The 123,241-nt window shown below is 44.1% G+C and overlaps 2 protein-coding genes, 2 non-coding genes and 1 pseudogene across 4 annotated transcripts; 1 reads left to right on the forward strand and 4 right to left on the reverse strand.

Moving 5' to 3' along the window:
* Positions 1–16,343: 16,343 nt before the first annotated feature.
* On the reverse strand, positions 16,344–72,658 carry NDFIP1 (Nedd4 family interacting protein 1). Its single transcript, XM_049786959.1, has 8 exons — positions 72,520–72,658; positions 50,832–50,919; positions 48,000–48,130; positions 34,174–34,261; positions 31,480–31,604; positions 27,884–27,950; positions 23,976–24,081; positions 16,344–17,369 (listed from the first exon to the last, which is right to left on the reverse strand). The coding sequence occupies exons 1-7, from the start codon at positions 72,580–72,582 to the stop codon at positions 23,978–23,980; spliced, it is 666 nt and encodes a 221-aa protein (XP_049642916.1). The 5' UTR covers positions 72,583–72,658; the 3' UTR covers positions 16,344–17,369; positions 23,976–23,977.
* LOC126029165 (U6 spliceosomal RNA) lies at positions 57,461–57,567 on the reverse strand. The gene has a single exon (XR_007502817.1). It is a non-coding gene; the product is annotated as a U6 spliceosomal RNA (small nuclear RNA).
* On the reverse strand, positions 60,431–60,594 carry LOC126029372 (U1 spliceosomal RNA). Its single transcript, XR_007502983.1, has one exon. It is a non-coding gene; the product is annotated as a U1 spliceosomal RNA (small nuclear RNA).
* On the forward strand, positions 72,581–73,499 carry LOC126028318 (uncharacterized). The gene is made up of 2 exons (XM_049787337.1): positions 72,581–72,702; positions 72,770–73,499. Exons 1-2 carry the CDS (start codon positions 72,581–72,583, stop codon positions 73,497–73,499), a joined length of 852 nt encoding a protein of 283 aa, XP_049643294.1.
* Positions 73,500–96,381: 22,882 nt separating this feature from the next.
* Positions 96,382–96,878, reverse strand: LOC126028319 (transcription factor BTF3-like; annotated as a pseudogene).
* Between the last annotated feature and the right edge of the window lie 26,363 nt (positions 96,879–123,241).

Consider the following 123,241-nt stretch of genomic DNA (forward strand, 5'->3'; position numbering starts at 1 on the left):
CCGCAAGTCTTCACAGTCTTGCAAACCTCAGCAGGACACATGATTTCCAGGTGTTAATCACGCTCTACTCTCCATCCTCTAAGTTGAGACAGGCCGGGGAGTTCAGAGGAGAGAACTGAGGTCACAAGCGCTTCCTCCATCTGTTTCTAGCCTGCGCAGGAAGCTTGCCTTACAGCATCTGGGGTTTGTGCCCCTCCATAGAACAGAGCTCTTGAAAGATGCAGGCCACTGCAGCCTTACTCTCTGTCTCTCCAGGGAAAGAGTGCAAAGATGTGCTGGAGAACGCACCCCACGTCCCCCAACATACACACGCTCAGTTACTGGATGGTTCCTCCTGCCCTATATGGCTGCAGTTCATTCATGGTGCTGGGTAAACTCATGGGGGGAACCGTGCGCCCGATAAGCTGCTGATACTGTGTGCCGGCGCTTCCGCCAGTTCTATTTAAACACTGATAGACCTCGGTGCAAACAAGAACCCTTTTGTGCTCCGAGCAAGCCCCGCTGCCATCCGGAGTGCATTCTGGACCCAGCCAGGGCTCCAGTGGGCGGAGAGGGGGTGGGAGAGAGTCAAACTTTTCCTGCGCTTTATCAGATAAACACAGGCTGGACGGAGCTGATCTGTAATCCAGGGGCCCTGAATCTTTCGCCCTGTCATTGCCGCGCCTCTCAGGGATCACCCCACAATGGAGATGGGGCAACTTTTATAGAAAATGCTGCAGAGCTGGGCGGGGGTCGGATCATACTTTCACTGAGGGAGGCCTGAGTTCCCCATCCACTTGCCACACTGGAACTGCCAGGTTTGAGCTCTGCAGAGAATATGCCTCATTTTATTTGATTTTTTTTGGGCCACATCCAGCAGCGCTCAGGGGTTACTCCTGGCTCTGTGCTCAAAAATCTTTTTTTTTTTTAATTTTTTTGGTTTTTGGGTCATATCCAGTGGCGCTCAGGAGTTAATCCTGGTTCTGCACTCAGAAATCGCTCCTGGGGGGCCGGAGAGATAGCATGGAGGTAGGGCGTTTGTCTTGCATGCAGAAGGATGATGGTTTGAATCCCGGGATCCCATATGGTCCCCTGAGCCTGCCAGGAGCGATTTCTGAGCATCGTGCCAGGAGTAACGCCTGAGTGCTGCCGGTGTGACCCAAAAACCAGAAGAAAAAAAAAAACCGCTCCTGGCAGGCTCGGGGGACTATGTGGGATGCAGGGATTTGAACCTACGTTCGGCTGCATGCAAGGCAAATGCCCTACCGCTGTGCTATCTCTCGGGCCCCTGTGCTCAGAAATCTTAAGCCAGACCCATATGGTTGGGGGGACCATATGGGACGCTGGGGATCTAACCTGGGTCCATCCCAGGTTGGCCACATGCAAAGCAAATGCCCTACTGTTGTGCAATCACTCTGGCCCCCATATTTTATTTTATTTTTTGATTTTTGGGCCACACCCAGTGACACTCAGGGGTTACTCCTGGCTATGCACTCAGAAATCTCTCCTGGCTTGGGGAACCATATGGGACGCTGGGGGATCTAACTGTGGTCCGTCCTAGGTCAGCTGTGTGCAAAGCAAACACCCTACCGCTGTGCTACCGCTCTGGCCCCAATATTTTATTTTATTTTATTTTTTGGTTTTTGGGTCACACCAGCAGCACTCAAGGGTTACTCCTGGCTCTATGCTCAGAAATTGCTCCTGGCAGGCTCGGGGGACTATATGGGATGCCAGGATTCGAACCACCATCCTTCTGCATGAAAGGCAAACGCCCTATCTCCATGCCATCTTTCCGGCCCCTTATTTTATTGCCACACCTGATGGCAGTGCTCAGGAGTTACTCCTGGCTCTGTGCACAGGAATTGCTTTGGGCATGCTCAAGGAGTCATACGTGGTTTCCTTGAGCCAGGATTGACTGCATGCAAAGCGCCTTGTTCTTTGTATTGTTTCTAGGGCCCCTATTTTCTGTCTCTGAAAAATAGTTCATGAATTCCACTTTTATAAAACTTCGTCGATCAACACACAGCTGCTGCCACATGGAAAGATCCTCAGCTCATTTAGCCTAAACTCGGACAAATGGTCTCTCTATTTGACTCCAGAAATTGTCGATGCTTTTCCATTAAACTGGTTCATAAAAGGTCAACATATCCCCTATCCTAGCAGTTTTCTGCTGTCTTGAGTTTTTGTTTGTTCAGAACCAGGGTGTTTCTGAAATTACCAGAGTCTAACAAGTTCTGGCAAAGTGAAAGTGGACAATGAGATCCAAATCTTTTTCAGTCACTTTTTTTTTTTAAATAAATAAAGTCTGATTGAAACCCCAATCTATGTGGTTTATTTTTATTCTTGCTCCACTTGGGTCTGTGAAAGCACAAATTACTACCCAGGCTGAATATATATTTAAATAAAGATGTTATATTTTTCATGGTTAAAGGTATGTCCAGAAAATAAAAATTCAATTAAAAATAAATTGCCGGGGCTAAAGAGATAGCATGGAGGTAGTGCGTTTGTATGCAGAAAGATGGTGGTTCGAATCCTGGCATCTCATATGGTCTCCAGAGCCTGCCAGGAGCGATTTCTGAGTGCAGAACCAGGATTAACTCCTGAGCGCCACCGGGTGTGACCCAAAAACCAAAAACCAAAACAAAACAAAAAAAAAAAAGATTTCTGCAAACAAATCCAGGCACTGCCGGGTCTGACCCAAAAACCAAAAATAAAAATAAATAAATAAATAAATTGCCATCGAGGTCCGGAGATAGCACAGTGGTAGAGCATTTGCCTAGCACATGGCTGACCTGGGATGGACCCAGGTTCGATTCCAAGCATCCCATATTTTCCCCCCAAGCCTGCCAGGAACGATTTCTGAACACAGAGCCAGGAGTAACTCCTGAACGCCGCTGGGTGTGGCCCCAAAACAATAAAACATAAGCAAATTAATTGCCAGAGTATAGTGTGTAGAATACTTGCCTTGCATGTGACCAACCCAGGTTCAATACCTGGCACTCCATAAATGTAAAGTTCCATATGCCACAATCCAACTCCAGGAAAATGGGTTTGAAGCAGTTGTCACCTCAGGAAATAATCCAGGGCAAGCTTGAGAGAGTGAAATATATGTGGGCATGGAACTTTCTACCTTGTGGAGCAAGAGAGAGCATGCTGCCCGCCAGAATCACAGGTTTTATTAAGCACCAAGACCACCCCTAGGCAAGAGGAACAAGGACAAACAAGCTATTTTTTAGGGGGTGAAAGTAAATTGTAAAATAACAAATTCGAAGAAGTCAGGAAAAATCTTGGTTTTGAGTGAAAGCAAGTTGTAAACAAACACATATGGCTCACCAAACCCTGCCAGAACTGTTCCCTGAGCACAGAGCCAGGAGTAAGCCATGGACAATGTCTGATGTGCCCTCCATAAAAAGATAATTGCCCTCTTGTGAGGCCTGAAAAAGTGTAGTGTTTCTTAGAAGATAATTCAGAAACACAGAACAGATTTGGAAGTTGGCCAGCACTTTTCTGTGTAGTGTGAAGGCTTGCCCTACTTTCACGTGGAAGTCATTTCACAAGAAGGAAGGAAGAATGATGAGCAGAGGGCACCCCAATATGTTACTTAACGGCAAAAGTAAACTAGCGAAGAAGGTCCTGGAGAAAAGGTCAGCAGGGGACTCTGTGACAAAGCCAGAGGAGAGACACACATGCATATGCTCACACGCTCACACATGTATACTCACATGAGTATCCACATACATGTATACAAATGTACATGCTCACACGCTTATATGTATGCACACCACACATATATACACATGCAATTATTATGTGTACTATGCATACATACACCTCAGTACATATACACTCATGTATGTGTGTGCACATATACACAAATGCACTCCTATGCTTACTAACATATTCACACATACATGGATATACTTACACATATTCACATACACAATGAGCACATCTACATACATGCCACAAGGCTTCCAGGAGAGCTGCTAAGAGAGCTGGAGACAGAAAGACTGAGCTCCTGACTCTCACTTGGGCCAGGCTATCGAAGGGGGGTTAAGGGGAGAGTGAATGCAGCAGATGCCTCACAATATGGAACAGCCCTGGTTATGCCTGAATATGGCTCGTATGAGGCACTGGGTTTGATTCCTGGAATGGGCTAACAGTGGGGCAAGGGGTGAGAAATGAAGAGGTTGAGGATAAGGGAAAATAGCCCAGACAAAGATATGTAGAAAAAGAGCACAGGGGCCAGAGCAATAGCACAGTGGATAGGGTTTTTTGATTTGCATTGTAGCTGGGTTCGATGCTGAGCAACCTATATGGTCCCCCTAGCCCGCCAGGAGTGATTCTTTTGTTTCCCCCCACGTCAGGAGTGATTCTTGAGTGCAGAGCCAGGAGTAACCTCTGAGCACCATCTGGTGTGATCCAAACCCTCACCCCCCCCACCCCCAAAAAGAAAAGAGCATAGAAAAATGATGCTCCACAAGAAGCCATGGAGACTGTGCAGAGGCAGGGAAAGAGTTGTGGTTTTTTTTTGTTGTTGTTGTTTGTTTGTTCTTTGTTTTTGGGCCACACTTGGTGACACTCAGGGGTTACTCCTGGCTATGCACTCAGAAATTGCTCCTGGCTTGGGGGACCATATGGGACACTGGGGATCAAACGCAGGTCCGTTCTAGGTCAGCTATGTGCAAAGCAAACTCCATACCACTGTGCTATCGTTCCAGCCTCTCAAAGAGGATTTTTGTGCTGGAACAGCAGCAAGTGCAGAGAGAAAAGGGGTAGAAATGGGTGTGGTTCTGCATGGAAAACACCCTCTGCGCCATCCATGAAGAAAATGCACAGCATCTCCTAATGTCATCCAATGGCCAGCGGCAAACAGGACGTCTGGCTTTCAGCTTGTAGGAAGGGAAATGAGAATCCTAGTTGACTGGATTTATGGAGTGTTTTGATGTGACTGAGTGTTGAAAAATTATTTGCCAGGAGGCGGCGGCTTTGGTGGCTTGATGGTAAAAGAACACAAAATAATCCCTTTTATAGTAATCTGTGAGGATCAAATGAACATGTATATAAATATACGTAAATTATATAAATACCAGGTCCCACATAAACACATGAGGGAAAGCCAGGCAAAATCAGACTCTCCTCTGGCTGCTGGATGCAGAGGAAGTGCCCTGAGGAAAGTGGCGCTGAGCTGCAGTAATGAAAGCTGTAGTGGGGCCAGCCAGGCGATGAAAGCCCCGGGTTGAAGGGGCTTCAAGGGTTTTCCATGTCCTGCTTTAGGATCTGGGGTTGAAGTGCTACAAAGAAGTATCTCCTGTGTGCCCACATTATTTTGCGTAGATGTAAAATGGTGCTGTAAGATTTTCTTTGCACAGCAGAAGCAAAAGTCCCAAGATTTTGCAGCTGGTGAGTGGGGGAGAGATCTGTTCCTATAATGCAGGACTCACATGGCATCTTCCAGATTCACAGAAGCTAAGTGGATGCACCTGCAGGTTTTGCCTTCCTCAGGGTGGTATTCACTTCTTCCTGGTGGGCAGATCTGGTTTGGAAAGACCTTTATCTACTGGCTTGGGGCCACACCCAGCAGTTCTCAGAGGCTACTACTCTTTGATGAGGCTCCTAGTGGTGTTTGGGGGACCATGCTGGGTGAGGTTGAATCCAAGGCTCCATGTGTAAAGCATGTAGGTGTCCAGCCTTAGAGCCCATTGAAGGTCTTTAGTGCCCTTCTGATGAAAACAAAAATGAAAAAAAAAAAATAGAAAGTTTCTATACTAGTAAATGGCAATAAATTAAGGTTTCTTAGAGAGTAATACACTCCATCCTGTGCCCTGCTCAACCCCTGGGCCAGAATCTCCTATAGTATTGGTAAAGGGAGAAACACATCCTAATTGGCTCAGAAAATGTTTAAACTAGAGCAATGGTGCAGCGGGTAGGGCGTTTGCCTTGCATGCAGCTGACCCGGGTTCAATCATTAAATTGAATCATTAAATTCATTAAATTGAATATGGTCCTGACTCCCCACACCCCTGGAATGATTCCTGAATGTAGAGCCAGGAGTAATACTGAATACTGCCAAGTGTGACCCAAAAAACAAACAAAAAAATCTAAAAAAAATAAGAAGCCACAAATGCAGTCGCCATGTTTGAATCAGGCCAGCTCCATTGACTCACTCTTTTTTCAAATGAGATATAAAGCAAACTGTGAAAGACTATGGCTACACCAGCCCATGCAACACAAAACTGGTCATTTCAGGATAAGAGTCCAGGCCAAGGCACCACCTGCCAAAGCCACACTTGCTTCTATCATTGAGAATCATTGTTTTCCCAGTGGCCTACCTCATCACTGACCCTCTACAATTCCCTGTGGAGACACTGATCTGATCATACTTCAGGTGTACCAGGTGTTGGGCTGATATCACCAGGGCTTTTTTTGGGAATGAGTATAGGCACCCTCCTTTGTATCTTCCTTCTTCCCAGAAAGCCTGGCAGCTGTAACCACACCCATAAACACAGTCACCATGTTCTAACCAGGCTTTTTACCAGGATGCCCTGCAGCTGAGTATATGTCACTAAAATTCATAGTATTGTAGCTTTGAATTTCTGAATAACTTCATTTGTTTGATGCTGTCATTCCCTAAAGGAATACCCCAGACTGGACATATAAAAACAGACTGGACATATAAAAACAGACTGGACATATAAAAAGACCTTACTAAATCTGCCACTGTATTAATGACTTAATAGGTGATATGACAACTTTCACAAATGAACTTGCTACTATACTTATTCTTTTTTTCTTTTTCTCTTCCATTTTTTTTCTTTCCATTTTTCTCAATAATTACTTTCACTTACTGGTATCTGGAAACAAATATATTGTGATTAACTATATCAACTATGTGATGAATTTTCTTTAAATTAAAAGAAGCTAGATTGGGCTAGACCATTAAACACAGTATATAGAGTCTGCCTTGCATGTGGCTGACCTGGGTTTGAATCCTGGTCCCTTGCCCACCAGGAGTGCTTCCTGAGTACAGATTTGGGAATAACCCCTGAGCAACACTGGGAATAGCCCCCAAACAAAAGCAAACAACAAAAAGAAGTCAGAGTTCAAGTATTTCTCCATATTGACACTATTTTACAAAAGTAGAACATTACTCCTTGGGACACAAGAGACTCTAGTCCTACCTCTAACTCCTTCTGAGGGGCATAAAATACTATGACTGGGGTGAAGTCAAGGCCAATTGGAGTCTGAGTTGAAGAGAAGGTAGCTTTGGTTTCTGTCTCCTGACTGATGTCACCAAAGCTCAGCTTGAGGGGATTAACTTGGGAGAAATGACGACCTCGGCCTGGCCTGTGTCCCTAAGAACTTTCTGGGAAGGTTGCTTATAAAACTAAAGTGTGTAAATGCTCCATCATCTAGTTAAAAAAATAATAACCTAGCTGCTACTGGAGCTGACTTCTACGACATATTTTCAGCAAAACACATTTATTTACCTTTCCTTCTAATAAAACACACCAGTAATAAATAAAAGGCAGTAAAATACCCACAGCTTGCTATTAAAACTTGATCTGTTTTTAATGGCCACTTTTAGCATACTGTTTTGGATGGATCAGGTATTATTTGAAAATAAGCACCCACTGAGGATCGGATGGAAATGGGCACCAAGGTGCAAATATTGTAATTTGTCCTAAACACAGTGCTTATACAGAGAATTTAAGCATCTCCCCCGAAAGAGTAGGCTGTGCTTTAAAAAAGTTAATGATCTACTTCTCCCAGTGACTCACTTGTACAAAAATGCCAACATAAAAAACATTATTCTTTTTTATTTTTAAGTTTAAATTACAGTAGAGGGAACTTACTTCAGTCACAGTGCTGTTACATAAATGCTACATTGGCGGGGAAAGAAGTCATTGGAGTTTGGGAGCTATTTCCCCTTTTTTGCTTGTGAGGGGCACACCTAGCTGTGCTCACAGCTTACTCCTGGCTCTGTGCTCAGGGATCACACTTGGTGGGCTTGCAAGGCAAGCACTCCACCTGCTGTACCACCTCTTAGAGCCCAAAAGAAAGTTTTGGGGTTTGAGGGGTATTTTTGGTGTCACTCCAGAGGTGCTCAGGAATTACTCCAGGTTCTGTGCTCAGAGGACCATATATATATATATATATATATATGGTACTGGTGATTGAACTCAGGTTGGCCACATGCAAAGCAAAAGCTCAACCTACTATACTGTCACGCTGGCTCTTCCCTTTATTTTTTTTTGTAATGAATACTTCTTAAAAATCTCTAGTGCAGGTATCCCACCACTGCTTGGAGATATAATCATATGTAAAGAGAAGTGACCTGAATAAAGTCGGTTAAACAAAACACTGAGTCACTCTTCACATTCTCCCCTTCGCTTTGTGCCATCCTACCTCCGGATGACCAACAGCGAGCTGGCAACCACCTGAGTAGAAAGGATCCAAGCAGAAGCAAAGAATGGAAGGAATTTATGTGTCACACTCAGCCATCCAGGTCTCTTTTAACAAGGCGGTTCCTCCAGGGCTCCCCTTTCTCACCAATCACCCCAACCTCATTTTCTGAGGGGGAAGGAAGGAAGACCTCCTCCTGCTATCAGTAGATGCTACCTAGACAAAATTCCTTCAGTTTAGGACAGATGGGCTGAAATTTGAGAGTGGGGTGCTTGCTTCTCCCTTCATTTTGAAATTCGGAGCACAGGACAACTTTGTGGCTGGATTACCAGATTTTTAAGAAGAAATGTGACCATAGGGACTGGAGCAAGTGGGGCACTTTCCTTGCTCAAGGCCAACCTAGGTTTAATCTCTGGCGTCTCATATAATCCCCCAAGCACTACCAGAAGTAATTCCTGTGTGCTGAACCAGGAGTAATCCCTGAACAATGCTGGGTGTCACAGAGCAAAACAAAATAAAACAAAAAGTGGCTACAGTTGAAAAGCTGTAAGCCACGACTCAAATCTCCAGGACTCATACTTGCCCCTCTGCCTCATGTTAGTACTTAGGACGATGATCCCAGAAGGTCACAAGACAAAGTGGAAGCCTGGGAACAGCATGCATGACAACTGCGGAACTTAATACTCCATTTGTTACTGACAAACCTGGAGACCGCGTGGGGACTCTCAGGGGCCTGCAAGTGCCATTCTTTGTCCTGTACTTTTTTTTTTTGGGGGGGGGGTCTGCACCTGGCAGCACTCGGGGGTTACTCTTGGCTCTATGCTCAGAAATCGCTCCTAGCAGACTCAGGGGACCATATGATGCCGGGATTCGAACCACCGTCCTTCTGCATGCAAGGCAAACACACTACCTTCATGCTATCTCTCCAGCCCCTGTCCTGTACTTTTAAACATCCAGACAAAGGCAGGCAGAGGACCCACAGACCTCCAGGATGAGCCCAAGATCATACTTAGCCAATTCTTAGACATCAAATCCCTGACCGTCTCTCCTCATTGATCTGCGTACCGATTGCCACCATCAGAAAGAATGATGCTGAAGAGACCACACAGAAATTAACTGCATGCGGTTGACTACAGTTTGATCCCTTATACCCCATATGGCCCCTTGAGTCCTTCCAGGAGTGATCCTTGAGTACAGAATCAGGTGTAAGCCCTGAGCACTGCGGGGTGTGATCTTCCTAATCTCTCCCACCCCACCCCTCAAAAACAAGAAAGTCTTGGAGCCAGAGTGATAATACAGCGGGTAGGGCATTTGCCTTGCTTGCATGGGCCGGGTTTGACCACTAGCATCCTGTATGGTCCCCAGAGCTTGCCAGGAGTAATTTCTAAGTGCAGAGCCAAGTTCCGCTGGTTGTGGCCCCCAAACAACCCTCCCCCACCCCATTGAAAACCTTGCACTCAGGAGCATTGAGAAGTCTAGGTGAAAACATTTTCTCCAATAATCAATGCCATGAAAATATTCTAGCACCTAATTTTCAGTGGAGATGTAGCTGCTCTGCAATCCTGCCTTCTTTCATGGAGGAAGAGAACAAAAGCTGTGTATTTAACATCACCTGGACAGTGGAGATGCAGGAACTGATGTTGGCCATTTTTCTAATTCAGCCGGGTGGGTGTTGGTTAGTACAAACATGGTGACTTCAGCCTGTAAATCTAAGCTGGAGAAATAGATTGATGGGCTGAGCATAAGCTGTGCAGGCAGAAAACCCAGTGTCAAAACAGATGGAAACCTAGGTCAAATCAATCTCATTTCATGCATCTGGATACAGGGGTAACATATAACAATAAAGAGATAAATGCACATCGCTACAGTTCTAGAGTTGAAGAGTCACTGTAGGGAAATACATGGTTAAATATACTTTGTTTTCATTTTGTTTACTTTGGGGACATTCCCAGTTCTGTGCAGGAACCATATGGTGCCAGGGATCCAGCCTGAGCCCCTAACCTGCATAGCATGTGCTTCAGACCTTTGAATTCTGTCTTAGGCTCAAGATAAGCTTCTTTAGACCACAAGTTGCTACTTAAAAAAAAATCATATAGTACCAATGATGCTAGTGAAAAAAGGGTGTGGTGAGAATATTGGACATTAGTGACTGGCTTTACTAATCTTTGTGGTCCTGGTTAAAAATAGAAACTGGAAATAAAGCCTGGATGTAGAAATCCTTGAACTTGCTCATGGGAGAAACAATCTACAAAATAATCACATCTGAAGCCAGTGACTGCCAAATGCAGTCTTGTGAAATGTTCTGTCAAAATAAAGATGTGGCACTGGGAAGCAGATGGCAGAATTCTTTCCCAAGTTTCACTTAAAGGAAGATTGTAGGCATTTCTGTGTTCTGGAAAGGATGTTGCAGCAAGTATAATGCTAGATGAGTTCTGATAATAGGTTGCTCCAATCCTCTCTGCTCAGCTCAGGAAATCGCTGGCTTTAAATGGGGGTGGGGTGTGTGAGGGGGGGAGGGGGGAAGTAGTGCTGGAGAAAAAGGAACAGGAACCCCAGCTCTGCAGGCAAGAGAGCACTGCAGTAGAGCTGGTGGAGGTAGTCTGGGGATGGAACCTGAGTAGGCCAGGTGCAAGACAAATGCCCTACCCACTGTACTACTGCCCACGGCCTCAAATCTCAATATTTTGGGGGCCACAACCAGCGACGCTCAGGGGTTACTCATGGCTCTACACTCAGAAATCACTCGTCAGGCTCAAGGGGCCATATGGGATGCTGGGGATCAAATCCAGGATCGTGTTGGGTCAGCCAAGTGCAAGGCAAACGACCTACCACTGTGCTACCAAATTCTACATGTGTCTTCATTCTTGGATATGCCACACAAACCCTCAGAGCACTAATGATGGCCCAACAATATGAAATTGCAGATGTTTAGCCTGAAGATTGCATATAAGAGGTTTCACCAAAGCCTCAAAGCCAGAAGTCAGGGTAGTAGCTCCTTCCAGCCTAAAGCATCATCCTCACCCATCTTATTTGTAAAGATATTCATTGCCCTTTAGAAAAATTTCCACACCTGGCAGTGTTCAGGAATTCCTTCTAGTGTTGTTCTCAGGAACCACTCATGGCAGGGTTTGGGGGACCATATGGAATGCAGGGAATTGAGTTTGGATCGGCCATATGCAAGGCAAGCACCCTACTGGTTGTGTTATGGCTCTGGGCCCAGATTGCCTTTTTGTTTGTTTTTGGTTTTTGGGCTATGCCCAATGGCTCTCGGGGCTCTCAGGGGGCTACCCCGGCTCTTCGTTTAGGATTACTCCTGGCAGCCTCAGGGACCATATGGGATGCCAGGGATGGAGCCCAAGTTGATAGCAATGCAAGGCAAACACTGTACCTGCTGTGCTGTGGCTCTGGCCCCCACACTGCCATTTCTCTCTCGCCTTTTTTTTTTTTTTTTTTTTTTGGGTTTTTGGTGATCAGGAGTTACTCCTGGCTTTCCCCTCAGAAATCACTCCTGGCTGGCACAGGGGACAATATGAAATGCTGGGATTCTAACCACCATTCATGCTAAATCAGCTGCGTGCAAGGAAAATGCCCTAACTGTGCTGTCTCTCAGGCCCCCCCAACACATTGCCTTTTTTTTTTTCTTTTTTGGTTTTTGGGTCACGCTCGGCAGCACTCAGGGGCACTCCTGGCTCTGCACTCAGAAATTCTCCTGGCAGGCTTGGGGGACCATATGGGATGCAGGGATTTGAACAACTGTCCATCCAGAGTTGGATGCATGCAAGGTCCTATGCTGTGCTATCTCTCTGCCTCCCCCCAACACATTGCCATTTTTTTGGGGGGGTCACACTCGGCAGTGCTCAGGGGTTACTCCTGGCTCTATGTTCAGAAATTGTTTCTGGCAGGCTCGGGGGACCATATGGGAAGCCGGGATTCTAACCACCGTCTTTCAGCATGTAAGGCAAACGCCTTACCTCCATGCTATCTCTCCGGCCCCACATTTCCTTTTTTTTTGGTTTTTGGGCTACACCCAGTGACGCTCAGGGGTTACTCCTGGCTAAGTGCTCAGAAATTGCCCCTGGCTTGGGGGGACCATATGGGACGCCGGGGGATCGAACCGAGGTCCGTCCTAGGCTAGCACTGACAAGGCAGGCACCTTGCCTCTAGTGCCACCACACCGGCCCCACATTGCCATTTCTTAACAAGAAAATTTTACTAACACCTTTCATTCACAAAGCATTCTACTATTCTGGGAGGAATAAACCTAAAAGGACAGCTGAGATGAACACATTAAACATGCGCAACTCTAAAATTTCAAATAGTTAAGGGCCAGAGCCTTAGCAGAACAGGGAGGGTGTTTGCTTTGCACATGGTCGGCCTGGGTTCCATCCCTGGCATCCCATATGGTTCCCAAGGCTGCCAGGAGTAATCCTGAGTGCTGCAGGGTGTGGCCCCAAAACAAATTTAAAAAATTCCAAATGGCAACAAGAAAAAGGATCCATAGTTAAGAACAAGTCCCAAATGTCAGCCCAGAGTCAAAGCCATGAGCTCTAATGGTACCAGTGGTTCCCCTCTAGATACATGCTTTAAAGAGTCTGTGCGGAAGGGAGTAGGGGTGGGAGTGAGTTTGGGGTGAAGACAAATAGGAGGGGAAACTGGGGAAATAGGTGGCAGAAAATGAACACTGAAGGGATAGATCAGTGTTGGAATGTTCCAACATTGGATGACTGAAACTCAACTATCAACTTTTTTTTTTTTTTTAAGCACCATGATTACAAACATGATTATAGTTGGGTTACAGTCACAAACTTATTTTGAGGGCTGGACACAACTGTCAGTGCTCCTGATTCTGCACTCAGTAATCACTCCTGGCAGTGCTTGGGGACCATTATTAATTCTGGGGATCGAACTGGGTCTGCTGCATGCAAGGCTAGCGCCCTGTCACTGTACTATTACTCTGGCCCTATCAGCAACTTTTTAACTGTATATCTCAATGATTTAATTAAAAAGAAAAAGTATTGGGCTGGAGCAATTGCATAGCAAGTAGGGTGCTTGCCTTGCAGGCGGCTGACCTGGGTTCAATCTCAGGTACCCCATATGGTCCCCTGAAGCCTGTCAGGAGCAATTTCTGAATGCAAAGCAAACTATAATTACTGAATACTGCTGGGTGTGGCCCAGAAACAAAAAGATGGAAGGAAGGAAGGAAGGAAGGAAGGAAGGAAGGAAGGAAGGAAGGAAGGAAGGAAGGAAGGAAGGAAGGAAGGAAGAAAGGAAGGAAGGAAGGAAGGAAGGAAGGAAGGAAGGGAGGGAGGGAGGGAGGGAGGGAGGGAGGGAGGGAGGGAGGGAGGGAGAAATGTACTTTATTCAAAAGGGTTATTCATATGGTGCTGGGATGGTGGATGACATACCACTAGGCTACATCTCCAGTAATGACTTATTCCTTTTGTTTTGGAACAGCACCCATTGATGCTCAGGGGTTACTCTTGGCTTTGCACTCAGGAATCACTCCTGGTGGCAATTGGGAACCATATAGCATGGCAAGAATCAAACCTGGGTCAATCACATGCAAGGTAAGCAAGTGACTTTCCCTCTGTACATAGCTCTGGCCCTGAGAGGTTTATTCCTAATAATGAGCCTCTCAAAGGGAGACATTATTTTATTTTTGGTTTTGGGGTCACACTCAGTGATGCTCAGGGGTTATTCCTGGCTATGTGCTCAGAAATCGCTCTTGGCTTGGGGGACCATTTAGGACGCTGGGGAATTGAACCGCACAGTCCGTCCTAGGCTAGGCAAAGCAGACACCTTACTGCTCCTGTCCCATAGACATTAAAATCTTTAAAAAAAAAAAAAAAGAGCTGAAAACAGTGCCATTAAGTCTTAGAACTTTAAAATAAAAAAGAGGGCTTCCTCTTAAAGACTCAACACAGATCAAACTCAGAGTTTATATATGATAAAGCCTCAAGAACAATCAAATACGCAGCAGTAAGAATTTCAAGTATTGGGGTCGGAGTGATAGTATGGAGGTAAGGCGTTTGCCTTTCATGCAGGAGGTCATCGGTTCGAATCCCGGTGCCCCATATGGTCCCCCGTGCCTGCCAGGAGCAATTTCTGAGCCTGGAGCCAGGAATAACACCTGAGCACTGCCGGGTGTGACTCAAAAACCACACACACACACACACACACACACACACACACACACACACACACACACACACAAAAGAATTTCAAGTATTTCAATTCTCTGAATATACAAAACCAAATAAGGCACGTGAACCTAAAGAATAAACACAAAGAGAGTCTACAAAGTTTGAGTCTGTGTGATTTAGAGTTTTTTGGTTTTTGGGTCACACCTGGCGGTGCTCAGGGGTTACTCCTGGCTGTCTGCTCAGAAATTGCTCCTGGCACGCACGGGGGACCATATGGGACTAACCACCTTTGGTCCTGGATCGGCTGCTTGCAAGGGAAACACCGCTGTGCTATCTCTCCAGGCCCTGATTTAGAGTTCTTGTATTTTGTCCTATATAATTTAAATAACATTCTATTACATGGCCACAGGGGATTCAGATCTTAGAAATATATTTCTGGGGTTGGAAAGGTAGCATGGAGATAGGGCATTTGCCTTGCATGCAGGACAGTGGTTTGAATCCCAACATCCCATATGGTCTCCTGAGCCTGTCAGGAGCAATTTCTGAGCGTAGAGCCAGGAGTAACCCCTAAGCGCTGCTGGGTGTGACCCAAAAACTAAAAAGAAAAAAAAATATTCCTTCCAAAACTCAGAACATTCAAAATTATAAAAACACCTTAACTGTTGTTGGTATCATCTAGTCCCTGTAGTCTTCTGAGGCTCTGTAAAACCCCATTTGGCTGTTGCAAACTATGACTTTTGATTAAAAATATATGATAGCTTACTTAGAAGAATCAATAGGCTAGTTAGAATGACCATTAACTGTGCTTGAGCAGAATTTCAGATGAAAAACTGACACTTCAGTTCCTAAGCGGATCCTGCTGTCCACAGGTAGAAGATTAATGAACAGCTACAGTAATGCCGATTTATGGAATTATTTTACCATCCTGCTGCAATTTTGTTCCTGGTATTTTATTTGAATAAGGGAAAGAAGGAAAAAAGTGCTTACAAGAACCAGTGGTCTCTTAACACAGCTGAAAGAACAGAAACTGAGTGAGGATTATCTTTCGCCTCCACTGGGTGTTTCCTTCTGTTGAAGCTGAAAAGAATGAGCAAATGCAGGGAACCCGCACAAAGTATTCCAAGTAAATCAATTAAGATCACGTTAAAATTTGTGGGGCCGGAGAGATAGCATGGAGGTAAGGCATTTACCTTTCATGCACAAGGTCATCGGTTCGAATCCCGGCATCCCATATGGTCCCCCGTGCATGCCAGGAGCAATTTCTGAGCCTGGAGCCAGGAAAAACCCTTGAGCACTGCTGGGTGTGACCCAAAAACCACAAAAAAAAAAAAAAAAAAAAAAAGATTACGTTAAAATTTGTGGCATGACTGATGATTTACAGGTCCGATTTACGTCACAATGATTTAAATGTTTCTACAACTTCTCCCAGTTTAGCCCATTATCCTTTGGAGCACCAATTTTTTTTTTGTTTGTTTTGGGGTCACTCCTGGCTCTATGGACAGAAATCACACTTGGCAGGCTCAGGGGACCATATGGGATGCCGGGATTCGAACCACCAACCTTCTGCATGCAAGGCAAATGGTTTACCTCCATGCTATCTCTCCAGCCCTGAAGCACCAATGTTTTGGGAGTTTTTTTGGGGGGGAGGTATGTTTTTGGGGAATATGATAGGAAAGGAACTTCACGTCCAAGTTTTAAAATATTTACTGAATGAGAATGTATGATTCCATATGTATGAAACTAGACTAGAGAAGAAAAAAAATAAACTAACAACAATGCAAATCAAAAAAATACACACTGAATCTATAGCAAAAGTTGCTACACAAGAGACGTTTATTAATGTTCTGTTGTATTTACAGTTTTAACATAGCAAACCAAGGTGAGTTACCACTTGGCAGAAAGCACATCAGTCTACATTGATAACACATGGGTTTCTGCTAACACACTGTAAAAAGCAAGTCATACAGGATGTTAGGGATAGTCTCAAAGATTCCAAACTAATTCTTCCTTTGCTCCCAGTACCTAATGCCCTCCCATCAGGAGACAAAAGAGAAAAAAAGGGAGTTGGAACTCTGATCCGACAGAAAGGTTTGAAGGTTATCTTTTAGCATTTAAGCTGCATTTGTCACTGTCCTTTCTATTTTAGTGATAACACCTTTAAAACCCCTTAGGTACACAACACAGAACTGGTACTGCAAAACAAACAGAGGCTATAAAATTAAAAAAATAATCAATGCTTATTACTTACCAATTAAGAACATACTCTTGACCACACTTTAAATGTATTTTGCACTATGTTTTTTGTCTCCAGGTGTTCACAGTATAACTAAATTAACTTCTAGGTTAATTTTAACAGCAAGTATGAAGGATGTGCAGAAATTGCAGTCAGAAAAAAAGTTTTAACTTTGGAGAAGACCCCTTTCAAACAGCCAGCACTCTACATATCTTACACTAAAATACTGAACTCCAATTTCTTGCTGAGATGGAAGATGAGTAAAGCAAGACTGCCCCCTACTGACTACAGGGACAAGGCTCATGCTAGTTAAAATGACTACAAACGATAAGGCATTATTATTAATACATCACAGACTTGATTGCGAGAGCTTTTTCAAACATTAACCACTATGATTCAATGATTACAGAATTCTGCGTTAACTATTAAAATTTTACACCTAGGAACAAATAGAGAGAAATGATAGTTTTCAACAGTACTTTATTATTATTTTTTAAAGCAGGTTACTCCTCTGTGTTCTGCATCTTGATTCGTTTGCTTCCTGCAGGTGTTCCCGTGCTTCTTGAGAGAGAATTCATACACACAGGAAGGTCCAGGCCAGACAACATCTGCCAGAAAAGGACATTGAATATTGAAACTCGAGTTAACTTTTTATTTTGGCAAAGAGGATGTCGCCACAAAAGGCGGCAGGATGTTTGAAGACATGAGTCCCTTGTAACCCAGCATTGAGATTAACTTTCCACTGACATCACACCTTTCAGTAAACATGACACTTTGGCTCTTAATTTTCAGGCATTCTAGGTCTACGAGAAACCGGAATACTTGAAAATTCTTACTGTCAGGAGATTTTCTCTAAACCTCCTCAATGAAGAATGAAATACAAGTAATTTGCCCTTCACTCCACACTTCAACCTTTAACAGCAATGAGGATCCAAGGAAACATGATTTTTCCACATCTATGTGAAGTGATGTGTCTACCCTGTCGATTCTGTCAGCTCGCATAGAAGGGAGTGTCTTGATAGGGTGTCAAATGATCCACACTATATTCGGAGCACAGCCAGGTTTAAAAATGACTGTCAACTCAGACAGCACAAATTTTTTTTTTTTTTGGGTCACACCCGGCAGTGCTCAGGGGTTTTTCCTGGCTCTGTGCTCAGAAATTGCTCCTGACCGGCACAGGGGACCATATGGGACGCCAGGATTCGAACTGATGACCTTCTGCATGAAAGGTAAACGCCTTACCTCCATGCTATCTCTCCGGCCCCTCACAAATGATTTTTTAAAACCAAGCATTTGTGGCATATGTAGCTAAAAAACAGAAGATAATCCTGGAACTACTTTTATGGAAGAAATATGCATAACAAATAAAAAAATTCAAGATAACAATATATTTTGCAAAAAATGCCATTTCAGCAACACCAAAGTAAACTATTTTAGTAATCATGAAAATAACTTGAGTAAAAGAACTAAGTTACATGCTATTAGCACAGCAAAAGAGGAACAGCCACTGAGAAGGGAATTGCTGAGAAACTACTACGTGGTGGTACTGGCCCTTCCTTTTTCAAACAGGAGCTGCAACTGACAGTATTCAGGGCCCAGGGTCATTCTTCATTGAGCCTGGCCTGCTGGTGCTTGGAGGCCACTAGGCACACCCAGAGGTGCAGTAGCATGTGGGGTTGGGGACCAAATGCAGGGCCTTATACACCTCATGGTGCTCAGGGGATATCCTAGCTTTGTGTTATTCCCAGGCAAGGCCAGACTGATTTTGGGTGTCCTTTATGCAAAGAAAGTACTATAGCCTATTATCTCTGCAGCCCTACATTTCTTTTTGGTCTTCAAACCACACCTAGCTCTGCACTCAGGAATCACTCCTGGTAGTGCTCAGGGGGTCATAGGGGATGTTAGGTATTGAACCTGGATAGGCTGAGTGCAAGGCAAGTACCCTATTCACTATACTATCTCTCTGGTCCCTCTGTTTTTGTTCTTACTTTTTTTTTTTTTTAAGGCAAAAGCTTCACTCAGTTCTTCAAAAGAGAACTTGAGGGGCTGAGAGATAGCACAGCGGTGTTTGCCTTGCAAGCAGCCGACCCAGGACCTAAGGTGGTTGGTTCGAATCCTGGAGTCCCATAACCCTGAGCACCGCTGGGTGTGGCCCAAAATCAAGAACAAGAACAAAAACAAAAAAAAGAGAGAGAACTTGAGCTCCTCCATGGTAAGAATTTTCAGCATCTGCTTTGGCTGTTTAGAAAGGGGTCTTTAGAAAAGATATCAAAGTTTGGTGGGTTTATGTTTGTAATATACTTGAGGTAATCTGAATTATGAGTCATTATTCTGATACACTTTTCCAGTTGAAATGCCAAGTCTTAGTGTAACATGGGAATTAATTCATTTTTCCAGTATGGTCAAGATCTTTATAAAATTGTCTACCTATGTCATGTGGCAAAAGCCTAAACTTATAGCTATCTTTGATAACATCTCCCTGCAAGAGGGCAAAAGGGTCTGACAGAAGAGAAAAAAAAAAACTCATCCTTTCCATGAAGGCTTCTCACATGGATCTTCAAATAATGCTAAGGGAGATTTCCTCTGCTGGGGAGCTGATGCCCCTTTCAACAGACACAGGAACTGCTGCCCCATGGATTTTAGGTTTCCTCTGGGGATATTCTTCTGGGAAGACTACAAGCCATCAAGGAAGCCATCAGCAATCTAAATGGCGTTCTTTGTCCCTAAACCCTTAATTTAGAACCCTATCTCCTCTGGGCAAGTCAGGAATGGGTTCGAATTCAGAAGATGAAGCCAGACAATGGCAAGGGAAGCAAGACATGCTGGCTTTCTCTCCATGGCACCTATATTGGTTCTATTGGAGAAGTGACCAGAGGAAGGTGTGTGAGCCCTGACCAGCTAAATTCCTCCTGCACAAAGGATAAAGAGACTAGTCAGAGCTGTGATCTCAGTTCCATTCGAGAGCCTGAGACCCATTTTCCACAGGGAACAGAGGATCCCTGTTGCTATTCCTCAATTTAATCTCAGTGCTATTCTTCAATAAAAAGTAAGACCTCGGGGCTGGAGAGATAGCATGGAGGTAAGGCATTTGTTTGCCTTTCATACAGAAGGTCATTGGTTTGAATCCCAGCATCCCATATGGTCCCCCGAGCCTGCCAGGAACGATTTCTGAACATACAGCCAGGAGAAACCCCTGAGCACTGCCAGGTGTGACCCAAAACCAAAACAAACAAACAAACAAACAAACAAAAAGTAAGACCTAACCACAAGTACTCCAGAGTTACCCCTGGCAGCAGTCAGGCAAGCACCCAAACCCCTGTACTATCTCTGGTCCAGATCAAAATCCTTTAAATTATTTTTATATTTTTTGTGTCAGTTTTTGGGCTATATCTGGCATCGCTCAGGGCTTACTACTGGCTCTGCACTCAGAAATTACTCCTGGCAAGCTTGGGGGGCCATATAGGATACCAGAGGCTGAATCCAGGTTGGCTGTGTACAAGGTAAATGTCCCATCTGCTCCAGCATCCACCCCTGATTTTAAAACTTTTTTAATTCATAAAATGTTTTTTTTTTTTTCCTCCAGGGAGACCAGGTGGTAGGATGGTCCAATCACTGAAACACATGTTCATTATTGAGCTTGGAACCTCAGATTTGCCTTAGGTGCATCTAAAACTTCCCAGCCTAGGGCTGGAGAGAGAATACAGTGAGCTGGGCTTCAGTCTTGTTCAAACCCATATGGTCCAACAAGCACTGCCAGGAGAAATTCCTGAGTACAGAGCTAGGAATAAACACCATGTAAGGCCAAAATCAGGAGACAGGGAAAAAGGAAAGCCCCCACTACATGAATTTCTCAGGTATCCGCCACAGGGCCATCAGGAGCAGTTCAGCGCCCTGATAGGACTGGATGTGAAATCACAGCCTTGAAACTGTAACAGACTAAGCAGGGGCTTAAATCCATGGACCAGTTTACAGGCCCATGATGAGTCCTTCAAATATACTCTCCCCTGATAAAACAAACTTTCATACATGCTCTTCTTCTGCATTCTATAATTTTTAGAAGAAATGCCTTTTTCTAAATTCAATCTCTAAGGGAGCTGGTTATGAAAAAATTGTTGTGGCTGGAGCAATAGCACAACAGTAGGGTGTTTTCTTGCATGCAGCTGACCCAGGACAGATGATGGTTCGATTCCCGGCATCCCATATGGTCTCCTGAGCCTGCCAGGAGTGATTTTTGATTGCAGAGCCAGGAGTAACCAATCCCTGAGTGCCGCCGGGTAGGACCCAAAAACAACAACAAATTGTTTTGGTGTGCTAGGAGATGGGTCAAAGGACTCATACTCTGATTGTGGGAGCCCCAAGTTCATCCCCACCACTGCATGGTACCCCTTGAATGAGTAGCCCCAGCACTGTTGGCCATGACTCCCACTCCTCAGAAAGTAAGTACTTTATGGATATCCCACATTATGAATATATCTAAACCCACTTATTACCCTATAGACTGTTACTTGTGGAAGTAGATTTATTTTTTATCTTTTTTTTTTTTAAACTTTGTTCATTGATTCACTGATTGGTTTTGAGGCACACCCAGCAGTGCTCAGGGGTCACTCCTGGCTCTGCACTCAGAAATCGCCCCTGGCAGGCTGGGGGACCGTATGGGAAGCTGGGAATCGAACTGGGTTCCTTCTGAGTCAGTCACATACAAGGCAAATGTTCTACCACTGTGTCATCTCTCCAGTCCCTGAAAGTAGATTTAATTACACTATCTGATTTATGTTAAGTACCCTCCCAGTAAACCATACCTCTGGTCCACTTTTTGGGGGGAGGGGGTGTTTCCAGACCAGTGATGTTCAGGAATTACTCCTAGTGGTGCTCAGGGGACCATGTAGGATGCCAGTGATGCAATCAGGTTGGTCGTGTGCAAGGCAAATATACTAGCCTGTGCTATTTGTTCTGGCCACTCCAGTTCTCATATTATTTCTTTTTTTTTTTTTTGGTTTTTCGGGCCACACACATTTAATGCTCAGGGGTTACTCCTGGCTAAGGCTCAGAAATTGCCCCTGGCTTGGAGGGACCATATGGGACGCCGGGGGATCGAACCACGGTCCTGATCCTTGGCTAGCGCTTGCAAGGCAGACACCTTACCTCTAGCGCCACCTCGCCGGCCCCAGTTCTCATATTATTTCATTTCTTAAAACTTTCTTTTTTTTGATTTTTTTTTTGTTGTTTTGTTTTGTTTTTATTTTTGGTCACACCTGGCAGCGCTCAGGGGTTTCTCCTGGCTCCATGCTCAGAAATCGCCCCTGGCAGGCTCGGGGGACCATGTGGGATGCCGGGATCTGAACCACCGTCCTTATGCATGAAAGGCAAACGCCTTACCTCCATGCTATCTCTCCAGCCCCTTCTTAAAACTTTCAATGCTAGGACAGAGTGATAGTGCACATGGTCAACCTGAGCTGAATCCCTGGCTTCAATTTCCCTAGACCACCAAGAATAAATCCTGAGCACGCCCAGGTATGGCAGAGATGTGTGGCAGAGATGGAGATAGGAAAGAAGAGTTCCCCAGGGTGAGAATTCTCAGGTAATAAGATCTCACAAACTGCTTGGACTTCATCTTTGTTCATTAAAATTCTTGAGAACAGGGTGCCAAAGAGATACACAGTGGGTAGGGTGTTTGCCTTACATGTATGTGGCCAACCCAGGTTTGATTCCTGACGCCCTATATAGTCCCTGCATCACTTCCAAGAGTAGTGAGGAGTACACAGTCAGGAGGAAACGCCAAGCACTGCCAGGTGTAGTTCCCCAAAAAACTCTCAAATAAAAAATGTTTCTTGAGGACAGTGTATCATGGCTGAGAGTCTCAAAGCAATACCCAGGGGATAGACCAGTTGGAGACTAATCTTAGATAAGAGATAGGATTTCAATGAGTTGATTTTGGGTAGGCTAGGGAAAAATTTCTGAAACATTCAAGGCAGAATGTAGGGCAAAACCGAGACAGGAAACTATGGACCTTATATAGCAGAGTGATCAAGATTAGGGGACCGTAAGTGGCGCAGGTTTTCAAACCTGGGTCCCACCTGTCCTGCTATACTCTGTCTTCAGTGCCACAATTTTTTTTATAGGTGTCACTTTCAGGAGGCTGGGAAATCTGGGGCCACAGCTGCTAATGTTGGGGAAGGGCTGAGGGGTGCTATATGAGGAATCAAACTAGGAGCTTGCACAGGTGAGGCAGATGTTTTAAACCATCTTAAACTTAAACATCTCCCTCCACTACATCTTTTCCTTTTCTGTAGATACTGACGGAAAGTGGAGCCAGGCTCTGAGGACATGTGAATGGACGCACCTCAGCAGGACATAGTCCTTTTCTAGATTAGGAAAGGTTCCTTCTCATCTTCCTTTCCTTGATCTGACCCTCTTCACAGTCAGGGGTGTGAGTGGATGTGACCAGTAACATCAGGATGTGACTCCAAAGGAAGATGGTAGAAAAGTCACCCTGACTTGTCAGAAGCAACGGAAGTTCCTGCCTGGATCCTTCTTAAAAGTGCAAAAACAAACAGGGTCTTCAAGTATGCAGAACTCAAGAGTCCTGAGAGTTAGATCAGTTCCCTGCCCCTTCCTGGCCTCTTCTGCAGTCTCCAATCACAAAACCAAGTTTCAGAGGCTGGAGTGGTATCAAAGTGCTAAAGTGTTTGCCTTGCATGCAGCTGATCCAGAATGGACACGAGTGAAAACCTCGACATCCTATATGGTCCCCCAAGCCCGGCGCAATTTCTGAGCGCAGAGCCAGGAGTAACTCCCTGAGTACCACTGGGTGTGGCCCCAAAACAAAAACAAAACAAAAACAAGTTTATTCCAGGGCAGCTTTTTAACAGCTCTTAGTAGAAACCCCTCTTACTTAACTAGAGATGGGTCAAAAGACAAAGGCTGTGATCCTCAGTTTCTCTATAGGATCTGCCAGGAAAGATATGCTACTTTAAATCTGAATTGAGGGCCAAAGCGATAGTATAGCAGGTGTGCCTTGCATACTGTGGATTCAGGTTTGATTCTTGGCATCTTCGAGTCCACCAGGACTGACCCCTACATAGAGACCCAGGAGTAAATCCTAAGAACTTCTAGGTGAGATCCCAAAACAGACACCAATTCAAAAATCTGAAGAGAAGCTTACAACATATCACATGACATCAGTGGACCTAAATAGTTTGCTTTCCCCTTCATACCTTTAATAAATAAAAAGAACTCTGGTCCTGGGAAGATTTGAGAAAGTTTCTGGCATCTTCCGAACTTTTGCATAATTGATAAATCCTCTGAAGAACAGGAGAAAGCCTAATTGAAAAAAGAAAAGTCAACAATGAATTTAGTTTCCATGTCAAGTCCCCTTCCCAGAAATTCCCCTTCTTGACTTGATTTTCTGCTAAGATATAAAAACATGGGTTTTCCATGCCACATTTCTAATTTCTCAGTGATAAAACAGTCTTGAAAGCCAATGAAAGTTTCTTTTGCACACTTAGAAACTAATCGTTATAAAAAGAAAATGAAAGCAACATGGGGCCCCCCACAACAACAATTACATTTGGAAACCCTTATTGAGAAGCATCATCTTCTAAACCAACCTTCAGAACCAAAAAAAAATTTAATTTCAAGGGCCAGAGCAATGGTACAACAGGGAGGGCACTTGCCTTGCACATATCCGATCGGGGTTCTTTTCCTTGTCACTCCATAAGCCCCTGAGCCCTTTGCAGAGCTCTGTGTACAAATGTATATAGTTCCCAACTCAAAAAATATTAAAACTCAAAATTAAAAAAAGATTCTAAGAGAAAGAACTCTTAAAAATAAAAGTTTCTCAAGCCAAAAAAATAAACCAAAAATAAATGTCCTTGAAACACTCCCCTCCAATCCATAGAGTACACATCACTGGGTACAGATATCAGGGTTCCCTCTCAGGAGTTCCATCTCCATTTCTCTCTTTGGTTTGTTTTTGGGGCCACATCGGTTGTGCTCAGGGCTTTCTGCTGGAGGTGCTTCAGGATGGTATGTGAAATCAGCCATGGAACTAGGAGCTGCTAGGTATAAGGCAAGCACCATACAATGATGGCTTGGACATCCTTGGCTTTAGGGGTCCCCTCCTTCATTAGTTCTTAAGTAATGAGTGCTATAATAAAGACTTCTATTGACATAGGATATTGACATATAACTTATATACCAGAAGGTCTGCCTATATAATGTGACTCAGAATTTCAATTTAGTCAAAGAACTATATGACTATAACTATAGTATTTTGGAACATTTTTAACAACCCTAAAATGATCTGTGCCTATTAGTATTCTCCATTCACTTGCTCCCTACTCTTTTCTACACAACTCCTTTTCTGTTGGACATTTTTAGGGTCTGTTTTGTTTGAGGGTCATATTGGTCATGCTCCAAGCTTACTCCTGTATCTATGCTCAGGGCCTGACAATATGGGATGCTGGGAACTGAATCCAGTTGGTTCAATTCAGTGCAAGGCAAATGCACTACACCAGCTGTATTTGCTCCAGCACATTTTTATGCTCTGCAGCAGAAAACTCTTTGTACTGAGATCAAAGTAACTTTTGGCAATAACCAAGAGTCATTAGCATTGAGCTCAGTGAATACCATCCTGTTTGGCACCAAAATAACAAATGACTCTAAAGCAGAGGTCATCCCCTCAATCTCTGGGTCGAGGAGGATGTCTTAGATCTGTCTCTGTCTCTTAGACAGAGAGCGAATAACCTATATGCGAAGCTAAGCCACAATTAAGTGATGGTATCCTTGTGGGGAGATAAACTGGTTTTGCTGGACATTGCAGTTTTTAAACAAAGCAAAAACCAATTCCATGTAAAATCCTCGGTTAAAAAAAGGAGGGGGAGGGGCTGAAGTGGGTGTGTGAGTGGTAGGGCATTTACCTTGCACTCGATAATCTAGGACGGACCTTGGTTCTATCTCTCAGCATACCATATGGTTCCCCCAGGCCAGGAGCAATTTCTGAGCGCATAGCCAGGAGTAACCCCTGAGCGTCAATGGGTGTGGCCCACCCCACCCCCGCAAAAAAAGGGGGAGGGACTTTTTTAAATAACTGTAGAATCAACCAACCACAACTACAGGCTAGATGGTTTATGAACTGTCAGTTTGAGAAGGCTGCACAGACATACTCTCTCAAGGAAAGTCTCCAAAAATATTCAATTACCTATGCAAGAGAAGATGAAAAACGAGCCAAACATCAGACCCAAAGGCACTAAGTAAATCAACATCTCACCATATTTTGCTTACTAGTAAGTAGTAAGAGTAAGACTGATCAATTATCAAGTATTATAAATTCATCTCCCATGAAATTTTAATATAGAAAGAAAACCAGCCTATTCCATGTCTTTAAATTATCTATGCTGTCAACAAGAAACCTGAAAATATTTAATGGCTAATCCTTGGGCCATTTAGGATGTGCCTGGGTTTTTCTTTAAAGATCCAATTTAGAATAAACTAAATGAGGCACTAGTTTTGAGTTAAACCTCCAAAGCAACTCCTAAGGGCCACTTTAAAAGTTATCGTTATTATTTTACTATTAGAGGAGGTGGGAAATGGTATAATGGGTGACTTTAATGTGGGAGGTTTTTCCTAACCCATTCATAAACACTTGGGTTCCCTTCTGAGTTATTGCCATGGAGGGTTCACAGACTCAACCTCAATGCATAGCTTTGTGAGCCTCAGAAAAGCAGGCAAGGCCAGAATGTATTAAGCAACTACCAGGCACAGGATCTACACTGTGTTAGCCAGACCCATTAACAGTACTGGGGCTAAACAATGGACAGGACAAGTGACAAGAGAGGCAGTTAGAAATCTTTAATAGCAACACAAGACCCCTGCTACTGTTCTTTAGATACTACTGGTTTAGGTGGTGACCTCATATTCTATCATAAATGTTTGGAATAAAAAAAATGTAATCTTAAATCCAAATAATCTATAATGCTTGGTACATTAAAAATAATTTTTGAATTCCTTCATCAGGGCAAAAGCATTATTTGAACAAAAATGATCTAAAGAATTCTATAGGGCTGGAGCAATAGTACAGCGGGTAGGGCAATTGCCTTGCATGGAGCTGGCTCAGATTCAACCCCCGGCAAGGAGTTATCTCTGAGCACAGAGCTAGCACAGAACTAGGAGTAAGCCCTGAGAGCTGCTGGGTGTGAACCCAAGAAAATATTTTGGGCCAGAGTGGTATAGCACAGTGGTAGGGCGTTTGCCTCTGACCCAGGATGAATTCGGTTTCAATCCCCAGCATCCCATAAAGTCCCCCAACCAGGAGTGATTTCTCAGTGTAGTGCCAGAAGTAATGCCTCAGTGTCGCTGGGTGTGGCCAAAACAAACAAACAAACAAACAAACAAAAAAAGAATTCTAAACTTACTAGTAATTTTTGCCAAGGTTAAGTCTAGAGAGGCTATAAATGTTCGGTTTTCTATTTTTTATGGGTGGATAGACCACACATTCACTGTAGTTCACTGGTCACGTGGCCTTACAGGAAGGCAACTGGAGGTCTGTGGCAGTAACTCAGAAGGGAACCCAGGTGTTTATGAATGGGTGAGAGAAAACCTAACCCATCAAAAGACACTTTATTTATTTATTTATATGTATATAAATAAATTTATTTATTCGTTTTGGGGCCATACCCAGTGAAGTCCAGAAGCCTGGACTTCCTCCATTCAAAGCATGCACTTGGCCTGAGAGTTAAGTTTTCTCTCCGGCCCAAAGACACATTTTATTAAATTGATTTTTACTCTGAAAACGACAACTTTACCATCAAAGTGAAAGTTATTCGAGTGTACTTATTATTAATTACAATTTAGTAAACAAGTCATTAAAAGCAGTTCTATTTGGGGCTGAATAGTGTACCAGGTATGAAGGGCACCTGCCTTGTACACAACACAACTAACCCAGGTTCAATCCCTGGCAACCCATATGATTTCCCAAGCACCACCAAGGAGTAATTCCTGTGCACAGAGCCATAGTAATTCCTGAGCATTGGCAGGCGTGGTCCAAAAACAAACAAGCAGTTTTACTTCTAAAATTCACTATGACCCCCCCCCTTTTTTCTTTGTCTATGATCAAAGTACTTACCTAAAACCAGAAACACCCACCAGAGCCAGTACTGACCATCAAAATATCCAGGGAAATAGGTGGAAAACTGAAAAATAAAATAGACACAACTTAGCGATGAAACCTTTTTTTTTTAACATAAGGGCATATAAAACAAAAAATTTTATTTTTCTATATTCATGTTGTCATTCAGTCCTTACCAAAAAAAGTAATTATTTCTGATTCAAAAAGATCATGCCCTATGCATACGTAGTTCCTTTCATTGAAAAGCAACCTTGAAATATGACGGCTTTCACCTTTAGGGACTCCTTTTTTTTTTTTTTTTATTTCAAGAGGGGGAGGAGGAGAAGGAGAAGGGAAGGAGAGAAGAGGAAGAAAGGAGGGAGAGGAGAGAGAGGGTGAGAGGAAGGGGAGGTAAGGGAGGAGGGAGAAGGGAAATAGGGGACTAGGGACTCCTTTTATTTCTTAAGTTGCCCTAAGTCTGATATTAGGGATTTGTTGATTTTACACAGTGGGGAAGAAATCTATCAGCCTTGTACTTGTGAGGCCTGAGCTTTCACACTGAGCCAAATCTTCAGTGTTGTTCTTCCTAATTATCTTTTCCTCTTGCCCTTTTGGGCCACCCCAGCAACTAAGAGGCTACCCATGGTTCTGTGCAGGGAATGGCTGTGGGACACACACAGCAGAGCTCAGGGGACCATGTGTGTGATGCTGAGGATTGAGCCTAGACTTCTTGCATGCAAAGCAGACACTCATTGAGCCATCTTGCCGACCTTGTTTTCTGTTTTGTTTTTAGACTGATTTTCTTGCCCATACAATATAGAAGCCCTTTAAAAGTATGTTCTGGGACCAGAAAGATATAGTAAAGGGCAGGCAGCAAACCCGGGTTCTATCTCCAGTACTACATATGGTCTCCCAAGTCCCATCAGGAATGGGAGCATAGACCCAAGAGTGATCCTGAGCACTTCCAGAGCAAAAAAATGACATACATTTTGTAATATTTTACTTTGCTTACCCAGTATACTAAGGCCAATTGTTGGCCTTTCTGATAAACTTGAATTTTGATCTCCAATTAGGCTGTCCTTAGACACTTTATCTTTATATTATGATCATGATAATCTTTTTCCTTTCTCAAGGACTAGTACATGTTATTTTGACCAAAAGGAATCAAGGGTTCCTTATGTCTCCCTTTTCTTAGAGAAGATATCATTCTCTCTCTTCTGCTGAGCCCTGAACAAGAGGCTGCACAGTGAGGCAGACAGAGAACACCAGGGGTCACCACTGATACATAAAGCAAAGGCACGACAAGCCTCCCAAGAGGACTTTCTCTTCAGGGGAAACCAATCTGCCTTAATGCTTGTTCCCTAAGTCAGACATATATATATATATATATATAAGATTAATAATTAAGATCTGGGAAAAGGAAGAAAAACCTCTTTAGGAATTGGGACATTAATAATTAAAATCTGGGAAACGAAATGAAAAACCTCTATAGGAATTGGGATATTTTTGTTTTGGTTCGGTTTTTGGGTCACATCCAGAAATGTTCAGGGGTCACTCCTGGCAGTGCGCAGGAGACCATATAGAAATGCTGGGGACAGAATTGGAGTCTGTTACATACAACACAAGTGCCCTACCCGCTGTACTCCAGACTCAGTAACTGAGTTCTTAACTAACTATTCATGTTTTAGATGAATATGCTATTAGCTAGAGAGAAAAATCCGAAACTTATTTTTTTCTTTTGGTTTCTGGGTCACATTTAGCAGTGCTCAGGGCTTACTTCTGCCTCTACACTCAGGAATCAGTCTTGGCAGTGCCTAGGGACCATATGGGATACTAGGGATAAAAACTAGGTGTGCAAAGCAAATGTCCTATAGCTCCAAACCCTTTTATCAAGTTCTCAAAGGAACCTAAAACCCTAAAAAATATCAACTGTTTTGGAGCAAGTATAAAAATAAAAATAAAACAAAACAAATCTTACAAGTCAGTCTATACTGTCAATTAGTTTACAGTGCAAGTTTCTGATAAAGATTGGTTTTTATCTATAAATAAGACAACAGCAATAAATATATGAAATCAGAGATGCTTGAAAAATAATTAATCTATGATTTTAAATCCCTCCATTTTATTATATTTAGCAACTCCCAAATCATGAGAATTTCTCTTAACTTACTATAGAAATAAGGCCTCCTAAATGGAGTAGCACATGAAATAGTTTTGCTTCCAGAATTGTTTTTATTTTTGTTGGGGAGGAGGAGAGAGAGGGGAAACGGGCAATGCTCAGGATATACTCTTGATTCTGTGCATGGGAGCACTCTGGGAACTGGAGACCAAAACAAGGCTAGAATCTGATTTGGCTATGTACAAGACCAATGCTTTACCACTATAACATAACATTTCTATAACATTCTGGAATAGTCAATGAAGCTAATTAATAAAAACCAATTCTGGAAGGGAGTAAAGGAGAAGAAATAGAAAAAAGAAAAGAGGGGCTGAAGTGATAGCACAGTGTTAGGGCGTTTGCCTTGCACATGCCTGACCCGGGATGGACCCAGGTTCGATTCCCAGCATCCCACATCTGCCCAAACCTACCAGGAGTGATTTCTGAGCATAGAGCTAGCAGTAACCCCTGAGCACTGCCAGGTGTGGCCCAGAGCATAATAAATAAATGTTTAGAAAAAAGAAAACAGAGAGGAGGATGGAAAAGAAAGCTGAAATAAAATCAGTAGAATGAGAAATGTCTGCTTTTGATGAGACATTCAAGATACCCTTTTATTCTAAAAGTAATTTCCTTTAGAACAAACACATATATTCTAAACTTTAAAAACTGAGAAAGCTGCTGGTGAACAACTATATAAAAATGTCCTAGGGGGGCCCGGAGAGATAGCACAGTGGCGTTTGCCTTGCAAGCAGCCGATCCAGGACCAAAGGTGGTTGGTTTGAATCCCGGTGTCCCATATGGTCCCCCGTGCCTGCCAGGAGCTATTTCTGAGCAGACAGCCAGGAGTCACCCCTGAGCAAAGGCAGGTGTGGCCCAAAAACAAACACAAAAACAAACAAACAAACAAAAAATGTCCTAGGGGCCAGAGAGACAGTACAGGGTTTAAGACACTTATAGTGCACATAGCCAACCCTGATTCAATCCCCAGGCACCATGTTTGGTCCCCTGAACACTGCTGACTGTGACCAGCCCCCAGTCCACCCTTTCTCCAAAGTTTTAAAATGTCCCTCATCAGTCACTGTATTTGACTACAAAACTTGTATGATTAATTTTTTTTTTTTTTTTTGGTTTTTGGGCCACACCCAGCGGTGCTCAGGAGTTATTCCTGGCTGTCTGCTCAGAAATAGCTCCTGGCAGGCACGGGGGACCATAAGGGACACCGGGATTCGAACCAGCCACCTTTGGTCCTGGATTGGCTGCTTGCAAGGCAAATGCTGCTGTGCTATCTCTCTGGGCCCGAATAAATTAATTTTAAGTGATCTTAGTTCAAATTTATGAATCCAGAATAAAGATAGACCAAACATCATGGTAAGTGTTCCAAAAACTGAAAATTCAAATACGCAAAGTCACCCAACTTGTCTCCCTATGAATCTCCATCCACTGGTGTGCAACTTACCCTGACAATGAGGATCCACTTGACTAGAGAGAGCCCGAATCCTGAGATGGCCCCATACCTTCCTGCAGCCGAGGTGGTCAGGCAAAACGACAGGAAAAAGCCAATCCAGTTGAAGAGGAATGCCACTGTAAGAGAGGGAACACCTGTCAGTGCAAGCTGAAATCTCTACAAAACCCTCCATACAACATTTTGTAGCCCTGCCCTAGAGGAATCTTCTTTTGTTTTAGTTGTTTGGGTCACATCCCCCAATGTTCAAGGCTTACTACTAACTTTGCACTCAAGGATCACCCCGACTTTGCCTCCTGCGGCCCCCAGGTAAATTGAGTTTGAGACCCCTGATTGGGCTTGGCTTGGCACAGCTCTCAACCCACGCCACAAACAACCCCATCTTCTTCCCTCACGCAAATACAATGACAGCCTCTCCAACACCAGGTGCTGGGGACACAGTGATGCCTGCAGCTAGTCCTTTTGTAAACGCCTTAATATGCACTCTACTACACACTTATTCCACTTGTGTCCTTTACTATTTAAGTTATACATCAGTGAATAAACACTAAGTTAGAGCTCTCAAATAATGACTCGTCATTCTGCCTCCTGCTTTTATTAATTTTTGCTTGTTTTTGTTTTGATGCCTGGATGCAGCAGTGCTCAGGAGCAAATGCTGATTCTGTGCTCTGGGTTCATCCTTCTGGTAGTATCTGAGGACCATGTGGTACCAGAAATTAAGCTTAGCCCTCCTGAGTACAAATGTAGCATCTATGAATTTTTAATACTTACAACATGTCCTATTCTATCTAAAAACACTAGATTTACTTTATAATATTCCAAATAGAAGAAATCATTCACTTCTAACACTAGAAAGTAACAAGATAAATAAAAATTAACATGAGGAAGAATAAATCAAGATGATTTTGATGTGTTAAGAAATAGATTGGGGGGGCCGGGCGGTGGCGCTGGAGGTAAGGTGCCTGCCTTACCTGCGCTAGCCTAGGAGACGGACCGCGGTTCGATCCCCCGGCGTCCCATATGGTCCCCCAAGCCAGGAGCGACTTCTGAGCGCATAGCCAGGAGTAACCCCTGAGCGTTACCGGGTGTGGCCCAAAAACCAAAAAAAAAAAAAAAAAGAAATAGATTGGGGCTGAAGAGATAGCACAGCAGCGTTTGCCTTGCAAGCAGCCAACCCAAGACCTAAGGTTGTTGGTTCGAATCCTGAAGTCCCATATGGTCCCCCGTGCCTGCCAGGAGCTATTTCTGAGCAGATAGCCAGGAGTAACCCCTGAGCACCACCGGGTGTGGCCCCAAAACAAAAACAAAAAAAACAAACAAACAAAAAAAGAAATAGAATATTGGGGCTGGAGAGATAGCATGGAGGTAAGACATTTGCCTCTCATGCAGAAGGTCGGTGGTTCGAATCCCAGCCTCCCATATGGTCCTCCGAGCCTGCCAGGGGCGATTTCTTTTTTTTTTTTTTTGGTTTTTGGGCCACACCCGGTAACGCTCAGGGGTTACTCCTGGCTATGTGCTCAGAAGTTGCTCCTGGCTTGGGGGACCATATGGGACACCGGGGGATCGAACCGCGGTCCGTCCAAGGCTAGCGCAGGCAAGGCAGGCACCTTACCTTTAGCGCCACCGCCTGGCCCAGCCAGGGGCGATTTCTAAGCATAGAGCCAGGAGTAGCTTCTGAGCGCTGCTGGGTGTGACCCAAAAACCAAAAAAAAAAAATAAAAAAGGAAACAGAATCTTGGGGGCTGGAGAGAGAGCACAGCGGTAGGGCATTTGCCTTGCAAGCAGCTGATCCAGGATGAATGGTGGTTCGAATCCTAGTCCTAGTCCCTCGTGCTTGCCAGGAGCGATTTCTGAGCACAGAGCCAGGAGTAACCCCTGAGTGCCACCGGGTGTGACGCCCCCAAAAAAAACCCAAAAACCAAAACAATAAAAAAAAAAAAAACAGAATCTTGGCTGGGGCTGTACAGTAGGTAGGGCACTTGCCTTGCACTTAACTGACCAGGGTTCAATCCCCAATAACACATATGGTCCCCTGAGCCTTCTAGGAGTGATCTCTGAGCACAGAGTCAGGAGTAAGCCCTGAGAACCACCAGGTGTGGCCCAAAAACCAAACCAAACCAAACCAAACCAACAAACAAAACAAAACTTGGAAAATTCAAAGGTGGACCAGAGTGATAGCACAGTGATAGGGTGTTTTGCCTTGCATGTGGACGACCCGGGACGGGCCCAGGTTCAATCCCCAGCACCCCATATGGTCCCCCGAATCTGCCAGGAGCAATTTCTGAGCACAGAGCCAGGAATGCCACTTGATGTGGCCCAAAAACCAAAAAGAAAATAAAAGAAAATTCAAAGAAATTTAATTTCTATACTAGCAGTCAATTAAGAATTGGGCATTAAAAAAAAAAGAACTGGGCATTAAGAGGCCCTGTAGACCTGAAAGATGAGTCTTAGCTCACGTGAAAATGCACTATGCCATATCAACCATATATATATATATGTACATTATTATAAACAGAAACAAAAAAAAAGGATGCCAAGATAAAAGTGGTATCAAGTTCAGAACATCTCAGTAAAAAGCATTTTTGTATTAGCGTAGCTCAAGAAGTTATTTTATTTCAATCAGAATCATTTAACCCAAAGCACTCCCATTTGTGGAGAATGGTTCTGTTATTAGGTATATATACTTACTGAAAAATGTTAACATGAAAATCCCGTCATTTCCTATCCTCAGCTGGTCTGCATCATCAAAATCATCCCGACCCACAAAATCATCATCCTAAATGAGAGGGGAATAAAAACAAAAAACAAAAAAGTACATTTAGAAAGAATTCACTCCAGGTAAAGGAAAGACGTCTAGACAGAAACAGGGATAAAAGCTGAATATCTATAGGAAAAAATACATTGCTCTGATTGGAAATCGAACATTAACAAAATTACTTTTTAGGGAAACGCAAATCATATCACAATGAAGGCCTGGGAAATGGTGCAAAGCACAGATTTTGCAAAATCCAGGAGCCCTAATTTCAGTCTCAGCACTGCATGGTTTCCTGAGCACTGCTGGGTTGAGGCTTCAAACAAAACCACGCCAAAATATCCAAATATTATCACCACATAGCTTTGAGAATGCCTAGATCAAAATGAAAAGCAAAAAATGCTGAGGAGGGGGGGCAGGGGAGGCAAGGTTGTTGGTGAAAGTGTAAATTGTGGGCCCGGAAAGGGGCGTTTGCCTTGCAAGCAGCCGATCCAGAACCAAAGGTGGTTGGTTCAAATCCCGGTGTCCCATATGGTCCCCCGTGCCTGCCAGGAGCTATTTCTGAGCAGACAGCCAGGAGTGACCCCTGAGCACTGCCGGGTGTGGCCCAAAAACCAAAAAAAAAAAAAAAAAAAAGAAAGTGTAAATTGTGCAGGTGCTGTGAAAAATGGGATAGAGATCCCTACAAACAAAACCTCCTAAAAAGAAATACCTAAGACTTAACAATACCAATCCTGGATATTTACCAGAAGAATATATCAAACACTTAATTTTAAAGCATACATGGTATAGCAGTACTCTTCACAGTAAAAGTAGATAAACATATGACTAAAATCAAACATATACTCGGGGCCGGAGCAATAGCACAGCAGCAGGGTGTTTGCCTTGCACACGCCAACCTGGGACGAGACCCAGGTTCGATCTGGCATGCTACATGGTCCTCTGAGCCTGCCAGGAGCAATTTCTGAGCTGGCCCCAAACCAAAAATAAATAAATAAATAAAATAGAACATATACTTTCTGGAATAGAACTCAGCAAATTAAAAAAGATAAAATCTTTTGTTCTGGGGCCGGGCGGTGGCGCTAGAGGTAAGGTGCCTGCCTTGCCTGCGCTAGCCTAGACGGACCGTGGTTCGATCCCCCAGCGTCCCATATGGTCCCCAAGCCAGGAGCGACTTCTGAGCGCATAGCCAGGAGTAACCCCTGAGCGTCACCGGGTGTGGCCCAAAAACCAAAAAAAAAATAGAATTAGTGCTTTAGAAGACGAGATGCATAACAACTTTACACAGCAGAAGAGATTAGAAAAAAGCCTCAAATCAAATGATCAGACAATGGAAAATTTACTCAAAGAATATGAGAAGATGAAAATAGAAGTCTTTGATAAGCTCAACAGAAACAACTTCAGAATCATTGGAGTTCCAGAGACCCAAGAAGAAAATCTTCAGGAAGAATCAATGGTTAAGAACATCATCACAGAGAAACTACCAGAGCTAAAGAAAACATGTGACCAAATCCTGCATGCCCGAAGAGTACCAGCTAAAAAAGACCCCAGTAGAAACACCCCAAGACACATCCTAGTCACCATGATGAAACCCACCGATAGAGATAGAATACTGCAAGCAGCAAGATCGAAAAGGGAAATTACATTCCACGGAGCATCCTTGAAATTTACAGCAGACCTGTCACCAGAAACACTCAAGGCCAGAAGGCAGTGGTGGGACGTAGTGGCAAAACTCAATGAAATAAATGCTTCGCCAAGAATATTGCACCCAGCAAAACTAAGTTTCAGGTTTGACGGATGTATACACGGCTTCACAGATAAACAACAGCTCAAAATCTTTGCAGACTCAAAACCAGCCTTAAAAGAAAAACTGAAAGATCTACTCTAAAAACAAGACAGAACAAAAAACACACCAAACTTCTACACAAAGATGGCAATAAATCCCATGACAATTATTTCTCTCAATGTCAATGGACTAAATGCACCAGTTAAGAGGCACAGAGTGGCGAAATGGATCAAAAAACTGAAGCCAACCTTCTGCTGTCTACAAGAAACTCACCTGAATAGTCAGAATAAACATAGACTCAAAATCAAAGGCTGGAGGAAAATCATTCAAGCAAACAACACCCTTAAAAAAGCGGGGGTGGCCATACTAATATCAGACGACACAAACTTTATACTCAGAAAAGTTGTAAGGGACAAAGATGGATATTATGTACTAATCAAGGGATTTGTACAGCAAGAAGAAATCACTCTCCTAAACATATACGCACCGAATGAGGGTCCAGCAAAGTATTTAATACAATTGTTGACAAATCTGAAGAAGGATATCAATAATAACACAATAATTGTGGGAGACCTCAACACAGGCTTGTCAACACTTGATAGGTCAACCAAATGGAAACCCAACAAAAATATACTAGACCTGCAAAGAGAAATGGATGAAAGAGGCCTAGTAGATATATATAGGGCACTCTATCCTCAGAAACCTGGATACACATTCTTTTCCAATGTACATGGATCATTCTCCAGGATAGATCATGTGCTGGCACATAAAACATACCTCCATAAAATAAAAAAGATAGACATTTTGCAGGCTGCCTTTGCTGACCACAAGGCTCTGAAGTTAGATGTGAACTGCAAAGGGACACAGAAGAAAAAATTTAACACCTGGAAGTTAAACAGCCTCATACTCAATAACCAGTGGGTCCGAGATGAAATCAAGGAGGAAATCAAAAGGTTCCTGGAAACAAATGACAATAAAGACACAAACTATCAGAACTTATGGGACACAGCAAAAGCAGTACTGAGAGGAAAATTTATAGCTTTGCAAGCACACATCAGGAAGGAAGAAGGAGCTTACCTGAGTAGCTTAATGACACAGCTAATAGAACTAGAAAGTGCTCAACAAAAGGACCCAAAAATAGGGAGACAGAAGGAAATAACAAAGCTGAGAGCAGAAATCAACGAAGTGGAAACCCAAAAAACAATCCGAAAGATCAACGAAAGCAGAAGTTGGTTCTTTGAAAAAATAAACAAGATTGATAGACCATTGGCAAAACTCACAAAGCAAAAGAAAGAGAGAAACTTGATAACGCGTATTAGAAATGAAAAGGGGGAGATCACTACAGATACTGCAGAGATTCAAAGGGTATTCAGAGAATACTTTGAGAAACTCTATGCCACTAAATATGAGAACCTGGAAGAAATGGATAAATTTCTGAACTCATATAACCTTCCACGGTTGAATAAAGAAGAGGTAGCATATCTAAACACCCCCATCACTATTGAGGAAATTAAAACTGTAATCAAAAATTTACCCAAAAACAAAAGCCCAGGCCCTGATGGATTCACGAATGAATTCTTTCAAACCTTTCAAGAGGAACTACTACCAATTCTGGCCAGGCTCTTTTATGAAATCGAAAAAACAGGAATACTTCCAAATAGCTTTTATGAAGCCAACATCACCTTAATACCAAAACCTGATAGAGATGCTGCCAAAAAAGAAAATTACAGACCAATATCCCTGATGAACACAGATGCAAAGATCCTCAACAAAATCCTGGCGAGCAGGATCCAGTGCCTCATCAAGAAGATCATTCACTTTGATCAAGTAGGTTTCATCCCAGGAATGCAAGGATGGTTTAACATCCGTAAATCTATCAATATAATACACAACATAAACAACAACAAAAATAAAAATCACACAATAAACACCCTCGAATAGCTAAAGCAATCATTGGGAAAAAGAATATGGGAGGAATTACTTTTCCCAACTTTAAATTGTACTACAAAGCAACAGTTATCAAAACAGCATGGTATTGGAATAAAGATAGGTCCTCAGATCAGTGGAATAGGCTTGAATACTCAGAAAATGTTCCCCAGAGATACAACCATCTAATTTTTGATAAAGGAGCAGGAAATCCTAAATGGAGCAGGGAAAGCCTCTTCAACAAGTGGTGTTGGCACAATTGGATAGCCACTTGCAAAAAATTAAACTTAGACCCCCAGCTAACATCATGTACAAAGGTAAAATCCAAATGGATTAAAGACCTCGATATCAGCCCCAAAACCATAAGATATATAGAACAGCACATAGGCAAACCACTACAGGACATTACAGGCATCTTCAAGGAGGAAACTGCACTCTCCAAGCAAGTGAAAGCAGAGATTAACAGATGGGAATATATTAAGCTGAGAAGCTTCTGCACCTCAAAGGAAATAGTGCCCAGGATACAAGAGCCACCCACTGAGTGGGAGAAACTATTCACCCAATACCCATCAGATAAGGGGCTAATCTCCAAAATATACAAGGCACTGACAGAACTTTACAAGAAAAAAGCATCTAACCCCATCAAAAAATGGGGAGAAGAAATGAACAGACACTTTGACAAAGAAGAAATACGCATGGCCAAAAGACACATGAAAAAATGTTCCACATCACTAATCATCAGGGAGATGCAAATCAAAACAACGATGAGATACCACCTCACACCCCAGAGAATGGCACACATCACAAAGAATGAGAATAAACAGTGTTGGCGGGGATGTGGAGAGAAAGGAACTCTTATCCACTGCTGGTGGGAATGCTGTCTAGTTCAACCTTTATGGAAAGCGATATGGAGATTCCTCCAAAAACTGGAAATCGAGCTCCCATACGATCCAGCTATACCACTCCTAGGAATATACCCTAGGAACACAAAAATGCAATACAAAAACCCCTTCCTTACACCTATATTCATTGCAGCTCTATTTACCATAGCAAGACTCTGGAAACAACCAAGATGCCCTTCAACAGACGAATGGCTAAAGAAACTGTGGTACATATACACAATGGAATATTATGCAGCTGTCAGGAGAGATGAAGTCATGAAATTTTCCTATACATGGATGTACATGGAATCTATTATGCTGAGTGAAATAAGTCAGAGAGAGAGAGAAAAACGCAGAATGGTCTCACTCATCTATGGGTTTTAAGAAAAATGAAAGACACCCTGGTAATAATAATTTTCAGACACAAAAGAGAAAAGAGCTGGAAGTTCCAGCTCACCTCAGGAAGCTCACCACAAAGAGTGATGAGTTTAGTTAGAGAAATAACTACATTTTGAACTGTCCTAATATTGAGAATGTATGAGGGAAATGTAGAGCCTGTTTAGGGTACAGGCGGGGGTTGGGTGGGGAGGAGGGAGATTTGGGACTTGGGTGATGGGAATGTTGCACTGGTGATGGGTGGTGTTCCTTTTATGACTGAAACCCAAACACAATCATGTATGTAATCAAGGTGTTTAAATAAAAAAAATTATGCATTAAAAAAAAAATTAAAAATAAATAAATAAAAAAAATGTGATAATTTCCGTATAAAAAAAAAAATCACATGGTCATATCAATAGATGCAGAAAAAGCATTTGATAAGGTTCAACACCCATTCTTGATGAAAACTCTCAGCAAGATAGGAATAAAAGGAACCTTTCTCAATATAGTCAAAGCCATCTACCAGAAGCCAGTGGCAAATATTATCCTCAATGGAGAAAAACTAAAATCCTTTCCTCTAAATTCTGGTACAAGACAAGGCTGTCCTCTCTCACCACTCCTATTCAACATAGCACTGGAAGCACTTGCTATAGCGATTAGGCAAGAAAAAGATATCAAGGGAATCCAGATAGGAAAGGAAGAAGTCAAGCTCTCACTGTTTGCAGATGACATGATACTCTACTTAGAAAACCCTAAAGACTCTACCAAAAAGCTTCTAGAAATAATAGATTTGTATAGCAAAGTGGCAGGATACAAAATTAACACACAAAAATCAATGGCCTTTTTATACACTAATAATGATAGGGAAGAAATGGACATTAAGAGAACAATCCCATTCACATTAGTTCCACACAAACTCAAATATCTTGGAGTCAACCTGACTAAAGATGTGAAGGATCTATACAAAGAAAACTACAAAACACTGCTCCAAGAAATAAGAGAGGACACGCGGAAATGGAAACACATACCATGCTCATGGATTGGCAGGATCAACATCATTAAAATGGCAATACTTCCAAAAGCATTGTACAGATTTAACGCGATTCCTCTAAAGATACCCATGACATTTTTCAAAGAAGTGGATCAAATACTTCTGAAATTCATCTGGAACAACAAACAACCTCGAATAGCTAAAGCACTCCTTGGGAAAAGGAATATGGGAGGCATTACTTTCCCCAATTTTAAGTTGTATTACAAAGCAATAGTTATAAAAACAGCATGGTATTGGAATAAAAACAGACCCTCAGATCAGTGGAATAGGCTTGAGTACTCAGAGAAGGTTCCTCAGACATATAACCACCTTGTTTTTGATAAAGGAGCAAAAAATCCTAAATGGAGCAGGGAAAGCCTATTCAACAAGTGGTGTTGGCACAACTGGTTAACCACTTGCAAAAAAGTGAACTCAGACCCCCAGCTAACACCATATACAAAGGTAAAATCCAAATGGATTAAAGACCTTGATATCAGAACTGAAACTATAAGGTATATAGAACAACATGTAGGTGAAACACTCCAGGACATTGAGACTAAAGGCATCTTTAAGGAGGAGACAGCACTTTCTAAGCAAGTGGAAGCAGAGATAAACAGATGGGACTATATTAAGCTGAAAAGCTTCTGCATCTCAAAGGAAATAGTGCCCAGAATACAAAGGCCACCCACTGAGTGGGAGAAATTATTCACCCAATACACATCAGATAAAGGGCTAATATCCAAAATTTACAAGGTACTGACAGAACTATACAAGAAAAAAACAACTAACCCCATCAAAAAATGGGGAGAAGAAATGAACAGACACTTTGAAAAAGAAGAAAGGCAAATGGCCAAAAGGCACATGAAAAGATGTTCAACATCACTAATCGTCAGGGAGATGCAAATCAAAACTACTATGAGGTACCACCTCACGCCACTGAGATTGGCACACATCACAAGAAAGGAAAACAAGCAGTGCTGGCGGGGATGTGGAGAGAAAGGAACTCTTTTTCACTGCTGGTGGGAATGCCGTCTAGTACAACCTTTATGGAAAGCGATATGGAGATTCCTTCACAAACTGGAAATTGAGCTTCCATACGATCCAGCTATACCACTCCTAGGAATATACCCAAGAAACACAAATATACAATACAAAAAACCCTTCCTTACTCCTATATTCATTGCAGCGCTATTTACAATAGCCAGACTCTGGAAACAACCAAGATGCCCTTCAACAGATGAGTGGCTGAAGAAACTGTGGTACATATACACAATGGAATACTATGCAGCCATCAGGAGAGATGAAGTCATGAAATTTTCCAATACATGGATGTACATGGAATCTATTATGCTGAGTGAAGTAAGTCAGAGGGAGAGAGAAAGACGCAGAATGGTTTCACTCATCTATGGGCTTTAAGAAAAATGAAGGACATTTTTAACAATATCTCAGAGACAAGAGAGATGAGGGCTGGTAGGTGCAGCTCAGGACATGCAGCTCATCACATAGAGTGATGAGTGCAGTTGCAGAGATGACTACACTGAAAACTATCATAAAATGTGAATGAATGAGGGAAGTGGAAAGCCTGTCTCGAGTACAGGTGTAGGGGGGGTGGGGAGGAGGGAGATCTGGGAGATTGGTGGTGGGAATGTTGCACCGGTGAGGGGGGGTGCTCTTTAAAAAAAAAAAAAAAAAAAAAACTTTTGTTCTGGGGCTAGAGCAGTGCTTCTCAGATAGTGGGGCGCTGCCCCCTAGGGGGGCATGAGACTCCGTTAGGGGGTTGTGTTTGACCTTGGCAAACACTGTCCAAACAAGCTAAGCCCCGTGTTTATGTCTCTATATGTCTCTGGAGCTGAGAGCTGCTGTGTCCTGTTTCAAACCCCGCTTCGAAAAGCTATGCATTGCAAAACGAGCTCATTGTATCCATTAATCCAGACATCACCTCTGATTAAAAAATCAGCTCAAATTATTTTATATATTTTTGTTTTGGAGGTTAAATTTTTTTTTAAATAACGATACTATTTACAATCATGTGGAGGGCACAAAAAATGTTTTCTTCTTCCTAGGGGGCATGACAGAAAATAATTAAGAAGCACTGGGCTAGAGTGATAGTACAGTGGGTAGGGCATTTGTCTTGTATATGACTGACCCAGGGTTCGATCCCCAGTACCCTAAAAGGTCCCCAGAGCTTGCCAGGAGTGATTCCTAAGCATAGAGCAAGGAATAACCTCTGGGTGCCACTTAATGTGGCAAAAAACAACAAAAGCAAAAACCCCAGTAACAGGGGCCAGAGAGATAGCATGGAGGTAGGTCGTTTGCCTTGCATGCAGAACAGTGGTTCAAATTCCCCAGCATCCCATATGGTCCCCCGAGCCTGCCGGATTGATTTTTGAGCGTAGAGCCAGGAGTAACTCCTGAGCGCTGCTGGGTGTGACCCACAAACCACAAACAAAAAAATAAAAAACAAAACAAAAAACCCAGCAACAACAATAACAAAAATAACAAGAAAACCTGGATAGACCTTAAAACAACTATGCTAAGTGAGAAGGTTGAAAAAAAAACTGGTAGGTTTCACTTTTACATGAAATACATATTCAAGCACACAAACTAAACTGCCAGCAATAACACAAATACTTGATGCCTCTTTGGCAAATGTGTTGGTTACCAGAAAGGCAGGAAAGAGAGATGGAATTGAGCAAAGGTAATGAGTCTGTACTGTGCTGGCACCAGAAATATGATGGTAGGTAAGCGAAGCACACAGACATGCCAGTATAAAGCTGTGTCCCTAAAATCATCACGTGCTAGAAACCTACAATAAATAAAAACATTTTTATTTTAAAAACACTATGAGGGTCAGAGCCATAGCACAGCAGGTAGGGCACTTGATTTGCAGGATGTCAATCTGCATTTGATCCCTGGCATTCCATGTGGTCCTTCAAGCTCTCCAGGAGTGATGCCTGAGCACAGGGCCAGGAATAAGCTCTGAGCATTGCTGGGTGTGGCCCCAAACCAAACTAACAAAATCCCACTAGGACCATTAAAGCTCAGTCCACTTTCTGTGGTGGTACTGCTGTGTACATCTCGGCTAGCTGGGAAAATCAGTTTTTGATCCTCCCCTGAAGACTCCAATAAACTGCTTTCTTCCTGAGGGGTGGGGGGGATTCAGTACGTGTTAAAATTGCATCATCTCTTAAGTTAATATTGCCATTTTATTTTTGTTTTTGAGCCACACCCGGTGGTGTTCAGGGGTTACTCCTGGCTTTGCGATCAGAAATCGCTCCTGGCAGGCTCGGGATGCTAGGGATTGAACCCAGGTCTGTCCCAGCTTTTCCTATTGCTCCAGCCCAATTATTGTCATTTTAAAAATGCTTTTTTTTCTTCTATATTCAGGGTTTTCTAAATACCAAGAAATTTTCATTTTATAACCCCTTCAAAAATTCATGAACTATTCATGTTTCCTTTCTTAAATATAGTTATAAAAATAGAAAATTCGCTTATACGTTTGACTAAAATCATAGAGTATCAGAAACCCAAGACCTTTTAGGTTCAATAATAATAGTAATCAAAAATATTTTGAGGGTGGAGGTAAGTACTAGGAGCAGAATTCAGGGTTGAGTTTGTTCAAGAGACAAAATTGATGGGGCCATTGATTTATAAAATAAAGCTATCACAGAGGGAGAGGATAGTGTTTTGTTTTTGCTTTTAGGTCACACCTGGAGGTGCTGGAGAGCCATGAGAGAAACGGGGGGCTGAGGTCAGCTGCACGCAAGGTGAGCGCCTTCCTCCAGCCCCAGGAGAGCATAATATGACGGCACATGAAGAATCTGAACAGCTGCCCAGAGCTCAACTTTAGCACCATTGCTATAGGGTGCCAGGTCTTGGACACCCCACCTTCACCTCACCTGGCACCGTGAGGACCCCTCTGGCCAAACCTGAAGGTGATGTAAGTCTAGAAGGAACATGATCTTCCCAATATGGCAGGCACTAATGGCTCACCTTCTCAACTAATGTAGGTCTACACTAGGAAAGAATGAATATTTTCACTGTCCTTGAATGTTAACCATTCAAATTAGGGACCCACTTCAAACATTATATTCCCCAGGATATGTGACAAAAAAGCTCAGTGTTCAGTGCTTACTATGCTCGGCGCTGATTAGACATGTATATGTGGGTTCTGCCCACTGGAGTTCAGGCATAAATACCATACAAAGCTCTGTGTTAATAACAACAGCAAGCCGGAGCAATAACACAGTGACAGGGCATATGCCTTGCATGTGGCTGACTCAGGATGGACCCGGTTTGATTGCCAGCTTTCCATATGGTCCCTGGAGCCTGTCAGGAGTGAGTTCTGAGCACAGAGCCAGGAATGACCCCTGAGGGGAGAGGAGAGGGAGAGGGAGAGGGAGAGGGAGAGGGAGAGAGAAAGGAGAGGGAGAGGGAGAGAGAGAGAAGAGAGAGGGAGAGAGGGAGAGGGAGAGAGAGAGAGAGAGAGAGAGAGAGAGAGAGAGAGAGAGAGAGAGAGAGAGAGAGAGAGAGAGAGAGAGAGAGAGAGAAAAAAGAGAATTTGGGGGAGCAATAGCACAGTGACAGGGCATATGCCTTGCATGTGGCTGACTCAGGATGGACCCGTTTTGATTGCAGCTTTCCATATGGTCCCTGGAGCCTGTCAGAAGTGAGTTCTGAGCACAGAGCCAGGAATGACCTCTGAGTGGAGAGAAAGGAGGAGAGAGGGAGAGGGAGAGGGAGAGAGAGAAAGGAGAGGGAGAGAGAGGAAGAGAGAGGGAAAGAGGGAGAGAGAGGGAAAGAGGGAGAAGAAAAGAGGGAGAGGGGGAGGGAGAGAAAGAGAGAGAGAATTTGGGGGAGCAATAGCACAGTGGTAAGGCATTTGCCTTGCACACGGCTGACCCAGGATGGGTTTGATCCTTGGCATCCCATATAGTCCCCAGAGCCAGAAGTGATTTCTGAACACAGAGCCAGGAGTAACCCCTGAGTGTCACCTGGGTGTAGCCCAAATAAACAAAACAAAAATAATAACCGCATATTATTATGATGTGTAATATAAGATACACAGTATCTTTTATTAAAGTGGTTCTATACAGATCTAAGTAATAGGGCCCAACGGTATATACTTAATATGTACTTCTTAAATATGAATCTTTGTCCAACAAAAAATTCTAAAGAGAGTTTTCTAACCAAGTCTATTTTTGGTTGGTTTTGTTTTGGGACCACACCTGGCAGTGCTCAGGGGTTACTCTTGGCTCTGTGCTCAGGAATTACTCCTGGTAGTGCTTGGGGATCATATAAGGTCTGAGGACCGAACCTGGGTAAGTCATGTGCAAGGTAAGTACCTTAACTGCTGTACTATCTCTAATCTGGTATATTTTCATGGGAAAAATACGATACACCCCAACACATGTAGAGAGCACTAAGAAACACATATGAACTTGGGAGTCTAGAATAAGAGATTATACTGTGGGTAGGGCACTTGCTTTACACAGAGACAACCTACCTTGGATGCCTGATAGATACCCCATAGGGTCTCCTCAAGACCCATCAGGACTGATCCCTGAGCACAGAGTCAGGACTAAGTCCTGAGCACTGCCGGATATGGCCAAAGAGAATGAGAGAATGAGAACTTTGGAGTCTAGAATATCACAATCTCTTAACTATGCCACTTATTTGCAGGAAAAACTATAGGAAAATTATTTAACCTCAGGGTTCAATTTCAGTATCTATAAAAATGGGGATAATATAACCGCTGCCTTTTATGATAACTGTAAATATGGGAGATAAAATATATAAAAGCAAAGTATTATATCCAACACATGGACATTGCATGATGATTATTATAGCCTTAGACAAGATATTCTCCTTGGGACCTGCAAAAATGAAAGACTTGTCACCACGTACAATCAGCCAAGACAGTTTATAAACTGCTAGTTCTGCTATGTAACAGTTTTGAGAGTTCAACTCCTCAAATAACAGATGGTCTCACTTATCTGTGGTAGAAAGAGACAAAACACTGAATGAACAGGGAATAAAAAGGCCACTAGAAGTGACAACAGAGACAAGTGGAGGAGGGCACTAGGCACTTTGGTGGAGATAGGGTGCTGTAACTGTACTTTAATACATTAAATACTAACATCACTCTACGCATGTTAACCTGTATCTCAAAAATCCATTCTTTAAAAAATGTATTGACATTCCTATTGCCTGTGAGGAGTTCACTGTTTACAGACACGCCCCACAACTACCTAAAAGGTTGAACTCTTTTTTTTTTTTGGGGGGGGGGGAGTTTGCCAGGGAGTTTTAAGTTCAACCCCTCAAACAGATGCAGCCTGCAAAGAATTCACTATTCTATGGCTCAAACCTCTAGGGCATGTGCCCCACACTGGCTACCTGGACTCCTGTTTCTACTCTAGTTTCTAGGGAAAAAAAGCAGGAGTTAGAGCCCTGATCACCCCACATTTTTGAGAACTGGGTCTAGCTCTCCATTGTTCTAGAACCCAGCTCAGTGCCCTACCAAGCATCAACTTGAGTATTTAGAAGCATTTACAGGAAATGGGAATTTGGCTGTGATTTCAGACATCTTACGACTGTGCTCAAGTCAGGCCCAAGGGGGATCTGAACTCACAGTGCATCCAGAAGATGGCACAGAAGTCACTTAGCTAAGAGTTTCTCCTCCCACAACCTGGGGCCCTCAAACAACCCAAAGAAGAGGCAGTAACCTTGGATATATCTGGGAGGTACTTTCTGTTTGTTTGCTAAAGCAGCTTAATTCCCAGGGCTGTGCAGTGATTCCCCTACACCCTACCGCCCAAACATGAAATCTGGGAGCCTCTGATGGAGACTCAAACGGTTCTTTTTAAATTTAATATATGTGAAATATTGCCATGTGTACAATCAAGGTGTTTCCTACGTTGAGTCCTAGAGTTCATCCCAAGAACCTCCCATACCCAGGGAAATGAGCCCATTCCACTAGCAATGTCCTGCGCTCTTCTGTAACTCTCCCTTTGCTTCTCAGGAAGAGATGAGGGTTTGTCTTCCAAAAGAAAATGAGGTGGCGAGGTGGCGCTAGAGGTAAGGTGTCTGCCTTGCAAGCGCTAGCCAAGGAAGGACCGAGGTTCGATTCCCCAGCGTCCCATATGATCCCCCAAAGCCAGGGGCAATTTCAGAGCACGCCAGGACTAACCCCTGAGCAACAAATGAGTGTGGGCCGAAAAACCAAAAAAAAAAAAGAGAGAGAAAATGAACTTATGAGACCGGAGAGATAGCACAGTGGTAAGGCAAGCAGCCCATCTAGGACAGATGGTGGTTCGAATCCCGGTGTCCCATATGGTCCCACATGCCTGCCAGGAGCAATTTCTGAGCACAGAGCCAGGAGTAACCCCTGAGCACCACTGGGTGTGACTCAAAAAACCAAAAACCAAACAAACAAAAAAAAAGAACTTATTTTTAGAATTAGCTATATGTTTTTTTTTAACCAATCAGTGCATCAAAACTGGAAAGTAGGGCCTAAGAAATACCACAGCAGTAGGGTGTTTGCCTTAGATGCAGAAAGACGGTGATTCAAATCCTGGCATCCCATATGGTCCCCCGAGCCTGCCAGGAGTAATTTCTGAGTTTAAAGCCAGGAGTGACCCCTGAGTGCTGCCGGGTGTGACCCCCCCCAGAAAAAACACCCCCCCCCCAAACTGGAAGGTACAAAGAACTTAATTCCCACTAAGCAGTCACCAAATCCTATTATAGGTATGTTTAACTTACTCTGCCAGGAACCAAGGGGACAGTTGCTTCAGCCTTGGTCCTCTCAGCCTCATCATAGGTAGGCAGGGTCGTTGCCACATTGTAAGATGGAGGCTTTGGAAACCCAGACTCATCTTTGTAGTCGAAATAAACTGCAGGACAGAAAGAAGCACACAATTAACTGATGAAAATTGAGGCAAAGGAAGGACAGCACTAGCTCCTGCAAACCCAGTATTTCCTCAACAGTGTATGTAAAATAAATGTACCTGGAGGTGCTCAGGGGCTGCACTCTCCTTGGTACTTGGGATTGCCCCGATGGTACTCAAGGGACCATTTGGTGGTCGAAACTGAACTCAGACCTCCTGCATGCAAATCATGTGTTCCAGCCTGCTGAGCCTCGCCAAAACTTTTTCTTTTAATAAACTCTTACATGGTCCACAGAGTATAGGGGTTATAGCACTTGCTTTTCAGAGCTTTGACCCCATTTCAATCCCCAGAACCTTATAATGGTCCCCAAGAAACACCAGGAATAGTCCCTGAGTGTGACCATTGGTATAGCCCAAATCCCTCTGTCCCCAACTGAAACATTTTGAATTAGCCCATTATCACAATAACTCTGAACATATGTGTTGCCTCATCAGCCCTTTGTACCATGAACTGAGGGAAATTAAGAATCATAAAAGGGGGGGCCAGAGTGATAGCACAGAGGGGAGGGCATTTGCCTTAAACACAGACAACCCAGGTTCGATCCCCAGCATCCCATATGGTCCCCTGAGCCTACCAGGAGTAATTTCTGAGCAGAGTAACCTCTGTTTTGGGTGTGGCCCCCAAACAAATAAAAAGAATCATAAAGAAAGATTTTGTTGTTGTTGTTTTTCGTTTTTTTTTTTTTTGGGGGGGGACCACACATGGTGACGCTCAGGAGTTACTACTGACTATGCACTAGGAAATCACTCCTGACTTGGGGGATCACATGGGATGCCGGGGGATCGAACTGAGGTCCGTTCTGGGTCAGCCATGTGCAAGGCAAAACCTTACCGCTGTGACATAGCTCCAGCCCCCATAAAGGAAATTTTAAAGACTATGAGATTTAAGTGAATAACGAGGAGTGTTTGACAAGAATTTCTATATAGAGCCGAGTGATAGCACAGCTGTAGGGCATTTGCTTTGCATGCAGAGTCTACCCAGGATAGACCTGGGTTTGATCTTCCGCATTCCATATGGTCCCCCAATACTGCCAGAAGCAATTTCTCAGTGTAGAGCCAGGGATTCGAACCAACCACCTTTGGTCCTGGATCGGCTGCTTGCAAGGCAAACACCGCTGTGCTATCTCTCCGGGCCCCATTTCTGAATTTCTTTTTCTTTTTTTTTAATTTTTGGTAACACACCTAGCAATATACAGGATTATTCTTGCTCTGTACTCAGGAATCATTCCTGGTGGAGCTCAGGTCATAGGGGATAAACAAGGATAGAAATCAGGTTGGCATGACAATGTTAATGAGTGAGAGAAATAGAATGCCTGCCTCAAATACAGGCAGGGGATGTGGGTGGAGGGAGATGTGGAGCACTGGTGGTGGGAATGTTGCACTGGTGAAGGGGTGTGTGTGTTCTTTTTGTGACTAAAACCCAACTACAGTCATGTTTGTAATCACGGTGTTTAAATAAAGGTATTAAAAAAAAGAAAGAAATCAGGTTGGCCACATACAAGAAAAGTACCTTACCTACTATACTATCTATTGCTCTATCCCCAGATCTCTGAATTTCTATTTTGTATTAGGAGTCTGTTAGAATGAAATTAAGTCCCGGGGCCGGCGAGGTGGCGCTGCTAGAGGTAAGGTGTCTGCCTTGCAAGCGCTAGCCAAGGAAGGACTGCGGTTCGATCCCCCGGCATCCCATATGGTCCCCCCAAGTCAGGGGCGATTTCTGAGCGCTTAGCCAGGAGTAACCCCTGAGTACCAAACGGGTGTGACCTGAAAAACCAAACAAAAAAAAAAAAAAAAAAAGAAATTAAGTCCTTCCCCCCCCCCCCCAAAAAAAGGTATGTTGATGTCTCCAAATAAAAAAAAACAAAACATTAGGCCAGGGAATTGGCTCAAAGGGAAAATGCACATACTTTGTGTACAGAAGCCCAGTTTTGATCTATGGCCTCCGTCCCTCTGCCTACTGCGACTACCAAGCAATCCCCCAAAACTCCAACAATCACATATAAAAAAATATATGCTACATCTGCTTTTCAGAACACTAACAAGTTTTCTTTTCTTTTTTTTTTTTTTTTTTGGTTCTTGGGCCACACCCGGTAACACTCAGGGGTTACTCCTGGCTATGTGCTCAGAAGTTGCTCCTGGCTTGGGGGACCATATGGGACACCGGGGGATCGAACCGCAGTCCATCCAAGGCTAGCACAGGCAAGGCAGGCACCTTACCTTTAGCGCCACCGCCCGGCCCCAACTAACAAGTTTTCTTAACTTGAGCTACAAACTAAGAATTCTTTCTCTTTCTCTCTCTGCTCATATCCCTCTTTTTCTCCCCCTTAAGTCTACGTAAATTTCATCAGTAAAACTATCTTGTTTACCGAAAATAAAAATAATTTATTATCAATAAATTTAATAATTCATAAAACATATAATTTATAAATAAATTTATTATTATTATATTCAAAATTGTTTTGTTTGAGAAGGCTCTGTGTTTGGTGGGTCATGCTAACTCACTGCACTGTGACTTGTGAAAGGCAGGTTTGGGGGGCAGGTAGGGGGCCACACCATGGCCATCTGTGAAGGATCATTAAAGACAGCTGAAGCAGAAGCCCCCCCAGTCCAGGAGTAAGTGCTGGACACTCCCATGGGCGTTGCCTACCTGCGCTCTCGGCAGAGATGCTGCTGTACGGCGGGGGGGCATCGCCTACCACCTGCTCAGGTTCTCCAACTTCTTCCTCGTTCTGTAACTGAATAAAAATGTCACATTTAAATGCAAGTACGAAGAAAGTCAGACAGACTACCTGAAAAACATTTCTGAAAAGTTACTACTAGACTTTATACATTTTTAAACAGACCAAAAAAATTCTTTATAAAATAATCTGCTCTCGGGGCCGAAGAGATAGCATGGAGGTAAGGTGTTTGCCTTTCATGCAGGAGGTCATCAGTTCAAATCCCGGTGTCCCATATGGTCCCCCGTGCCTGCCAGGAGCAATTTCTGAGCGTGAAGCCAGGAATAAACCCTGAGCACTGCCGGGTGTGACCCAAAAACCACAAAAAAAAAAAAAAAAAAAAAAAAAAAATCTGCTCTCAGGAATTTATACTGAGAACACAGAGGCTTTTGAAAAGGTATATTGTAAATGTTACTGCAACCTAAGTCAGAAACACCCTGAACTCCAAGTATACAAGATTTATTAAAGAATAGCTTACCTCAGAAAGACTAAACAGCCTCAAAGAATGAAAATAAAATATGGTGAGTTGAGGGGCCGAAGTAGGCAAGTAGGACGCTTGCCTTGCATGCGACCAACCTGGGTATGATTGCTGGCATTCCATATTATCTACCAAGACTCACAAGGCCCAAAACCACCCCTGAACACAAAGCCAAAAGTAAGCCCTAAACACAGTTGCATGTGGCCCCCAAACTGAAACCAACAAAAAGATATAACTTAATCAGTTATTCACAGTACATGGTTAAATGAGAGAAAATATTCAACAGAATATACATCGTACAATTTGCTCTGAAAGATATATGACAGAAGGTCCACAATAACAGTTTATAAACTGCTGACATGATAACAAAAGATTTTTTTGATGTTTATATGTATGTTTTAATGTGCATTTTGTCATTTCCATAATTAAATTAGAAAAATAATGTAATAAGTTATGGTGTTTTTTTTTTTTGTTTTGTTTTGCTCTTTGGGTCATGCCCTGTGACGCTCAGGAGTTACTCCTGACTATGCGCTCAGAAATCGCTCCTGTCTGGGGCCGGCGAGGTGGCGCTAGAGGTAAGGTGTCTGCCTTGCAAGCGCTAGCCAAGGAAGGACCTCGGTTTGATCCCCTGGCATCCCATATGGTCCCCCCAAGCTAGGGGCAATTTCAGAGCGCTTAGCCAGGGTAACCCCTAAGCATCAAACAGGTGTGACCCGAAAAAAACAAAAACAAACAAACAAACAAAAAAATCACTCCTGTCTCAGGGGACCATATGGGACAATGGGGGGATAGAACCTAGAACCGTCCTAGATAGGCTGTGTGCAAGGCAAATGCCCTACCACTGGGCTATCGCTCCGGCCCCTATAACAGTTAAGACAGAGATAAACCACAAATAACCAAGACTTTTTATATATTCAGTGTAAGCACAGAAATTAAATCTTAAATAACTGAGCCATTTACAAAAACATACAGTGCTACCTTAGTAGCACCCTCTTCCTAATCTCAGCTATTTTTCCACTGGTCAAACCAACAACTCCAATTACCTTTTTTTTTTTTTTTTTGGTTTTTGGGTCACACCCGGCGGTGCTCAGGGGTTACTCCTGGCTGTCTGCTCAGAAATAGCTCCTGGCAGGCATGGGGGACCATACGGGACACCGGGATTCGAACCAACCACCTTACGTTCTGGATCGGCTGCTTGCAAGGCAAGCACCGCTGTGCTATCTTTCTGGGCCCGCCAATTACTTTTATAAAAAAAAAAATTCTTGAGACTGGAGAGAATGAAGCAGGTTAAGGCACTTGCCTTTTGTATGGTCAACCTGGCTCCAACTCCCAGTATGGCAATACGGTACCCTGAGCTCTGCTGAAATGATGATCCCAGAGCATCACTTCGTATGGCCCCAAAACAAAACCCAAAGCCTCACACTGGAAGAATGCCTTTCTGTCACTGCTAGTCTCGGTAGTCTATGAGCTCCTTGTCAAAAAAAAAAAAAGCAGGTATTGATTTAATTTTTCCAAAGTGATACAGTTCATCAGTGGGGGATCTGCACAGCATAAACAATATCCTTCTGGCATCTAGTGTCTGGCTATAGGCCCATCCTGATCAAAAAGGCCAACTCAGGGGTGTGGGAAAAAAAATAAAGGCTAACTCACTCCTGGGTGCCAAACATGCGACCCACTAAACCACCCACTACAAAGAACATCACTCTGAACCAAAACAAGAAAACAACTATGCTGAGCTGTCATAACTAGACCTTCCCAATCATTCAGATCTAATCAGTCATCCCAATCTCCAACACCTATACTAGACTAGTCATTCAGAAGCCAAATATTGCAAAGCATTTTAATTCAAATGGGTTCTAATACTCAATTTTCAACAAGACCTACCATCTGGGGTCATTTTAAAATGTTGAACAAAATAAATACATTATAGCCCTAAATTAACCCCCCCTCTTTTGGGGGGGTCTACACCTGCTATGCTCAACTATCACTCCTGGTGAAGCTGGTGGTGCTGGGGACTGAGTCTGGATTGGCTAAATACAAGGCATACTTCTCCAGCCCCTGAATTTTCCTTTTAATCAGAAGGTCTGACAGGCAAAATAGCTGTAAGAACAGAACGATCCTAAGACAACAAATAAATAATTTAAATAGAGTTCTTGGGGCTATGATTCACATTGAATACTTTCAACATTATCTGAAGCTCTCTAGGTTATTCCCATCTAAACTGTGCCCTAGCACAGTTACAGAAAGAAGCAAAGAAATTAAAGGGAACAACAAAGATAAATGGGGGGATTTTTTTAGAATGTTGTCTTAGTTAAGGTATAGCCAATGATGCTCTTTATTTCAACCTAGCTTAGTATTTGACACCTTTTGTATTTCCTGAGTTTGGTCAAGAAACCAAACTTAGATGCCCATATCTTTAAGATAGGCTGTCTCCTAGCAACCTGGAAATGTGAGACTTGATCATCCCACACCAGCATAACAGATAATAGAAGAAAGAAATCCCATCCCTCTTGTAAACCCCCATTTTTCTCTTTAGTGAAAGGGGAAACAAAAAGAAACATTTTCTGGCACAACTGTTTTATTCCATTGAATCACAACTTGAAAAAATAATATATAAGGGGCCGGAGCAGTGGTACAAGCGGTAGGGTGTTTGCCTTGCATGTGCTAACCTAGGACGGACCTTGGTTCAGTCCCCTGGTGTCCCATATGGTCCCCCAAGCCAGGAGCGATTTCTGAGCACATAGACAGGAGACAGGAGTAACCCCTGAGTGTCACTGGGTACAGGAACTCATGGGATTCTCTACTGGGTATGGCCCCAAAACCAGTGTGTGTGTGTGGGGGGGGGGGGTATGGTCAATTTACTGGATGATGCAGGAACTCATGGGATTCTGTAGTCTAGCCAAGTTCGTGTGTGTGTGTGGGGGGGGTATGGTCAATTTACTGGATGATGCAGGAACTCATGGGATTCTGTAGTCTAGCCAAGTTCCAAAATTTTCCCTTTACATGCCCAGAATAGACCCAAGAGCTCAAGTATCCAAAATGTATTTTTGTTTTTGTTTTGAGGTCTCACCCAGTGATGATCAGGGATCATTCTTGGCTCTACACTCAAGAACTAATCCTGGCAGTGTTCAGGAAACCATGTGGGATGCTCGAGTTGGAACCTGGATCAGCTGTGTGCAAAACAATGCCTTACCTGCTATATTATCTCTCCAGTCCCCCAAAATGTATATTAGGGTTCCCCTTCTCTGTTCCTGGGAACCCCTTCTCTATCCCTGGGAACCCTTTTCTGTGCAGTCCTCTGCCAGGGATCTTCGGTTCTCTCATTGGCACTGGAAAGATGCCCAGTCTCTCCCATAAACTGGGTCAGTGGGAGCCCGATCCAATTTAGCTGTCACCAAATCCTGCTTTAAGAGATGCTCAGAGGGCCAGGTGCGAGGAGGTGGGGACTTGGCTTCTCTCCCTGCCCTGTGCTATGGGGGTGGGGTAGAGCTCTGCTACCATGACTCATAAGAAACAGATGTTTGGGACTGAACAGTCCACGTTTAAAATTATGCTCAAATTTTGGTCACCTGCAGCTTTATTTATTTGGAGCGGGAGCACACTCAGCTGTGCTCCTGGGCTACTTCTGGCTGTGCTAGGTATTCGAAACAGGGTCAGCAGAAAGCAAGGCAGGTGCTTTAATTCCTGTATTCTCTCACTAACCTTCCAGTTACCATAGAAACAGCACCCCTCCCTGGATTAGAACAATTATCCACACAGGCCATACCAAGTTTAACAAAATTGCGTCTCTCATTACTAAGGTAGAAATGATCCAATTATCTGAAAATTCAGATGAACTTTGTCCTTATCACATTTCTGCCTGGACACTCACTTGCATTTCCTGATTATCCCAGAAGAACCTAAAGCCTTCAATATTCCCACTGGTCAGAATCTCATCAGAATCAGAATCCACTGCTGGTTCCTGGCCTTGGTCACCCTCAATTAATTTTTATGAAATATTTACCCACAAGCAGGTATGACTAATGTCAGCCTAGAAAAGAAGAGTTTCTTCTAAAATAAAGCAGCTTCTCTCCTTCCTCTGGCAATCTGCTCTTACCATCCATCTGTTCTAGGGGGACTGGAAATAAACATGCCAGAGCAGGTCAATAACAGTGTAAAGGACTCCCAATACAGAAACCAGTTGTATTTTTAAAACATCCAACTTGAATATAGCAAGTTTAAAACTTTGTTTTTCCTTTGTGCCACACCCACGGATATGGACGGATATGGATGTTCATACAAGTACCAGGCTCCAAGAATGGCCTTCTGCTTGCAAAGCATGTGCTCAGCCCTTCCAACTATTGCCTCTCTGGCCCCTAAATTCAAGACTTTTAAACCTCTTCTCAGCCTGCTACTTGCACACTCTCTAAATTATACCAAATGAAACAGTATAATTACTGGAAAGTAAACAAGCACATTTCCTTAGGTAAACAACTGAGTGTGCTATTTTACTCTGTGGTTCAGAAACAGCCAGTTTGCAAGGACAGTATATTTTCCATTGTACACTGACTTGTCTTTTTTAAATTGTACACTAAGCACCGTTTTACTCTAATACCACCAAATTATTCATATTAAAGAATGTTCCTTATCAGACTTCTATACATTGAGTAAGTTTAAAATAAGGTGTAAGTAACTGGGGAGGTGGCTCAGGAATGGAGAATAAGTCTTGCATCTGTGAGGCCCTGACAGAAACATTAAGGCATATGATTCTGCTGAAGAGAAACTCAACCAAAAATAAGAGTAAATCTGCTTTTTTGGGGGGAGCCACACCTGATGGTTCTAGAGGTGGGCCAGGCAGTAACTGGGGGCCATGAAGTGGTAAGGGTCAAATCCTGCATAAAAAACACATGCTCAGCCACATAGTTAGCATTTGTCCAAGATCATGAAGATCACACACACACACACACACACCCCAAGGGAAAGAGACCTATTTTTAAAAGTATTCAGAGTCAACATATATGAAGATATTGGTAAGAGAAAGAAATCATCCAAGGGCCCAGAAAGATAGCACAGTGGCGTTTGCCTTGCAAGCAGCCGATCCAGGACCAAAGGTGATTGGTTCGAATCCCAGTTTCCCACATGGTCCCCCGTGCCTGCCAAGAGCTATTTCTGAGCAGACAGCCAGGAGTAACCCCTGAGCACTGCCGGGTGTGACCCAAAAACAAAAAACAAACAAACAAAAAAATTCCTTTCTTCTGGGGCTGGGAAGGTGGCGCTAGAGGTAAGGTGTCTGCCTTGCAAGTGCTAGCGTAGGACGGACCACAGTTCGATCCTCCAGTGTCCCATATGGTCCCCCCAAGCCAGGGGCAATTTCTGAACGCATAGCCAGGAGTAACCCCTGAGCATCAAACGGGTGTGGCCCAAAAACAAAAAACAAAAACAAAACAAATTATCCAAATGAAAAAAGAAATCAGTTAAGTTTTGAATAGACTGACACCCTTCACAAAACTGAGACCACCCAAACACCCAGCAATAGCAGTAGGTAAGTTGTGGTATCTCTAGACAACAGAATATCATACAGCCAAGTGTAATAATAAACTACAATAACACGGGTGACTCTTACAATGCTGAACAAAAGAATAAAAGACAAAAAGTGAATTTACCATTGATGATATTTATGTAAAGATAAAAATCAGACAAACTTATTATGCTAGTGAGGGATTGTCACAAGGGCAGGGAGGAGAGTAAGAAAATACCTAAAGGGAGAGAACTGACCAAACCTCTAGAGATGCTCAATGAGATGGAGCGATTTGCTTCCCATTATAGGAGACCCAGGTTCAAACCCAGTACCATATGGTTCTTTGGAGCACTGCCGGAAGCAAGCCCCAAGCACAGAACTAAGAGCACCATCAGATATGTTCCCACATCACTAGCCCCGCAAAAAAGGGAAGAAAGTACTTGATGGGAATTGCTTGAGTGACAGTAACACTGCTTCTTAATTGGGCTACCAGTAGTTAAGTAAACTTTTTTTTTTAAAATCCTACTCTGGTTTAATTCTTTTCACATTTAGTTAAGACTACTGTAGCCAATAGAAGTTCCATAAAAAACATGGAACGCTTCATGAATTTGCGTGTCATTTTTGCGCAGGGGCCATGCTAAGCTTCTTTGTATCGTTCCAATTTTAGTATATAGGCTGCCAAAGCGAGCACAAGTAAACATTTTGAGCTAGTGAAAATTCATTTTATTTATGTGCATTTATGGTTTGGGCATTCTTGTGTAGGCAAGTGGTACTTTATTAACAATTCAGGAGGTAGGGAGCAGAAACGTAGAGGACTGATGGAGGAGGGTGTAGACTGAGTCCTTATAGTCACCTGAAGCATCCAAAAGACCACACAAATCACAACTAAACATACCGGCCTGGTGTGTAGCCACATGATTGATATGTGCAATAGCTGACGAAGCAGGCCGCAGCCCCATCAGCTCTCAGGACAAGAAGCACATTGTCTACAACAGGGAGACAAGGGAGGAGAAACAGGGCTCTGAAAAGCAGAGATGAGAAAAGAAACCTCTCTGACTAAATAAATGGTCAGAAAGACAGGGAAAATACTAAACATTTTTAAAAGAATTTTTTTTTGGAGGGGGTCACACCCGGCTCCGCTCAGGGGTTACTCCTGGCTCTACGCTCAGAAATCACTCCTGGCAGGCTCGGGGGACCATATGGGATGCCGGGATTTGAACCACCGTCCTTCTGCATGCAAGGCAAATGCCCTATCTCCATGCTATCTCTTCGGCCCCTCTTTTTATTTCTTTTTTTTTTAATATCTTTAAACACCTTGATTACAAATATGATTGTAGTTGGGTTTCAGCCTCTTTTTATTTCTTACTTGGCTTTTAGACCATAACTGGAAATGATCAGGGAACCACATAGGATGTGGGAATTGAACCTAGGTCAGATGCATGCAAGGTAAGCATCCTACCCACCGCATTGTTGCTCCACTTTGTACTTCATAGAGTAAATATGTATTCCTTCAGGATATATCCAAATTTCATAATAAAAATGAAAATACAATGGTTCTTTTCTTATTTTTTGTCAAAAATATTTTTATTTGGTAGCAACAAAGTATAGGTGATAGGTATTTGCCTTGCCAGTAGGCATCCCAGGTTTAATTCCCAACATCATAGATGGTGTGTTCTCAAATCACAGTGTGATCTAAAATACTTTCTCAATTTTTATTGTTAATTAAGAAATGTCCCAGGCCGGAGCAATAGTACAGCGGTAGGGCATTTGCCTTGCATGTGGCTGCCCAGGACAGATCTGGGTTCTATCCCCAGCTTCCCATATGGGCCCCTGGGCCAGGAGTGATTTCTTAGTGCATAGCCAGGAGTAACTCCAGAGTATCACTAGGTGTGGGCCAATAAGCAAAAAAAAACAAACAATAAAAGAAATTTCCTGTTGGGCTAGAGCAGTGGTGGGCAACCTTTTTATTCAACTGAGCCAAATCTCGCCAAAATCACGATTGAAATTTATTTTGAGAGCCACAAAGGGCACGCACTGACAGAGTCTAGGAACAGAGTCCTCGTTCCTGGAGCGGCCGCCCTGCACACAGAAGAGCCGCATTAAGAAGTGTAAAGAGTTTGCCTTTCATGCAGAAGGTCATCGGTTCAAATCCCGGCACCCATATGGTCCCCCGAGCCTTGTGATTTCTTTTTTTTTTTTTTTTTTTTTTTTTTTTTTTTCTTTTTTTTTTTCTTTTTTTTTTATCACTACAGTTAATTTTGTTACTGAGTTAAAAGTTTCCCAAAAAGAATTTCTAAATATGCTTATTTGTATTAGACAATCCTTAGCTTTACTGTCAAAACAGTCTGACCACTAAGTCCAACATAAAGTAATTTTATCTCTTACCTTTTATTCTTCTAATCAATTCACCTAGTAACCAGATTTATCCCCTTGTAAGCATAAATAAGACTCTAGTACCCTTTCCTTAGCCTTGTGATTTCTGAGCATAGAGCCAGGAGTAATCCCTGAGCGCTGCCGGGTGTGACCCAGAAACCAAAAAAAAAAGAAGTGTAAAGAGGGCCCGGACAGATAGCACAGCGGCGTTTGCCTTGCAAGCAGCCGATCCAGGACCTAAGGTGATTGATTCGAATCCCGGTGTCCCATATGGTCCCCCGGCCTGCCAGGAGCTATTTCTGAGCAGCCAGCCAGGAGTCACCCCTGAGCACCGACGGGTGTGGCCCAAAAACCAAAAAAAAAATAATAATAATAAGTGTAAAGAGCCACATGTGGCTCTCAAGCCGCGGCTTGCCGACCACTGGGCTAGAGAGAGAGCACAGCTGTAGGGCGTTTTGCCTTGCACTCGGCCAACCCATGACAGATGGTGGTTCGATTCCTGGCATCCCATATGGTCCCCGGAGCCTGCCAGGAGTGATTTCTGAGTGCAGAGCCAGGAGTAACCCCTGAACACCACTGTATGTGACCCAAAAACAAAAAATTTCCTTTTAACATGACACTTTTATCTATTTTTAAAAATTTTTTTAAATTGATTCCTCTTTTGGAAAAGCAGAGTCAGGCTGAAGATACAGTGACACACCAGCACCTTCAAGGCTCAAGGACACAATAGCAGTGGTCTGAGGGCCCCATGGAGTTAGGAATCAACACACAGTGGGACACATAACCACTGTCATCTCCCAGATTGTGCACTTTTTTTTTTTTTTTGCTTTTTGTGACTCTCAGTGATTACTCCTGGCTATGCGCTCAAAAATCGCTCCTGGCTAGGGGGACTATATGGGACACCGGGATCGGACCTTCGAACCAAGGTCCATCCTAGATCATCTGCATGCAAGGCAAACGCCCTACTGCTATACTATTGCTCCAGCCCTATTAACTGTTTTTTTTTCTTTTTTTTTGATGGTGGTGGTGGTGAGGGGTACTCTCAGGCACTACTCCTGCCTTTGTCAGAAGTCAGCCGTGGCACCAGGGACTGAATCAGCACTAGCCACATGCAAAAGCACCTTAACCTCTTTACACTTTCCTGGCCAGAATTTGCACTCTTTTTTTTTTTTCCTTTTTTCCAGGTGAGAGCGTGAACGCAGTCCCCCACTACCATAAATTATGCAGTCGAGTTTCCCAAATTTGGGGAAATCGCAGGGGTCAACACACCCGGAGTGCAATGGGTAAGCCTTGCCCTGGGGAAACCACCTTTATGATCATGGTATCTCCCCTGCCAGGTAAGTATTGCACTCTTCTCTTAACCAAGAAGGCAAAGAGGCCTTCAAAGCAAAGAAGTGCCAGGAGCAACAGTACAGCAGGTAGGGGTTTGCCTTGCATGAGTCCAACTTGGGTTCACTGGCATTCTATATGGTCTCCCTAGCATGTCAGAAGTAACCTGAATGCCGCCAAGTGTGGCCCTCTCTCCAAAAAAGAAAAGGATCAAAGCAAAAAGAATGATCACAAAGCAGAGGAACCGGTGCAAGAAGGTAAATCTTGAAGAAAAATAAATTCCTACATGTATAATAAACAGGGGCCTGGGTAGTACATATTAATTAGGTGTATGTATGACCAATTCTGACAGTACATGGTCCTCCAGGCAGCAGCAGTAGTCCATCCTCCAGCCCTGGCACTGCATCACCAACCTAGTTGGCAGACAATGTCCAGTGGGAGCACTGGCCTCCTGAGCACCATGTGTTTGTTGTATGTAGCCTCAGAAAAATACAAGGGGGAAATCAGAACCATATTGGAGTGCATGTTTTGCATGCAGGAGGCCCAGTTCAGCTGGGAGTATGTCCTAAACACAGAGCTAGAAGTAGTTGCCACATTCCAGGACTGCTAGGTGAGCTCCAAAGTGAAACACTGAAAGGAAACCTCCAACCCTAATCCCTTGACCATGCTCTGCCCAAGCAATGGTGCCGAGCAGTTTGGGGGAAAAGTAATGCCTTGAGATTGATCCCCAGCACAGAAAATTAGTAATAAGGAGCCAGAGCAATAGCACAGTGGGTAGGGTGTTTGCCTTGGACGCAGCCAACCTGGGACTGACCCAGGTTCGATCTCCACCATCCTATCTGGTTCCCCGAACTTGCCAGGAGCAATTTCTGAGCAGAGCCAAGAGAAACCCCTGAATGCCAAGTATGACCCTGCAAAAAAGAAAATTAATAATAGTAATAATTTTATACACAGATAAAATTCCATGTTTAAAAAAAGATAAACCCAGGAAATTTCATGAAAGCATAATAAATACAGAAAGCATGAGAAGTTTCATATTTTACAGTGTCAGTTACTACAAGAGATCCAATATCTAAATAATCAGAGCACAGTTAGAGAGGTAGCACAGAGCCTGAGGCAGGTATATGCCATGTATTGCGCTGACCTGGATTCGTTCCCTGGCACTACATATGGTCCCAAGCCCACAAGTAGTCAACTCTGAAGTAAACCCTGAACACTTCCCAGTGTGGCACGCCCCCAACCCCTGCCAAAGTCAAAGCAGAGAAAAATCAAATAAATACTTTTTTTGTTTATTCCCAATTTTTTTTTATTGTTTCCTTAATAGACACAAGCTTTCAGATGTAAAGTGCCACCTGAGTGAGTAGTGTCTGGCACAGAAGAGGTAGCCTTACACCAAAGTGCAACACAGTGAAATTCAAGAACTCTAGGACAAAGAGGCTCTTAAAACGCCTCTTTCTGGAAGAAGAAAAAAAAAAAAATATATATATATAGGCCACAGCCAAAGAATCCAACATTACAATTAGCATCAGGTTTCTTAATAGTAATAGTGGAACCCAGAAAGCAAAGTGAAAAAATGCCTTCAAAACACCAAAGGAAAGAAAACGTTTCCGATCCTGAAGTCTAAGTATGAAGATAAAACAAACTAAACTCTTAGGGGCGAAGAGATAGCACAGCTGTAGGGTGTTTGCCTTGCAGGCAGCTGATCCAGGACAGATGGCGATTCAAATCCCGGAATACCATATAACCCCCCCCCCCATGCTACCAGGAGTGATTTCTGAATGCAGAGCCAGGTGTGACTCCAAAACCAAAAAAGGCCAACAAACAAAAACCACCAAACTCTTAGATATACAAAGATTATAAGAAAGAAAAGGTTAACCTCCCTTAAGATTAAGTACTGTTCATAATAACCATTATTTATATCTGATGTGTGCAGGAGAGAAGGAGGGAGGGAAGGAAGGAGAGAAGGAGGGAGGGAGGGAAAGGAAGAAGAAGGAAGGGATGGAGGAAGGGATAAAGGGAGGGAAGGGAGGGAGGGAAGAAGGAGGGGAGGGAGGGTAGGAAAAGGGAGGAAGGAGAGGAAGGAAGGAGGGAGGGAGAGAGGAAAGAGGGAGGAAGGGAGGGGAGGAAGGAAGGAGTGAGGGAGAGAGGGCTGGAGCAATAGCACAGCAGGCCAGAGTACTAGCACAGCGAGTAGGGCATTCGCCTTGCACATGGCCAATCCAGGTTCAATCCCTGGCATCAGATATGGTCTCCCAAGAGTATTTTCTGAGAACAGAGCCAGGAGTAACTCCTGAGCACCGACAATGTGTCCCAAAACACAAAAACGAAAACCATAAAAAAACCCAAATAAAACTATTTTTTATTAAAAATTTGGGTCTAGAGCTATACAGTACAGTGGGTAGGATATTTGCCTTGCATGTGACCAACCTAGGTTTGATCCCTGATATTCCATATAGTCTCCATACCACTGCCAGGAATAATTCCTGAGTGCAGAGCTGAGAATAACCTGAGTATTGCCAAGTACAGCCCCAAAACAAAAACAAAAACAAAAGATTACAAGGTGAGGGCCTTGAGATATCTCAAGTGGTACATGAGTAGTAGTGCATGAGTGAGGCCCTGAGTACAATCCCCAACACTGCATAGGTCCCAGAGAAAGTGTAGCCATGGTGATCTCCAAACAACATCAGGCCTCCAAGCACCCCTAAGTGTGAAATCTATTTTAAATAAGTAAAAAGAGAGCACATATTATTTTCAAAAGGCCTACTAGGTGAAAGTCTTAGAGGATAAACATTATCAAATTTATGTAACATAAAATCAAAAATAAAATCTGGGAAATAATAGTATTCAGATAAGGAAGAGTAACAATATACTGCACATGGGCCCGGAGAGATAGCACAGCAGTGCTTGCCTTGCAAGCAGCTGATCCAGGACCAAAGGTGGTTGGTTCGAGTACAGGTGTCCCATATGGCCCCCGTGCCTACCAGGAGCTATTTCTGAGCACACAGCCAGGAGTAACCCCTGAGCACCACCGGGTGTGGCCCAAAAACCAAAACCAAAACAAAACAATATACTGCACACATCAGATATAATGGTTATTATGAACAGTACTTAGTCTTAAACTTCTATAAGTGCTGAATATATTATAAATACCGAATCTAATCACATTATAGACATAACTGTATTACAAAACTGAAGTGGCAGGAAGTGTGAGATTAATAATTATGGGAACTTGCAGAAGTGAACTAAATCCTTATTTCCCTTAGGGTAAGTACATTTTGTGCGTTGTGGGTAAATAAATTTTTAAATGCCAAAACTGAAATATCATGATGTGGCACACTAAAAATGTTACTTAGCTACAGGGTAATATAGCAAAACAGAAAACAATAGCTGGAGCACTGAGGAGTAGGCAGGTAAGCAAGAAATGTCTGTTAGGAGTGTCATGAGCCAGAGCAATACCACAGCAGTAAGGCATTTTGCCTTGCACATGGCCAACACAGGACAGACCTCAGTTTGAACCCTGGCATCCCATATGGTCCCCAGAGCCTGCCAGGAGTGACTCCTGAGCACTACCGGATGGGACCCAAAAGCCAAAATAAAAAGAAAGAAAAGAAGGAATGCCATGAAATTCTAAGACCTATATCACTCAGGGGGCCAGAGAGATTTTACAGAAGGGAAGGCACTTGTTTTGCATGCAGCTATATATGTCACAATCCAAATGCATAATTGTGATCTAAGCACTAAGTCCAGGGCCAGGGAGACAGCAGAGGACTGGGATGATGCGTTGTGTACAGGAACAATTCCCAGCACTACAGGGTCCCCTGAGTAATGAGCCATCTCCCCACACCTCAGCACTGTTGCATGTGACTCCCCACTTAAAAAAAAAAAAGGCAAACAAATTAGATACAATGTTTAAAAAAAATTTTTTAAGAAGCTGGAAAGATGGCACAGCAGTGGGGCATTTGCCTTGCATGCCCGGGAAGGACCCTGTTTGATTCCCAGCATCTCATGTGGTGCCCCAGCCTGCAGGGAGCAATTTCTAAGTACAGAGCCAGGAGTAACCCCTGAGCACTGTTGGGTGTGGCCCAGAAACTAATCAATCAATCAAAAAATAAAGTTAAAAAAACTTTTTTTTTTTTTTTTTTTTTTTTGGTTTTTGAGCCACACCCGGCATTGCTCAGGGGTTACTCCTGGCTGTACTCAGAAATAGCTCCTGGCAGGCACGGGGGACCATATGGGACACTGGGATTCGAACCAACCACCTTTGGTCCTGGATCGGCTGCTTGCAAGGCAAACGCTGCTGCGCTATCTCTTCGGGCCCTAAAAAACATTTTTAAGATGAAATTATGAAGTCAGAATTAACTAATTGGTCTGAGTGCATGCTTTGTAGGCAAAAACTCAAGTTTTGTCCCAGCACCACCTGGTCCCTCCACAGGGTCCCCACTAAACAACCCCAGGAGTAAGCAACCCATGAGCAGAAACTGCCCCACCACCAAGATATAATTAAAAAGATAATATTGTAATTCTAACCTGAGAATGCTGAAGAAAGTCCACTGACTTTTTGTGGAAGACTAATCCCAACACAATCAGTTATAAGCTCCCATGCTAAAGATCACCCTGAAATCATACTCAGAGCTTATACGATTAATAATAACCTAAGAAGATATACTTAATTCTGAAAATGTGAATACCAGAAGCAGTAAATAGGGGCAAGAGAGAGAAGGCACTTGCCAGACCTGGGTTTGATTCCCAGCATCCCATATGGTCCCCAGAACCCCAGTAAGAGTGATCCCTGAACACAGAGCCCCCCCCCCCACCACACACAGATAGTACAGTGGGTAGGGTAGGGTGCTTCCCTTGCATGTAGCTGACCTGAGTTCAATCTCAAGCATCTCACACAGTCCCCTAAGCATTGCCAGGAGTGATTCCTTAATACACAGCCAGGAGTAACACCTGAGCAATGCTAGGTATGATAAATAGCAAAACAAAACAAAATGGAAAAAGGGTAAATGTAAATGGGTCAAAGCTACAGGACAGTGAATAGGTTCCTCCTGGCTTTGCATACAGCCAGCCCAGGTTAAGGTGTGGGGCAGTTAAGGTTCAATCTGGCAACCACATGTGGTCCATTGAGCAATCCTTAGGCAGTCAGGTGTAAGCCCTGGACACTGCAGGGCATGACACAAACAAACAACAAAATAAGAATATATAACTGGCATGGTCATATATAAAAAGCTATTCCATTTTAAATGCCACATTAAACATAAGTATAAGTAAGCCTGATAGTAAACTCCATAAAACCTCCTATTTCTATTCATACATCATCAAATCTCCAGTCAGGGTCCTAAATCACAGTTAAGCCTCTATTAACCAGCAGTTCTGCATTATATAAGTCTAAGAGAAAAGTAATGAAAGACTATACTAACACATGGAGTGGAGATAAAAAAAAAATATATTCTATCTGGTAAAGAATATCTCTGATCAATAAGAATATATTTCACTAGAAACCAACTTTTTTTCTCCCTCTCTCTCCCTGCCTCCCCAGGTCAGCGGTGTTCTCTGTGTGTCTAGAAACTGTTAAATTTGACCAATCTTTACTATTTGCTATTTTTAATAAAACCTGTATTTCCGGGAGAAAATAAGTTAGCCCAACTGTAACAGTTTGAAGACATTCTGTACTTTAGCCAGAGAGCCTTAAGTATTACCACTGGAATATGTGAAGTTAGATACTTTTGACACAAAAGTTTATCAAATATCTAGCATATTGGAAAATTTGACGGGGTGTGTGTGCATCAGTCAGGTTTCAACACTAACCTCTTAGCATGACTGGGAAAGATCCAGCCCTCCAGCCCAGAGGCCTGAAATTCGGACCTGGTTCTGGGACAAGATGGGACAAGACATTACATAGGCATGTCATCAGCCTCCCATGGCCTTTCTGCCAGTACTGTATTGTCTGACAAGTGATGTTATAAATAACAGACAAAGCTAGGTTGGAGCAATAGTACAGCAGGTAGGGCACTGGCTTTGCATGCAGCTGACTTGAGCTCAATCTCCAACATCCTATATCCCCCCCCCCACCATCAAGAATAATTTCTGAGCTCAGAGCCAGGAGTAACCCCTGAGCGCTGTAGAGTGAGAGAGAGTGGGGGGGGATTGATTCTACAAGCTAATCAAAGCATTCATCCCCAACTCCAAGATGAGCAGGAGTGGCAGAGAGAGCTCAAATAGCTGAGCTCTGTTCCCCAAGCAGGAGGCCTACCCAGGAGTGTGATCCCCAGCACCACAGGGAGGGACACCCAAGCACTAAACCAGGAATAGCCCCTGAGAGATGGGGAGGGGTATGGAGAGTGACTGTTTTCTGGGTAAAGTGTTCAGTTGAAAAAAAATGAAGTTCTGGAGATAGATGGTGATAATGGAAGCCCAATAACGTAAATATACTTCATGTTTCTGAATATTTGGGGGGGGCACATCCAGTGATGCTCAGTGGTTACTTCTGGCTCTGCACTCAGAAATCACTCCTGGCTCATGGGATGCCAGGGATAGAACCCAGGTCTGTCCTGAGCCAGCCACCTACAAGGCAAAAGCCCTACTGTTGCGCTATTGCTCTGGCCCCATTGTTTCTGAATACTTAAAAATGGCTAAAATGGCTTTATATGTAATTTACCACAATGTAAACTTTAGCTATAGGAATAAAGGACTGAAGAGATAGTACAGCAGGTAGTTCACTTGCCTTGCAACCTGGGTTGGATCCCTGGCAACCTATTTAACCTGCAGAGTCCTGCCAAGGGTAAACCCTGAACACAGAGCCAGAAGTGAACCTGAATACCACTGACATGGCCCAAAAGCAGAAAAAAAAAAAAAGAATCTACCCTATTTTCTTGGCAGTGTTCTGGGTTTACTGTTGAAAATTAAGATAAAAAACCTTCAAATCTTAACATATTCTCCGAGTACCACTGGTATGTTTCCCTAGCACCAGGCCAGTACTGGTTGGTGTAGCAGGGCCCTGTGGGTACTTATTGGGGAATTCCCCACCCCTGTGTTTCTTACAGTGCTACAAATCAAACTCAATGCCTGACACTATTTTGTTTTTATTTTGTTTTGTTTGCTCTACAACTATGCTATTTCCAAGCCCTAAAACAAATAATCTTAGGCTGGAGAAGTAATACAGCAGGTAAGGCTCTTGCTTTGCATGAGGCCAACCAAGATTGAATTCCCCAGATCCCATCTAGTCCCCCAAGCATCACCAGGAGTAATTCTATAAAATGCAGAGCTAGGAGAAAACTGAGTACCATACTGCTTGGTGTGACCTCAAAACAAACAATCTTGATAAAACATTCTAAGGATAATTTCATTGCATAATGATAATGACCTTTGAAGTTAAAAAAATGTTTTTAGGGGAGGTGGGGAAAAAAAAATGTTTTTAGGGGCCGGAGCAATAGCTCAGCGGTAGGGCATTTGCCTTGTACACAGGTGACCCAGGATGGATCTTGGTTCAATCCCCAGCATCCCGTACGGTCCCCCAAGCCAGGAGTGATTTCTGAGCACATAGCCAGGAGTAACCCCTGAGCATCACCAGGTGTGGCCCCAAAACAAACAAACAAAATTTAATCATATGTCTCTGTTTACCCCTCCTCCAAGACATGACCTCATACATTTCAGCATGAACACGGTTTGGTTTTCTAGAGAGAAACTTGCTAGAAAGTTTGCTCCAAACTCTTAGAAAAAGTTTCCTCCAAATCCTTAGAAAGCTTCCAAAAAGGTATCATTCCCAAAACTGCTATATAGTGTCATCAGACTATAATATAAATTTATTAGTGATGTTTATAAACAGGAAACTTCCCTTTTGGAGAGCCACACCCTGCAGTGCTCTGGGCTTACTCTCTGCACTCAAGTAGTTCCTCTTAGCAGGTCCTAGGGGCCCCATTCTTAAGTGGTGCTAGGGTTAAAACGTAGGCCAGCCATGTGAAAGGCAAACGCCCTGGCCTCGCCACATTGTAATGGCTTTAGCAGGTAATAATTCAAGTCTAAAACTAAACATTCTAGGCCCTAGAATCTAGGGGCTGGAGTGATAGCACAGCGGTAGGGCATTTACCTTGCAAGCGGTGAACTCTGGATGGACTCCGGTTCGATTCCTGGCATCCCATAGGTCCTCAGAGCCTGCCAGGAGCGACTTCTGAGCACAGAGCCAGGAGTAACCTCTGAGTGCTGCTGAGTGTGACCAACCCCCCCCCCCCAAAAAAAAAAGATAGTACTATGAGTAAGGAAAGCACTTGGGTTGATCCCCAGCACCACAGTATGGTTTACCCCTGACCAACACCAGAAATGATCCCTGAGCACAGAATCAGGAGTATGGGCCACAGCTAGGTGTGTCCCCCCCAAAAAATAAAAAAGCTAAACATTCTGTAGTCTAAGCGTGTGTGTGTGTGTGTGTGTGTGTGTGTGTGTGTGTGTGTTTATGACAGTAGGCAAAGATCTGTTCCAGAGAGGCCAAGAGGACTTAGCATGAACAGCAATGAATGAACTCCAAGCAAATCCCAATAGGTTTCTCAACACTGGGTAGACCAAGATCTTTCTCAATTAGTACTTCCAAAAAATCGAGTATAACAGCTCTATTAAAAAAGGGGGAAAGTTGGGGCCCGGAGAGATAGCTCAGTGGCGTTTGCCTTGCAAGCAGCCGATCCAGGACCAAAGGTGGTTGGTTCGAATCCCGGTGTCCCATATGGTCCCCCGTGCCTGCCAGGAGCTATTTCTGAGCAGACAGCCAGGAGTAACCCCTGAGCACTGCCGGGTGTGGCCCAAAAACCAAAAAAAAAAAAAAAAAAAAGGGGGAAAGTCACCATGAGTTCTGTGTAGTCTAACTCGATGCTAAATTCAAGTTGTGCACATATTGTAAGACCATAATCAAGATGTTTGCATTTATGAATTCCAATATGAATCACATAGACTTTTTCATTATATTTACTTAGCTAAAAGAGCAGCTCCATTTGATCAGCCAGATCAAACAGAAGTCAGAATGGCCTTTGACGCAACCAGAGTATCAAGCACTTATCAAGTTACTGCCTGGACAATTCACCAGCACTCAATAATTCAAAGCCCTTTAAAAATACATATCCCCTGACCAAGTATTATCACACCTGTAGGTTTTTACTAAGGAAATAGATAAATGCAGAAGAAACTTCAGGAATGAAAAATAAAAACAACCAAAAACTAATAAAGATCCTTAATTAGTTGACTACTTATTAGTTGATTTATTAGTTAATGATGATTTGGTCACAAATGCTAAGCAAACATTTGATGTAAAAGCATTCATGTGTTAATACAAAATATTAAAGACTGACCCATCTTATTATTTACTGATGCACAATATACCTCTGTACAGATATATATAAAAACTCATCAATGTGAGGCCAGAACAATAGCACAATGGTAGGGCATTTGCCTTGCACGCCACTGACCCAGGATGGGCCTGGGTTCAATCCCCAGCGTCCCATAGGATCGCCCAAGCCAGGAGCGATTTCTGAGCGTATAGCCAGGAATAACCCATGAGCGCCACAAGGTGTGGTCCAAAAAGCAAACAAACAAAAAAAAAACAAAAACAAAAAGTCATCAATAAAAAAAAAAAAAGTCATCAATGCAAACGTTTTAAATGCAGTGTCTGAGAGCAAATGGGCCGAGGCAGATCTGTCAGAGCACACAGGAATCCATGTGTGCCAGTGTAATTAGGGATTCATGGAACTAGTGTGTACAGATAAGTGCCTGGAAGTATGTGCACAGATGTATACACATGTATTTATATGCTAACGTAATGCCTGTATTTGAACTGTTAAGTCTATGGTTTAGTAGGTGTATATTTATCCTTGTAATCACTACTTAGAAGCTATGACCTTGAGCAAGTTCCAAATCTCTTGGAATCACGACTTTGTCATGTATGTCATAAATCCTGTCCATAAGGATGAAGTGAAATAATAGCTATAAAACACTCAGGAGGGGCCGGGCGGTGGCGCTGGAGGTAAGGTGCCTGCCTTGCCTGCGCTAGCCTAGGACAGACCGTGGTTCAATCCCCCGGCGTCCCATATGGTCCCCCAAGAAGCCAGGAGCAACTTCTGAGCACATAGCCAGGAGTAACCCCTGAGCGTCACAGGGTGTGGCCCAAAAACCAAAAAAAAAAAAAAAAACAAAAAAAAAAAACACTCAGGACAGTGATTGGCACATAAGTAAATGCTAAATCAATATTAGCTTTCCTTATCTATACACATATAGATTCATCTCTATTCTGCATATATTTACACAGCTCTAATTTCACCACGATACACATCAAAATATCAACTTCGGTGATCTCTGGGTGACAGGTTTCTCTGTTGTGGAGAGGGGTTATGAGGAATCTCGTATGCAGTTTTTCAAGGAAGATATTCTTTCTTTTATTTTTCCGAATTATTTCTTCAAAATCAAGAAGCTCTATCCCTAATATGCTTCAATTCTGCAAACTTAAAGCCATGTAAAAAACCACAGTGAGGAAGACATCGTTTTGAGACTCCACCAAAAATGCTGTACTCTAGCAGTCTGTCAGCATTACCTAATAGCTCAAGAAGATGGCAGTACAAAGAAAGCCCAGGCTTGTGGCTCTCGCTGGCTTTATCTGAGGCAAGATGAAAAGAATGAATATGATCACAAGGTGGGATACAGTGGTAGTTAACACACACTCGGTGAGAGTTAAAGGGCACCTGTCGTTCACTAAATTTCAGTGAGGCAGGAAGAACCCCAGAACCTTGCCCAAGGTCATAAACGAAACACACATGTGCCAGACCCCAGGCCGGGCCCATCTCAGGGACTGCATTGCCACAATTCGGGCGTGTTTATGAAACCGAGCAAAATTCTTATCCTAATCAGTCATTTCAGACATCCAGCTGGAGGAGGGAGGAAATGACAGCACCTGGGCTGAGGACAGCAAAAACAAACCAGTGATTGGCCCCATCAGAGTTTCTGGAGCCATTTTAATTGGCTGCCCCACCCCCACTTCCAAATACGAAGCCGCATCGGCTCCTCTGGGCTTGGACGTTGGACCTCGGGCCTCCCGACAGACATTTCTAGTGCAGATGGGACGCCGAAAAAGCCTCGGAAACAACAGCTTACTGGCGTCCCCAGCCAACAGCAGCTGCGATCTGGCTCCGTTCCCGCAATCAGGACGCATTCGATTAAAAGCCTCGGGGTGGGGTGAGGGGGGAAGAGAAAGAACCCTGCAGAAATCGGGGCAAGCCAGGCCTGCTTTACCCACGCAACAGGGAGCTCTTCCCCAGCACCCCGGGGACTCAATGGAGAAATCATCCCCGAGGGAATAAATAAATAAATAAATAAATAAATAAATAAATAAATAAATAAATAGCCCAATCCGGCCCCAGGTCAGGCAGACACCCTTCCTCCCGGGCCTAGCTATGAAATCGCGCGCAACGGGGCCGGAGACAGCATGGAGGCAAGGCATGCAGAAAGAAGGTCGGTGGTTCGGATCCCGGCAGCCAATAGGGTCCCCCTAGGCCTAGAGCCTGCCAGGAGCGATTTCTGAGCGCTGAGCTAGGAGGAACCCCGGAGCGCTGCCGGGTGTGACCCCCAAACCTAGAAGGAAGAAAGAAATGGCATGACACGTCACTGTCACTCGCGAGCTCTCCCGACCACGCGCACCCCGCGGCTGGACCGGGGAAGGGGGAGAGGCGGCGGCGGAGGCGGGGGCGGGGGGAGCCCCGGCGACTGCAGAGCTGAGCCTGGCAGCCGGCCGCCCCCTTTCCGCTGGAGCGGGGGGGGGGGGACGGGGCGTCCCCGCGAGGCCCTCTCCGCTCCCCTCTGCTCCCCCAGCCCTTCGCGGGGCCTCGAGCCCGGGGAGAACGGGGAGCGCAGCCGGGGCTCGGCGGGCGGCCAACGGAGAGCGAGCTCCCTCCGGGCGGGCGCGGCGGCTCACCTGCTGGTACCGGCTGCCGCAGGCCGGCTCCACCGCCGCCAGCGCCGCCAACGCCAACGCCATGGCGCAGCCGGCCTCAGGGAGGAAGAGCGAGCGGGCGGGCGGCGAGCGCGCAGAAGGGGAAGCGAGCGCGGCGGGGACGCCGGACGGGACGGGACGGGACGCGCCGCGGGGGGTCTCGACGTCCGATCGCCTCGGCCCGGGAGCGCCGCCGCCGCTGAGGAGAGGACGCGGCCCTGGTGCTGAGAAGGAGGCGGGACGACGGCGACGGCGACGCGGCCCGTCGCCCCGCCCCGCCGAGGCTTGACGCTGGCCGCGCCCCGCCTGGCCACGCCCGCAGCGCGTGGCCACGCCCACTTTACGACCAGCCTGGCTTTCCCCGAACGTCGGGCCCCGCCCCCTTCTTGCCTAGCCACGCCCACTACCTCATCCACAGGTCCGGTCCCGATTCCGGCCTGCCGTGGCCCCGCCCCGACTTCAAGCCTGGCCCCGCCCACGACGGCCAGCCCCGCTTTACCCGAACGTCGGCCCCCCCCCATCCCGGCCTGCCGTGGCCCCGCCTTTCTCGCCCGACCACGCCCACGGCGACCGAGCAGCTCCACTTTCTCCGAACGTCGGGCCCCGCCCCGTCTTGTTTGGCCCCGCCCTCTCCAGCCAGCCCTCTTTACCCACCTAGAGAGCCACGGCCCGGCCAGCCTTGGCTCCGCCCCTCTTGCCTGGCCCGGATGTACAGCCCCGCCTCCTGTCCCGCCTCTCGCCTCCGTGGGAGTCGGCTCCCACAAGCAGGCCCTGCCCTCTCTCCCTGCCCAGTCCTCGGGTCCCGGGGTGCCCCGCCCGCCCAGCCCAGTCCAGCCCTGGGGTCGGGCCCCTCCCCCAGATCGAGCGAGAGCCTCTCGCTTCCCTCGGGTTGGAAAGGCGCCCGGCACCCCAGTCCCCTGAAAACGAAGCCCAAACAGGCCGGCCCTGGGGGGTGTCGCTAGGGATGACGGGCCCTGCGTGGCCAGCGCTGGCCAGGCCGCACAGGCCGGTTGCAGCCTCCCGGCCCCGGGAGGATCTGTTCTGGGCCTTGAGTTGAGAATCTCTGCTCCGACCCACTCCTGCGTCTGTCAGCTCCGTAACTGAGGGCTCAGTCAACGACAGGAAAGTCCTGTCTTGGTCAGAAAAAGTATTTTGAGTGCACTTGTCAATGCTCATTAAGTTTTTATTGGAACACGACCGCTCCTATTTATTTCAGATAGGTCGCAAATCCTTAAGAGAGAACAGCACTCTGACGCCCAAGACCTCGGAGAAGTTATTAGATGTCCACAGCAATTCAGAATAGAGGACAATGATAACATCCTTATTTTTATGCTGTCCTTTAGAGTTTTAACTGCGTCACTTGTAGATGCAGACACGATTATTATCTCCTGGGCCAAAAGCTCTCCCAGGGAGGAACATGAAAGGCAAAGCTTAGCATTTCTAAGAGCTTACCAGGTAGCAAGAACATGGCAAAGACTGTGAGGGAAGGGAACTTGCCTTGTGGAAGAACTAAAGGAAAGGAGGCCAAGAAAGAAAGAGAGAAAGAAAGAAGAAAGAAAGAAAAAGGAAGGAAGGAAGGAAGGAAGGAAGGAAGGAAGGAAGGAAGGAAGGAAGGAAGGAAGGAAGGAAGGAAGGAAGGAAGGAAGGAAGGAAGAAAAGAAGAAAAGAAAGAAAAGAAAGAAAGGCCCCAGGGGCCAGAGAGATAACATGGAGGTAAGGCGTTTGCCTCTCATGCAAAAGGTCATCGGTTCGAATCCCAGCGTCCCATATGGTCCCCTGTGCTTGCCAAGAGTGACTTCTGAGCATGGAGCCAGGAGTAACTCCTGAGCACTGCCTGGTGAAACCCAAAAACCAAAAAAAAAAAAAAAAAAAAAAAAAAAGAAAGGCCCCAAATTGCCCTATAGGAAATACAACCATCAGGATTTCTCGAATCAGAAAATCATGCCTAAAAAAAAAAAAGAAAAAGAAATGAATAAAATCAGGCTTTTCAAATACAAAAAAAAGAAAAAGAAAATCATGCCTGAAGATGAAAGCATCTTACCCAAGCACACAGAGCTAGCTAATAAGGATAAAACCTCTAGCTGGTTAGCTGGTTTTCTTAATCATTATTATGCCACAAAGCTATAAACTTCATGAGCACAGAAATGTTTGTCTTATATTTTGGAATCACAGCAACCTACAGTTAGATACAGTACAGCTATGAATTGGCATTTGAAGGCTTTTTTTTCTTTCCATCACATTCAGTCATCTGAAATTGCTTCTATCTACATGTCCAACACAGGAAAACATTGATCTTTGAAGCTTGTTGTGATTTCCCATTCTTTTTGTTTGTTTGATTTTGGGGGAGGGGGGTCACACCTAGCAGTGCTCAGGAATTTCTCCTGAAGGTTCTTGGGGACTATATGGGATGCTTGAAATTGAATTTATGTGGGTTGCATGCAAGGCACATGCACTACCCACTGTGCTGTTGTTCTAGGACCACAGTTTCCCTTTCTTCATAATTGCCTTTCCAAGTTGTTAGTCTAGGGTTGGTATTAATATCATTGTTTTGAGACTAGAGGGATTGCTTCCACCAGGAGTGATTCCTGAATGCAAGCAAAGCCAGGAGTAAACCCTGAAGACTGCTGGGTGTGGCCCCAAAACCAGAAACAATCTGATTATTGTTTTAATTTCTCATTTTCAAGTTTGTTAGCTACTGACTTTAAAACAGCTATGTTTGGGAGCTACCTTGAAGTTTCTATATAGGCCAGCCTTAATAAATCACTAAAATAAGTCAATGAACAATTTGCAATATTTATTTTCCTTGATGGAGAATCGAGCTCCCCAACATTATCCCAGCTCCTCCCTGTCTGATCTGTCTCTTTTTTTCCAAAGTGCACATCTGATGTTGTGCAGTGAGAGAGAGAGAAAGTGAGAGAGAGAGAGAGAGAGAGAGAGAGAGAGAGAGAGAGAGAGAGAGAGAGAGAGAGAGAGAGAGAGAGAGAGAATTGACCCAACATACCAAGCTGGGAGCTTCAGAGAAGTACATACTGTCCCTGGGGTGTTTTTAATCCAGAAAAACTATATTTAGCAGAAGTAAGGTTCAAGAATCAGTCCACACAGGATGTCCTGTCTATGGTCCTTATAAATGAGGGAAACATGTCTAATTTGGAGGGGGGAAGAATGTTCCTTGGTGGAAGATATGGATGGGAAAAATACAGATTTATTTGTTCAGATTCTCTAAATTTAATTGAAAGAAAGGATTATTTAGAAAACTGCCCAGAGGTAGGGCCTGAGCAATAAGACAGTGGATAGGACACTTGACTTGCAAATAGACCACCCAGGTTCCATCTCATTGGCATCTCACTGGGTCCCCTGAGGCCTACCAGGAGTGGCTCCTGAGTGCAGAGCCTGGAGTAAGCGCTCAGCTTCCAAGTATGTTCCAGATACAACTCTTTATTCTCTCTCCAGCTTCTAATCTCCCTTAGTTGTTGTTTGATGTAGGACAGTAAAATTGTGTTGTTGTCAACACTACAGATCTGGTCTTTATTCTTGAAGTTGCCTTATTACTTATCGAATAAGTATATGCAATTATTTGCCTCTATTCAGTGGATGGATAAATGGGGGACTGACAAACTGTCATCACTCGAGTAAGTCTCCAGTTGTTGAGTAAAATTAGGAATGAAGGAAAAAAGGCTGGAGTAATAGCCAAGGCTTTTGTTTAGCTGTATGTGGCTGACTCAGGTTGGATTTCCAGCAGCCCATATGGTCCCCAGAGCACCATCAGAAGTAATTCCCAAATACAGAGCCAGGAGTAATTCCTGAGCATCAGTGGGTATGGCCCCAAAACAAAACCAAAACAAACAAACAAACAAACAAAACAGTGAAGGGAAAACTTTGAATTTCTGACTCATGGCTCCATGCCTGCTGCCAGCCAAGTAAAGATAAATCCAAGGCTGTAAAATTGCCCTCTTTGGTTTCATCTCGTGATGTTGCTGAGAGAGTTTCCATGGAGAAAGTTATTAATTTCAGATTGCCTCACTTAGAAACTTATTTCCCCATGGAATAACAGTAATAATTTCCATGTGAATTGCTGACACTGAATCATCCATTCTGAGAGAGAGGAGAAACATGGACAAAACCAGCATAGCTCATGTTTTACATACACACACACAGATGCACACGCAGAAGTCTATCCTAGCTCAACAACCTAGATGGACTGGCTACATTTGTCTAAAGCCTCATTGCTGTAACATCTCAGTTTCAGGCCTTGCATTTCTCAGCTAATACTTGTTATTTTTTTAATTTATGCTTATTTTTCTTCTTTGGGCTATACCCAGCAGTGTTCAGGGCTTACTCCTAGCTCTCTACTCGATAGCAATGCTCGGGGACTGTATGGGGTACTGGGAATTGAACGAGGGTCAGCCTCACTCAAGGCAAGCACCTTCATCTCTGAATTCTCTCTCCAGCCTCATCTCCTACTAATCTTTATAGGGCTTCTACAAACCATACAGTTATACATAAACCTCTGCTGACTTACTACTTATTTTTGGAAGGGACTTGGAGCATTCGAGGCAGTGCTCAGGCCTTGTGGCTAAGGATCTTAAGCTGAATTATGCACTGACTATTTTACTCCAAGAAGAGCTGAGTCATTGTAGAACCTCGGCAAAGGATATCCAGGACCTTGCATGTGGGCATTACATAGCCAGGGAAACCATAGGAGGTGACCCCATAACATCTTTGATCCCTTTCCTCTTCACTGTATTTGGGGATGTTATGGCCAACAAAGGAAGGAATGAGTTACAGCAAAGTGTCCAAAAAATATCAAGAATCTGCTCCTCATCTCTGTACACAATGGACCACCAGTGCCTTCACTAAATGTTTTCAAAATAGAAAGGCAAGCAGGGCATGTCCTGAACCCTCCCAGGCTCTGGCTGATAGGTAAAATAAGAAAAGGGTTTCTCACCTATACACCTCAATGGTTTTCTTACTAAGTTGAGGGGAAAACAAAACAAAACAAAACAAAACAAAAAACCATGATTACACAAGGGAAATATGAAAGCTGGCAGCACTGCACTGCCTGACATGTGTCAGGGGAGAAATAACACAGGCTAATTAGGACAATAAGAAGCCACCACAGGGTCCCAGCAGGGTGGCTGGTGTTGACTTAGACTCAGCAAAGCTTGTGGGCACTAAGACTTGGTCCTGGGGGACTTAAGGAATGCTGTTTGGGTGCCTGAGAACAGGGTTCAGTCAGTCAAAGGGAGACTCTTATATTCTCACTAACAGGAAAAGACCTAATCATAAGTAAGTTTTTTTTTTTGTTTGGTTGGTTTTGAGGCCACACCCAGAGACATGATCAGGGTTTAATCCAGGCTCTGTACTCAAGGATTCCTCCTGGAAAGGCTTGGGGGACCATATGGGGTGCTGGGGACTAAAATAGGATCAGCTGCAAGCAAGATAAGAGCCCTACCTGCTGTACTATCTCTTTGCCTCCCCCTACCCTGTCTTTTATTTGTTTTGCTTTATTTATTTATTTGGTTTTGGTTTTAGTTTTGGTTATTTGGGCCACAGCCAGTGGTGCTCAGGGTAGTTACTCCTGGCTCTGCACTCAGAAGTTATTCCTAGCAAGCTCAGGGGACCATATAGAATGCCAGGAATAAAACCCAGATGGGCCTTGTACAAGGGAAATGCCTACCAGCTGTGCTATTACCCCAGCTCCCAACCCTAGTTTTTAAACCAAGCTGCAATTCCAGTCAAATTCTTCAGGAATTCTTTCAAGTATATTTGTGGGACTCTGCTTCATGACAAGCATGCAGTGAGTGAAGGCCATCAGTGGAGCAAAGGCAGCACCTTTATTGACAAATTCCTACTCTGTAGTCAACTGGATTCTAACAGGATGGGGTCTAGTGGGTGTGATCACAAAAATAAAAAAGCCAATCACAAAAAATATCTCAAGTTTTGGCAGAGTGAATGAGGTGCTTGCCTTGTATGAGGATGAACCAGATTCAGTCCTAGACACCCCATATGGTTCCTGAGCATCACCACAATTCCTGAGTATCACTAAGCATGATTCCCCAAAATCCCTCACAGCAAATAAAAAAAATTCCTCAGATTTGAACTTTAAATAGTGGTAAATGGACGCTTTCTTCTTGCTCTCAAGCACCAAGCACCCCATTACCATGCTCTCAGGTTAAACTAGTGTAAACAAGCGGAGTTGCATCCTCTCCTGGCCTGCGAGTCATCCAGAACTTCAACTTAAATTCCCTCATGTTAGTTTGGTTTTTAAATTATAAACAGTTTTCAGGTACATAATTTATTATCCTAACACTGTTCTAACCAAGGTGTTTCTGGCATTACTGGGTTCAAGAATGCTACTTCCATACTTATATGTATTGACTTTATCCCAATAGAGATATTGCTAAGCAATGTACATTCATAATAGATTTTTTCATCATTCACAATAAAAACAAGAGGTAGTCTACTTCTTTCTGCTTCTGTGGATGAGGGAATCAAGTCAATGGAGGTTAACTATCTTTTGGGGGATTGCATATCCAGTGCTACTCAGAGCCTATTCCTGTGTTTATGCTCAGTCATGACCCCTGGAGGTACTGGGAATTCAAGCCAGGGTTACTGGACGCAAGGTAAAAACCTTACCCTCGTTATTATCTCTCTGGCCCCAGGTTAATTATCTTATCTATGGGGATTAGTACTTCCAGGTTATATAAACCATTATATATATTTTTTCTAATTTTAGTTATAACATGGTAATTATAAAATTTTTATAATACAGTAATTTCAGGCATTCAATGTTTTAGTACCAATCCCACCACCAGTGTGACCTTCCCTTCACCTGTGACCCCAATCTCTCTCCCATCACCGTAGCCTGCCTTCATGTGGTACAAATTTACTTCATATTGTTTGTTACAACAAATACAAAGGCAAATGAAATTATCAAAACTTAGATCAACAAGGGCCAATTTGAAATTATTGCTCTATGAGAAATTATTGTTCTATGAGATAGCATGGAGGTAGGGCATTTGCCTTGCATGCAGAAGGACAGTGGTTTGAATCCCTCCATCCCATATGGTCCCCTGAGCCTGCCAGGAGCCATTTATAGCGTAGAGCCAGGAGTAATCCCTGATTGCTGCCAGGTGTAACCCAAAAACCAACCCCCCCCCACAAAAAAGAAAAGAAATTATTGTTCTATCTCTCCATGGTGTTTCTAAAGTTGATATCAGAGGATTTATTGAGCTGTGGTTGGTGCTACTGTTTAGGCTCACTGAGCTTGGTGAGTTTCTATGGAACTTTCCCATCAGATAGAAATGATTATATTTGATCCTTAACTTTATATGTGAGGTATCTGAGCTATACACCCATGATCCCACAGTCCAGAAATGGTGGTAGTGACAAGAATACCAAGATTTTTTCAATATCTGAATCGTACAACCTATGGCTTTGGTATAGACACACATCTCAGCCTTGTAGGCTTTGAGGATTTATACCATTCCAGATATGCTGTTATCATGCAATCATATTCTGACTGAGAAAGGGGTGAGGAGGGGCTCCATGGTTGCAGAGTGATGACATCAAACACCTTTACACAATCTCTCCAGCCTTTAAGTTCCCCCCAGGAAACCTACCAGGTGCTTTGTTACCTATGGGGTTCTTTGTGGGTGGCAGAGAAAGCATCTAAAAATAGACCTGTCCTCAGCTGTCTCAGAAGAGATGTGAGCCTAAAAATGTCACCACCCTCTTCTCCCTTTCCAAAAAGACGTCTCTGTCCAGAGTATATCTTCCCCTCCTGGCAGTCACTGCCTATGGTTCAGTTTCTCTCCCAATCTTCTTGGCCAGGTAAGGAATGGATCCCTTCTTAGGAACAATGGCGAACATTACTTAGCTAAAATAATGATGCAAAACAAAAACAAAAACAAAGCCCAGCGCTGTGGGTCAGAAGCCTCATACGTGCCTCTCCATGCGTTTCTGCATCTTCAAACTGCAGTGAGTAGAAGAAATGACTTCTCTAGAAATAAGTCTTGTGACATAGATTTTTTCCAGCCACAGAGACCCAGGGAATTTTCCTAAAGGCTTGGGCTTTCCATGAGTAACTCCTTACATGCCAAGAGGAGATTAGAATCACTGCAAAAAATCAGACCCAGAGCTGGGCTCATGATGGCTAAACTAGGGTGCAGGTATCAGGAGGCAAAAATTTCAACCAGCAAAGAAAACAGAGGAGAAGGGGACAGAGCCTTGTCTGGCATCTCCTAGGGGATGATGCTTCATCACTCTCAGCTTCCTGCCAGGAGCCTGGGATGCTCCGCCACGAAGCACCATGTCACATGAGAAGTGTGAGAAGTATTTTTTTTCAGTCATGTCTTCATTCCTTTTATGAGTAAGTACTTAATTTTTGTTGCTTTCTTTCCACCATTTCCTTTCCCTTTGTTGTTGTGACTTTGTTACTATGACAGGAAGAGAGGGTGTCACCCAATTGTTTATGGTGCTTACCTGAACTCACACTTACTTGCTCACACATAGATACTTGGTTTGAGCAACCAGAGGCCAGAGGTCACATACTTCATGCTGTGACTTCTGTACTTTTTTCTCTGTCTCCTGGGACATGAGAGAGAGAGAGAGAGAGAGAGAGAGAGAGAGAGAGAGAGAGAGAGAGAGACAGAGACAGAGACAGAGACAGAGACAGAGACAGACAGAGACAGAGACAGAGACAGAGAGACAGAGAGAGAGACAGAGAGAGAGACAGAGAGAGAGACAGAGAGAGACAGAGACAGAGACAGACAGAGACAGAGACAGAGAGAGAGACAGAGAGAGAGATAGACAGAGATAGAGAGTAGAGCAATTGAGGAGAGTGTGTACAGGGGTAACTGTACGGGGCGATGGCACTTTCCTTGCACTTGGCTAATCCAGTTTATTCCCTAGCACCAATTATAGTTCTCTGAGCACCACTAGGAGTGATCCAAGAGCACAGAGGCAGGAGGAAGCCCCAACTAAACCCAAAACAAACATTCCCCATTTTCTACTCACATACAGTGAGTATAGTTCAAAGGTGAACAAGTTCTGTTCATACTAAATGTAGAGGTGGGCTGGAGAGGGTAGAGTGATTGCCTTGACTACAGCTAACCTGGGTTTAATCTCCAGCACCTCATATGGTTTCCTGAGCACCACCAGGAGTGATTCCTGAGTGCAGAGCCAGAAAGTAAGCCCTGAACACCACTGGGTATAGCCCCCAAAAGCTACACACATCAGCCACGCACACAAGCGCGCACGCATATGCACACATACACATGCACAATCTAGAGATGTCCTTATTTTCATGGCAGTTTCTACTTCTTGCCAATCTCATTGCCCCTTCCATAAACTAGACTTCAGTTTGTGAATATTTTCTGTTCCTGAAAACTCTGTGCTTGTGGAAAGCATTATTATTATAGTCATTTTTGTATTTTGTTTTCAGTCGGCACATAGTAGTGTTCAGGCCTTGCTCCTAGTTCTGTACTCAGAGATCATTCCTGGAAGTGATTTTTATGGTATTTTTAAGCAGTATCGTTATAGCATTTATTGGCACTCATGTTCCTACCTAGCTCCATAATAGATTCTGAGGGATATCAAAGCAATAACCACACAAATATATATCACCGAAAAGAACACAAAGTATAAAACTTAATATCTGGGTTTTAAATACTTAAAATAGAATTCCCAATGGCAGGGGGAAATGCATATCTTGTGCTTCACATCCTGTGTCCAGCACAGATAGCAGTAAACAACAACCACACTGCCACTGAGATCAGGGCAACTCAGAAGCTTTCTCAGTCTAGCAGTTGCTTTGCTGCCAGTTTGTTCATCAGAAACTGGCAGGTAAAATACAAAATATCCTTCTGCTCTTTCAATCACATAGTTTTTACTAATTTAACCAAATCCAGGAGAGGGAAGAATAGCTGTCTGCTGGAGTATTTGGGAGAAAATTCACCAGAAAAGGTATTTTAGCTATATCCTGAAAGATTGCTCAATTCTGGACAGTATGAACAGAAGAGAGTAAACATTTGCTATGTTGAAGTTTTTTTTTTTTAAATAAATGTAGTCAACCTGTCATTTTGAAAAATGACTTTAATTTAGGAAAGTCTTCTTTACTCCCAAGATCATGAAAATATATATTCTTCTAATATTTTATAATTTTCCATTTTACATGGATATAGTTTATCAAATTGCAGTATATTGTGGGGGTAAGGAACAGGGTAAGAATACAGGTTTTATTTTTTTTAATGACTAGCTCAATATCATGCCATTGTTGACAATCATTTAAAAAAATCTCCTTTAGGGGCTAGACATGGTTGGCCCGAGTTCAATCCCCAGCATCCCATATAATCCCCCAAGTTTGCCAGGAGTGATTTCTGAGCAAAGAGCCAAGTGTAACCCCTGATTGCTGCCGGATGTGACCTGGCAAAAACAAAAACAAAAAAATTAAGTCCCCTTTATTATGCCTTTTCATTTTATAAGTCTCTTCATATATAGTTATTTCCAAATCCCCAATTCTTTTTCATTTATCTGTTCATGTTTATTGGGAGCCCTACTATTTTAGAAAATTAACTATAAACACCTAAAATAACATATTTGATCAACTAAGAACATTGGATTTTGAGGACTGCAGAAAGCAAGCTACCCTAACTAAAATCATTAAATTGTTCATAATCTTAAATATGAATTATCTTTTTTTTGGGGGGGTTTGGGCCACACCCAGCAGTGCTCAGGGGTTACTCCTGGCTATCTGCTCAGAAATATCTCCTGGCAGGCACAGGAGGGACCTTATGGGATGTCAGGATTCGAACCAACCACCTTAGGTCCTGGATCGGCTGCTTACAAGGCAAACATCACTGTGCTATCTCTCCAGCCTCGAATATATATATTTTTAATATAGGTAACATCATCATTAACAAGCAGCTCTCATACCAGATAGCTCATCTATTTGAAATATTTGATTCAGAGGTTTTCACCATATTTGCAATATTCAGTATTCACCACAATAAATTTTAGAATATTTTCATCAGCCCCAAAAGAAACCCCATACCATAAGCCTCTCTTCTCCCATAAATTACTTATTTCATTTTGTCTGCTAGATTTTCCCTTTCTGGACATTTCAGATATGTAAAATCAGATAATATGTGGCTTCATGTCTGGCCCCCACCACTTAGCATAATGTTTTCAAAGATTTCCACATTTAGGAGCCAGAGAGATTTCACAGTGGTAGGGCATTTTCCTTAGACTCAGGAGGACGGTGGTTGGTGGTTCAAATCCTGGCATCCCATATGGTCCCCTGAGCCTGCCAGGAGCAATTTCTGAACATAGAGCCAGGAGTAACCCCTGAGCGATGCCGGGTGTGACTCAAAAACAAAACAAAACAAAACAAACAAACAAAAAAAAAACCAAAGTTTTCTATATTTTAAATGCAGCTCTCCTTAATTTCTGTCTAGAAATTGAAGCAAGATGTAGGCCAGAGAGACAGGACAGGAACTAAGATGCTTGCCTTGGATAAAACTGAACCCCATATCAACCCCTGGCACTGCATGGTCCCCCAAGGAACCGCAGGAGCACAGAACCAAAAGAAAAGTAGCCCCAACACTACCAAGTGTGGCCAAACTCCCCTCTCCCAAAAGAAAATTTGAGACAAGATTTATAAATCAGGAAATGAACTTTTCTGACATTTATGACCCAGTGGCATTTATTACCTTCGTGTGTTTTGAAACCATCACCTATCTATCTCCTTCCAAAACATTTTTTCACTCTGAAAGTAAACTGTGAACTCACCAAGCAAGTCATTCCTCATTCTCCCACCTGACTCCTGCTCCCACAGGCTTTTGCAACCACTAATCACCTTTCTTGTCTGTAAGGTTTTGCCTCGATCTGGACATTTCAAATAAATAAATTCAAACGATATCTGCACTTTGATTTCATTCACCAACCATAATGTTTTCTAAGTCTATCCATATTAAAAGCATACATGGACTCTTGTTATTGTAGATAATCCCATGATATGGATACCACACTTCACTTATCTGTTTATTTGTGGATGGACATTTAGGGCATTTCTTTTTTTTTTTTTTTTTTTTTTTGGTTTTTGGGCCACACCCGTTTGACGCTCAGGGGTTACTCCTGGCTATGCGCTCAGAAATCGCCCCTGGCTTGGGGGGACCATATGGGACGCCGGGGGATCGAACTGCGGTCCTTCCTTGGCTAGCGCTTGCAAGGCAGACACCTTACCTCCAGCGCCACCTACCCGGCCCCCATTTAGGGCATTTCTACCTTGGGGCAGTTAATTTTGTGGGAAAGGCCCATTGTTCCTTGGTAAGCTTTGAACTATGCTAGAGGTTAAAGTTCTACACCCCCTATCCCTGGGAAATGGTCCAGGTTTGTAGATGGGCCAGGGTGCCTTTGCACCACTTGCTAATCAGTTCAGAAGCTGGTTCCTCAGAGGTCCCCCTCTCCAATGGTCTTGAGCTGACTTTGCTGTGATGCCTGGCTGGCTCTGCATTCTGAGAGTCAGAGGGGATGTCTGAAGCAGGGCTGCCACCTGAAAAGGGCAGAGTGGGCTTTTGATGACTTGGAATTCAAGCACACACATGCACACACACCCACACACACCCCTGTTCCAATGAAATTATTGTGAGTGTCAACCTGTCGTGGAACAGACCATGCTGTGATTTCAGGTCCCCATGTTCATGGCTAATTTCATGCACCGCCAAGTTTCATGCCTTCTCCATTTTTCATTAGAGCTTGTTTTTCCCTTTGGGATATTGGAGCATTTGAGTGAGCACGTTGTGATTGAGCAGGAATGCTGGGAACAAATGGGAGGCCCCATCATGAGGAGAACTTGTCCCCTGATAGTGTTCACCCCTGGGTGACCCTGGCTGGCTTCGTTTGTCCATCACAGCACAGTCCTCAAATCACTTCTGGATGTTTCTGGATGCTTCCATCCACTTCCAAACATTACTGGCACTATTTGCTAGTCCTGCTTGGTTGACTCCAAGAATTAGCATGAACTAAATTCATATGGGATTCATTTAGTCTCACTGTGTGCCACTCTTGCTGCACCCATCACCCACAAATGCTGCTTCACCTATTGCCCAGCTTCACCACTCCTTTACAACTCTCTGCAGATACACCAATATGACCAAACTCCAGTTATGCCAATATTTGGGCTGATATCAACAGGACTTTTTTAGAGTGAGTGTTCTTGGATAGGGGATCCTATCCTATGAAAGTTTCAACACCAGAAATCTACCCCACCTTCTCTCTTTTGGGGAGGAAGTTGAGAATTAGGAAAGGATACTCTCTTGTTTTTGTTTTGTTTTGTTTTTGGGTCACACCTGTGGTGCTCAGGGATTACTCCTGGTTCTACCCTCAGAAATTGCTCCTGGCAGGCTCAGGGGATCATATGGGATGCTGGGATTTGAATAAACATTCTTCTGCATGCAAGGCAAATGCCCCACCTCCATGCCATCTCTCCGGTCCAAGGAGAGGATACTGTCAAGAAGTGCTCAAGAGGCCCTTGGGCCACTTCTAGAGAATCTCTGCTGATTGGCTAAGTCATGTTTGGAGGATGAGGTTTTGCTCAGGCCCCTTCAGTGATTAGGGACCTCCAGACTACCAAGGCTGCACCCTATGAAGATTGGGGGACCATATGGTAACATGTAGTAGGTTAGTGGCATGTAAGCTACTCCTTAGGACCTTTATTATCTCTCCAGTCATTTCTCCTCCTTCCCTCCTTCCCTCCCTTCCTCCTTCCTTCCCTCCCTTCCTTCCTTCTTCCTTCCTTCCTTCCTTCCTTCCTTCCTTCCTTCCTTCCTTCCTTCCTTCCTTCCTTCCTTCCTTCCTTCCTTCCTTCCTTCCTTCCTTCCTTCCTTCCTTCCTTCCTTCCTCCCTCCCTCCCTCCCTCCCTCCCTCCTCCAGTGGTGCCCAGGAGACCATATGTAGCGCCAGGGATCAAATCAGGTGAGTGGCATGCAAGGAAAGTGCCCTACCCTAGCTCTCAGTTCCCTCTTTCATTTTTATTGTAGTTGGGGGCTATAATCTTAATGTTGGAATACATCACTGGAGCTCTGATCTGACACAGCTGAGCCACATCCCAGACCTACCCCTTATTATTTGGAAGAAAGGAAATCTCTGAGAAAACCTCTTTAAAAAGTACATGCACAGGGGGCCTAGAGTGATAGCACAGCCAGTTCGTTTGCTTTGCATCCAGCTGATCAGGGTTTGATCCCCATATAGACTGAGCCTGCCAGGAATAATTTCTGAGTGCAGAGCCAGGAATAACCCTGAGCATTGCTGGGTGTGGCCCAAAAGCAACAACAACAACAACAACAAAAGTACATGCACTGTTGAAAGAGCCTAGAGGAAGAGCTCAGTGGCTGAGAGGGAATGATCAGGAGTTCAAGTATCATACATACACCTCAGTCAGATCTGGGAAGCCCTGCTGTCTGGAGGGGCCACACTTGATGTGTGGTCCACCATAGCCAGGTCTGCAGGAGCAACAAAAAAGGGGTTAGTTCCCCTTAAGCACCAAAACTTCAGAGCAATCGCTGGTCAACAACAATCTGAACTACAATGAAGGAAGTTGGTCTCGAGATATAATACAAAGAGTAAGCCTTGAATGCTGCCAACGCCGGTTTGATCCCAGAGACACATATGGTTCCCCAAGCACCAGCAGGAATGATCCTTGAAGAGTGAGCTGGGAGCCTCCAATCATGCTCCACCACCAAAACAAAAGCACAAACAAACAAACAAACAAACAAATGAACAAGCCAAACCACAAAACCTATAGCAGTGAAGGGAGGTAAAAGGGTGAAGGAAATTTAAGAACAACTAGAACTTAGAGAGGTGCTTTATTTTATTTTATTTTTTTTTAATTATCTTTATTTAAACACCGTGATTACAAATATGATTGTAGTTGTATGATAACAGTCATATAAAAAACACTCCCCTTCACCAGTGCAAGATTCCCACCACCAAATTCCCAGATCTCCCTCCTCCCCACCCCACCCACACCTATACTCAAGACAGGCTTTCTATTTCCCTCATTCATTCACATTGTTATGATAGTTTTCAGTGTAGTTATTTCTCTAACTGCACTATTCACTCTATGTGTTGAACTTCATGTCATGAGCTGCACCTACATGGGAAGATGGGGGAAATAAGGGTTGGGACTGAGGCAGTCAAAGATTAGATATGAGCTTTGTAGGGCAGTATCATGGTCACAATACAAGTTGGATATTATGCATATATAAACTATATGTATACAATACTGTCAATAGGAGACCAAGAAGAAAAAATTTCCAGTGACTGTCCCAACATAAACCAGTGCTAGAACAACCCACCCTCTTCCCAAAGTGCATTCCCATTACTGTAGGGAGAGGTAGGGGGAAAGCCTGATGACCCCTATAGAGCCCACCTGGACCAGCGCCCAGGGAAGGCCTGGAGTCCAGGGGAAAAAGAGAGGGACGGATGGATGGGGGCCTGCCAAGCATCCCAGCACTCCCCAGCTAGGGAGAAGGCCTCCAGCATGGGGACTCCCCAAACCCCATACCTGGGAAGAGCTGGCCTCCAGAATCAAAGGGAAAACTGGAAGCCAGATATATGCCCACCCTCCTCCTCATGCACCTCCCCCCTGGTGTACGGAAGGAGGAGAGAAGCCTGAGGACCCCTAAGAATCCACCTGAACCCACTTCTGGCCATCTGAGCTGACACCCAGGGCGGGCCTGAAGTCCAGGGGAAAAAGAGGGGGATGGCTGGGGGCCTGCCAAGCCTCACAGCACTCCCCAGGCCAGGGAGAAGGCCTCTGGCATGGGGACTCCCCAAACCTCACTCCTGGCAAGAGCTGGCCTCTAGAATCAAAGAGGAAACCGGAAGCCAGATATCTGGCCACCCTCCTCCCCATGCACGTCCCCCCTGAAATACGAAGGGAGAGGGAAGCCTGAGGATCCCAAAGAGTCCACCTGAACCCACTTCTGACCATCTGAGCTGGCACCCATGGAAGGCCTGGAGTCAGGGAATAAAGAGGGGGACAGGGGCCGGGAAGGTGGCGCTAGAGTTAAGGTGTCTGCCTTGCAAGCGCTAGCATAGGATGGACTGCGGTTCGATCCCCCGGCGTCCCATCTGGTCCCCCCAAGCCAGGGGCGATTTCTGAGCGCATAGCCAGGAGTAACCCCTGAGCGTCAAACGGGTGTGGCCCAAAATCCAAAAAAAAAAAAAAAAAAAAAAAAAAAAAAAGAGGGGGACAGCTGTGTGGCCTGTCAAGCCTTCCAGCACTCCACAGGCTAGGGAGAAAGCCTCCAGCATGAGGTCTCCCCAAACCCCATGCTGGCAAGATTTGCATAAGCTCAGTTTTTTAGACCTGTTATTTTAGTGTGAAAATTTCTAATTTCAGTGGTCAAATCCTCTTGATGCTTAACTGTGCTCCAGTCAAGTCTATCAATGCTTTTTTAGAGCTCCCTGAACATCTTCCATAATTTTAATCTAAATTTCTTATTTGAGAGGATACCTAGCTATTTCCTACTTTTTAGATTATCAGAGCAGCCATCTTGATTTCTTTAAACATGGCAGTGTTCTGCAAAATTTCTCCATTGGTAAGTCTCTGGGTTCCCAATCACACAGCAGGAATCGGCCCCACATTCGTTGGGTGGGGACATCTTACCGGGTGTGGGCCCTGGAGGGATTATGGTCCTTGGTGTCTCTAGGCTGGCTCAGCTTTATTTTATTTTATTTGATCATTTCCTTGTTCTGAACTCAGAGATCAATCTTGGCAGAATTTAGGGAATGCTGGGGATTGAACCCAGGTCAGAAATGTGCATAGTAAAAGCCCTACCTGCTGTACTTAAGTTCTGGAGATGCTTTATTTTAATGAGAGGGTGAAAGACTGGAGAGCTAGTCTAGAAAGTAAGGCACTTGTTTTGCACGTGATCAACACAACTGCGATCCCTGGCACCACTGTGTACCACCAAGAGTGATCTCTGAGCACAGAGTCAAAAGGGTGTTTACATTGCATATGACTGACTCAGTACAAACCAGGGTTTGATTCCCAACATCCCATATGGTCCCCTGAGCCTGCCAGGAGCAATTTCTTTTTTTTTTAATTTGTTTATTTTTAATTATGTGAACAATGATACAAAGAAAGAGGACAAGGTAAAGTTTCAGTGGAAGGACAATCACCCAAAAACAGAGTTCTCAGAAGAAATCCCCCTGCTGACACCCCAATTTTAAACTTAAAATCAAAGAATGATAAAACAAAACCCATGTACAATTACTTTGTCCCCCCAAGACCCCAAATTGTAGTACATTATAAATTTTCCTAGAGGTACACAAAGCAATCTAAAGCCATAAAATTTATGTAACTCCTTAAACTTGAAGACATAGTAGTTTTTTACATTTCCATGCACTTGCATATTAGTTCAAGTCAACCTCAAAAGTTTAAGTGTTTTTCTTTAAAGATTTAGAGTCAAAGGAGCACAGTAAAAACGGTGTTAGAGTGGCAATTATCATTTGCATAGGCCCAACAAAGTATGGGGAACATGAAAAGGAAAAACCTTATCCTAAATACAAGAAGACTCTACCCCTGAAGTTTCCTGACATAAGACCAATTCTAGGCTCCAGGCAAACTAGTTTGTCCAATCCAGGTCATTGTCTGTAGTGCCCATACAGTTTTATTTTTCACACAGTCTCTGTTGTTGGTATCATGTTTCTGTATTGAAGATCCTGGAATCTGTATATCCTACATTGAAGTCAGGATGGTGCGGAGCATCATCTAATTTTAACTCAATATTAAAGAACAATGCAGAAAGCCCTGTCCAGTACGCAGGTCATGGTTGTTGTTTAAATCTTCTCAGTGTTAAGGGAAGACTCTTTTGAGTAAATCGATATCAGAGCAGCAGTAGAGCCTTCTCTGGTAGAGGATTGATTCCAGGTGATGTCATAGACAACTTTGGATGTTTCATAGATGGCTTCCCTGGTTCAGGGGTGAATGGAGAATGCCCAAACCTCTGAGGCCTGTGCCAGGTCATCATGTCAATGTTCAGGGTGTAAGGTCCCATTGTACCACAAGACTTGTGTATTCCTTTCTCAATTAGATAAGAACTTATTTGTATGTATAGTATTTTCTATTTTTTTTTTTTTTGGTTTTTGGGCCACACCCTGTGATGCTCAGGGGTTACTCCTGGCTATGCGCTCAGAAGTTGCTCCTGGCTTCTTGGGGGACCATATGGGACACCGGGGGATCGAACCGCGGTCCGTCCTAGGCTAGTGCAGGCAAGGCAGGCACCTTACCTCCAGCGCCACCGCCCGGCCCCAGTATTTTCTATTTTAATGTGCCTATGCAAACAAGGAATAATGCCACATGGTGTTATCAGCGCATAAGGGGGCCACAAGAACAAGTCCAACAATCCCTGTGACCTGGTTCAAACATAAGCATTAAACTGAGGGACTCTTTCACCAAAATTCCTTATTGAACAGTGCACAAAGAAAAAAAGATAAAAAGTGGAGAAAATAAACAATCTAACTTCAGACAGTGGACACAATTGTCACCGTTTAAGGGGATATTCAATAATAGTTATAGCGGTTGAGGGAATATATCTACAATATTCAAAGGAGATATGCATGTCCCTTTTATGTCATTAGAAATAGTCTGGAGGAGGGTGCTGAATCCTGGACACCACTTTGGTCTGTGATTTAGCCTTTTGGAGTCCACAAAAAGACTCCCCGCAGTTCAATATAGGGAAATGCATTTGAGTGGGAACAAATCAGAAACCTAGTATGGTAGCAAACACAGTTACAAAATGAAAGAAGGAAGAGGCCAAGAGGCCACTGAGAGTAATCAAGTAGGAAAACAGTACTTGTCTCTTCCCAGCCTGACAGTCCATCCTCTCATTTTTAGTTTGAAATGGAGACCAATGGTGAAAAAAAAATTACCAGTGAATGTCCCGACATACACCAGTGCTGCATCGGCCCGCCTTCCTCCCCATGTGTCCTCCTCTCCTCCCCATATGTCCCCCCCTCCTCCCCATGTGTCCCCCCCTTAGTGTAGGGAGAGAAGGGAGAAAGCCTGAGGACCACTATAGAGCTATAGAGTCCACCTGGGCCGGCAATCAGGGAAGGCCTGGAGAAAAGGGGAGAAATAAGGAAATGGCTGGAGGCCTGCCAAGCCTCCCAGCACCCCCCAAGCTAGGGAAAATGCCTCCAGCATGGGGTGTCCCCTAATCCCATACCTGGGAAGAGCTGGCCTCCAGAATCAAGGAACCGAAAGCCAGATATCTTCCCGGCCCCTCCCCATGCTCTTCCTCCCTAGAGTAGGGGAGGGAGGCCTGAGGACCCCTAAAAGAGTCCACGTGGAACCCACTTCAGGCCACCTGAGCTGGCACCCAGTCAGGAGCGATTTCTAAGCATAGAGCCTGGAGTAATTTTTGAGCGCCATTGGGTGTGACTCAAACCCCCCCCCCAAAAAAAGAAATACCTGTGTCTAGCTCAGTGTGGCTCCCAAACTAATAATAATAATAATAACAATAATAGCAACAACAATAAGATATAATGTATAATTTAATAATTCATTTAAATATCTCAATATGCTTTAAAAGGTCTATGAAAAATATGGTACACTTTTTTTGGGGGGGGCCAAACACAGCAGCACTCAGGGGTTACTCCTGGCTCTCTGCTCAGAAATCACTCCTGATAAGCATGGGGGACCATATAGGATGCTGGGATTTGAACCACTATTGGTCCTGACTCGGCTACTTGCAAGGCAAACACCCTACCACTTTGCTATCTCTCCAGCCCCTATATGGTACACTTTATGAATTGAAATGTCATCCTTGGACACAAGATGACATGTCTCTATATTGTTTCAATTGTGCTATAGTGAACACTGATAATATTTTGAGGGGTACTGTCATGGATTGGACCCAACTCAACTGTGCCACTCATTCTGCAAAATCCCAATTCCTGAAAACATCTCTTAAAAATAAATGCTATTGTGTGTGGGTTTTTGTTTCTGGGGGCCACAATGACCAATTGCTTGTGGCAGTGCTTAGGGGACCAAGAAGAAAGAACTAGGGATCTAACCTGGGCCTCATGTTTCACATGCCCTCAGCTATTGCCCTGTCTCTCTGGTCCTTAGCTTGTGTTAAGCATTTTAGTGAACACTAAAAATCCCTTGACCCACGATCTCATTGCTCAGATCATTCCCATAAAATTAGATAATAACTACATTGGAATTGTAATTACATGTACATAATCATAAGCTTTATTTTTTGGGGGGGCACAACCAGCAGTGCTGAGGGATTACTCCTACCCAGGTCTGTCCTGGGTTGACCAAGTGCAAGGCAAACACCCTATCTCTGTGCTATCATTATGGCCTCAGAAACTGTAAGCTTTAAAGTATAAAAAAGCAAGCAATAATTTCTATTCCTGCCTTGCCTGATGGTAGAGCTATGATTCAATAATGTTTTTATTTTGTTGTTATTTGTTTGTTTTTAAAGCTGAACAAAATTTTAATTTGTCTACCAATAGCCCCAAACTAACCTAGAAGGGTCATCTCTAGAAGAAGTCGAACCCTGCCCAAGATCATGAATAGGTTTATATAGGGAAAGGATATAGGGAGGTTCTAGCTTTTTGATGATCTTTAAAATGTTGGCTGTTGTCTATGGGTACCTTCCTTGAGTCCTTCCCCTATATGCTACCTAGTATGGCCAGGTAGCTTGGGATAGTGTTAATAAAAATAGTCTTGAGGAAACCTAGCATGTGGCTTACATGATGTGGCTTTTACAAAATGGCGTCCCTATTTGTTCAGAACCCAGAACCCCACATTCCCTCCTCTTCTTATGGACTTGAGTCAAATCTTTGACTCTCTTTGAGGTTCCTCATCCTCATCACTACTCATGGGCACATATGGGAACCTTAGCACAAGCATCTTAACTGCACTGGTGCATGCCTGAATAAAGTGGGTGAGGAAATTAATTATGCAAGGACCTACTTAAAAAATCATCAAAAATCCATTAATGGTTTTTAATGGATCTGACTGTAAAAGTACATGCACTCACACACACAGAATTTTTTGGTGTTTAGGATCATACTCAGCAATGCTCAGAGGATATTCCTGGCTCTGTGTTCAGGATTGACCCCTGGTAGGACTCAGGGGACCATAAGTAGTGCACGTGATTGGATCCAGGGTTGTGCCATTGTAACCACAGGCCAGGCAAGTGCCCTACCTCCTGTTTCATCTCTCCAGACCTTTACATGCAGTCTTCTAAAATTTACTCCCCTCAAAGGGAAAGGAACTGTTCTACTTATGTTCTTCATCCATTATTTTTCCTTCTCTTCTTTTGAGGGGAGGGTGGAAGAGGAGGGGTGTATTTGGGCTATACTCAGTAGTGCTCATGTGATTATTCCTAGCACCATACTCTTGACAGTGATTGGGTGGGGAATATGTGATGCCAGAGATTGAACTGGGCTCAGTCACTTGCAAGACAAGTGCTTTGCCTTGTGTCTCTTTGGCCCCTGTTTTATAATTTTTGCCCTTCCTGCTAAATAATACATTTTAGCATTCTTTCCTGATATTCATCATTCATTTTATAAACATACAACTTTCCAACATATGGCTGTATAATAATAAATAATATGGATTTATATAATAAGCTTCCTAAGAAAAGGCAAAAACAGTTTCAAAAGAAATTGCTGGGCCCCCTAGGCAGTAGCTAGACTATTCATCAATAAGAGAAGAGAAATCACCTTATTTCAAGAATTCATTAAAAATCCTGAGGCTTCCAAGAATAATTTAGCTTGGTTTGCAACAGCTGGTAAATGCGACTACAAAGCAAAACAAACACAAAACTGGATGGTAGGAATGTAGTCTGAAGGAAATTACTTGCAACAACCTGAAATGTAGATGACGTGCAAAGAAATTAAGTGTTAAGTACGGAAAGGTCTAAAATCAGCACCATGAGGGTCCCATGTGGTTTCACCCTAGGTGACCACATCATGACATTGCTTCACACTTATATTTCAGCTAACAATGTCTCAGAGATTTTACCACATTGAAAGTGTTTCATTTCATCTGCTGCAGTTGCTAATTCATGAAGCTAGGCATGCTTTCTAATCATGTCTTACAAGTAGGACCATCATATAGATCATATTATACATGTGTGTTGATATATAAAATTCTCCATGGGGATTTCTTTGCTTTGATTATCCTAATTCTGCCAGAGAATTGGGGTGTTTCATTCAGGTAAAATTGAAACCAGACTAATTTGCCCACTCGTTAACTGTGTGTCTTGGGGCATGTCACCTACCAGTTCTAAGCCAATAAAAAAAAGAGCTAATGAGCCATCCCCATCCAGTGATGGAGATGATTAGCTGGAACAATTTATGTCTACAGGAAACATATGGCTGTTCCCATTGGGGATTAGACATGTTTCTTTTATGAAAGTCTTCAGAAAGAGATGTCTATGGCCAGAGCGATAGCACAGCAATAGGGTGTTTGCCTTCCATGTGGCCAACCTGGGATGAACCCAGGTTCAATTTCTGGCATCCCATATGGTTCCCCGAAGCCTGCTGGGAGCAATCTCTGAGTGAAGAGCCAGGAATAAAAGCTGAGCTCTGCTGCTGGGTGTGGCCCCAAAACAAAACAAAACAAATAAGCAAACACACAAAAACCCAAAGAGAGATGTCTTGAAAGATGCTTACCAAAATGTTAACCTTGGTTTTTCCCTGGAAGAAGAATTTCTGGAGATTCACTTCTTGTTGCTGTAATTTCTTTCTTTCTTTTTTTTTTTTTGTTTTTTTTTTTTTGTTTGTTTGTTTGTTTGTTTTGGGGTCACACCTGGCAGCACTCAGGGGTTACTCCTGGCTTTACACTCAGAAATTACTCCTGGTAGGCTAAGGGGACCATATGGGATGCCGGGATTCAAACCACCGTCCTTCTGCATGCAAGGCAAATGCTCTACCTCCATGCTATATCTCTGGCCCCATTGCTGTAATTCTTTTTCATACATTTTATATTTATTTGTTTTGGGGATTAACATTTTTTACAATGATTACAAATGACTTATTAAAAAAGACAAAAGCCACTTTCAAAATGAGATCATTTATACCAAGAAAATCACAAGTCAGTGCTTATTCAGTAATAGACATTATTTCTGTGAGAAAACTATCATAAAAAAGATGACTCATGCAATGACAAAAAAATATACTCATTTTACTAGACTATAAAATTCACCAAAGCCCAAACCTTAAAAATATGGCCCTCCACTGCTCAATTTGACTGGCTTTAAGAAAAAAATGTATGGGCTTCAGAATTGGGCAGGGTTCAATTTTAATTTCCGTTCTGTCCCCCCTCATTATTTTAGATGCTACATCTCTTTTTTTAACTTTATACTACTTTTGTTACATTATACTGTCATTTCAGATCTTTAATCAAATTCCATCAAAGATCTTCTTCATTATTTTGCCATGATTAGCTTTCCATAAACAAGTTTTCTTTCTGTGTATAATTCAATGATAATGAAATAAAAAAATTAAGCTGCATACTAAACAAAGAACTTTAAAAAAAAACAACAAAGAACTTTATTAACCTTTGTTTCCAGCTTTATTCCCAGGCTTCTTTAGCTTAATTAGCCTCAAAGAATTGGTTGTATAGAAGCAAAAACTAAAAAGAGCTGCAGTGTCCAAGGGGCTTGAGCTTAAAAAGATTAGATTTAGGTTTTATTCAATTATTGAACAACATTTTTATTTATTTATTTTTTTGAACAACATTTTAAAAAGCAGTTTTAATTATAAAATAGCTTCCAGTAATTTCTTCAAGTTTTAGCTTCTTCAGAAGTTGACTCAATTGTTTGCTGCATTCTTGGAAGCCTTTGTCAAAATTCTCCACGAGATCTGGAAATTCAACCTCCTCCTCTCCAGTAGTAAGTGGTGTTTTTACATCCACAACCATAGTTTGGGCAGAGCCTCAACCAGTCTCCGGAACCTAGGCAGATTGTCTGCACGATGCTGGCAATATTTCTGTCCACTGCTTTGTCTCAACATGGCCTGTAATGGTGAAACTGTTTGCTCCCAGGGATGCCTGAGCTCTAGGGTTGCTAAAGTGGGTCACTCACTGTCCTTTGATTTGTTCATGGTTTGAACATGTTCACCTAAATGCCAGAGATAGTGTTCACCCCTAAGTTCTTCAAAAAGAACTGAAGTTTATTTTTTATATTATCGGCTCTAGCTGCTCTATGAATCACCTTCTTCTTCCTATGACCAGTTTCTTTCCCACCCACGCATACTTACATCTGCAGTTTGGTGAGCTGCTCTTGGTTCATGGTTTCTTTCATCTTGTTGGAGAGGAAATGGGACCACCAGGGGGCCCAGACTAGGAGCTCAGTGGGTATCAGAGGACCAGCTACACAAGATGGCAGCTAGAGCTAGATGTTACTTCTTGAACAAAATACTTGATCTGCTTCTTCTCCTCTCCTGATTCTATATGTAAGATACAGTATTTCCTCTTCATTCAATAACCTCAATCATTGTTGAAGCTTTTCTTTTTTTGTGTGTCACATCCAGTGGCAGTCAGGGGTTACTCCTAGTTCTGCAGTCAGAAATCACTCTTAGCAGCTTGGGGAGAATATGGGATGCCAGAGGATCGAACTCAGATCAGCTGAATGCAAGGCAAAAGCCCTATCTGCTATACTATAGCTCTCACATAGAGCTACTTTTTGTTTGTTTTTGGACCACACCAGTGGTGTTCAGGGGTTACTCCTGGCTCTGAGCTCAAAAATCACTCCTGGCAGGTTAGGGGGACCACATGGGATTCTGGGAATTGAACCCGGGTTCTTCCCAGGTAGGCCTTGTGCAATGTAAATGCCCTCCCGCTGTGCTATTGCTCTGGCCCCACCCCATAGAGCTTTTTGATGTTTCCAGCTGTCCCAGAAAATTGAACTACTCAAGGATTCTAAAACTTTGTCACTCTTTAGAGCACTGAATACAATAATAGTAACCTAATCATGATCAACACAGCTAATTCTCCACACATAATAGAGAATTTTCACTGTGCTGGGACTTGTGCCTGCCTTACATATTCATTTTTGTTGTTGTTGGTGGTGGTGTTTTTTTTTTAGGCAACACCTGGCTCTCCACTCAAGAATCACTCCTGGGGTGCTCAGGGAACCATATGGGATGCTGGAGATCCAACTCGGGTCAGCTTTATGCAAGGCTAGCACCCTACCCACTGTTTACTATCTCTCTAGCCTACCTCATGAAGCTTACCTCACACATTCAAAGTTTGCATTCATTCTACCACTGAGAGCCCTGGCCCTCACAATGTCCATGTTCTTCCTTTTTCTTTACCATCAACTTGGATTTTATGCAGGGAAGCGAACTTCTTCTTCTTTTTTTTTTTTTTTTTGGGTTTTTGGGCCACACCCGGCGGTGCTCAGAGGTTACTCCTGGCTGTCTGCTCAGAAATAGCTCCTGGCAAGCACGGGGGACCATACGGGACACCGGGATTCGAACCAACCACCTTTGGTCCTGGATCGGCTGCTTGCAAGGCAAACGCCGCTGTGCTATCTCTCCGTGGGAAGCGAACTTCTAGCCTTCCTTGTAGATCCAGATTTGATCTTTGATCCCCTGAGCACTACTAAGAGTGACTCCTAAATCCTGAGTCAGCAGTAGCCCCAGAGCACAGCCAGACACACACACACACACACACACACACACACACACACACACACACACACACACACACACACACAAATGTTCCTATTCTTCATGTACTTTATTTTATTTAATATTGTATTTATTTTTGGTTTGGGGCCATACCTAGTGATGCTTAGGGGTTACTCCTGACTCTGTACTCAGAAATTATTCCTGGTAGAAAGACACAGAATAGTCTCACTCATCTATGGTTTTTGTTGTTGTTGTTGTTGTTTTTGTTTTTCTGGCCACACCCATTTGATGTTCAGTGGTTACTCCTGGCTAAGCGCTCAGAAATTGCCCCTGGCTTGGGGGGACTATATGGGACACTGCAGTCCTTCCTTGGCTAGCGCTTGCAAAGCAGACACCTTGCCTCTAGCGCCACCTCGCCGGCCCCCATCTATGGGTTTTAAGAAAAATTAAAGACATTGAAATAATTCCCAGAGATGAGGGCCAGATGGACCGGCTCAAGAGATGAAGCTCACCACAAAGAGTGGTGAGTGCAGTTAGAGAAATAACTATGCTGAGAACTATCATAACAATGTCAGTGAGTAAAGGATGTAGAAAGCCTGTCTCAAATACAGGCCGGGGGTGGGGAGAGAAAAGATGGGGGCACTGGTGATGGGAAGGTTGCACGGTGAAGGGGGGGTGTTCTTGTTGTGACTGAAACCCAACTACAATTATTTTATAATCATGGTGTTTAAATAAAGACATTATTAAAAATAATAAAATAAATAAACTAATAAAAAAGAACTAGCTCCTGGTAGTCCTTGGGGGCCCCTATAGGGTTCTGGGGATTGAACCTGTTTGGCTGTATGCAACCATTATACTATCCCACTATCCTATTCTATCCTATCCTATCCTATCCTATCCTATCCTAATCTATCCTATCCTATCCTATCCTATCCTATCCTATCCTATCCTATCCTATCCTCACCTAACCTATCCTATCCTATCCTATCTTATCCTATTCTCTTATCCTATCCTATCCTATCCTATCCTATCCTATCCTATCCTATCCTATCCTATCCTCTCCTCTCCTCTCCTCTCCTCTCCTCTCCTATCACTCTGGCCCCATGTACTTGAATTTTAAATTTTAGAGAGAACAGGAGAGGGAATAAATCCTGCAAATGAGATTGAATGGCCAGAGTGATAGCATAGAGGATAGGACATTTACCTTACATGTGACAGACCTAGTCCAATACAAACAAAAAAGCAAATGGGATCGAATGCCAGGCCCCAAGAGTTCCTTGAGGGTAGTTATAGGCCTTTGGGAAGTAGTGACAAGCATGGGAAGGCCTAGTCCATGAGGAGCTCACTCTGAAGAGGTCACAGGTAGAGGGGAGGCTGGTCAAAGTCCTGACAAAGATGAGAATCTGCTGCTATGGAGAAATAGCTTTCCTGAAAAGCACCCAGGGTTTGCAGTTGTAACCAAAGAGAAGAATGCAGATGCAGGCTAACCCATATTTTGCCTGGTCTAAAATATACAATTTGAGGGTCTGAGCAATAGTGCAGTGGTAGGGCGTTTGCCTTGTACACGGTTGACTGAGGATGGATCTGGATTCGATCCCCAGCATCCCATGTGGTCCCACATGCTGGGAGTAATTTCTGAGTGCAGAGTCAGGAGTAACCCCTGAGTATCATTGGGTGTGGCCCAAAAACAAAACAAATAAACAAACAAAATAAAATATACAATTTGGGGCTGGAGAGATAGCATGGAGGTAAGGCATTTGCTTTTCATGTAGAAGGACAGTGGTTCAAATCCTGGCATCCCATATGGTCCCCGAGCCTGCCAGGAGTGATTTCTGAGCATAGAGCCAGGAGTAATCCCCGAGCGTTGCCAGGTGTGACCCCCAAAAAAATACAATTTGGGGGCCCTTCCAAGAGAAGGAATGCATGAGAGAAAATACACAGCAGAGATAAAAAGAATTTTGCTCATTCTGAAGCTTAAGCCTCATGAACCTCCTGGACAATCCATACCTCTTTAGACTTGAGATGATAAAAGTAGATTGTCTGAGTTCTCTGAATCCCATCTGACTTAGAGAGCAAAGCTGCCGCTTATGATGAGGATCCTGGGTATTTCTCAGCATCCCATCATGAGACTCGAGCTGGCCTAAATCTGTATTGCAACTGGAGACTCAAACACCAGCAGGCCTTCTTCAAACCTACCTACCCATATGCTTCCTTCTAACATTTCTCTTCACACATCAGATCTCTACTTTTCTTACCCACAGAGCAGAAATCCCTGCCTGGCCATGTTATAGTATAGCTCCACTCACCAAGTCTGAGCCTGGCGAGTGGAGCTAGACTTTTAATAATATATGTTTTCCACCCAATGTACCCAATATATGATTTCACGGGGCAGGAAGAAGGCTCAAAAGGATAGAGTACATGCTGTGAACATGAAAACTGTATTTTGATTTCTGGCAGTACATAGTCTCCCAAGTTCCACCCAGAGCAACTATGAAATACCTCATAGGGGTAGCATGGATGTGGGCACAAACAAGACAAACAACAATATACAATACAGCAGGTAAGGCACTTAACTTGCATGCAGCGGACCCAGGGTTGATCCCAGCACCCCATACAGTCCCCTGAGCACTGCCAGGAGTCATTCCTGAGTTCAGAGCCAGGAATAACACCTGAACATTGCATTTGGGTGTGGCCCAAAACTAAAAAACAAACAAACAAAAAAGGCAACACAAAAATAGTTGATATTTTTCCAAATCCAGTGTGGGCTTCACACTAAGGACACACCTCTCGTTGGACGAGTCACACGTTTCAAGTGCTCAGTAACCACATGTGGCCGCCATCATGGAAGTCAGCATTGCTGCAGGCCGGAGTCTGGAGTGCGCACAGGCACTGGTTGGGGCCTGATGCAGTTTCTTCGCGCGTGTCTGCTCTTGGGCTCAGATCAATGTAGGATTAATCATCACTGGCTTGCAGAGTGCACACAGCCCAAGCACATTTGCTGCCAAATTGCAATTACAGAGTTCTTTCTTTGATGGATTCAGAGTTAATGTCCTCGCATTTCCTTTATTCCAGAAATGAAATGAAAACCACTCTCACACACACACAGAGGCAAAAGCCTCCCAGAAACCTACAGCTCCATCAGCAGATTGTGCAGCCTTGGTAGGAAGGTCATTAGACGGGTTTTCTGTAGAGCCCATAAAGCATCAGGGAAATAGATAAATGTCAGAAGACCAGTAGCTTAGCTGCACTCCAGCTCAGCCTCCCCAAGGTAATAAATGTGTCTCTCTAGCATGTCTGCTCTTCCCTTCAATCTGCTGCCTCTTAGTAAATAAGTTCTCTCAGGCACGCTCCTTTTTCATTCCATAGATATTTTACCCCTGTTTTCAGCAGTACAGAAGCATATAGAGTGGCCCCTTTCCCTTTCAGAGCTAGGTTTCTCTTCTGCTCCTTGATGATTTGCCCATCCACCCCCACCCCCAGGTGAGTTTTTGTAGAAAAGAACGGATGCAGGGTGGCTGACACTAGTTCCACCCCTGTATCTCATGGTGCCCATGAGCACACACACACACACACACACACACACACACACACACACACACACAGATGTGGCAGACTTAAAAGTTTTATTTTTCCATCTGGAGGCAATTTGTAATGAACTGCCTAGTAATTTGATGACTCCACATCAAAGCCATTTTCTACAGCAGGCAACATGCTAGGGGCTTATAGATATTTTCATATATATTTTGCAACAATACTCCAGAGAGACCTTTATCATTCATACTTCTTTCTGCACAGGCAGAAACTGAGGTGTGGAAAGATTAGGTCAGTGCCTAAAATCTCACACCACAAGGTGCCCCTCTCCCCCAAGCAGGATTGAGAGCCAGGTTTCTTAACTTCAGTGTTCACAGAAGTTTGGGATCATTTCTGATCTAGAAGTACTGACAGGGGTCAATACTTTGGCCAGTGGGTAGATGCCTGAGAAGAAAGTATGGTTCCAGTGAGGTCTCCCCATGGGTGAGGTGGGGATGTGCCTCATGGAGCTCTTCTCACAAAGCAAAACTAAAGAAGGATGTGCAAAGTTTGGGGGGAGCAATGAACCAGACAGGCAAAGATCAAAGATGAGCTGCCTGTACCCCCTAACCCCACAGAGCCCCTTAAAAAGCAGCTCTGACCTTCCTGAGGGCTGGGACAAGCTACCTGCCTTTCAGAGACAAATAAATAATGACTTTTGCAGGCCTTCCCAAGAGTCCATTTGTATTAACCAGTTTATGATTATAGACTAGTGTGAATCAGCAAAAGCCCAATAAAAATCCCTGTTAAACCTTCCTAGCACAGCATTGAGCCCTGGCTGATGGTAACTGTTAACGAAGAGCAGATCCTCTTTGTTTTTATGGTGTAATGGAGCCATCTGACAGTACTAGGGCAGACAAGAAAATAATAGCATGCTCACATTAATTAGCCAGCTGGCCTCTGAGAGGCCACATCAATGCAGACTTGAATTTTGCATTCAATGTTGGCTGCTTCAGGTGGCCTCGGGCACTGGATAAACTGACTGAGAAGGTGATGTTTTTGACTCAATCTCCTACTGTGTGTCAGACAGTGGATTACAAATAGAATTTAGGAGCCTTCTCTTCAATGAGTGTTTTGTGGGACAAATATCAGGTCACTCAGAAAGTTCCTTTCTCTGTCAGCCAGTGTATACACAGCTGTAATGACTTCTGGGGAGAGAACAACTGCGCAGGAGCGGATATATACCTTTCCTCTCCTTTTCCTCTTCAACTCCCCCCTTCTTCTAGCTTATTAAAACATTATGCAAAAACAAAAAAAAAAAAAACAAAAAAAAACCAATATGCAGTGCTGGAGTGATATTACAGCGGGTAACGCATTTATTTTCTTTGCATGCAGCTGACTGGGTTTGATCCCAGCACCCCATAGGGTCCAGAACTGATTTTTTTTCTTTTCTTTTTCCCCCTTTTTTTGGAGGCCACAACCGGTGGTGCTCAGGGGGCATTCCTGACTTTGTGCTCAGAAATCACTCCTGGCAGGCTCAAGGGACCATATGAGATGCTGGGGATTGAACCTGGTTGGCTGCATGCAAGGCAAATGCCCTACCTGCTGTGCTAATGCTCTAGCTTTCAGGGGTGATTTCTGAGCACAGAGCCAGGAGTAATGCCTGAGTACTGCTGGTGTGGCCCAAAAAACTAATACCAAACAAACAAACTAAAACCAATATGCATCAAAATCTTCACCTGGCCTAAGTGTGTAGAGAGCTGAGGTTTTACAATCAGACCAGAAACCCAAGTAACTAACATTCATATCAAGCAAAAGGGCATTTTCAGAGGTTCAATGCCAGGGAGCTACACAATTCATCATGGGAACTCCCCACACACTTCCTTGTGGTGCCAGAATGTGCTGGCACTGTGGGGGATCCAGGAATTGGACTTGAGGTTAAATGTATGGAAATTAGTTACTGAGCCAGGTTCTGCCCTGGGACTGTAATCTTTAGATCTAACTTCTTTTTTTTTGTTTTGTTTTGGTTTGGTTTGGTTTTTGGGTCACACCCAGCAGTGCTCAGGGGTTACTCCTGGCTCTATGCTCAGAAATCGCTCCTGGCAGGCTTGGGGAACCATACGGGATGCCAGGATTCGAACCATCATTCTTCTGCATGCAAGGCAAACACCATACCTTCATGCTATCTCTCCGGCCCCAGATCTAACTTCTTCTAATTTTTACTCATGTCTGTTTATTGGTGAGATCTATCATGTTTTCTTGTGTTCTAATCTGCACATCCCTTCATGTCATTATGTACATGTTCCAGCATGGAAATAACATTTCTATTACTAATGCTGTGTGGAGTGTTGTCCATTGTTAATAGAAATATTTGTGTAAAAATTTTTAAAAAATTAAAAAAATAAAAATAAAAAAAGAAATATTTGTGAAAAGACAAAACAGTTGGACTCTCAAACCATCCTTCCTAATAGCAAACCATCAAGTCATTTCTCACTGTAAAGAGAAAATGAAAACCCGACAGTAGCTCTCTTGGCAGGATGGCTCTGGAAGAGCGCAGTCTCTCTTTGCCAAACCAGGGTAAATAATAGAATTTTCAGGGAGAATATTGATAGCAAATATAAATTTGAAAAATATGTGTAATATTTCCACTCTTTAAAGAACCACATCTATTCAGATTTCTACAAGGCAAGAAGAAGCCTCTGCCAGATAGCCCTGAAGGCTACATCTCAGCCACATAACACACCCCTGCTCCCCACTCAACACTCAATTACAGTAGTTGGAAAGATAGGAATGTTGAAAATATGGAAATGATAGAAATAAGCATAAGAGTTTCCAGGCGATTTAAATGGTGGTTGGGCCTGTTAATCACAACGCCTGATCTACTCCTGTGACACAAACATAAGGAGGACATTAGATGCTACAATCTTTTCTGGGACCATATATAATTAATTTTTTTATTTATTCCACTAAAATAAAATAGGGCCTTTTGTATGCAATACACTATTCTAGGCACCAGCAAGCCTGAGCTGAACAAAGATTACCTGTCCTAGAAATTACCTTGTAGCAATTACTTTCCATTTATTACTGGAACCCAAAGTGCTTTCAATGTATACATTAACATATTAAAATGGGAATAGGGAGATGGTTCAAAAAGTTCAGGTGGTTCAGAGGAAGCACATATTTGCCTTTGACCCCTGAATTTGACCCTGAGTATACTCATCTCTCTTCCTCTCTCCCCCAACAGAAGAAAGAACTTTGGCGCTACCGTATTTTCGGCGTATAAGACGATCCCCTAATTTTAGACTTCCTCTCTGACTCTGGCCAATCTGAGCAGGCTTTTTACAGTGTAGATTCGGGTCCAGAACATTGTCTAATGTGCATGCATCAAAAGCCTGCTTGGATTGGCTGAGTGAGAGAGGCGGTCCGAGCAGCCTTGCAGTGATTGGTGCAGGATCAAGTTGGAAAATTCGTTTCGTGGCAATATCCAGACGATTTTCTTTTAGCGGCATATCAAAACGTTGTTCGGGATATACTCGGCGTATAAGACAACCTCCGATTTTCGGTTGACTTTTTTTCATTTCAAAAGTCATCTTAAACGCAGGAAAATACAGTATTTACTCAGGTTTTCTTAAATGGACTGACTCTTTGAACAAACATTTATGAACTATTGGATTATTCTGCAGTAATACAAACATGGAGAAAGCCAAGTAAGCTCATTTTCACTGAGCTTACATGAAAACATAAAGTGTTATAGGAAGAATGTTATTATATTTGAAGCCTAACACTATTAGGCTTAAGACCTCAATACAAAAGAATGTAAAAATTTAGAGAAGGAATTCCACCTAGGAAGAACTAATGGAGGGTGAAGAGTGGGGGGAGAGGATATAAATTGCGATTTAAATGTTGAGTATAGGGGCCAGAGTGATAGCACAGTGGTAGTGCACATGGCCTACCCCTGCATCCCATAGGATCCCCCAAGCCTGTCTGTCAGGTGTGATTTCTGAGCACAGATCCAGGAGTAACCTCTGAGTGCTTCCAGTGTGGCTCAAAACCAAAAATAAATAAATAAAAATAAAATAGGGACCGGAATGGTGGCACAGCATCAGGGCGTTTGCCTTTCACGTGGCTGACCTAGGATGGAACCGTGGTTTGATCCCCCAGCGTCCCATATGGTCCCCCAAGCCAGGAGCAATTTTTGAGCACATAGACAGAAGTAACTCCTGTGTGTCACTGGTGTGACCCCCAAATCAAAATAAATAAATAAATAAATAAAATAAAAGTTGCGTATACTACTGGGCTGGGAAGTGGCTCAGTGCTAGACACTGAGATCCTGATTTTGGTTCCTGCCACCACACTGACCTGAGCACCATCAGGAGCAGCTCCTGAGCACAAGCTGGGCGAACTCCCACATCCCACCCTGTATGGGCCAAATTCCAAATATATGAAAAGTCAAGGCTGAGTGTGACTAGAGCTTAATAAAACAAGAGGAGGGCAGAGATGGAGCGGAATCTGTAACGAGAGGAACTCATTTGTTATATCTGGGCCATGAGCACAGCCAGGGACTGGACTGCTGTGTATCTCCAAGTACCACAAGCACAGTTCTAAGCCCAGGGATAGGGACAAGGTATTTGGAGGCTTTGTCTTTAGGAAGGCGGAAGCCTCATGAGGGATCAGTGCCCCCAGCAGAAGAGTACTGAGAAAAAGACTCTCTGTGGCATGTAAAGAGTTATCTTCTGGGGCCGGAGAGATAGCATGGAGGTAAGGCGTTTGCCTTTCATGCAGGAGGTCATCGGTTCGAATCCCGGCGTCCCATATGATCCCCCGTGCCTGCCAGGAGCAATTTCTGAGCCTGGAGCCAGGAATAACCCCTGAGCACTGCCGGGTGTGACCCAAAAACCAAAAAAAAAAAAAAAAAAAGAGTTATCTTCTGAAACCCAGGAAAAGAGCCACGAGCAGCAGACCTTGCAACACCCTGCTCTGATTTATCACCTTCAGAGCATGAGGAATGAAGATATATTGTTTAAACCACCCAGTCCCACCTAGGTCACTGGTTATAGAAGCTTAAACAGAGATAAAAACAGAATTTGGGAAGTGGTGGAGGGCATAGCTAGCAATGTTCATGGCCTACTTCTGGCACTGCACTCAGGAATAATTATTGTTGCCATGCTTGGGGGACCATATGGGATATAGGGGATCTAACCTATCTCAGCTGCATTGAAAACAAGTGCCCCACCACTGCACTGTGGCTCTAGCTAAAAGCAGACATTTAACCTTGCTTTTGATCTTCTTTATCCAACTGAAGTTTAGAGCAGCTATTATCCTCTCTTCAACCAAACACTCAAGGTCACCCTCCAATGAAAAAGCAGAAGAGTGGAAAATTGGCATCATCTCACATGTCCACTGTGGAACTGGCAACTAGGACTACTGTGATAATTCTGAGGTTTTATTCGGGTTCAGAAGGAAAGAGCCTGTGATTGATTATTGATGTCTGCCACAGGCTCAGGATTTGGGGGTGGTGGAGGATTTATTGGCCATCCCTTGTTTAGGATGCAGGATGGTGTCACCCAATAAGGTATACTCAGTGTAGAGACTTAGATTCATTTAATTTTGCTTTGTTTGTACTTTTGTGGAGGAGGGCATATTTGGGTCATATCCAGTGGTGCTCTAAAGGCTATTCCCATCTCTAGGCTCACTGGTGCCTATAGAAATGAGGCTGATTGTACACAGGGCAAGCACCTTAATGTCTTTACTATCTCCCCAGTCCTGTGTAGATGTTTATTAAAAAAAAACACAAAAACATTTGTCTTTGGTCTCTACCACAGAGAGGAGATGACAAAGGAGATGTCATCATTCAGGAAGTGTCACAAGAAGAGGCACATATGGCTCCAAGTTCACCAGCATCAAGTATGGCTGGCTGCCAAGTGCAAGAAGGAAAACAGGAGGCCAAGGCCAAGAAGAGATCTCTAGGACTGGTTGGTCGCATGTGGCATGTGAAAATTGTGTACCATGTATTCATGCCTGGATCCCGTGAGGGAATAAGAGGGCAGCTGTTACAGCACCCAGAACATCTTTGTGTGTGTGTGTGTGTGTTTTGGGTCACACCCAGCAGTGCTCAGGGGTTATTCCTGGCTCCAGGCTCAGAAATTGCTCCTGGCAGGCATGGGGGACCATATGGGACACTGGGATTCGAACCGATGACCTTCTGCATGAAAGGCAAACACCTTACCTCCATGCTATCTCTCCGGCCCAGAACATCTTTTTTTTAAATATCTTTATTTAAACAATTTGATTACAAACATAATTGTAGTTGGATTTCAGTCATATAAAGAACACCCCACCCTTCGCCAGTGCAACATTCCCATCACCAGTGCCCCAAATCTCCCACCTTCATACTCTCTCTCCTGCCAGAATTTGAGACAGACAGGTTTTCTACTTCCCTCATTCATTCTCATTGTTATGATAGTTGTCAGTGTAGTTATTTCTCTAATTGCACTCACCACTCTTTGTGGTAATCTTCATATAGTGAGCTGGACCTTCCAGCCCTCGTCTCTATTGTCTCTGAGAATTATTACAAAAATGCCTTTTATTTTTCTTAAAACCCATAGATGAGTGATAGCATCCAGTACATCTTAAGGAATTCAACAACTAGTCGTGTGAATAAATGCCCTGGTGGTGCTTGAAAGCAACCATACAGTGCCAGGAATCAAGCTTGGGCTGCCTGTATACAAAGCTTGCATGCAGCCCTTTGAGCTGGCTATAGGCCGACATTCTAGTATTTTAAAAAAAAAGGGATGGGTGCTCCTTGAAACAGGGGAATAATGGTTCAAGAAGACCACCCTGTCACAACCCTCACTCATCACAGTGAGAGGACAAATCACAGCCTGATAAATGGCCCCATTTTGAGCAATAAGCAGTTTTCTGCTACAAAGAGAACAGCGCTCAATCATGTTTGTTCCTGAGATTCCAAGAGAGGGATGAGAACCACCGTCTACAGATCCAGACACAGAGGGCCCGAGAGGCTCAGTGTCAAGCCCTGGACTCCCAGCAGATGCTTAGTGACTAGAAGATGGGGCCAGAGAGACAGAACAATGGGTAAGGCCCATCCAGATTGATTCCTGGCACTACATATGGTCCCCCAGCACCACCAAAACAAAACAAAAGCAAAAATACTACTACTACGACTACTGCTGGTCTGCTGCTGCTTCTGCTACTGCCACTGCTACTTACTACTGCTACTGTTACTACTGCTGTTACTACTACTGTTACTACTACTACTACTATCACCACCACCACCATCACCACTACATCATCATTGTCATCATCGTCGTCATAGTCGTCGTAGTAGTAGTAATAGTAGTAGTAGTAGAAGAAGAAGAAAAAGAAGAAGAAGAAGAAGAAGAAGAAGAAGAAGAAGAAGAAGAAGAAGAAGAAGAAGAAGAAGAAGAAGAAGAAGAAGAAGAAGAAGACATTAGTCAGATTTTATCTGATACATTGCAGGGAATATTTCATTCAGACTTCCCTTCAACAAAGGAATAGAATATATTGGAAAGATTGAATATATGTTTTCTGTCTAGCAAAATAAAAAGCTTTCTTGGATTTTAGAAATTTTAATCTTCCTTTTTCCTGCTGAGCCAGCCTAGAGACACCAAGGACCATAATCCCTCCAGGACCCACACCCAGTAAGATGTCCCCACTCAACGAATGTGGGGCTGATTCCTGCCGTGTGATTGGAAACCCAGAGACGGGTTTGCTCTCTGCCTTTTTTCTGCTGTTTTTTTCTGCGGCCATGCTCTCTGCCTTTTTTCTGCTGAGCAAGCCTAGAGAGACACCAAGGACCCACACCTAAGAAGTGCCGCCGTGGAGCGGAGCGCTTATCTTTTAACTTCTGAATTCCATTTCTCCACATTGTAAGAAGCAATCTACAGCCTTACCAATGGAGAGATTTTGCAGAACACCCCCATGTTTAAAGAAATCAAGATGGCTGCTCTGATAATCTAAAAAGTAGGAAATAGCTAGGTATCCTCTCAAATAAGAAGTTTAGATTAAAATTATGGAAGATGTTCAGGGAGCTCTAAAAAAGCATTGATAGACTTGACTGGAGCACAGTTAAGCATCAAGAGGATTTGACAACTGAAATTAGATATTTTCACACTGAAATAACAGGTCTGAAAAACTGAGCTTATGCAAATCTTGCCAGCATGGGGTTTGGGGAGACCTCATGCCGGAGGCTTTCTCCCTAGCCTTTAGAGTGCTGAGAAGCTTGGCAGGCCCCATAGCTGTCCCCCTCTTTATCCCCTGACTCCAGGCCTTCCATGGGTGCCAGCTCAGATGGCCAGAAGTGGGTTCAGGTGGACTCTTGGGGGTCCTCAGGCTTCCCCCTCCCTTCATATTCCAGGGGGGATATGCATGGGGAGGAAGGCGGCCAGATATCTGGCTTCCAGTTTTCTCTTTGATTCTAGAGGCCAGCTCTTGCCAGGTATGGGGTTTGGGCCGGCCCCATGCCGGAGGCCTTCTCCCTGGCCTGGGGAGTGCTGGGAGGCTTGGCAGGCCCCCAGTCGTCCCCCTCTTTTCCCCCTGGACTCCAGGCCCTCCCTGGGTGCCAGCTCAGATGGCCAAAAGTGGGTTCAGGTGGATCCTTAGGGATCTCAGGCTTCTCTCCTCCTTCCGTACACCAGGGGGGAGGTGCATGAGGAGGAGGGCGGGCAAATATCTGGCTTCCGGTTTCCCCTTTGATTCTGGAGGCCAGCTCTTCCCAGGTATGGGGTTTGGAGGCCTTCTCCCTAGCCTGGGGAGTGCTGGGATGCTTGGCAGGCCCCCATCCGTCCGTCTCTCTTTCCCCTGGACTCCAGGCCTTCCCTGGGCACTGGTCCAGGTGGGCTCTATAGGGGTCATCAGGCTTTCCCCTTACCTCTTCCTAATGGGAATGTGCTTTGGGAGGAGGGCGGGTAGTTCTAGTACTGGTTTATGTTGGGTCACTGGAAAATTTTTCTCCTTGCTCTCCTAGTGACAGTAATGTATGCATATAGTTTATATATGCATAATATCCAACTTGTATTGTGACCTTGATACAGCCCTACAAAGCTCATATCTAGTCTTTTACCGCCTCAGTCCCAACCCTTATTTCCCCCATCTTCCCATGTAGGTGCAGCTCATGACATGAAGCTCAACACATAGAGTGATGAGTGCAGTTAGAGAAATAACTACACTGAAAACTATCATAACAATGTGAATGAATGAGGGAAATAGAAAGCCTGTCTTGAGTACAGGTGTGGGTGGGGTGGGGAGGAGGGAGATCTGGGAAATTGGTGGTGGGAATCTTGCACTGGTGAAGGGGGGTGTTCTTTTTTTTTTTTTTTTTGGTTTTTGGGCCACACCCGTTGGTGCTCAGTGGTTACTCCTGGCTGTCTGCTCAGAAATAGCTCCTGGCAGGCATGGGGGACCATATGGGACATCGGGATTCGAACCAACCACCTTTGGTCCTGGATCGGCTGTTTGCAAGGCAAATGCCACTGTGCTATCTCTCTAGGCCCAGGGGGTTGTTCTTTATATGACTGTTATACAACTACAATCATATTTGTAATCACAGTGTTTAAATAAAGATAATTTAAAAAAGAAATTATAATCTTATTAACCAATGACTTCTAGTATAAGAGAATAATGAATCTATCTTTTATTGTCCTAGGAACCCAAAAAAAGAAACTAATGAACAAGCAACCCTGAAGTTGCATTATCGCAGCATTAGGGCACAATCTAGGCCACCAGATTGCCCCAGATGTATTCAGAGAAATTTGAGTAACCCAACTTACATTCCTTGGTCCTTTCAACAATTTTGAAAATAAAACTCTTTTTTTTTCTTGGTTCCAGTTTTTTTTTTTTTTTTTAAATTAAAACTCTATTTATTTGAGAACTGGAGCCATGGGACAGCAGATAGGGTACTTGCCTTCCACACAGCCAATCCGGGTTTGATCCCCAGCATCCCATATGGTCCCTTGAGCATCACCAGGAGTGATTTCTGAGAGCAGAGTCAGGATTATCTCCTAAGCATCACTAGGTGTGGCCCCAAAATTTAAAAATATTTACGTAAAACCAGGCAACATATATTTCAAAGTTCCAAAAGTACAAGAGTTTCCTTCTTGAACCTCACCCACGATCCACAACATGTCTGCCTATCAGCCAGTGTGAAGACTCATTTAACTCTCCAAAAGGAGGTAAGCCAAGTCACGAGAAATAATGGATATACCAGTCTCACAGCTGATTGCACTGGGGCCCTGTGGGAGAGGGGAAGGGCAAGTCCCTGCCCTGCTGAAGCCTCGGCAACTTCACACACAGCCCACAACTACTGCCACACCAATGGCCCAGATTTACCTCTTTTTCATTAATCTCTAGAGATTAATTAATTAATTTCCATTAATCTTTAGAGGCACCTAACCCCCCCCCCACACACACAAACCCCAAAACCTCCAGGTATGCTGGTTTGGGGACTGAGATCTCTGGGGTCTTTTTGGAATCAGGGCAGGCAACCTACCCTGTCCCTCAACCCCACACCCCTATACTTTCAGAAGCCCCAGAAACCCCAGAGACTGAGGAGTGAAGCCCATGTCCTCTGCAGAGGGTCACATGTGCAAGCCCAGGGTCAGACCGCCAATACTACCTTCCTCTGCACATGGCTCAGGGACACTGGGTTATTTTTAGAGCTTTTAAAATTACACAGGAAATTGATACTGGGGAAAAAATAAAGTGAAGTAAAAACCCAGTCTAGGGGCCGGCGAGGTGGCGCTAGAGGTAAGTTGTCTGCCTTGCAAGCGCTAGCCAAGGAAGGGCTGTAGTTTGATCCCCCAGCATCCCATATGGTCCCCCCAAGCCAGGGCCAATTTCGGAGCGCTTAGTCAGGAGTAACCCCTGAGCATCAAATGGGTGTGGCCTGAAAAAACAAACAAACAAACAAATAAACAAAAAACCCAGTCTACTCCTCACTTTCTTCCCAAAAGTATCCACACAGACCATTTGTTTATCTTGTATGTTTGGAGTCTTTTATTTTGGGGAAAAGTTTTGTTTTTCTTTCCTACATGGAATCATATCTATGGGCCTTATAACTTGCTTTTCTTTTTTTTTTTTTTTTTTGGATTTTTGGGCCACACCCGGTAACGCTCAGGGGTTACTCCTGGCTATGTGCTCAGAAGTTGCTCCTGGCTTGGGGGACCATATGGGACACCGGGGGATCGAACCGCGGTCTGTCCAAGGCTAGCGCAGGCAAGGCAGGCACCTTACCTTCAGCGCCACCACCCGGCCCCTTAACTTGCTTTTCTTATTTAGCATTTTGTCCTGGTCTTAGTTTCATTTTAGAATATTTATGCTTACATGTTACATGTGAACCCATCCTATTGTATGGACATGTTATAGTTGAGGTTTTATTGGTTATTATTATTTTTGGTTTGTTTTTTGGGGGGCTTATACCCAAAACCAAGTGCTTGGGAATCAATCCTGATTTAGGGAATCAGGCAGTGCTGTGGATCAAATCTGGAACTCCCATTCCCACATGACAAGCATACATTTAAGCCTTTTAAGCGGTCACTCCAACTCTGAACCTATTTTTTAATTATATCCAATGTTGTATGCACCAGTAAAATAAATTCCCTCAAATCAAGAAGAGAAATTTCTGAGAAAGAGAGTATGTGCATTTAAAAACTTAAAAAGAGGGGCCGGAGCGGTGGTGCAGCGGTAGGGCATTTGCCTTGCACTTGGCTGGCCTAGGACCCACCTCGGTTCTATCCCCCAGCATCCCATATGGTCCCCCCAAGCCAGGAGTGATTTCTGAGCACATAGCCAAGAGTAACCCCTGAGCATCACTGGGTGTGGCCCAGAACAACAACAAAAACAAAACTTAAATAGAGGAGTGCGGTGATAGGAGGGAAACTGAAGACGTTGGTGGTGGGAAATGAACACTGGTGACAGAATGGGTGTTGGAATATTGGATTAACTAAAACTCAACCATCAACAACCTTTTAACTCTACCTTATGGTGATTTAGTAAAAGTAAATAAAAATTAAAACTTAGAGATATTCTTAGAGCCAGGGCAGTAATACAATAGTTAGGGTACTTGCCTTGCACACTGCAGACCCAAATCGGATCCCTGACACCACATTTGGGTCCCTGAACCTCACCAGGAGTGATCCCTGAATGTAGAGTCAGGAGTAAGCCCTAAGCACCACAGGATGTGGACTCCAAACAAGACAAAACCTTAGAGATATTCCATGGGGCTAGGTAAAGAGTACAGTGGGTAAGTCACTTGACTTGTACGGGGGCAGCCAGTTCAATATCCAGCACGCCGTATGGCCCCTGAGCATTGCCAGGTGTGATCCCTGAGTACAGAGCCAGGAGTAAGCCCTGAGCACCACAGGGTGTGGCCACCAAAGAAAGCTCACTGCTGACCCCTGCACAGTATTACAGTAAAATGCACAGTGTCCTGCTTTCCTCGAAGAGGATGAGAGGCGGTGGGTAGTGTGCACTGGTGAAGGATAGTAGACCTTGTATGACTGAAACCCAACAATGAACAATTTTGTAATCACGGTGCTTTTTTTTTTTTCTTTGTGGTTTTTGGGTCACACCCAGCAGTGCTCAGGGGTTTTTCCTGGCTCTGTGCTCAGAAATCGCTCCTGGCAGGCACGGGGTACCATATGGGACGCTGGGTTTCAAACCGATGACCTTCTGCATGAAAGGTAAACGCCTTACCTCCATGCTATCTCTCCAGCCCCATAATCACGGTGCTTAACTAAAGCAATTATTATTATTATTGTTATTATGATGATGATGATGATTATTATTATTAATAATAATAATTAATAAAAGACAAGGAAAAAAGTAAAATCGATTCAGGAAAATCAAGAAATAAAAAGAGTTTTGCAAAGACACAGGAGAACAAATCTTTAAGGAAAATGAATCCAAGGCAATTTGCATCGTCATCAGAAAGGCCTGCAAAGTGGAGAGCTCCTCCTCTCACTCCTCCCTGAAGCCCCAGCCTTCCCTTTTGCTGTCTCTAGTTTAAATGGCAGGGCAACAGGCATGGGACTGCTGGAGGCGGGAGATGGTGGGAAGGGGCGTGGGGAGCCACAGAGGGCAGCATCTGATTCTGCTCACACACACCAGAGGCAGCTTGGCTCAGCAGCCCCAGGGGCACACTGCAGGCGTTAATTGGACTGACCTTCGTTTGAGTGCAAAGAAATCCTGGGTAATCAAACTTCACTGAGCCCTTCAACCTGAGGACATCAGTAGTGATTGATTCCTTCCAGAGCCGAATAAAATGGCTTCACTCCCCATTCCATAGCCTCTGGCAAGACCAGTTCTCTCCCCAAAATTTCTGCTGAGTTCAGGGTCACTTACTTCTCTTTCCTGTTCTTTTCCAGTTCATTTTTGTTTGCTTGCTTTTTTTGTTTTTGTTTTGTTTTGTTGTTGTTGTTTGGGCCACACCCGCAGTGCTCAGGGGTTACTCCTGGCTCTACGCTCAGAAATCGCTCCTGGCAGGCTCAGGGGACCATATGGGATGCCGGGATTTGAACCACCGTCGTTCTGCATGCAAGGCAAACGCCTTACCTCCATGCTATCTCTCCAGCCCCATGCTTGTTTTTTTGGTTTTTGTTTTTTGTTTTTTTTTTTTGGTTTTTCGGGCCACACCCATTTGATGCTCAGGGGTTACTCCTGGCTAAGCGCTCAGAAATTGGCCCTGGCTTTGGGGGACCATATGGGACGCTGGGGGATCAAACCTCAGTCCTTCCTTAGCTAGTGCTTGCAAGGCAGAGACACCTTACCTCTAGCGCCACCTCACCGGCCCCTGCTTGTTTTGTTTTAAATTAGTATGCTTGGGGATCAGAGAAATAGCACAGTGGTAGGGCATTTGCCTTGCATGTGGCTGACCTGAGAGGGACCCAATTTGATTCCCAGCATCCCATATGGTTCCCCAGCCTGCCAGGGGTGATTTCTGAGTGCAGAACCAGGAGTAACCACTGAGTACCACTAGGTGTGGCCCCAAAACCAATAAACAAATAAATAAATAAAGTAGTATGTTTCCTTTTTGTGCTATACCCAGTAGTGTTCAGAGTACCATGAGGTACAAAGGATCGAATCTGGGATTTCAGGACTAGAGCGATAGCACAGAAGGTAGGGTGTTTGCCTTGCACATAGCCAACTTGGGTTTGATCCATGGCATCCCATGATTCCCCGAGTCTGCCAGGAGTAATTCTTGAGTGCAGAACCAAGAGTAACCCGAGCTGTGCCGCATGTGGCCCCCAAAAAACAAACAAAAAAAGAATCTCTAATCCTGCATGCAAAGCATGTGCTCTAGTTCCCTTCAGCATCCCTCCAGGACCCCTGTCTTGTTTCTGAATCTGTTTCTAGAGTGATCCTCTCTGTTCTCACCTCCTTATCCAAGCTCACCATCCTCTGTCTTTCCTTTAGTTTCAAGCCCAATGTCTCAAACACCAATGAACTTCCCAGGATTAGTGGGTAAAGGGGAGGGATTGCCCCATACAGAATTGAGTCCTAAGCAACACAGCCACAGTTCTGAGAAATTCCATGACCCCTTCACCTGAGAGGAGGTCAGACTGGGCCTGGAAAGCTTTGGCCTCCTAGCATCTTGCCAGCACATGTCTTCTTTTCCAGAGGCATCTGCCATCATGGTGGCCTCTTGTGAGTCCTCTATCTGGGTAACAGCTCCTTAATTTTCAGGATTTTATTCTTACCCTCTCTGGGAGAATTAACTGTCCTGGTTTTACAGAGTGATGTGCTGCCTCCATCTATTCAAGACTGGGCTCTGCTACTTGCTTGCTGTGTGATCTTTGGCAATTTACTCAGCCTGTCTCAGTTCTGGGTCCTGACCATGGAGTGTGGACGCTTTCATGAGAATGAATTTCAGCAGTTAGTTCAATGTCTGGTATACAGCACCCGCTCTGCTATCTCTCTGGACCCTACTTCTTTCTTTCTTTCTTTCTTTCTTTCTTTCTTCTTTCTTTCTTTCTTTTTCTTTCTTTCTCTTTCTTCTTTCTTTCTCTTTCTTTCTTTTTCTTTCTTTCTTTCTTTCTTTCTTCCTTCCTTCCTTTTTCTTTCTTTCTTTCTTTCTTTTTTCTTTCTTTCTTTCTTCTTTCTTTCTTTCTATCTTTCTTTCTCTTTCTTCCTTCCTTTCTTCTTTCTTTCTTCTTTCTTTTTTCTTTCTTTCTTTCTTTCTTTCTTTCTATCTTTCTTTCTCTTTCTTCCTTCCTTTCTTCTTTCTTTCTTCTTTCTTTTTTCTTTCTTTCTTTCTTTCTTTCTTTCTTTCTTTCTTTCTTTCTTTCTTTTTTCTTTCTTTTCTTTCTTCTTTCTTTCTTTCTTTCTTTCTTCTTTCTTCTTTCTTTCTTTCTTTCTTTCTTTCTTTCTTTCTTTCTTTCTTTCTTTCTTTCTTGTGTTTTTTGGGGTCACACCCGGCAGTGCTCAGGGGAAACTCCTGGCTCCATGCTCAGAAATTGCTCCTGGCAGGCACGGGGGACCATATGGGATGCCGGGATTCGAACTGATGACCTTCTGCATGAAAGGCAAACGCCTTACCTCCATGCTATCTCTCCAGCCCCTACTTTATTTTTTTTAATAGAGGAATGTTGCTTGTGGCCAAAGAGAGAGCTCAAAAGGGTTGAGCAGATGTTTTTTGTGTGCAATCCCCAAGTTTGATCCCTAAAACTATATGATCCTTAGAGTAACCATTGATATAGCATTGGTGGCCCCAGGTTCATGAAGTCCTTGAATATCATTGAGAGCCCTGGAGTCCCTGACCTCTCTTCCCATCCATGCTGCTTATAAAATGCACCAGTTCTCAAGGGCTCCTTAAGTAACATGCCAAACCAAATCACATGGGTAACATGAAAATGCTTTGGGGGAGGGCACACGAAGCAATGCTCAGGGGCTACTTTTGTCTCTGCACTCAGGAATCATTCTTGGTGAGTTCTGGGCACTATATGAGGGGACTAGTGATTGAGCCGGGTTAGTCCTGTGCAAGGCAAGAGCCTTACTCGCTGTACTACTGCTCCAGTCCTACAGGAAAGCACTTTGTCCAGGCCACAAAGCTGGACTCCTGCAGTGCATCCCTCTGCATGCTGTGGTTATTCCTCAAATGGCACATCCAACCACCCTAGGGCTCCACCACATTGAGATTCCATCCAGTCTTCCTTGTGCTCATTTTCCTTTCTCCTAAGCCTTGCTGGGGTGACCAGCACATTGTCTATCTCCTCTCCCAACACCCCTCCTTAGTGGTGTGGCCATCACCCCAGCCCCCACAGATTCTAGTCGCTTCCTGCTTCCATTCTCACCACCCCTTCCAGCAGGCCAGCCCCGGAAATCACAAATTATAACTCACATCTCACAACTCACTCACAAATCACGTTGCTCCCTTCCTAGTGCCTTCAGGGCCTGCAAGAATCAGGAGGCCCAAGCTCTGCACTTCGCTACTGATCCTCCTACTCTCCTGTTCTCCGGCCTCTTTCCTGAACTCCCAGAAGTTCTGCCTTCTTGTTTCCCTAGATCTAAGTGCCCTGGGAGACTTCAGAGACTCTCACAGTTACATCCCTTGCCTCAGCGCTGGCGCTGAGCCACCAAGAAACACTTGGCAGAACCTTGGGAATCGCCCAAGGAATAGGCACTTCAGATTCCTACCTTCCCCCCCCAAAAGAAACAAAGGAAAAAAAAAAAAAAACCCTGAAGAGAATAGCACAAGGATGAGACCCTCTCTAGGCAGCCACCCCTCAGTGAGACAGGCATGGGTGGTAGCCAGGAGGGAGGTCCCAAAGACCCAGGGGTCTCGGGGGACCGCTGGTGATGGGAGGCAAACGCCTGCACTGGCACAGAAAGAGATAGCAACCCAGTCTCACAGTTGCAATAGCTCAGGCCTTAGGCCCAGCCCTGAGTCTGGGGGAGGGGGCGCACTCACTGGCCCTTCAGTAGGGTCTATACTCATGCCCTTGACCATTTGGCACTTGAGCACTGGAAGGAGCATCTCAGTTTCTCCTGCACTCTGCGGAGGGACCGGGTGGGAATGACCTCCGTGTACTGTGGGAACTGCACTCGACTGGCATGGATGAAGATAATCGACTTTTTTTGGAGGGGATGTTCACACTCAGGGCTTTGAACTCAGACATCGCTCCTGGCAGGCTCATGGGACCATAAGGGATGCCAGGGATTGAACCCAGGTCGGCCACTTGCAAGGCAAACGCCTTAACGCTGTGCTCTCTCTCCAGCCCCAATTGACTTTTTTAAAAATTACTATTTGGTGTGTGGCTGCCTTTTGTGGGATAAGCCAGAAGAATCTAAATCTGGCTTATCTTGCCTCCTCTCCCCACCCCCCGCCCTGCAGAAGCATCAAGCCCTTGAGTGATTTTGCAGACAGACAGTCATTAGCTCTCCCTCTGGGAAGGTGCGAGGACCCGTGCCACTGTGCCAGTCCATACCAGAAGGAATCGCTGCCCCTGTGGACAGGCCTGACTCTTTCCAGGGGTCGTGCAGCTACTAGGTAGGACACCTTGCACTCTCCCACCCCCAGGCTCAGGCCTAGGTCCTCGCGGCTCACACAGCAGCACAGATGCCACCTGTGTGCCCTAGCCGCCCCCGGGGTCCTCATATGACCCTCTCTGGCCACGGTGGCCGTCCTTGGCCCTGGCCGCTCACAGCATCCTGTCCCGAGGGCTCTCTCGCTATGGGAACAAAGGCTGCATCTTCAGAAGCCCCGACTACAAGCGGACCCTCGGATTGGCTGCTGCTATGGCAACCTGCTGGCTCTTCGTCCAATCGGGTCGGCCCTGAGCCACACTGCAGCCTTGGCCCCTTCCGGGCGGCTTCCCAGCCTGCAGCCCGGCCCTCTGACCTCCTGTCAGCTCCCACTGCTTTATGCTTTCTAATTACAGCTGCCTCTCAGTTCCTGGCTCCTCACCGAAACCTTGGTCATCAGAACAGAACTGATCGCCCAGGCCTGGCTCTTTCTGTGTGTTATGAAGCCCTGATTGTGTATTCAGCCTCGCCTTCCACGTCTTCGCTCTGCGCCAGGGGCAGGCAGCTAGCGAGGACATACAAATTCCAAACGTCCTGACTCATTGTCAAGATCTTTCAGGCCTCATGATGAGAGGGTGGAAAGGGGGTGTGGAAAGGGGGTGTCTACAGTGAATTGATTTCAAACCTGATCTCTTTCCTCCCTTCAGTGATTCGCGTGTACCTCTTAACATCCAGGGTGTAAGTAGGAATACCTCGTCCAAGACAGAATGGAACTTGGCACTTCACTGGGTTGAGGATGATAAAAGAAAAATGATAAATACAGGGGCCAAAGCGATAGCACAGCGGTAAGGCATTTGCCTTGCATGCAGTCAACACAGGACGGACCCCATTCGCATCCCAGCATCCCATGTGGTCCCCCGAGCCTGCCAGGAGCCACTTCTGAGAGCAGAGCTAGGAGTAACCCCTGAGCGCCGCCGGGTGTGACCCAAAAACAAAACAAAAACAAATGAAAAAGGATAAACACATAGAGCCAGGAAGAGAACATAGCATGTGCATGAGTTTCCGCCCCCATACAAGCTCTACAACTTTCGTGTTCCATATTTTTAAGACTACAATATGGACAGAAGGGATAGTATCGGGGCTTAAGGTGTTTGCCTTGTGTGCATTGGACCCAAGTACAATCCCTAGCATATGGTTCCCTTAATACTGCCAGGAGTGATCCCTGAATGCAGACCCACGAGTAAGCCCTGAGCACTATAGGTATAGCACTCAACGAAAAATCCTACCCACCCCCACATAAAATCTCAGAACAAATAAAGTTGTTTAGTGGCCAGTGTGAAGAAAAAAGGCTCAGAGGGAGAGGTAAGGAGATGGTGCCCAGTGGGTGATTTTGGATGCAAGTGGCAGAATTCTTTTTCTATTTTGCTTATTTTGGGGTCACACTTGGCAATGCTTAAGGGTTACTCCTGGCTCTACACTCAGGAATCACTTCTGGGAATGCTCAAGGGACCATATCAGTGTGGGGATCAAATCTGGGTGGACCAGTGTAAGTGCCTTAACCACTGTACTATCTCTCCTGTCCTATCTCTCCAGCTTCTTTACAGGTGTTTTTTGTTTGTTTGTTTGTTTGTTTGTTTTTTGGTTTTTGGTTTTTGGGTCACACCTGGCACTGCTCAGGCTCTACGCTCAGAAGTTACTCCTGGCAGGCTCAGGGGACCATATGGGATGCCGGGATTCAAACCACCGACCTTCTGCATGCAAGGCAAATGCCTTACTCCATGCTATCTCTCCAGTCCCTATAGGTAGTTCTTTAAGCAGAGAGCCATTGAATCTCCAACCTTCAAACCACCTTGTGTCTCACATACTTCCAGTCTCCTTCTCCTTGCAGTGGTTTTGCCCAGCATGTTGCTGGCAAATCCCTGGGTCTCCCTCTACACAGCCTCAGCCAGGGAAGGAAGTCAGGGTAAAGAGGCACAGCTCACAGAGACTGGCACACATCACAGAGAACAGGAACAATTAGTTCTGGCAGGCATGTGGAGAGAAAGGAATTCTTATTCACTGCTGGTGGGAATGCCGTCTAGTCCAGCCTTTATGAAAAACAATATGGAGGTTCCTCAAAAAATTGGAAATTGAACTCCCATATGATCCAGCTATTCCACTCCTAGGGATATACCCTAGGAACACAATAATATAATTCAAAAATCCCTTCCTAACACCTATATTTGTTGCAGCAAATGGCCAGACTCTGGAAGCAACCGAGATGCCCTTCAACAGATGAATGGCCAAAGAAACCATGGTACATATATACACAGTAGAATATTATACAGCCATCAGGAGAGATGAAGTCATCAAATTTTCCTATACATGGATGTACCTGGAATCTATTATGTTAAGTGAAATAAGTCAGAGGGAGAGAGATATATACAGAATAGTCTCACTCATCTATAGGTTTTAAGAAAAATTAAAGACATTACTGTAATAAGGCCCAGAGACAATAGAGTTAAGAGCTGGAAGGGCTGGAAGGACCGGCTCACAATTTGCAGTTCACCACAAAGAGTGGTGAACTCTGTTAGGGAAATAACTACACTAACAACTACACTAACAACTAACATGACAATGTTAAGAAATGAAAGTAGAATGCCTATCTCGAATACAGGAGGGATGGGAGAGGAGGGGGCACTGGTGAAGGGGGGCATTCTGTTTATAACTGAAATCCACAACAAACATGCTTGTAATCATGGTGCTTAAATAAAGATTTATATTAGAAAAAGAAAAGAAAAGGAAAAAGAAAAGAGGCATAGCCCAGGTCAGAGGCCCCCAGACCTCCTGACCAGCCTGCTGAGGCCAGAGGCAAAATTGGGCTTTAACCAGGAGGTTCCAGGCTTCTCAACAGGCTTCTGTTGTCCTGAAGGCAACATCCGGAGAACTTTCCTACAAACATGGGTTCACCTCCAGCTCCCCCAGTGCTATCCTACTTTCTGCGCTCACTTTGCTTGTTGAGCAGCAACTTATGAACTATTCCTCAGACCAGTTCCAACTCATCACCTCTGATCTGGGGGTTTCCTGACTGCTGCACCCTTGTGATCCCCGTGTGGAGTCCCACCAAATGACCCCAAGTCACCACCAACTCCAGCTGTCATGTATAGGAGGTGATGGGAAAGGTTTGAAAATGACTGACACAAATGCCTCGTGGCTTCCCTAGTGGTCAAATTAATCATAACATATTGCTTCCTCCTGGCCAACCACCACTGTCTTGAAGCTGGCACCTAGTAACTCTTTAAAGCAAAGACATTCAACTTTCGGATGTCACTCAGAGCAGGGTCCCAGACCTACACCGAAAACACATTAAAGTGTTTTGTTAAACTCTTTTTTTTGTTTTGTTTTGTTTTGTTTTGTTTGGGCTAACCAGGGAGGTGCTTAGGGCTTACTTCTTGCTCTACCTATGTTCAGGGGTCACTCCTGGTGGTAATCAGTGGATTCTATTCAGTGCTGGGGATCAAGCCTGGGTTGGCCACATGCAAAACAAGTGCCCTATCCCCTGTACTATCTCTCTAGCCCCACATCCTTCCCACCCCCATGACAGGAACAGGAGAGAGGACACAGGTGGTTCATGAACAATCTCTGGTTTGTCCCTCAGAAAAAGAACTGGGTTGCAAGTGGACTGAGAGTCCCACACAAGGTCCATGTCTAAAGTGAGATGAGGTAGGGACCCATAGGAGTGGGGGATGCACTCTGCTGGTTACACAGGAAGGTAACACAAAGCAAGAGTGAGTGACTTCCAGATCTGGATACCTCAGTAAGGGACACAAGATCTCCTTCAGAGAAGAGTAGCAATGCAGTGTCTCTCCTATGTGGTCACTTCTACTCCCAGCTGAGAAAGTTCCCATCTGTAAAGGGCTCCAGGATCCATGAGTGTTAGAATTCTCACTTTAGACCTCATGAAGAGGCAAAGATGGCAGCTGGCCCTTACATGAGTTCAGCTGCCTAAAACTAGTTCTGTGATGGGACTCTCTGGCTGACCTTGAAAATCATT

The sequence above is a fragment of the Suncus etruscus genome, chromosome 14 (genome assembly GCF_024139225.1).
Source record: "Suncus etruscus isolate mSunEtr1 chromosome 14, mSunEtr1.pri.cur, whole genome shotgun sequence".
Lineage (NCBI taxonomy): Eukaryota > Metazoa > Chordata > Mammalia > Eulipotyphla > Soricidae > Suncus > Suncus etruscus.

Coding starts and splice junctions, on each gene's coding strand:
- NDFIP1 (XM_049786959.1), bottom strand. CDS start 72,582: ATGGCGTTGGCGTTGGCGGCGCTGGCGGCGGTGGAGCCGGCCTGCGGC. Junction 50,920..72,519: donor GCGGCAGCCGGTACCAGCAG/GTGAGCCGCCGC, acceptor ATTTTTATTCAG/TTACAGAACGAGGAAGAAGT. Junction 24,082..27,883: donor GTGGGTGTTTCTGGTTTTAG/GTAAGTACTTTG, acceptor TTTTTCAATTAG/GCTTTCTCCTGTTCTTCAGA.
- LOC126028318 (XM_049787337.1), top strand. CDS start 72,581: ATGGCGCAGCCGGCCTCAGGGAGGAAGAGCGAGCGGGCGGGCGGCGAG. Junction 72,703..72,769: donor GCGCCGCGGGGGGTCTCGAC/GTCCGATCGCCT, acceptor GGTGCTGAGAAG/GAGGCGGGACGACGGCGACG.